At 43.0% G+C, this 144,179-nt stretch overlaps 4 protein-coding genes and 1 long non-coding RNA gene across 6 annotated transcripts; 3 read left to right on the forward strand and 2 right to left on the reverse strand.

The window, feature by feature from the left end:
• Positions 1–8,538: 8,538 nt before the first annotated feature.
• sfr1 (SWI5-dependent homologous recombination repair protein 1) lies at positions 8,539–17,589 on the forward strand. Of its 2 annotated transcripts, none has more exons than XM_034184203.1 (3): positions 8,539–8,838; positions 8,971–9,309; positions 17,387–17,589. In XM_034184203.1, the coding sequence occupies exons 1-3, from the start codon at positions 8,743–8,745 to the stop codon at positions 17,573–17,575; spliced, it is 624 nt and encodes a 207-aa protein (XP_034040094.1). In that variant the 5' UTR covers positions 8,539–8,742; the 3' UTR covers positions 17,576–17,589. The 2 variants fall into 2 exon arrangements, with proteins under 2 accessions (XP_034040094.1, XP_034040096.1); XM_034184205.1 differs by having other exon boundaries at positions 8,983–9,309.
• Positions 17,590–17,597: 8 nt separating this feature from the next.
• Positions 17,598–93,668, reverse strand: cfap43 (cilia and flagella associated protein 43). Its single transcript, XM_034184197.1, has 37 exons — positions 93,564–93,668; positions 82,117–82,370; positions 81,876–81,972; positions 81,634–81,801; positions 74,296–74,446; positions 73,959–74,103; positions 73,752–73,834; positions 63,718–63,849; positions 63,507–63,623; positions 63,336–63,413; positions 61,703–61,851; positions 61,493–61,596; positions 61,092–61,241; positions 59,573–59,733; positions 48,151–48,315; positions 46,015–46,145; positions 44,207–44,378; positions 41,520–41,630; positions 40,891–40,968; positions 39,017–39,142; positions 38,839–38,943; positions 38,629–38,745; positions 35,870–36,055; positions 34,452–34,658; positions 34,170–34,256; positions 31,842–31,970; positions 31,637–31,756; positions 30,547–30,654; positions 30,199–30,285; positions 30,031–30,119; positions 29,729–29,942; positions 21,947–22,059; positions 21,087–21,246; positions 20,598–20,762; positions 18,356–18,436; positions 18,119–18,275; positions 17,598–17,913 (listed from the first exon to the last, which is right to left on the reverse strand). Exons 1-37 carry the CDS (start codon positions 93,590–93,592, stop codon positions 17,738–17,740), a joined length of 4,902 nt encoding a protein of 1,633 aa, XP_034040088.1. The 5' UTR covers positions 93,593–93,668; the 3' UTR covers positions 17,598–17,737.
• Positions 78,722–90,352, forward strand: LOC117522805. The gene is made up of 4 exons (XR_004564336.1): positions 78,722–78,733; positions 81,346–81,349; positions 81,949–81,950; positions 90,277–90,352. It is a non-coding gene; the product is annotated as an uncharacterized LOC117522805 (long non-coding RNA).
• Positions 93,669–93,766: 98 nt separating the features above from the next.
• On the forward strand, positions 93,767–99,166 carry LOC117522804 (glutathione S-transferase omega-1-like). Its single transcript, XM_034184206.1, has 4 exons — positions 93,767–93,871; positions 94,836–94,939; positions 95,029–95,254; positions 97,900–99,166. The coding sequence occupies exons 2-4, from the start codon at positions 94,881–94,883 to the stop codon at positions 98,140–98,142; spliced, it is 528 nt and encodes a 175-aa protein (XP_034040097.1). The 5' UTR covers positions 93,767–93,871; positions 94,836–94,880; the 3' UTR covers positions 98,143–99,166.
• On the reverse strand, positions 98,165–113,324 carry itprip (inositol 1,4,5-trisphosphate receptor interacting protein). Its single transcript, XM_034184202.1, has 2 exons — positions 113,227–113,324; positions 98,165–101,718 (listed from the first exon to the last, which is right to left on the reverse strand). The coding sequence occupies exon 2, from the start codon at positions 101,649–101,651 to the stop codon at positions 100,122–100,124; it is 1,530 nt and encodes a 509-aa protein (XP_034040093.1). The 5' UTR covers positions 101,652–101,718; positions 113,227–113,324; the 3' UTR covers positions 98,165–100,121.
• Positions 113,325–144,179: the final 30,855 nt, after the last annotated feature.

Here is a 144,179-nt window from a genome sequence, read left to right on the forward strand (position 1 = left end):
AAGGATGGTGTGGGCGGAGTCATGGCTCCAATCACATATATGTGCAAGTTTGAATGATGCTCGCTCTAACGGAAAGTGGGACGGTCTAAAACAACAGTTTGCCAGAATTGTAATAAATAAATAAAAAGCAGTGAAGTGAGCAGTCAGCTGGATATTTGGGATAAATCACATTTGTTTGTGCTTGCTATAACAGTTTAACTCTGCGTACCTCTACGAGTGACTTGCCACATTTCTGAGATAGGACATCCTAGTCCAAAAATAGACAAAGATGTGTATTATATTAAAAACATGGAAGTAAATCAATAAGGTTTTGCAAGCTAAATAATGTTTTGATGTAACATTAGTCGTTGACGTGCCCTTAGGAGAGCATGTAAAACAGAAAACATTATTCATAACCCACGGATGAGATAAGTAACGCTGTGAAGCCGCAGAGACGTTACTGTGGTTTGAAGGAATCTCATTATCACACTGTGTGCTGAAATCACTTGCAGGCATAACTTCTCCGCGTCAGACATGTGTTTATCATTAACAATAAAACAGAGAAAGAAAACTCAACAGAACAGGGCCGATTTTGGACCTTGTAGACATTTTATAGTTTGTTGTTAGAAATCAAAATCTCCTCAGAGGAAATACAACAGAATTTGAAGGGAAAAAAAATTGCTTTAGAAAATTTGCATGCAGAAAACAAACAAAAAACCCTTAATCCCTCATTGTTTGTGGATTTATCTGGGACCCATTCTGCCACTGTTTCCAAGGTTCGAGGTAAGAGTGATGGAACGTGATCCCAGTAGATTTTTGAGGAAGGACTCAACAAAACCCCTTTTGTCTTTTTTTTTTTTTTTTTAAAGTAGCCAATCAATACCTGGTCGCATGAAGACACTTGGGGCTATGGCAGCTAAAATAAATAAATAAATAAATAAAATGGAAAAAGTCAACAAGAACATAGTCACCTTCTTTATTATTTAAAAAAAATCCTGATAACCAATTCATTCATTGGTGGAAATATGACCATCCCTGATCTTGAAATATGACCTTCCCTGAAGCCCCTATGTTCTCAGGGTGCAGGACTTCTGTGTGTTCCCAGGGTGAATAAAAAGTCTACCGGTCACAGAGCTTTCTCCTACCGTGCCCCAGCTCTGTGGAACGATCTCCCGGCACACATACGGCAGTCGGATACTGTGCAGATTTTTAAGTCACGTTTTAAGGCTCATTTGTTTTCCCTGTTTTATCAATAGTTTTATGATGTGTTTTTATTCTTGTATTCTTTTATGGTCGTCTTTTTATTGTCTTTTAAATTTTTTATTCAGTTTTTTGTTGTTTTATGTTGTGTGAAGCGCTTTGAGACGATTTCATCGTGAATTGGCACTATATAAATTAATAAATTTGAAATTTGATCTTACATTCTGGGTAAAAATAAACAAATAAATAAAAGCAGCACCATTAAAAGAACTCTATCATGTAAAGACTGTCTCTTACTTCATACCGTGTATGCTGTTTTTCTTGGCTGAATTTTTTCCACTAGGTAATAGTACCCATGGGCATGAAGACAGCAACAACTACCAGCATCTAACATTTGACCCCACTGACCTTGACCCTCACCCAAATGATTGGCGCCAAGCTGGCCTTGCCAGAGAAATTCTGGAAAATACCTAAATGTTTAAGAAATTAGGTCCAAATCGAGTTGAAAATTCAAAAAAAAAAACTTAACATTTGCCAAAATTAATTTTTAACAGCAGTTTCAGGGTCAGCCTTCACTGACATACCAAATTTGGTAGAAATCAGCAAAATGACACGACAGGAGCAGCGCTACGTTCAGAATCCTCGGCGAAAAATGTCTTGAGCGCAGTGTTGTATAAAGTACCGGAAAATCACACTTAAGTAAAAGTACAGATACCCATTAAAAAAATGACTTTGGTAGAAGTTCAAGTCACTGATTGAAATGCTACTCAAGTAAAAGTCTTAAAGTATCTAGTATTTATTGTACTTAAGTATGACAAGTAATTTACAACTAAATGTAATCTAGTATTGAAAGTAAAAGTACAAAAAAAATGTTAATAATCAAAAACGGACTGACTTTTTTTTATATATTAAAGTTTATCTAGGCTTGTAAATGACTGGTAGTATTAGTCAAAATACTGAAAATTGTGCACATCACACAAAAACACTTCAGAAACAAGGTTTCAAAACCTAAACGAGAGTAGGCTACTCACTAGGTGTTCACAGGAAACAGTTCTTTATTTCTATATGTATTTATTTATTTTCATTGTTACATGGTTTTATCTTTTCTGTTGTGTTTTGTTTCATTATGTTCTTTTTGTCTCTTTCTCTAAAATTGTAACATTATTAGTCTATTATTATTGACTATTATTGTCTATTTTGTAGACTATTATTGTTGTTGCTATTATTATTAATATATGAATAAAAATGAATTTAAAAAATTACAGTTTGACTCTTTTACGACAACGAACGCTGAGCCATTAATTATACAGAAAACAAATCAACACAAACATGCTGATGCGAACAGCTTAATGCTAACTTTAACATTGAAAACGCCGTAGACATGCTAACGTGTTAGCATCTATCCTGTTTTTAAGTTATCAAATACATCTATCAACTGTTTCAGAAGACCATAACAGGTCGGTTTAACATAAAAATATTAAATATTACTCACAGACATATGCTCTTCAGGGTTTTAGCGGGAAAAGATTAGGATAAAGCGAAATAAAACAATCCACGAATTGTAGATTGAAGCACTGCTTCAAGGGCCCTTAGTGATTTTGCAGTCAGGCGGGGATTTGAACCCATGATCTTCTGGACTCAAGCCCAACACCTTAACCACTACATCATCACCTCCCCTCCACCTCCCCCAATGTAGAGAAATGATCATTTTCCTGACAAACACCCCCCCAAGTGCACAACCGCAAAAAAAGCCTACCGGACATGCCTCATGACAAATCGGCCTGACTTCGTTGCAGTCACTAGTAATCAGTGGTGTCTCTGGATAAAAATCTGACTTTTTTTGTGAGTGTTTTTTTTTTGTTGTTGGTTTTTTTTGTAAAGACCAATGGCATGATGAATAGAAAATGTATTGGAGTAGAAGTATGCAATTAAGGTCGGAAATGTAGTGAAAAGTAAAAGTAAAAGTAAGCTGAATTAAAAAAAAACTCAAGTAAAGTACAAAGTCTCCCAAAATGTACTTAATTACAGTAGTGAAGTATTTTTACTTCGTTACTATACAACACTGCTTGAGCGTTACATCGGGTCGAATGTCCACTGCGAAACTCATGAGAAAATTAATGTTGAAAATGCATTTTTAAATTAAGTTTTAACAAGACATTACTGCTATGTGTAATATATTCATATTCTGTCTACAATTAGTGAAGTTGCCAGCAGCACCACATATCAGCAAAAACATTTTTGACGATTTCATTTGGCCCAAAAGATAACATTAGCCTAGCTCTGTAGCATAGGCTAAGTAGCTGATGACGTAAATTACGAGGTATATTCTCGTGAATGTAGTATTTTCCAGAAGTAGGGGTTTTTTATATCAGGTCTTTTCAAATGTCCAAGGGTTCTGAATGTAGCATAAGTGTCATGGTCTGCCTGGTCCTTTGCCCTTTTTTAACTTTGTGTGTAGTTTGTCTAAGCCCCCCCCTCCAGTGGTGCGTTGCAGAACTGAGGAACACCTGTAACTCATCATCTCCTCACACGTGAAGCGTATGAGCGGCTCATCAGGAGCTAACTACTTAAACCCCGGTTTTAAGCTCAGTCTTGGCCAGATTCTTCGTTTTCCATGCCATGAAGCCAGATCATTTATCCTGAGGCCAGATTCTTCCAGGAGCTTCACAGAGCTTCATTGAGATTCCATGACCTTGACCTTGTCTTTCCTGCCACTTCCATGTGCTCTGACATCAGAGCTCTCCTCAGATTGTTTCAAGGTAACCTGGCCAACTCTAATTCCTGTATTAGAGTGTGTTGTTTTCTCTGGTGTTTCTAAACACTCTCCTGTGCAGCTTCCATGTCACAAATGCTCCTGGCTCCACGACTATCTGCACCACGGCTCTCAGCTACAGATCGCATAGCTCCGCCACGCTTCAGTTAAGTTCCTTCATGTTCTGCGAGATTCCGCTCTCATACAGCTCGTGTCCATGACTGTGCAATACTAAGAACTGTTCCAAGAACTATGTCCAAGAACTGTTTTCCTAGAACTATATGAACTCTGATATTGAACCAATAAGAGCTTTCCAAGTCGTTTCTAAAGTCAAGTCCTGCTTAATTGGAACTGCGTCACAAGATGCACTTGACCTCTGACCTCTGAAGACAACTCATGAACTGTGAATGATTCCTGAGCAGCAAACCTTATTTCTTAGACTGTGAACATTATTTCCAGAACTGTGAACTGTCTGTTGTTAAAGGCTTCAGTGTTACGAGTGCAGTCATTCACCTCTCCTCTCCTCCGTTCTCCTAGTTCCTGTTCTCAGCTATGTGCGTCCCACCTGGCCCCGGCTCCAGAACCTTACACTCCAGGATTCCTGTTTGTTCTTCAGACTCCCAAGTCTCTCCGTCTGTGCACTGCTGCTCCCAGATGTTCCACCACTACAAGTGGGCCTTGTCTTGGCTCAGCAGGCCCTCTACCCAGTGCAGAACTGTTCACTTGTTTATTGTAAATAACTCTCATTTCGTTCACAACCAGTTCTGTTCTTTGCTCCCAGCGTTTAAGTCCATCACCTGTAACGGTCCGTCTGGACCCCTAACCATAACAATAAGTCAGCAAAGAAAGAGGCAGAGATGACTTTGACACCAATGACTGACCTTTGGCAAATTTGATCTTGAGGGGCAATTTCAGAACTCATCCCATTTGTGTGCCAAGTGTGATGCAACTTGGACTGGAAACAAATTTTATCATTATTCCCAATGACCTTGAATCCAGTGATTGGCCTTTGGGAAGTCTGTCACTTGGGCAATTCCAAAATCCACCTAGATATGTGTGTCAGGTTTGGTGGACATTAGGTTGAAAATCATAATTAAGACTTGTGTCCCCAATGACCTTGACCGCTGTCAAAACAAACCTTTCATGAGCAGTTCTAGAGTTGACTGTCATCTACATATCTAGTTTGAAGGAAATTGATCAAAGGAGCTGGGATGAGTGTGGGGACAGGTGGCCGATAAACTATAAACTTTACCCTTGACCCCAATGACCTTGAGCTTTGCTTAGAAAATAAACCTTTAGGGTAAATCTGGGGTCAACCCACATGCACACAGCATTGACACGGATACTGAGTTTGAACTATAAATCACTTTTTGACTCCTGTTTTTAAAAGTGTCATTCAAATAAACCTGCTTATTTGAAATCTTCCTCATCCCAGAAACACCATAAACTGTGTTAACTGACACTAATTTAATATCAACTCAGCTCAGCTCACACCAAAGATCTCTAAGGTTGAGCTGAAAAAAAAAAAAAAAATCTATGCTCAAATAAATAATCCATACCTTTTCTTCACAACTGAAGATTGTTTGCATTGAAATGTGTTTAAGTGAAAATCATCTTTATGGGCAGCAAGAGAGGAATAAATAACACAGATATGAGGTTTTTCTGTTGTTGTTGTTATTGTTTGCTAACACAGCGCATCATATTTAGTGACAATACAGGCATTGCCACCCTGTTATTCACTTCAATAAGCCCATATCAGAAATGTTCTGCATGAATGGTAGGAGTCCAAACAGAGTACATCGCATCAGCCATTCCAAAAAAACAAAAAGATCTTCTGACTCACACATACCGGTTATCTTCACCACCAGCCAAGTTCAATTCATGCATATAAAATGTTCAAAATCTCCGTTCCTTAGGGTGTGTAGTTTGAGGTGTTCAAGTCTCGGTTGGATCATGTTGGGTTTCAAGTCACGTCTTATTTTTTTTTTTCTCTCCAGGCTACTGAAACACACAAATAAACTGTACAATATAAGCAGCAGCCTCAAAACAAACCCATACAAAGGATGAGTCCACAGGGATTTAAAATAAACCCTTCACTGAAGATGAGCAAGGCTCGATGAAAAGATATGACGCAGAACAGTAGAAACCAAGTAACAGTCTGTATATATGTGTCAACAAATGTGAACAAGCGTGTGTGTGTGTGTGTGTCAAAATCTGTGGGAACATGTTCTTTCCAGTTCTTTGCTTTTTCTCTGTTTTCTTCTTGGAGTGTGTGTGTGTGTGTGTGTGTGTGTGTGTGTGTGTGTGTGTGTGTGTGTGTGTGTGTGTGTGTGTGTGTGTGTGTGTGTGTGGTGTGTGTGTGTGTGTGTGTGTGTGGGTTATACTTTATATAATATATAAATTTATATAAATTACAACAGTTGAATTTTAAAATGTCATGATTACAGTTATTAGTACCGACTATGAAACATTAATCTGTAATTGTGAGATGCAAAGTTATAATTATAAGTAAGAACAGAGTTACTATATCTTATATTTAAAATATCTGGTTTAGCTCATGCTAACTGAAAACATTAGCAACTATTAATACAAAGTTATGAGATGCTAACTTATAACTAAGGGAACTTTCACACTTACGACCCAGACCTGGATCAGCCTACACTTGACCCCAAAGGTCAACAGTAGTGTGAACACAGCGTACCGTAGCCATGTATAAATCAACGAAATGTGCCCAGGTCCACTTGAAAAGGTGGTCTCGAGTACAACTTGTGTATTCAGGTACAGTTTGCACCTGGTGTGCAAACAAGCTGTACCAAAATATGGAAGTGGACTGCTATTTCGGTGACGACATAACTGCTATATGATATGGCCGTGAAATAACTTCTCTGGTCTGCTGAAGTAATTAAATGATACTGTAAATTTGGGTGGATGAAAATATCACAACTGAATGCTACACACAAAAAAATCAGAGATTCTTACAATAATTCAAGAGTATTTCCATGTATTTGTGGTGGGTTTACAAGAAATGCTGCATAAAGAGGACTCGGATACAGAACAATGTCGTAACGACAAAATTGTACTCAAGCACAGTATGAATTGTACCTCATATGAAAATACCAAAAAAGTAGTAACATGCTGCTTTGCAAGATTCTGTCATAAATCTGAAATACCCAGTCACAACTTCAAAATGCTGAGTCACAGTTATGATATGCTGATACACGATTATTATGAACTAAGGCTGTTGTTTGCCAATACCTATTTTTGGCACCCATCTTTTTAGGATTTTGGCAAAATAGATAAATAAATAAATTGGATACCTAATTGGGGCCTCAAATTGCATGTAATCTGTAGTAAAAGCAGTGCTGTAGTAGAACATTGTGAGCAATCAGGAAAATTTTAACCATGTTTAAAAAAAATTCTGATCCCCCCCAAAAAATGAATAATCAAATTTAATTGTTGCAGATTGAGGTAATGTCTCGAAAGAGGTGAAAGTGGACAATCAGGTAGAGACAATGCAATAATCAAGACCTCCCGTTCTCTGAGCAGACGCCTCCTTCTGATTTTCGTTCGCAACATGAAATACATGAATAGCACATTGTGAGCTTCAACAAAGACATATTTGAGATATTTACAAAGAAATTTTAGCTTTCTGGAAACATATGGGGAAAAATGCGAAAAGATGAAGCAGTGTTTTGGTGTTGTGTAAAAAGGATAAAAACCATATCTCTGGAATTGGATGTAATTGACAACAATTGGTTTCAAGCTAATGTAATTGGATAAAGAATAGCAGTTAATAGTAACAACTATGATTACATACAAAGTTTGACAAAGATATAAAAGAATGGGTCTGATTTCCTGAATTTTGGAATCAGGATGGAAATTGGGGCCAAAAGTAATCAAGATACAACCCTTATTTGTGGAAGATAATGAGATGCTATCTAAATCCGCCATAATTTTGTAATACAGTGACATCACTATAAGATTTGAGCCATAATGTTATGCCAAGTCACACAAGATGTTAATGTCAGTACAAAATGCAAAACATAAGACCAGTATCTCTAATTATGAGTCACTCTCTTTAGTATCTCTGTGCCGAGTGTCCCTTTGGCCTTCTTTAGCCACTGGATGCACACAATTCACCTGGCTGTGGGAGAAAGATAGTTCATTTTGAGAGGTGGGGATGGACTGGTTCTCTGCCTGGGTGGTTGCCATCCAGGATTCAAGGTGGTTACATGGTGTTAACGCGGTGGTGACCCTAGCACCCTTGCATGTTGACAGACTGCAGTGTTGCGTGATTATATTTCATAACTGCTATTACTATGTATATAATAATTATGATGGTATTTTATGGTTTTTTATTGTTTATTTGGAAAAGTATGTCAAAATGCACATAAAAACAAGAGCTTGTTTCTTCTCTATATAAAAAAAAACACTGATGATAACAAAGTGATGACAAAACACTACTTAATAATCATGGGAACTCTACGTGCTGATTTATTTATTTGTTTTCATATTCAAATGGCGAATGAGTGAACGCACCAGCATTAACTACAATTCCCATGACTCCTGTCGGTAATAAGTCATGAAATTCTGTCCAATCATCGGCTAACGAGGCTTTCTTGAGTCGCAAAAGGCGGAAAAACATAAACTTAGTCTGATCGTTTATACTTTACTAAGGGCTTTGTGAGAATTCTGTAGATCTCTCACCAGTTAGCGCAAACGCGCTATTTTGTTGTTGTTTTTATTTGTCCCCGAAGTTATCGTGCGTGTTGAAGAACTAACAGCTTTATGCTACAGCTGGAAGCTAACTGATGGAGGTCACTCCTAAAGCTGACAGATCCAAAAATCCGCATTCTACACCCTGTGATTCAGAGGAGTCAAGCCCCTATCAAACTAAAGACGGAAAAGTAAGCTGTAACATCATAAACTATCTGGATCATATGACTGTCAGTTCAAATCATGTGAAAATGTGTCATGCATCATAATTAAATTCAGAAATGCTCACATTTGACCCTGCTGCTGTGTGTTTGTGTGTCCAGTGTCATCTGAAGCTGAGCTCCTCGCTGAAGGAGAGACTGAGGAGATCACGGCGCTCCTTCACCTCGCCCATCTCTGTGGCCAAACGCCTTTGTGTTGATCAGGAACTTGATGGTCAACAAGTCTCTGCAGGTTCCACAGACACTGTGAACAATCCTCCAGTGATCAGCCACAGTGTTCATGTAAACAGAAATGAGGCACAATCGGGCTGTGAAAGTTTTCCTGGAGGTGTTTTTGACTCACCAGACTTTGTACAGCAACGAGTCCGACTCAGAAGAGCAGTTCGAGACAAGACGGAGAAGTTGCGCAGATTGAAGATGGTGAAGATGTACAGAAGCAAGGTATCAAACAAAAGTGAAATAGAAGTATAAAGTACAATCTGCAGGCAGGTACAGAGGTATTTGGACAGTCATAATAATATCTTCATTTAGAACATTCAGGAAAATACATTTTTAAGTGGCCTGCAGTACTAATTTCCCAATAAAAACAGTTTAAATAATACACAGTTAAATTAAAATGATAAAACAGCTTACATTAAAACCAAATATAGACAATATGAACATAAAACACTTATTTATTTGTAGTTTACACATTTTTTTTGTAATATTTTAAGATTGGGTTTATAGGACTCAACAGAGCTTGACCTTTTTACGTCCAGTGGAAAATTATTCCACAAAACTAGCATGAAAAGGCATCCTGTGGATGACTTCTTCACTTTGGGAACACAGTGCATAAACAAAATTTTTATAATTTTACCTTTCTGCATCACTACAATGGAGTTCAAATGAAACAGGATGTGCATATTATGTAGATTTGAAAATTTAGGTCAAGAACTTTAACAAAAGACTGTTGCTATTGAAATGGTACCATACACAATTTCAATTTATTTTCCTTTATATAGCGCCAAATCACAACAGAGTTGCCTCAAAGCGCTTCACACAGGTAAGGTCTAACCTTATCAACCCCCCAGAGTAACAGTGGTAAGGAAAAACTCCCATTGAGGAAGAAACCTCAAGCAGACCAGACTCAAAGGGGTGACCCTCTGCTTGGGCCATGCTACAAACATAAATTACAGAACAATTCACAGAACAATTCACGGACAAATATACAAGAAATGCTATTGGCGCACAGGACAGGAGGATCGCCAACACGAATACAACTCCCATCTCTGGATGGAGCTGCACCTTAAACAGAGAGAAAATACAGAATCAGGCATCAGAAAGACAAAAAAAAATACTGTATAATTTGCCATCATTAAACAACAAGAAAAACAGAGAAATACTAAGGTGATCGCCGGCTACTAGCCCTAAGCTTCACTAAAAGACCCAGAATTTAGGTAAAGTTGAGGCCGCAGCCCGCTCCAATTACTAATAAATGAATTGAAAGAGTAAAAAGCATAAAACAAAACTGTACCAGTATGCTAGCCATATGAAAGGGAAAATAAGTGCATCTTAAATGTGGACTTGAAAGTCTCTACAGAATCTGACTGTTTTATTGACGCAGGGAGATCATTGCACAGAATAGGGGCACGATAAGAGAAAGCTCTGTGACCCGCAGACTTCTTATTCACCTTAGGGACACAAAGTAGTCCTACACCCTGAGAACGTAAAGCCCGGGCCGGTACGTAAGGTTTAATTAGGTCAGCTAGGTAGGGAGGTGCCAGTCCATGAATAATTTTATAGGTTAGTAGCAGAACCTTAAAATCTGATCTCACTGGGACAGGAAGCCAGTGAAGGGATGCCAAAATGGGTGTAATGTGGTCGAACTTTCTGCTTCGTGTCAAAAGTCTGGCTGCAATATGTGCCCAAGGGGTGCTATATAAAGGGAGAAAAGCAGGGGGCCTAAGACAGACCCCTGAGGAACCCCAAATTTCATGTCACTAAGGTTAGAGGTAGAGGTACACAAACCGGAAGTTGCTATTAGTATGGCACCCACTGTTATTTAAACTACCCAACACCATGGTTTACAGACAACCGTGGCCACAACCATAACCCAAAGTTTTGAGCTTGGAGTTTGTCAGTTGCCCACTGTCTAGCTTTGATGCCATGATCTCCCTCTTTATCGCAAGATAATCATGGTGGTTTCTTTTTAGATAACGTATGAAGTGGGGGAATATGGGACCGTATTTCACTTGCAACAATAACATCACATTTATTGTCTATAGCTGCTTATTCCACTTAAAGTTCCTGCAGGTGTAGGGGGCCTTGGGCTGGATCAATCCCAACAGTCATTGGGTGAGCGAGGGGTAATCTGTGGACAGGCCACCTGTCCATTGCAAGGTCAGCATATATCAACAAATGCATTCACACGACCACTCACACCTAGGGATGGGTATTGATAAGATTTTATCAATATTCATGCCATTTTTGATTCCGCTTATCGATCCAATTCCTTATCGATACCTCCTGTGAATTTTCTGTGTACTAAAAGTAGGCTTTACAGGTTTTCTATGTCAGCATTTTAAATTGGTCACTGGATCCTTGATCTCTGGACATAAATAAAAATTAGTAAAATCTGTCAACGAACATATATAACATACATAACATCTGTCAAAAGCATTTCCTTTCAGACATTTTGGCATGAATGTCACTCCGTACCTCTCGTTTGTTTCTCGCAACAAGACAGGAGTCCCAGTTAGTAACTTTAATCTGCACAAAAGTGACTCATGATTGACATATTCAGGGATGAAAGTGGTGAAAAACAAAAAAGTTGAAACCCAAAATTCCCCAACACCACCTGCACGAAAATGTTTGAATTCTAAAAGCTTTGAAATGCAATCTGGGACTATTCCAGACAATAAACTGGAGTGAGTGCAGAACCCATTTTGGTGAGGAAAAAAACAACAACTTTCTTTATTCAAATTCATTCCAGTAGTATTCTCCTCTTACTAGGATGCAACAGTTTTCTATCTTGTCAGATAGTTCTGAAAGAAATCATTGAAGAAATTAACAAATTGAAAATATGGTTTGACCGAAACAAATTGTCATTAAACTTAAATCAAACAGGGATGAAGTGGAGGTGTAAGAGTCACTCTGTGTTCACAGGAAACAGTTATTTCTATATGTATTTATTTATGTTCATTGTTAGTTGGTTTTATCTTTTCTGTTGTTTTGTTTTATTAGGTTCTTTTTGTCCCTTTCTCTAAAACTGTATTGTAGCATTATTAGTTATTATTACTATTCTTGTTGTTGCTGTTGCTATTATTATTAATTAATAATATAATAATATAAATAAATAAAAAAATGACAATTTGTAATACATTTGACTCTTTTACAACGACAAACACTGAGCCATTAATTATTATACAGAAAACAAATGTACACAAACGTGCTGAGACATGAACAGCTTAATGCTAACGTTAACATTGAAAATGCCATAGACATGCTAACTAATTAGCATCGTCCCTTTTTTTTTTTTTTTTTAACCCACATGGCGCTTGCGCCGCGAGGCGGGGTATTTAGCATCCGAGTTGTCCATCCATCCGTGCTTCTGTCTGTCTGTCTGTCCGGCCGCAATTCGTTCGGCACCTATTGCTCGCAAAAACTTCATATTTGGTGGGTACATGCTTTGGAGGAGTACATCGCATGGGTCTGAAGGCCGGTGACTTTGACCTACTTTCCAAGGTCACCAATGATCACAACTGCCAAATCCTTTGCCGCAATGTAGCTCAGCACCTATTGCTCGCAGAAACTTCATATTTGATGGGTACATGCCTTGGAAGCGTACTTTGCATGGGTTCGAAGGTCGGTGGCCTTGACCTCCTTCTCAAGGTCAACAATGGTCACAACTGTCAAATCCTTCGCCTGAAATTTGTTCGCTGCAATGTACCTCAGCAACTATTGCTTGCAAAAACTTCATATTTGGTGGGTACATGCCTTGGAGGAGTATTTCGCATGGGTTCGAAGGCCGGTGACCTTGACCTACTTTTAAAAAAAATGACCAATAGTTGCATTTGTTCGAAGGCTACCGACTTTTTATGGTCAGTGTTGGCCATATCCTCTAAATAAATATAATGTCAGTCTCCAGTTTTTCCACTGTGTATCCCAGTTTACATCAAACACATGAGGGTTTAAACAAATACCTACCCCACACGTACATATTACTGCAATTTACATGGAAAATAGTACTGCGCGCAGGGCATTTCGTGACAAATGTTAAGTTATAAAATACATCTATGAACTGTTTCAGAAGACCATAACAGGTCAATTTAACATAAAAAAGGTAAATATTACAGACATGCGCCTTGTAGGGTTTTAGCGGGGAAAAATTAAGATAAAGCGAAATAAAACAAAGAACCAACGAAGCAGCAGATCGAAGTACTACTTCATTGTTCAAGGTTCAAAGCAAAGCCGCGCTGCAGAGACGGTTGATTACAGAACCTGGTGCAGGGTCTCTAATCAATGTAGAGAAATGATAATTTTCCTGGCAAACACCCCCAAAACAACGGCCACTCTGAAGGAATGATGAGGGAATCGTTAAGCAAAAAGGTTATTGATGTTGATGGATCGAATCACTTCTTAACGATACGCGAAAAGAACTGGTTCCCGATACCCATCCCTACTCACACCTGTCATCAATTCAAAGGGTCCAATTCAACAAACCTGCATGTCTTTGGAAGTTGGAGGCAGCCAGAGCACTTAGAGCGCACACCCCGGTGGGGTGTTAGTGATGTACTCTTTAATTGTGAAAATCACTGAGTTTTTAAAATGCTTATCACAGAGCGTTCTCTTTTTTTATGACATCATGTAAGTTTTATAAGTCCGCGGACACTGATCTGTGTGTTACAGATACAAATCAGTTTCCTCGCATCCGCAGAGTTACGCAGAGGAAAAATGCCACTCTAAGCGTACCTGTTACGACAGTTGTCGTAAAGCAGGACTTGTTGGTTGCTGCGGCGACGCTATGTGGCTCGTGTGCGACGCTTAAGCTAAACTTAGCATGTGGACATCCCAAACTTTTAGAGCTTTCAAGTTTTTAAAAGATTTGTGCAGCATGTCTGTATCACGGACCGATGTCACACAGAGTGAAGATGGCGAAAAAGACTGAAAAAGTCTTTATAAGGACAAGAATCTGTGGACTTGTTGCTGGCTTCATCAACACACCTGAAAGATAAAAGAAATGGGAAAAGTGAACTGTGCTCTCTCGGGAAACACGGTAAGAATTTTTCTCTCCCTGAAAAATAAACATTCTGCTGTTCAAACAGGATTTTAGGCAAGATTATGTGACTTTTTTTTTCCACTACTCTAGACTTTCTTTCATTGTAAAAAACACATTGTGGCTTTGAATGGATTTAGGCTGCATGAATTTACACAAGAATATAAATGACTTTTTACTATAAGGTATGTTATTGATATTTTACCATGATTTTCCAAATATTCTACAAGCTTTAGCTGTGGTTTTTGAAATGCTGTAACAGTCTTTTCAGTCTTCATAATTTTCATGTAGTTTAATTGTTCTGAGTTAATGCATAATTTGGTTTACAATTAAAAGTAAAATCATTCCAGGTCCTACTTCCATGTCATATTCTGTTATTTAGACATCACCATTGACAGGTCAAATAAAAGGTTGAATGTGGGATCATTTAAATATCCACAAATTTTGAGATTTGTTCTTCCAGGAGATGCTGAAAAAGTATCATTAGATAAAAATTTAATTCTGGGGCCCCACAGGGCCCTAGACCCCGGCTCCTGGGGAGCTGCACCCCACCCCCCCCCACGAAAATTTTCCTCGGCTTTCTCAATTTTCATTTCACAGCCCTGTTGGAGGGAGCCCATGCAAACACAAAGAACATGCAAAATCCACACAAAAAGGGTCAGGTCAGAATCGAATGGGTTAGGGTTACGATTAGAGTAAGGGTTGGGTTGGTTTGGGTTGTTTTTTGAAACACACAAAAAGTTGTGAAGGCAATGTGGTTGCTAAGTGGTTAGTGCACTTGTGTCCAAAACAGAAAGTTCCCAGTTCAAGACTACCCATTCTACATGGAATAGGGAGTTGTGTCAGGAATTCTGCCAAATCCACAGGCAGATCCACGGATCCATTATGGTGACCACAAGCAGAAGGGGAGAAGCTGAAACTGAGGGAAACATGAATATTTCCAAATAACTGAATATGCCTTGGACTTCACTTACATCAGTCATTATATGGTACTCTATAGTAAATCTAGAGTAGGCAAGTCTCATAAACTTAATGAATGTGTAACACGGAGACTAATGAGGAAAGCCACCAAGACCCCCGTAACAACTCTGCGGCTGTGATTGGAGAAATCGTGTGCAGTGCAACTTTTTGTGTTTTGCTTCATAACTCACTTCATGGTGGAGTGTCACAGAGAATTTTGTACACTAAATCGAACCAAATCTTGGCTCACGTTTCTCATGTGGCTTTTGCCAAAAGCTAAAATTTCACTATTCTCCTTTTTTTCCCACATTCACTCAGTTTTTGAGATCTTCGTATTCTAGAAGGATATTCTTTGTGTTTCTTGATGATTGATATGAATGAAATATAAAGGACATAAAGTGGAGAGAGAGAGAGAGCAGGACAGGAAATAATTTTCTGATATATTTCATTGGGATGCAGCTAACAGTTATTTTCATTATCAATTAAGCTGTTAGATGTTTTAGTCCATAAAATATCAGAAATGTGAAAAATATCGATTAGTGTTTTTCAAAGCCCAAGCTGACATCCTCACGTCCTGTTTTGTCCTCAACCCAAAGATAATTGAGATTACTGTCAGAGGAGGAAAGAAACTAGTAGTAAAACCAGAAAATAGTCACATTTAAGAAGCTGAAATTTAACATAAATAAAAGGCTCAAAACGATTATAAAAATTGTTAGTCATTAATCTACTAATTGATTAATTGTTGCAGCTCCAGTCAGTATTAAGAGTCATTTTTTTTAAGGATCAGGAGGGCTGTGATTAAAGCCGACTCGGATTTCAACAAAACATGGCTCAGAGATGGAACCTACCAAGAAACGCACTTTCCCAAAATTTTTCGCTCAAAAACCAAACGGTGACCTTGGCAGGGGTCATCAAAGTTCAATGCAAAAATACGCAAAAACTGATATTTCGTTAAATTCCCATCTTTCAGGTGGTGTAACATTCAGCGCCATCAAGTCCCCAAGCTAGTTTAAGTATCAAATGACTTATAGAGGCAAATTGAAGACATGCTTGCTAACCCAGTTGCATGAATTACTACATGAATGCATGTATGATCTGATGATATTTTCTTTTGATTCCCTTATGTACAGTCAATCTAATACATGTGTATTGGTATCAGTCGCTATGGAAACAAGCTTGTGAACATGTCCTGTTCAATAGAACATAAGAATTTTCCTGAAGTTATTTTTTCCATACCTAAATCCTCAAGTCTGCCAAGGGAAAAAGCAATTTGAGGCATATTCAAGTAAGTCATGCATGAACTCTTGACCTGCAGATGACAAATTTAGAGACAATATCTGACCAATGACCTGATTTTAAAGGGGAGTCCCCAAAATTCTACCAACTGTTATATAAAGTAGAGATGTTGGTTTATCCACGCCTGCAAATTTCGTTAAAAAGGCTGATGGTGCGGGCCACCAGGTGGCACTAAACTTCCTCAAAATTGGGCAAATCGAGAACTTTGGCACCCCCTGGTGGCCAGCACCATCAAGGCCCCAATATTTGTTCAGTTGCATTTGATAGAGTAGGGCCTATATTTGTTGATAACATTGAAATCTGGTTGGGGTCTTGATGGTGCTGTGGGCCTTTAAATACAGTCAATTTTGCAAAATGACCAGACTTTGAGCGCCCCCAATATTCAGCGCCATTGATCCCCAAACCAAATATGTATATAGAATGAAAGAGTCTGCCTCCGTATGTCATTTCATAGTTAAAATAGCTTGGAGACTTGATGGCGCTGAATGTTACAGCACTTAAAAGATGGGAATTTAATGAAATATCAGTTTTTGCGTATTTTTGCCTTGAACTTTGATGACCCCTGGCAAGGTCACCATTTGGTTTTTGGTCGAGAAAGTTTGTTTCTTGGTAGGTTCCATCTCTGAGCCAAGTTTCATTATAATCTGAGTCAGCTTGAATCACACCCTAACGTAAACCTGACTGAACTTTAAAAATATTGGCTCTTAACAGTAATTTTTATATTTAGAATTATGCTTGTGTATCCAGTTACTTTTGGCTTCTGAAAATGGAGGGACTGTTTGTAAGAAATGGCTGTAATTCCTAACTCTTTAAACTGATATTTTTGTTCAATGCCTTGATTTAAAACTGACAGTCCACACTACAAGCACCTCTTTTTTGTTTTTATTTCAACTCCATTGTGTTGGTGTACAGAGGCAACACCACAAAACCATCACTGTCCAAATACTTATGGACCTGGCTGTACCCTGCAGTGGCTCAGTTTATACCACATTTACTGTCTCTTTGTAGAATGACTTAACACAGCTACAAACATTGATTGACAAGTGGCGGAGTTGTGCCCAGGCTGCATTGAATGAGCTCCAGACAGCACTTCCTGTGGACGGACGAAAGGCCAGCTTGTCTGAGCTAATCGACCTCTTTGGTCTGGATGATGGCATTCTGCACTACGACCGTACCGAGGAGGACTTCACTACCTAAATATGCTTTAAAAATCAACAACACACGGTATTCAGAGGTTCAAGTGTTTTTTTTATTTGTTCTTGCTGTTCCATTGTTATTTCATGTTATTTTTTTGTTGTTGTAAATTTCATGCATTTCTGGTCTACTTGTGTGAATAAAGGCCATGTTGAAAAGCTTTACTTAGTTGTCCTTGAACATATCAAATGTAGGAAAGTTCCTCCTCTGCAACCGGCCCACCTCTGCACGGAGGAAAGTCAGCTCCTCCTCCAGTGTTCGGGCCAAATCCTTCAGTTTCCTATTCTGAACAATTTCCTTGAAGCGTGCGTCTGTTTTTGTTTCATGGTCGCTCTCTGCAGCTAAATGTAAAAACACAAGTCAGGATTTCAGTCAGAACAGGAGGGAAACGGGAGGAGTTAAGGCTGCTCTTTGATTTATTCTGACCCTTAACCAAATCAATTTGCTACAGAAAAACCAACTATGCAGCTGCCAGACAAAAAGTTCAGTTATTTCCACCAAGGTGGTAGATGCACATCCCTGAGCAATTTAAAGTCACTGCCTTACCGAACATTTCACAGATATGTCTCCTCTCAGCCACAGCCAATTGCATATTGGGCAGCTTCTGCTGGTCAAAAACCGCATTTTGCTCAGCTTTCTTTGCAGTCTTCTGCTTTAGCACTGCAATCTTTCTCTGGCGTTGCTCCACATTCTTTTGATGAATCTGAAATCAGAACAATACAATGTGGAATACGCTATGGAATGATCTTATTAGATTAGTGAATAATACGACTTTTCTGATACCTTTTGCTGGAATTCTATAGTTTTCTCTAAAGTGACTAACTGCTGGGTCACACGACTCTTACGATCTGTCTTCCTGAGATACTGGAAAGGAGTAGGTGAAAAGTTAACGTGTAAGAAGAAAGAAGTTTGGGTAACTAAGAAGAGAAACGAACACAAACTGTCTTCAACAAGCATTCGCACCTACAGACAAACTGCTTTGGTTTGTTTGTTAGGAGTGATACTTTACCATACTGTCACTTTTACAGGGGTTTTCAAAGTGTGAGAGAGTGAGCCCCCCCGAGAACAAATGAATAGCTGCACACTCCCCACCCGACACACATACACACAATTTCAACATCTTTGTGTGTTTCTTTTTATTCTTTGACATGTTAAACACATTTTAAACATATTTGTGTTTTTTAAGGAACAGTCTGTGCATTTACACATTTCAGACCCTTTTTAAACATGTTTTTAAAATTCTTCTATTTTTACCTTTTGTCATATTTTAAACATTGTTTTTTTTTAACATTTAAACATTTCTGTGTGTTTTTAATCATCTTTGGCATAACTAACACATTTTAACCAAAATAGTATTAATTCAACTTTTATACATATTTAGTCTCTCATCTAGTCTCACCTCTTGTTTAGTACGAGCAATGAGTCTGGGGCTTTGACGCGCACAGGCAGCTGATGCGGGGATGCACTGTGGAGAGGAGCAAATGAAGATCGTCCTCTACTTTTTTCTTTTTTGGGTTGCCCCAAACTGTCTTCTCACTAGTAGATTTAGGCACTAATTTTTTTTTATTATTTTTTTTTTGCTGATGGTATGTTTAGTTAATCTTTCTTTTTTCCTTTTTTTCCCCCTTCTTCTTTTGTTGGTTAACAGTGTTTACAGTTATTTTTTGTGCTCCCCCTAAAGAGCGCTGCTACCCCCCCACCCCCGCGGGGAGCACACCTCTGTTTGAAAACTGCTGGTGTAAGATGTTTGTGTTAACTGGAGTGATACTACAAGTAGTTGCCGAGTTATTCACAGGGGCTTAAAATAGAGACTACACCTTTACCCTCAGGTGTGAGGGATTAAAGAAAAGTGGGGAGTGGTGACCATTTAAATTTAATATCTGAAATGTGGATGAGTCATCTGTTTCATAATCAAGTGTTTCTGACATTACAACTCCAACAACACACATCCTGAAGAATTTTACTTTTACAGTTTGATCGTGTTTTTGAGAAATCTCAGATTGATAGCCAAGAATTAAAGAAACCATGGAAGTCTCTCTGGGATGGTTTGCCTTTTTTTTTTTGTCTGTGAAATACTGATTCAGTGTACTATATATGAAGACGGTTTGTAAAACTACTTCTCCTACATATAGTACACATTGAATGTGCCTACAACATGGTGAAAACAATGCAGAACTGCTAGATGGATGGATCGATCTATCTATTTAGATGTGAGAGAGCGAGTATCTGTAGATGCAAAATGTTTTTAAGTTCAAAACCACAAGTTTTTAGTTGAGGTCAACATGCACTTGGCTACTTAGGTGTGACCAAAATATGAAAAGAATTTGACAGTTTTCATTTCCTATGTGCATTTTCTGATGTGTTTTGCAGTGAAATTACATTTTCCCCATTTGAGAAAATGGGCTTGTAGTGTTTTGCATCTAAATTTTAATTTATTAACCTTTGAGGCTGAATACTAATATATATATATATATATATATATATATATATATATATATATATATATATATATATATATATATATGGCAATAATTGAAATAACACCAAAACATTCACAAAAATATATAGTAAAATTCTTAAAACAGCTCATTACATTAAAAATGTGCTGAGCCAGTGACGGGTAGATATAAAATAGGTGCCAAACACCTCTAAAAAGTCACCCCACCTGTACCAAACAAAACAGAAAAGAACTGGTTAAACTGTACTTAGATATGTATAAATCCCACATAATTTTGGTGATGAAAATACATAATGCTTTTAGGTGGTCTTTAGCAATACAAAAATGATCTTGCATTTAATCAGGTTGTTACAATAATGTTATTATAGTAATTATATAACAGGCAGCACCAATGTTATTAATCATTTATGGGGTTGGTTTGTTAAGGATAAAAGATTAAAAAGCACACAACTACTTTTTTGGGAAAATGAAATTTGCAAATTGTGTTTGAAGAGAAATACTATGTCAAGTTTGTTCCCCCCCCCCCCCCACACACACACAAAAGTGTAGAATCCTGATGGCACTCACTTCTTGTTGGTCCTCAGAGATTCGCAACTTCTGGATGTCCCTAGCTTTGGTTCGGAGGTCCTCTATCTGCATCCTCAACTTTCTGTGTTCCCACTCCCACTGGATGATACCTTTACGGAAGTTCTTGCGCTTCACCATGCTGGCGATTTTCTGCTCTCCAAGCGTCTGATTACAGAGAAATAATCACTCAGCAAACACATTATTTATTCCACTTGTGTATTCTTGTCTAAATGCTGGGGTGTTCCAGACGACCTGTGCTGTGTTTACTTAAGAGGTCCACTGATAGAGCCTCCGTAGGTGGGGTCACCCACCATCCCTGCTCCAGGAGGTCACCTGCCCTGCATGTGTTCCTCCTACAACTCCAGCTGAGTGGTGTGTCCAGGCTCTCAATTGTCTGAATACACCTGACTTAGTTCATTAGCAGTTGGTGGAGCATGAAAAGGTCAAAGACATGCAGGACAGGGTCAGAGAGCTCCGATGGAGACTCACCCTGACAGTTTTGTTGAGGTCCTCCACCACACTCCTGTGGACGAGCACGGAGTCAGAGTAGTCAGGAGCTAGGCCTGATGGAGTCACCTCCACCTGGCCCTGCTTGATGAGCACCTGAACCATAATGTTCTTCAGGAAACAGGTCTTCTCCTTATGCAGACTGCAGTGAAACATAACACAAACATGTCAGCATTTTAAACTTAAGGGTGATTCTTTAACTACGGGCACTATTGGCCTTGTAAATGTAATTTCCACCACACCATTGCCTTGGGGCAACTGTTTGTTGTGATTTGGCGCTATATACATGTGCTCTGATGTCACTGTTTATCTCCATAGAAACTACCCAAACAATCTTTCATACAAACTGTTTAAAGGGACATTACAGTGTTGTGGTGGAAATTATAGCAATAGTGTGGGACAACTACATTTTGTTTAAAAAAAATCACAACAGTTGTATGACATTGAATACCCCAATTATGTTTTTGTTATTTTACTGATATTTTATTCAGAGATATTTTAAAACATTAGAAAAAACGTTTCTTTACCATTCATTTTTATCATTGAAAATCAAAAGTCTGGGTGTGGGACAAGCACAAAACGGCAATATTTGCATATAATGATGCTGAAAAAAGGTGAAAAAGTCATCATAGACTACTAGAACAAATTTCTTAACACACTTTCATTGTAAAGATAACTATAAAAGTGTGAAATTTCCCCTTTTTTCTGTTTTTCATACAATATGATCAAAGGACATAATAAGTGCCCGTAGTCTAAGAATCACCCTTAAATGTAAACGTTGAGTTCTCACTAATTAAGCAACAATGTGAAAGTGCAGCATTGTGCATAGCTGTCAGACATACTTATCAAGTTCATTTATGATGTTTTTGATTTGGTGTTCAGCAGCCGCTTCTTCAGCACGTCTCTGCTGCAGGAAGGCCTGCATCTCAGCAAGATTCAAAGCATTTACTTTAATCTACAAAATACAAAACAAATAAACTAGAAGGCACCCAGAGAGTGTATATCACTGCCAATGCCACGTTACAGGTCAAATGAAAAAATAAATCATTCATTTTCTAATACATTATCCATCTGCTCACCATTTTTATCATCATTCTCTCAGCATTTTGAGTTAAAAGTTGCAATATGCCAAAGTGGATCTGGATCTCAGTTCCAGAATATATTTCAGATCACCTCTAAAATTGAATCACCTTTTCCCCGGAATATTATCAACCTGCTCACCAGTTTTCATTGAACTCTTGTTTTTTACTTTGTGAGTTTTTGCTGACAAATGTCAGTAAAAATCACCTCCTTGGTGGTAGGAATAAAAGTTATTTTTTATCTTTAACAGAATAACATATGGTATTATTACACCATAGTAAATTTTAAACAAAAAAGTAAACTGCAAAATATGTTCAGTGGCTCAAAAGGTCTCAAATTTACCATAAAATCTACATTATACCATTAAAGGCTGTTAAAATCCTAATTTTCTTATGAACTAGATCTCCTGTGAAAGAGGTGATGTAGTTTTATCATTTTAAAAAGAGCATGTATTTTTCATGATGGAACATTGTCAAATGTTTTCTTATTTATTTATTTATCCTTTACTTATACAGTTGGTCCCTTGAGACTCAACGCCTCATTTGCAAGAGAAACGTGTGTCACATATACAAATTACATTTCCAGAAAACTATTACAACATTGGATAAAATATCACAAATACAACGGCACTGTGATATTATTGATTTTTATATAGAAATATTTATTTATTTATTAGTTTATTTGACAGGGACAATACAATCAGACATAGCTACAAATCAAAGCTTGTAGCTGATGTGATGCATACAGAGTATAGCAACAAGTGGCAATTTACAACTCCCGTCCCTGGTTAGGCTTTTCTACTCTAACACGACCTAAAAAACATCTTAATTTACATTTGAACATCTATAATAAATAGAACAGTGCAATTCAAACTCTCATCTCACTCATCTCATTCATTCATTCTCATATGTTTACTGGTGGGTACAGTTTTGGTTTGATTTAAGCCAAGATTTAAGTTTAAAGGTGAACATTTTCAACTCGTTGACGGCCTTAATATCTGTGGGCAGTGAGTTCCAGAGTTTACAGCTTTTGTAAGAAAAGGCTGACTGTTGGGGATGGTACAGTTATGATTTAAGTTACCTCTTGTCCTGCTGCAGTTTGGTCTCCCTATAAATTCCCTAAGTGGTTCTGGAGCCAAATTGTGGTAGCATTTAAAAAATAATTTTAGAAAACAGAAATTGCTAAAACTGTCAAAACTCAATAAGTTATGTTTGTGAAGAATTTGACAGTGATGATGACGGATTGGTTTTCTGTCCATAATTTTGATTGCTTGATTGTAAAGTGAACCAAAGCGCTTTGTGGCTGAGGGAGCTGCCTGGGCCCATGCTGTCATGCAATAGGAAATATAAGAGAATATCATCCCATGCATGTACAGCAGAGCCGCCTGGTTTGGAATGAAGTGCCTGATAAGTCTAAAACAATTTATATTTCTTTGTATTGTTTTGGATATTTTCTTTATGTGTTCATCAAATTTTAGTTGCGGGTCAAGAACCAATCCTAGATATTTCATTTCATTTCATTTACTTGTATTTCGCTGTTTTGGAAAACTATTTTAAAATTGTGTTCTAATTTTTGTTTTTTGATTGAAAAGCACATAGACACTGTTTTAGTGAGGTTAGGGACTAATTGATTTTTGAAAAGCCACTGACTAACCTCAGCCATACATGCAGATAAAACATCTGCAGCTTGCTCTGGTGTCTTTGCGGGTGCATAAAAAACTGCATCGTCCACGTAAAGTTGGCAGCGAACATCTGAGCAAGATAGTGGAAGGTCATTTATAAAGAGACCAAAAAGCAGTGGTCCCAGTATGGAGCCCTGAGGTATTCCCATCGAGATGTTTATCAGGGAGGATTTATCCTGGGCCACTCTCACACACTGCTGCCTATCCTGCAGGAAAGAGGTGAACCACTGCATCGCCTCCGAGGAAATGTTAAATGTGGACATTTTGGCTAAAAGGAGGCTATGATTGACTGTTTCAAATGCCTTTTTAAGATCCAAAAACACAGCTCCTACCACTTCACCCTTGTCTAGTGAATTTTTAATGTTTTCTATGAAGCAACAGTTGGCGATCTCCGTTGAATACCCTGCTCTAAAGCCAAACTGCTGTGGGTGGAGGAGCTGGTTGGCCTCCAAGTGGTCAGTCAGTTGAGCTGCCACAACTTTTTCAGTAAGTTTTGACAATAAAGGTAAAACTGTTATCAGCCTATAGTTGTGCATAGAGTCCTGGACTCCTGATTTAAAAACTGGGACAATCACAGCTGCTGTGATTGTCAGCAGCTATAACAGCTTTTCATTACTTTTAAAAGTATTACATGCTTTAGGGCCCCTTCACACATAGTACAAATAAGTATAAATCAGGACGAATCACGGTGGAACAGCTCGTATGAGCGAACCACAAAAACATCGAGCTGACGGGCCGGCATGAATGATCCCACTGCGATGGTTTCGTGCACGACACCATCGCAGCAGGAACACAATACGAACAGCTGGTGCGTGTGTAACCACATCACACAGTTGCTGTGAAAAAAAAAAAATATATATATATATAATCCCATGGGATTCGAACCTGCAATTACAAACGCTCTGATTGCCAGCCAGAAACATTACCAGTGTGTTACCATCACTGCCCTGTAAAAGGAGCGGAAAAATGCCTGAAATCATCAAGGAGATAGACGTATAAGAAAAAAAACACACACACACCATAAAAAATACCGCATTGTATTGAATCCCTCTTATCAAGCGGACAATACAAGTATGAATCATCTGTTCCTCTGTAGATGACCCATGCTCACACGTACAGTCATGAAATGACATGAATGATGAAGCAGGGTGCTCTTATCATTATCATATCCACATCTACTGGTCTGACATGTCCGGCCCGACGCATGTCTTGTGGACGGCGCGCCTCAGGACAGACACCACATCATATGGAACAGAGCTCAAATATATATACTTATTGGGAGCAGTGTAGCGGTGCCTAAAACCTTTACACACATTAACAGAATATGCTGTGGACGTGATGAGCTGGTGCTGATAAATCTGACTACAGGAGGAATTCAAAATCATTCAAAATAAATCAGAATTTTCATTCCAATACTTTTTGCTTTGAAACAGTGAGTATGCACATGCAAGAAAGGTGAAGTGCTGTGCACAACATCAAGTTGGATTTGACTCGGATTATTCTGACATTTTGGGAGTCATTTCCGTGTAACTCTGTACACAGTGCAAAATGTGAGCATGTTTGTAGCATATTTGCTTGTGTTGTCGCCCTTTAAATATTTTATCGCTGGGATTGGTAAGATTCCTGTGTGCTTCCACATGTTAATTTGACGTATCTGGCCTTCTTCCCCAAGTTCCCACAACTTTAACCTTTTGACCTTGCACATTGTTTTTAAGCACTGGAATTCTGATAAATAGAGGAACCAATCTTTGATAAGAGAGCTTCTGCACAGTCTCTAGAGGATCTCACAGTGATGAGAGGGCAGCGGTGGGCACAGATAACCAAAAAATTAACTTCGATAACAGATAATAAGATAACTGAAAAGTTATCTTTGATAAAGATAAACCACCCAAAAATGTATCGGAAGTTACAGATAATCGATAACCGATAAATTCCGGTGTTGTCTATGGGACATTTGCAGTTACTAAAGAGCTGAAAGTGATTTTTAACACAATCGCTTTTGAAAGCATCAAAAGACCTAAAGAATAAGCAAGAATGTTTGATCATGCTACTCCCTGCAGGAAACAGCACAGACAAATCCTGGGAGCACCCACAAAATCAACTCTTTACTAATCATAATTTTTCTTTCAACATTCTGCCCCTGCTGGAAGCTCTTGTTTACAACAGCGCTCTCCCCACAGAGACACACCGAGAGCAGCCATAAGGCCAGCTCCCTATCAATTTCAACGCTCCAGTCAGGCGGAGGTCTTGAAAAATAAAGTCATAATAACTTATGTTTTTTTGAAAATACTGATAGAATAACTCCATTAATGTCAATTCTGTCATTTGTACAAAATTAAAATATAACATATATCTTTTAATGTTGAATAAGGCACTAATTCTGATGTTTTGTAACAAACACAGACCACAAAGCATTCTGGGTAAAAGTGCTAAACAGTGATTGGTTCAGTAATCCATTATGTAAACCAACACGTTAATGTGACGTGTGTCGTGTGTTGGTTTAAAGATAAATGTGCTTTTGTAAAATATTCCATTTTTATTTGTAAAAACAGGCATTTTTACGGAGCCCTGGAAGTGTCATCGCAATTGCATGTTTTAAAACGTTTATGATGTTGTAAAACGTGCACTCAATATTAGTAAGTAAGTAAATTTATTTATATAGTGCCTTTCACAGACATAAGGCCATGTACACACGTTGTCAGGTATTTGTAAAACCGAATATCTTACCCTTTCAGTTTGGGGAAAAAACTTCATCCACACACTAAATCCATCCACATCCAACCATATAAATGTGTTGTAATTAGTCTGCCAAACCTTTGGGTGGCGGTACTGATTAAAATTCTATCCAATCAGGAGCCCTATTCTCTTGTTGTCACTTCCACAAAAACTAAAAACATGGCGCCAACCTTGTTCGTGTGGACCGATGAGTCGGAATTACTTCTAACCGTAGTTTTAGAATACAAAGTTAACAAATATATGCACACAAAAAGCGCCTGGACAATGGACAATACCAACACTTTAAGAGCAGCCATGTAATAATGCTGTTATCTGTGGACCCTGAACAGAGTGTCTAAAATGCATTTGTCCAGTCGCGAATGTCTGAAATTACCTTATGCTACCCATAATGTATTGCTGCCTGGCACAGCATGTGCTCACAAAACCTTAAAAATTAGCACATTACTTTAAAACAAAAACATATCTGATATTTTCACTTTATAAACTTCAGACATGACAATAATTTTAAATAACTTGTCTAAAATGAGTGGTTAAAATTTGAACCATAAGTTAAACATGTATGCCTCTGGATGACTTGGTGACATTGTGATTATATTAGTATGGTGTTAAAGGAAATGACTTTTTTTTTGGTCACCAGTTTGCCTTTGCTTACAGACGATAGAGTGGTTTCTGTTTGCAGAGGGTAGAACAACATGCCTATTAGGAAACTTTTAACAGGTAGGTCTCAACAGCTTTAACAGTTTTAAAAATGTTTTTCACTGTTCAGCTTAGTTTAGTATGTTATCGGTCTAAAAGTTATCGGACAGTAATTCATCAGAAGATAATTAGTCCGATGATGGTTTTTAAATTTATCTAAAAAGATAATCCGATAATGAAAACATTATCTTTGATAATTATCTGTTATCGGATTATCGGAAGTGTGCCCACCACTGTGAGAGGGTCATCAAAGCATAACTCAGCTTCAGACCCAAGTCATAAAACCAGGAGACACACTTTCTCCCTCTGGTCCATGGACCAAGCACTTAAGGTGTCCAATTAACAGTTACAATCCAACCACAATATACCACAGCCTACACAAAAATGTGATAGCCAGAGTTAAGGAAGAGTACTTTGAAATGAAATCAGTTACTGAATATAAAACCCAATACAATCAGAATGATGTTGGATTACTTACAACCAAGAATTTGAACTGGTTCGTGTAACAAAAAAAAAAAAAACACTCACAACCACTTACTCCAATTAAGGGTCACTGGGAGGGCTGAAGCCCGGTGTCGCAGAGTGAACGGTCCCCCTAAAAATCGATCGTTTCTGCTTCAAACTGCACTCCAGTCATCATCTATCTCAGCGACTGATATCTGAAGCTTTTTTACAACAATCATTTCCACATAAATTCAGCATTATTTCATCATAAAAGGTGGTGGAAGTGATCAGAGCTAAACGAGCTGCTAGCTGATGCTTTCACTCCGCGTTGGACACTTCAAAGCATCACAGAATTTCGCCTCCTTTCTGCTTAAAACAGCCTCGTTTCTGCTTAAAACTGACTTTAGAATCATTTAAGAGGTTTTACCTTTATCATCTGATGGTTAATAATCTCATGAATCCATTTGATTGCTTTGGGTGAAGAGACTCCCTTTCAAACATGCCGCTGTGGTCCAAAATGCCGCATGCGCAGATGCAAAAGTCGAACCGATTTTTTGGTGCGGACCATTCAGTCTGCGACACTGGCAGTCATAGAGTATGATGCAGGGTACACCCTGGACAGGACGCCATTCTGTCACAGGGCACATATAGACAAACAAACACAATCACACTTGCACACACACCTACTGGCAATTTAAAGTTTCTAATTCACCTAACGTGTATGGCTTTGGATGTGGGAGGAAGCCGGAGCACACGGAGGGAACCATCAACACAGACACAACAAAGTGAATTTAGTAATCATAGTAGCTTAACAAATAGGTTGCATCATGTTTTTTTTAACCAAAATAAATTGGAACTATCTTTTGACCCCTGTACAAACTGAAATTGTTCTTTGTCACCATTTGTGCCCTATTTACCCAATATCTCCAAAACAGTCAGTCACAGACAGGCCAGTCTATCCTTTTTGGAATCTTTATGATGAGACAAATACTGTGGTACAGTTCTCAACATGATTGGAGCATTTTTAAAAACCTTGACTGACTCCTACCGGGTTATAGCTACCATCCTGGAATAGCTACTAAACTTGTTTTTGTAGGCCGTTGTATATGGCACCTTCAGTGGTACAGATTAGGTCCAAATTGGTTTCAAGCTCATGGACTACTCTTAAATCTGTCATCATCTGTTTATAATCAGAAAACTTACAATTCAGATATAAAAGCAACAGTGGTCTATCTACCACAACTCCAGATTTCAGAGCTGAATACACAGCAGTGGTGTGTAAGTCCATTCCTGAGTGAGCCAAACTCGCCTGGTCCTTTAATTCAACCGGACTGCAAAGCGAGCTGTGACTATTAATAAAGACAAAATGATGCCCAAAAAGCTACCTGATCCACAAAATGGCATTGCAATTAGTGCACAGAACATAACGAGTACTGCTGTCATCTTCATGAACAACCCCTCCAAATACAGCTCCTCCCACACCTTAGTTTTCTTTGAGGTATGCTTTTTTGTTTTGTTTTGTTTTATTTAATTCTTCTGTCTTAAACTTCTCTTGCATTTTCCATTCCCACTATCCAATCATGCATGTGCTACATCTTTTCACAATTGGAGTTATTCAAGTAATGATGTTTGAGAAAACAATTATTTCTCAAACACTGATCTTAGATTTTAGGTAGCATTCAACTAATGTGCTTAAAACTGGTTTTCACTGACCAGTCTGCAAGTGAACCAAATATAGTAAGTAAATAAGCCCCTTCACCTGCTCCCTTGTTTTTCACTCAGAGTTGCCACAACTGATATGAGGTGGATCAATATTTTCCTTGACACATAACCACTGGTGACCCACTAATTTCAGATGAGCCTGCATTTAAGTGATATGCAGTAGTTATTACAGAAATTTTCATGGTCCAGTAAATTTGAAAATGGAAAATTTCCAACTTGTGTTCATTCCAAAGGTATTCATACTTTTGAGAGTTGCTCATATTACCTGATGCTCTCGCTCAACTTTTTCCCTACGGATGATGCACAGCCTCTCCCAGATCACTGGCTGAATGCCTTCTGGCTTGTTCTCTGGAGCATCCAGCTCTTCCATGGCCTTCAGCATTTTAGGCAAACCGTCAGCAGCCAACGAATCACTAAGGTGCTGGTATTTGAAAATGTTGGGGTTGTTGTCAGTAGCCTGGGTCTTCATTTTCTGAACCCTGAGGCAGAAAACAGTTGACCGTGTCAATGTGAAGTTTCATTTATTTCTACAGGTGAAAACTAAAAGTTAGAACTCAAAATACCAACCTGGGTCTGCGCTTGTACAGCTTATAGAGCTGGTTAACAATGTGGTCAGGCATATCAGAGAAGACTTTCTTGAAATCTCTATCTAAAAACTTTGGAGACATAAATGATACTACAGGTTGTTCACATTCACAACCAAGTAGATTTCAGTATTTTAACCACCAGTCTTACTTTGTCATCAGCTACAAACACGTCATAGCTCTCATGAAACAGTCGTACATCATCTTCATGTTTCTTTATTTCTTTCTCAAGTTCATCCTGTCAGAAAAAAAAAACATGATGAGAGCAGCATGTACTAAATTAATTAAAAAAGAAGAAGAAGAAGAAGAAGAAAAAAGAACCCCACAGGTGGATGCCACACAGATCAATGCTTGCAAAACATGTTTGAACAATACCAAACTGTTATACAGGAATTTGAAAGAGTTCTGACATCGCAGGTGTCGGTTCACGATGTAAATGATCTGAAGCAACCAGTCGTAAAAGACTATTACAGATTGAATGCAAAAGAAGCTTTTGTACTTTGTGTGTCAGCATTTTGTCAAGTTTCAGCTTGAGCTCCAGCTCTCGATTTTTAACCTCTTCTTCCATGAGGATGGAGTAAAGAAGGGAGGCCACCTTCAGTTGTTCCTGTAAATATAAGAAAAAAGACCAGCAGTAGTTTAAATACAGAAAAGAAATCATACGAGTATAGGGCAGTTTTTCTTGTATTACTAACTAGTTGCTCCCAAATATTTTCTCTGTTTCTTTTTTGTTTTTTTTGGGGGGGGGGGCATAACACAAGTGAGCATGAAGATGGTAACAGCTATGACAATCTGTCCTTGACCTTCACACAAATGATTGACTTCTGGCTGACCTTGACAGGGCAAGTCTGGAATCCACCAAAAGTGTTACATTTGGTCCAAATCTACTTGAAAATCTAATTTCTTGACACTGTCTTTTTTATGGCAATTTTGAGAGCAACTGTCATTAACACACCAAGTTTGGTAGAATTCAGGAAAAGAAACTGGGAGGAGAAAGCCAACAAATACAGATGCAGACATGACCTTGACTTTAATGACTGACCTTTGGCACGTTTGCCCTTGTTGGGGAACTCCAGAGCCCACCCCATGTGTATGCCACATTTGACTTTTGACCCTTGGCAAATTTGACCGTTCCAGGGCAATTGCAGAACCCATGTACAAAGGTGTGTCAAATGCAAATCAGAGTGAAAAATGTAAATTTTGACCTTTAACCCTAATGACCTTGACCCAATATTTGACCTTTTGTAAATTTGATGTTGCAGAGGGAAGTTAATAATCCACTTTCATGTGTGTACCAAGTTTGGTGGACATCAAAGTGAAAGTAATATTGTTGACCTTTGACCTCAGTGACTTTGACCTTGGCCAAAGCAAGCCCTTTAAGGGCAACTCTGGAGTCAACCTAAATGCACACAGCATGTTTGTTGGAAAATGGCCCAAGTTCCTGGGAGGAGTCAGGGAATAAAAACACACACACAAATGTTTTTTTTTTTTCTTCAAAAAATAGGATGATTGTGACTCATAATTGCATGAGGGATATGCTTCATATGCTTTGTATGTCCACGTACACACGTGTGTGCGTGTTCTTTTACCTGATGTATTGTCATTTCACACTTCATTTTTTTATCAAACAGCTTCATCAACGATTCATCAAACTTCTCTGTCGCATCTTTGTTGGACACCTTCAGTTTGTCCATTTCATTGACCACCAGCTGGAAGCAGAACATTCACACATGGTTACATGTGCTGCCGTCCATCGTTCTGCAGGAAGTCCCCACAGCAAAACACAACTTATACCTTTCTATATTCCTCCTGCTCCTCACTCAGCGCTTTCTTTTTCTTTTGATACTCTTTGTGGGCTTTTTTCTCCTCTTCTGTCCAGTGTACACTAGGTTTGGCCAAAGCAAACTCAAGCAGTGGTATTTCCTGTGAAGAAAATTCAATTAGTGCCATGTGTGCTTCAGGTTGATTTGTATGATTTGTCAAGTGAATAATTCTAGTTCTAAAAAAAATTCCAGAACATTATTTACACAAAAAAAAAAATTTCTTGTATGATGTTCAGACAGTATAGTTCTTTCCATCTGTCTACATATTTAAATGTGTGCATTATACATGGGTGATTCTTAGACTACGGGCACTTGTTATGTCCTTTGATCATATTGTATGAAAAACAGAAAAAAGGGGAAATGTCATACTTTTATAGTTATCTTTACAATGAAAGTGTGTTAAGAAATTTGTTCTAGTAGTCTATGATGACTTTTTCACCTTTTTTCAGCATCATTATATGCAAATATTGATGTTTTGTGCTTGTCCCACACCCAGATCTTCAATGATAAAAATGAATGGTAAAGAAATGTTTTTTGTAATGTTTTAAAATATCTCTGAATAAAATATCAGTAAAATAATCAAAACATAATCGGGGTATTCAATGTCATACAACTGTTGTGATTTTTTTAAACAAAATGTAGTTGTCCCACACTATTGCCATAATTTCCACCACAACACTGTAATGTCCCTTTAAACAGTTTGTATGAAAGATTGTTTGGGTAGTTTCTATGGAGATAAACAGTGACATCAGAGCACATGTATATAGTGCCAAATCACAACAAACAGTTGCCCCAAGGCGCTTTATATTGTAAGGCAATGGTGTGGTGGAAATTACATTTACAAGGCCAATAGTGCCAGTGTCAGTGAGTCAACAGAAAATACATTTTATACTATCCATTCTTATTCTTCCAATAAAAAACAAATGCTTTTTTCCTGTTTCATCAATGAAACCTAGTTATCAAGTTACAAACCTCATTTTCAATTTTGTCTAATTTATTTGTAGATGTCACATGAGAAAGAGAAAATTGGCATTAAATATGTCTCAAACATTTGTATAGCATTTTAAACACAGTGCCCTGCGATAGACTGGTGTCCTGTCCATGGTGTACCCCCTCTCACCCTGTGGGATAGGCTCCAGACCCCTGTGACACTTGACCAGAGTAAGCAGGTAAAGAAAATAATGAATGAATCATTGCAGTTTTCTTCTGGTGTTACATTCACCATCATCATCATTATGGTGCCCCTGATTGAATGGGAGGGGAATCCTGGCATCCATCAGTTGCTTGTAGTCTGTTTTGTCCATCATACTTTTCCTCATTTGAAGAGTATCAACACCCAACAGTCTCTCAACTTTACTCCAGAATTTCCTCAGTCTTCTGTTATCAAAAAGCACCCACTTTTGGAGTGCATCATTATCCAGTCGACACGTGTCCAGTATACCTGAGATGTTGGCAGTAGCAGAAACAGCGGAGGAGAAGCGTGCTGGAGATCTGATGCAGGTGTTCATTTGAGATTTTGAAGCTCCAATGTAGCTCTCCATCCAATTGAAACTCAATCCGTTCTTTCCTGCTAGGTGCATTTTTACATTCATATCCACCTTTTGCCTTTTACCTTAAAGCCCATGCCACACATTCTGAATTTTATTGGGTTCCCCTTCTGTTAAGGCCCACACTTGAATACTATAGAACAGACGAGAGTGCAGACGTCATTCAAAAAGTCACTCTTCTTGATAACTGTATTTGTTTATATGTTAACACATGCTTTTAGCTTGTTCCATTTCTGAAAAGAGGCTCCAATCCTGGCATATAGGAAATGAAAGATTCATATCGTTGTTGCAATGGTATATCCTAGGTATTTGAAACTTTGTACATTGACTTCTTCACTGTCTTTCATTGAAGCCCATAGTCTCAGTTTTGCTATACAACATCTGTAGAAGAAACTGTGTGAAGGTTCGGTCATATGTTTCAAGGAAGCTCATCAATTCCGTCACAATGAGCAAAAATAGCCTCATCATCTGCATATAGGAGTTCGGTGACCTAACACCACTTGCTGGGGCTTTCTGACAGTATTCCCTCTGTAATACGTCATTGGGTATGCAATATTTTGCCCTATTGGTTACCCTCTTTGTTTAGTGTAAGGTGTACTACTGTATTTTCTTAGTATTTGTGTGAGCGACTGGAGAATTTATATTTCTTGTTGACAATAACAACCAACAGTCAATCTAAAAAGGGCAGAATGTGGAGAATGTGCAGTGAGTGACAAACAGCTGTTGAAAGCAAGATCACTGTGGTAGGATACCTTGGCAGCCAGACGTCTCTGCTCTTTCAGCCTCTTCCTTTCCTCCTCCTCCCTCTGCTCTGGGGTGAGGTACTTCTCCACCGTTATCTACATTCAGACAAAGACATGCATTTCTTTGGGGAACTGAAAAAAGCATCACACATCATGATAGCCCCCTGAAAAACTGAGGTCTGTTTAACTTTAGACTGTGTTCCATTCCTCCTGCACAGTGTGTTCAAGTTAATTGACCTTTGCGACAGAAGGCTAGAGTGTGTTTTGAGGGTTGAGGAAGAGGTCAGTAACCTCAGAGTTGTGGACACTGAGGAGCCTCTCTGGCTGCTCGCTGTCCGTCAAGTCGGGCTCCCACAGCTCCTCACTTATATCCAACTCCACCATGATGTCCCTGATTCGCCTGTTTCTGTCCTTCAGGCGACCAAGCTCCAGCACTTTCTGTCTGTGCAAGGCATCAAATTCAGCATTGAAGGCCACCTTCACTTGATAAATCACATCCTGTGTTTGAGGTTGAGGGAAATATACAGAAAAACATATTTAAAAAAAAAAAACGTTTATACAGAGAGATAAGACCAACATTATAATAATCAAAAATGAAGAAAACAATAAATAAAATATCAAACAAAAGACTTAGGGTTAGGGGCAAATTTGGCCAATTGTTTATTGTAATATAGATCATGATTACTGGTTGAAGACATGCTGCAAAATCTTTCCTGAAAGGCCAGTTTTCATTACATTTACATTTACATGTCACTGCGTAGGTCCAGGTAGTTGAATGCATTTTTGCTCTGAGTGTTCTGCCAACAAACAAAAGGGATTTTAGAATTCCGCTCTATTGGTTTGGGTACTGCTACAAGAGGCTTTAATAGAATTATTAAAAAAAAATAGATACTGCCATTTATTTTGATACATTTATTTGCAATGTCAGAATACAATTAATAAAATCCTACTTCCTGTGTCTTGGCATTTTTAAAACTTTGAAAGACTCATTTAAGAAATTTTATTACCAATTAATGTCTTATTTTTAGATGAAGAAATTCAGTGCCTTTTACAGCTTTTTAAGGATCACTGGGAACCCTGTTATACTGTATGTCAATTTAGAGAGAAGGTACAACCATTAATCACTTTAAACACCTTCACTTTCTTTATTCGCTTTTATATTGAGTACATTTTGAGCAAGATTGCTAAAAATGCTTTCAGTCAATCTTTACAAACCATGGAGGAACAAACAATTCTTTTGATGAGAAAGAACCCATTTAGTTTTGTTGTAGATCTGAATCCAGATGTAGATTCTGGGGCATTTTTAAGTAGAATTTTTGTTTGATATAATATACCGAGTTTGATGCAAACTGTAACTCATACACGACATACAATCAAGAAGTTAAAATTGGATTGATGTTGTTTGACAATTCTTTGTTGTATTTTGTTCACCTGATTCTTGTTATTGTTAGAATGGCCTAAACAATTGGTCAATCTTCTAAGTTTGGTGTGTGTGTGTGTGTGTGTGTGTGTGGGGGGGGGGGGTTGTTGGGAGGTTTAGGCCTTACCCATGTCAAGTGCTTAGGTGTCCTATATTGTGATTTGTTGGTAACTGAAACTGAATTGAACTGAATATTGTTATAGTAACATATGACTGGGAAAGTGTGTCCAAACTTTTGGCTTGTAGTGTGTGTGATCCTGTGAGCTCCTCTAGTTCCACATGTTCTTACCTGAAGCAGGACTATCTGATTGATCTTCTGTTCTGTGGTTTGCACGCTGAACTGATCATAGATAAGGGAATTTCCTAACTGAGCACAGGAAGTTCCCATTAGACGGAGACTCTCATCTTCTTGACCTTCTCCACCCTCATCTTCTTCCTTAGCTGTGGACGGCTTGGCTCTTTTCTTGAGCCAGTTCTGTTATAGTGTAAAGAAAAAGTATTTTGAATGAGTAGGTTGAATCAAACAGAGGACTGAATCTGTGGACAGAAAATGACATACTTTGATCTTTAATCCAGAGATAATCTCAGCCTACGCAGCTATGACATCTTATTTTACTTGGTCATGCAACCATGAATCTGAAAGTGTTTCAACAATGGTGGTCTGGCAGGTATTCAAGCATTTTAAAAAGTTATAACAATGAAAAGGTCAGATTTAGGACAAGGATTCCAAGCATCACATTTTTCAGATGCTGTTCTGCTCAAAATTAGAAAAACTACATAAACAGTATTACCATATATAATACCTAAATAGATCAGTGTTATTTGATTGGTGTATTGTATGTCACGTGGCATTAATTATTTGTCACAATGTATAGAAAAATAGTTCATTTTATAATTTATGTAATTTTCTTTCAATTTAATTCCATTTACCGTCATTTTGGTTCCATACATTTGTCTCCACTGAATGACTCCACTCCTTTTACATGAAAATGCTTCCATGATATGAGGAAGTTATCTATACCACATGGACTTTGCCTTGACTATGGTCTATATAAGTGTCATATAAAACAAATAATGAATGTTTTGTACTCATGCAATGGAAATAATATATTCATTTGCTGAAAGATGGAATGCTCTTTGCATTCATTATTTGTATAATTATGAATAAACGGGTGTGTAGTACATTGAAAATCTACATTCAAATAAAAGTACAATTGCCACAACAAATCACTCAAGTAAAAGTGAAAATTCCTATGTGAAAAATCTACTCAAGTAAAAGTACAAAAGTCCCATGTTAATAAATTACTCGAAGTACAACCGTAAATTTGGCAATCACCTTAGTATTTGTTCTGTTTTTCTTGTTGCTTAATGCTGACAAATTACACTGTATTTGTTGTCTTTCTGATGCTTGATTCTGCTTTTTTTCTTTTCTCTCTGTTTGAGGTGCTACTCCATCCAGAGATGGGTGTTGTATCTGTTCCGGAAACCGTCCTGCGCACCGGCAACATTTCCTGTATGTTTGTTTTGTGAATTGTTCTGTAATTTGTGTCTGTGGCATGGCCCAAGCAGACGGTCACCCCTTTGAGTCTGGTCTGCTTGAGGTTTCTTCCTCAGAGGGAGTTTTTCCTTACCACTGTTGGTTAGACCTTACTTGCGTGAAGCGCCTTGAGGCAACCTTGTTGTGATTTGGCGCTATATAAATCACAATAAATTAAATGAAATGAATGAAATCTGGGTTGTGTCATGTTGTCTCGCAAAAATTCCAAAATGTGGGAGGGGTGATGCCCCCACCTCCAACCTCCACTCCCATCCTGCTGCCTGTGTAAATGTGGACCCATGTCCATTGACTGACTCAAGTTTGGACCATTACCACTCCAGTAAGGTAAAACATTTATGTGCACCTCATCATGATGCATGTAAATGTGCACACTGGTTGCACATGGGCAAGCGATTTGCTGCACTAATGCAATTTGTACTTGTATCAGAACATGCACGTTACTGGCGGAGCATTGTGGCACCTCTGAGTTGGTGACTGCCACACTACAGAAAACATCACACCAACTCACAGCTAGTGCTCATGAATAGGGCTTGGAAACCATTGTCACACCACGTTGCATAATGGGATATTTTGGCCATGCTGGGATCTAGTGTAATAAACAACAAACAAAACTGTTGCCAAGTGAAGTCGAGTGGAAGACAAAATGCTTAAAAATGAAAAAGCAGAGGGAATTTACAGGGACAAATTGACAAAGGAAGCCAGGAACTGATATTTTTAAAAGATAAGATTTGTTAATGGCTTAGACCTTACGAAATTCCAAACCAAGCATGAACCAGTGATCCTGACCTGTTACCTCCACAAAATATCGTCCAGGCTGAAGCACAAATCTAGCATAATATGTGTGTGCATTCAAATCCGACCTCATTTTATCAGTGTTTTCAGGCTTTCAGGGCCAAATACAACACTCCTGTGATTCATCAGATTCTCTACTCTCCTATCATGGCTCTGTCTGATTTTTGGCTGTTCCCCAAAATCCAAATGACACTAAAAGGGTCTTAATTTAAGTCGCAAGAAGACATCATGCAGAACGCAATGGCCCAGCTGGACACTATTCCGAAAGAGACCTTCCATAAATGCTTCCAACAATTGCAGAACTGCTGGGAGAAGAGTGTTTGACTACTTCAAAGGGGATTAGGATTTCAGACATCCAGGTGATTGTATTTTTCGCAGCCAAAGGTTGGATACTTTTTGAATGTACTTCATACAATCATAATTTGCAATCATATGTACAATTTGTCATGAATACCTCGTACGCAAAATGCTACTTTTCCAAAAAAGCTAAAATTTCTGTTAATATCTCAAAACTGTCTTCTGTTTCTCATGGGTTTTATGTTGTGAAGGAGGCTCAGAAGGAGGCTTCTGCTAAATTAAATCTGATTATTCACTTCTTTTTAAATAATCAAATCTGCTTTTTTTTTTTGTAGTGTTAACTCAACTCTCCACTGCAGACTCTGGAGGTCTGTAAAACCAAACAGAAGAATTCTGCTTACAGCACAGGCAGCCATTTCAATCCTCCTCATATTTTCAACTCTGTGAAGTTCCTCCAACTCTTCTTCAGATCGCTCTTTCATGGGGTAGTTCCTCACTTCGTGTTCAGAGTGGAAGGCCTGTGGCACACAGCAGCAGCTGATTTATTAAGGCATATTCAGATTATATAACAGGCAATGCAGTTTGTAAGTGAAACTCTTGTTTCTTCTTACTTTGACAGATTTGCTGTTGACTTTCATAGAGTCCCAGAATTCTCTCTTTATGACATCACGGAGATAACATTTTGTGAGATTCTCCCACTCAATTTCCTTTCTCACCTTAAATCCAAAAGATTGTGATCACATAATGAATCAGAAAAATAGCATTTCAGTTTGTGCCTGGGTGTGTTACCCTGGTAACCTCTTGCTCCACCATGGCATCCAGTCTCCTCTGCTCCTCAACATCCAGGTTGAACTCGAATAGTTCCAGACGCTCATTATCTGGGAGTTTCTCATTTTCCTGCATCATGGTCTTAATCTGTGTGTGTATATACGAGGTCTGTTAGAAAAGTAACAGACCTTTTTATTTTTTGCAAAAACCATATGGATTTGAATCACGTGTCATTGCATCAGCCAAGCTTGAACCTTCGTGCGCATGCGTGAGTTTTTTCATGCCTGTCGGTTGCGTCATTCGCCTGTGAGCACGGTTTGTGGGAGGAGTGGTCCAGCCCCCTCGGTGGATTTTCATTGTCAGGAAAATGGCTGAGCAACTGATGTTTTGCTGCATCCAAATTTTTTCAGAAACTGTGAGAGACAGTCAGGTGGAAACCATTCGGAAAATTCAGATGGCTTTCGGTGAAGATTCAATGGGCATCACAGAGATTAAGGAGCATTACAACTGGATTAAAGATGGCCCACAGCGGCTGAGGGCGCGCCGCGCTCCGAGTGGCCATCGACAGGCTGAAACGACCAGATCATTTCCAAAGTGAAGGCCGTGTTGATCCGGGACATCGTGTGACTACCAGAGAAATAGCAAGAGGTGGACATAGCACTTTTTCAGCACATTACACTGTTACAGGAGATTTTGTAATGAAAGACGTACGGCAGAATTTGCATATCAGGACGGAGCTGCGTAATGGCGCAGAACAAAAAGCACCTCCATGTTGGAAGTCTCACAGGACATGCCCAGCTCTTCCACCATTCGGAAGATTCAGACGGCTTTGGGTGGCTTTTCAGTCGAGTGAGTATCCGAGAAATTGTCGAAGAGCTGAGCATGTCACAACATGTCCTGTGAGACCAACACGGAGGTGCTTTTGTTCCGCGCCATTAGCGGCTCCGTGGCGAATTCCTCTGCTCCTGTTTTCATGACAAAATCTCCTTTAACAGTGGAATGTGCCGGAAAAGTGCCGATGTCCACCTTTTCTGCCATTTCTCTAGTAGTCAGACGACGTCCCAGATCAACACAGCCTTCGCTTTGGAAATGATCCGGTCGTTTCAGCCTGTCGATGGGTGCTCGAAGCGCAGCACGTCCTCAGCCGTTGTGGGCCGTCTTTAATCTGGTTGTAATGCTCCTTAATCTCTGTGATGCCCATAAGATCTTCACCGAAAGCCATCTGAATTTTCCAAATGGTTTCCACCTAGCTGTCTCTCACAGTTTCTGGAAAAATTTGATGCACCGCTGCTCCAGCCGTTCAGACATTTTCCTCACAATGAAAATCCGATGAGGGGGGAGGACAAGTGCTCACTCAAAGCCTGCCCACAGGCGAATGACGCAACCGACAGGCGTGAAAAAACTCACGCATGCGCACGAAGGTTCAAGCTTGGCTGATGCAATCACACATGATTCAAATCCATAAGGTTATTGCAAAAAAAAAAAAAGGTCAGATACTTTTCTAACAGACCTCGTGTGTATATATATATTCATCATCATCATCATCATGATTATAGTCATTCATGTTTTTTCTCTTTCTTGCGGTACACCAGCTTCCTCACACAGGCTACAGACATTCACTTTAGACTCACTGATGACTCATTTGACCACAGCCATGATTCATTTATAGTTACATGAATGCCCATAGTCTTATTAATATCTACTGTTACCTTAGTGCCAACTGGCTTACTTTCATATTCACAATTCGACGCTGTTTTGTTTGGAAATATAGCATCTCCTTCTAAAGGATCTTTCAAACTTGAAACATTTTTACTCTTACTATGAGTACCTCAGTAATATAAGCAATAGTTAAATTTTAAAAATGCATAAATAATACTGATGTCACGCTGTCGTACAGTGTCACGTAGCTCCTCGATGCCTCTCCTCAGGTTTTTCTTTATCTCTGAATATTGCTGATTGTCAGCTTTCACAACCTGTTCAACATAATGGGACAAAGTGTCATATTTAAACTCAGTGAAATATTACATTTGTAACATTTGTTTTAGTCAGAGTAAAAATATTCTATTCTTAATTTGTTTATTTTATTTAATGGAAGCTTTACAGTACATTACAGAAAACACAAACTGCAATGCTATGCCATCTATCACTTCACTACTAATTGCGATACAGTCTGACTCAAAGAAAAGTGTCTGAGTCATATTAATGTGTTTGCAGTATAATAAAGGCTGGGCTATAAGTTGTATGTGCACGTGCGAGTTGTAAAAGCCACAACACAAAGGCTGCCACACCTACACTTTTTCACTTTATCACTTTGTTCTTATCAAAATATTTGTCCTGAACATTTTTTAACCTAATACTTTTCTGTTCCTTACAATTTCATGTTCTCACACCTCCTACAAATACGCTTTGAAGCAGTGCGAATGTGTGTGTGTGTGAAGTACTGACACAAGAAACCGCTGTACACATGGCAAAAATTGCTCATACACACACCACCACCAAACATTACATTGGATTAGTCACTGACCTCCTCTTGTCTGCTTTCTATCCAGGTGGGTTGTGATGGTGTAGCAGACACCAGGCTGATATAACTCTCATCCTGTTCTATCATATCCATCATCTCTGTTCTATCACAGGCCTATAAAATGGTGACACAAGTTGAGGTAAAATAAAAAACAAAAATAGAAACAAACAGAAACCCACCTCATAAAAATAGAAACAATCAAAAACCCACCCCTGCTGACAGTATTGTACTGACTTGAAAGTTGGCCTTAAGGAGTCTTAACATCCTTTTCTTTTTAATCAGACCTTGGCCTTGATGTTAGATGCCTTGGCCCTAATGTTGCAAGGCTCTCCCTAAGCAATGGAAGTGTTGCACAGCGCCAGGTTGTTACATTCTCAGTGTCATCATGCCTATTTTCAAGTTCAGGGTGTTCACTCTCTGTTTTCTCAAATATTTTGTTTAAATGTATTGAAATTCATTGTTAGCGGCCACATGGAGTGATTTCTCTTGTCTCCATTGCTTTTCTGTGTAAGCTCGTAAATTACTCATCACTGGTTTCTGTCACCCAGAAAATAAAGCTCTGTTATTGGTGGAATGTCATAAACCTTTTAAACCTACCATCGCTGGTTCTCAAGGCCAGGCAACTGGGTGGCTCTGTCCCTTCTTCTTTCTTTCCTCTTTGTTCCTTTTTTTAATATTTAGGAGTACCTTAGTATACACTAGTAAAGTTCCACCTTAGATTTGGAATGTAGAATAGAAGATAGACCTTAATGAATTTTCATAAAGCAAGCATCTCACAATAGTTCAACATGCAAGACTCGCACGTCATTGGTCTGGTTAACTGTCACTGAAAAAGTAAAGTGGTGCTATTGGTGGAATATCAGACATGACGCAAAGGTTTAAGAGCACCATTTCTGCAGAGAAGGTTCACAAAAATCTTCAGCAGACTCTCTGTTTGCGTGAAATGTGAGGAAGCACAAGCAAGAAACAAACCCTGCGGATCAGAGGGCTTTTTGTTGTTTTTGTGCCATCTCTGATAGTACCCATTGTCCTTGAAACAGAGAACTATCGCACCCTCCATGATGCTGCACTCAGCCACCGCAGTGGGGAGGGGGGACACCGAGTACACGGAAGAAAAAAGCTAACTGTGACACTCTTATTCCAATTAAGGGTCATGGGTGGGCTGAAGCCTATCCCTGTGGTCAGTGGGTGAGAGACAGGGTACACCCCAAACAGGCTGCCATTAGGGCCCCATGTCGACAGACAAGTCCCTTTACACTCACACTTACGGCCAATTTAAAGCTTCTAAATCACCTAACTTGCATGTCTCTGGAAGTGGGATCGAGCGGGAGCACCCAGAGGGAACCCACACAAACACAGGGAGAACTCAAAAAAGACCAGCTGGGACACGATCCCAAGAGTGAGCCACCAGTGCTAACCCCTAATCCACCGTGCTGCCATACTTCTGTGGATATACACACTCATCTTCAACTGCTCATCCAAGATCAGGTCATAGGGGGGCTAAAGCCTATCGCAGCAGTCATAGGGTGAGAGGCAGGGTACAAAATTTAAGTAGAAATTTGAAAATAATTTTAAACTTAATTTAATTAAACTTAGTTTAACCTAATTTAATTGGTTTAGTTAGATCAAACTGTTTTTTTTCCCCACCAAGTAATTTAAGACTAAAATTTGCATCAGTGGTTACTGAGCTCTGAGATATGGGTATATTTTTTTTTCCACACAACAGTTATGCTTTAGTTACATTTAAGCCTGTAGCATCTTGTGTTACAATTTATTTGACACCATGAACATCCAAGTGGAATAGCATGCACTACATAAAAAATAATACAATTATATACCAGATGTAAAAAAAAAAAAAAAAAAAGGCGAAGCTCTCGATCTACTGGTCAATCTTCGTTCCTACTCTCACCTGTGGTCATGAGTGTTGGGTCATGACCGAAAGAACAAAAACGCGGGTACAAGTGGTCGAAATGGGCTTCCTCAGGGGGGTGGCTGGTGTCTCCCTTAGAGATAGGGTGAGAAGTTCAGTCATCCGTGGGGAGCTCGGAGTAGAGTCGCTGCTCCTTCGCGTTGAAAAGAGCCAGCTGAGGTGGTTCGGGCATCTGGTAAGGATGCCTCCTGGGCGCCTCCCATGGGAGGTGTTCCAGGCACGTCCATCTGGGAGGAGACCCCGAGGAAGACCCAGGACTAGGTGGAGAGATTATATCTCCACACTGGCCTGGGAGCACCTTGGGATCCCCCAGTCAGAGGAGGTCAATGTGACCCAGGAAAGGGAAGTCTGGGGTCCCCTGTTGAAGCCGTTGCCCCGCCTAACCCTAACCCTAACCCCGCGATCCAAACCCAGAAAAGCGGTTGAAGATTAGTGATGATCAGATGTAAAAACATAATCTATCAATCCATTTGTCAACAGTAAAGTATAAAACAGGTTGAAATAACATTTTGCTCATACGTTAGCAGTTTACTAATTTCACATTTACACTTATATTCCATAAGTAGACCAAGTAGTAATCGTCTATCACACCAACATATACTTGTGTGCTGTACATCAGATAATATTTATTCCTACTATTTTAAATACAACTATGACAGAGTTGAATATATGCATCCTGTCTGTGTGACAAAAGCAACAGGAATATGATATAATCACGCTGTGCCTTTATGCAGTAGTTATGCTTACACATATTGTCTACCTTGTTTTGCTGTTGATTTTCAGCACCAGGAGGAGGCGGAGACCTTTCGGTCAACTCAGGTAGCTCAGTGAGGACGGAGTTCTCTTTGGTAAATACGCCCTCCAAATCCTTAAACATGGACTGACGATACAGAGTAGCTTTACTCGTATCACCAACATCTGAACTTCTGATTCTGCAGAAATCACAAAAACACAATGCATATACACAATATATACCTCGAATGATAAAAATCTTTACATCTGTCCATCTATCCATTCATCCTCTCATCCAACCATCTGAACCCGATTAGTCCAGTGGGGATGGGGGTGGAGTGGGGGGACTAGACTACAGAGAGGTAGGGTACACCCTGTATAGGCCAGTCTGTCAGTCTTTGACAGGGCCACCCTTTCCATAAATGGGTTAAAAAAAAAACTAAAACTATAACTGTGTAATTAAAGCTACAGGGTGTCATGTCATCTAGTGGTGAGGCCACTGACTGGATTATGCTGTTGGCTATCACAATTCTGTTTCCCTTCATGCTTTTGCTTCTTTGGTGACAATGATTCATGCCTTCCCTTGTAATAAGCAATGTGTATGATCCCGTTTCACAAAATTGAGGGTTCTTAAACTTGTTAGCGTGCACAAGCAGTGTAACTACCCATTCTTTTTTTTTCTCCAGTCTTCCTGCTGTGGTGCAAAATCCAACAGGCTGAGTAAGTATGTCTCTTTTGGGATACTATATGAACATGGTGGTGCAACATGGTGACCTCCGTGTTGGCACCCACTCCCGTGTAGATAAGAAGGGCTTATTCAAGGCTTATGAAAGCACATTGATTCATTGGGGTAGCTAATAACCAACCAATCAACCAACCAACCAATACAGATTAAGTTTCTTGTCCAAATACACAGACAGGTTGCATGAGTAGGATTTGAACCCAGGTCTACACAGACAAGCCAGCTCCTTACCCACTGAGCTACCAACTGTACTACTAATGAACAGATTGTTATAAATGTTATATTCCATTTCTGCTAATAAACACTTTTCAGCGGCACACCGATTTGATTTTCTGGATCAGTATCGGACTGATACTGGCCAAATTTAATGTTGGGGGAATAAAAATGTCATCGAATCCAAGTCTTCTATTTCACATCTTATTCATGTTGTCACCCATGTAATGTTTTCCTTTAGGGGAGTAGAATATTTGTTTCACAGTTTGAGATGATGTTTTGTTAAATGGTTAAGGTTGGCCAAGAACATCCAGACAAATGTATTCATTAACAGATTAGTTGTTTTCAGACTGGGAAAGCTGTACGGGACTGATATCAGTATCGGTATGCTATCAGACAAAAAAACATGAATCGTGCCATCCCAGGTGTTTCTTTCACCCTCATAATAAATCCTTTTAAGGCAATACCCTCTGAACCTAGAATAAATGTAAAGCATGCTATATTTATGACTACACTGTAATTCTCAATAGAGAAACAACACAAATTACACAAAGAGGAAAGAAACAAAGATATTTTTAAAGATGAAAACAATTGCGGAATATGAATAAACACAGATGGCGGATGTGGAATGTGAGTGGAAGGTGATTGAGTGGGGAGAGCATGCTGTGATGTTTATTTGATCATCTTCTTTCCTGCAGCTTATGGTCATGATCCCTGTCATGGTCATGACCACATCATTTTTATTTGTTTACATTTTACTTTACTGTCTGCAATAATAGACCAAAGCGCTGTCTGCTAAACTATGTCAAACTGAGTGATATTACAGTTGAGAACAAGACTTCCCTCTAGTGTTCACAGCTGTTCACTGCACACTGCTGTACCTGAGACGAGTGCACAGAAGAGAACCGTCATTAAATCCAGTAGTAAGGAGCGTCTGACTGTCTGCGGAGAAAGACACGCTCTGAATTCCCCCAAGACGATATGAGTGACACTGTATTTCTAAGTACTGCTCCTGTGGGTGTAACAACATAATACGTCACATTTTACCTGTGGAAACGCTAGCATTCAAATACAAAGAAAACAGCATTCTTTTGAAAAATCCTTTATATATGTGCTATTTAAAAATGTACTGAATAAACAGACAGATAAATGAGTCCATCACATCTGCTTTGTTCACACAATACCTCAAAAACAGCAAATGGTATCATCTTATAACTCACCAAATAAAAAGGCAAGTAACGAGGACAATCACTTGCACATCTGGTGAACGCATGAGCCCGATCAATTGAATGAACAACTTTGTTTTGCCTATGTAATATCTCATATACATCTCTGCCACCTGCTGGGTGTTTAGTGTATGCTATATTGATGATGGATTAGAAGCAGGTGTGATTGTCAAGAAGACAGACTTCCCCCCCAAAACATGTACTAAATCAAAGAAGTAAACTATTATTGTTCTGCTTGTTTAGCACTGATTAAAACCAACAAAAGTAACACAGTCATAAATCCACACAATCCTGAAGAAAGGGTTTTGTATAATTGTAACCAAAGCAGACACTTGTTTCTTCTCTGCCTATCTCAACATATGTGTACTTTTTTCACAACTTTAAGTTGTGCTTGTCAAGAGAAACTGCTGTCCTTCTGTCCGTCCTTTTGCCCGTCCATACGGCAAAATCTTCTGTGCGCTAAACCTCAAGAACCTTAAAGCTATCAAAATTTTTATACATTAATACTGGGAGGCCAAAGCTCTGCCTGCAAAAAAAACAACAACAAGCATTTCTGATGTCTGTAAATGCCTTTTTTTTTTTTTTTTTTACTGAATTTTGGGTTTCAAGTATGAAATGTACAGGGGCCCTGAAATGCTCACATCACCGGCTAGATGGTGACAAAAGCTGCGGCAAGGTTTCGACTGTTTATTCAGTTGGAAAGTTAACTTTTGGCAAAAATGAGATGGCCCAAAATCAGCTTACAGCTGTGTACCTTGTCCTTATGGGCAGTTTACTTGTGATGTTACATGTATCTTGAAATTCATGTGTTATGTGTCGGACGCAGGACGGAGAACCGACCAGCATTTGAAGGACCCAGTATAAAATAAGCTGAGCACGGTACAAAGGATAACAAAATTTAATGACATAACAGTGATGTGATAATACAAACAAACAAGTGCGCGGTCTGGCGTGGTGGAATGCCGGTGTGCTCCCAGCAGCATTAACGGTCCGGAGCCAGAAACAGTTCGGACCCAAGGACCCCGCCGACACCCCCCAGGTGGCCGCGACAAACCGAGTCTGTGAAAGAAGAAACCATCATGTGAGTCCACACTCCACACACAGAGAGACCACTCAAAGGTGTACACAAACAGCAACACTTCCTGGCTTAATTACTAATCAGCTTCCCACCCTGCAGGCATGGAACACCCAGTTCACATTCTCAACTGCAGTAGAAGCTGATTAAACGACTAACATAACAGCTCAATATAATAAGGTGTGAGGGACACCACATTTACTGACTGTACTAATGTTAGTCACAAAACCTAACGTACCTCAGGAAGTGTGCTGACGAGCGTGAGACCTCACCCACTCCTCTTTCACAGACCATGACATCAAACCTGGACGGTCTCTGCATCCATAATGATGAGATGGCTCTCAAGACGACGATCTCACCCGTCTGGTCACAAGGTCGAGTCTCTGGCAAATACACACTGTGTACTCCAGACTTAAATGCCACCATGCTCCAATCCGTGTAGATGCACCACAGCTGTGAGTCCTGACGAGCTGCACATGATCAGCCTCAGGTGATCAGGGTGAGGTCCTGATAACTCAGCCACACAGCCACTTAGTCCTAAACGCGTACCACCTGGAAGGAAAAACAAAAGACAGAAACAGAAGACAGAAACAAAAAGCAGCCAGGCACCCCCAACCATACAACATCATGTCTATGTCAGTTTGTTTTAATCCCAACATCTAGCTCTGGTGGCCACCAAAGCTTGTACAAAATATCACATAAAATTAAAGCACTACCATTGAAGCTGTGTCTGTGATGCGTAGCAGCCCATCTTGGCCAATAGATGCCAACCATAAGTGGTGAGGAGACAGCATGAGAGAAGCGGGACCAAGAGGGTGACCCCTGACCTCCTGATCTGGTTTCAGCATGACCACCTGTTCGCTGGGGTGATCGTCTGGGTCCTGAAAGGAAGGTTTATTTGTGTGGCATATTTTAAGACAGCAAAATGGTTCACAAGCAAAATTAGCCAATAAATATACAAATACACACATTAAGTCACATTATAAACATGTAATTAAGGAATAGTGATTTTGAGCAACAGTGGTGGGAGAGAAAATAGATAAAAATGAGAAGACTTCCTATATATAAAAAAATATTTCTTAATCAAACAAATTTTAAATTAACTTAAAGGGTCATATGTGTTTCAGCAAGCTCATACAGGTCACCCAGTATCTTAAAAAAAAAAAATTCATACCAGACACTGAGTGTAATGGTACCTGAAATAAACCCATTTATATGTCTGTAGGAAACAACTTGTTTCTCTGCCAGTTATTTTAAGTAGAAATCAACAGCTGCTTCTCATGTGTCTTTTACCTTGGGAAAGAGGGCAACGCTATGTCTCACTGTCCCCCTAAGGCCTGACCCCTGAACCCTCACAGACTTAAACCACCTCACCTGGAAAGAGTGTAAGAAGGCTAAAAGGGTTCAAAATTGTATAAATAGGAACGGGAAATATCACATTACCTTAACAATGTCGTGTTTCTTCCCGGTGTGCACTTAAAAATATATATATAGACCCTGGTTCAGGTTTTTGGATTTTAATTGCATATGACTTACATCAATTTGAATGGAATTTGACACAAACAGACATATTTATCAGTGAAACTGCTTCAGATTAATTTGAAACAAACTGGATTGATATATGAGCTAAATCCATAAACGTGGTCAGTATGTATTTAAAAACACAATGAGTTTATTCGTAACTTATTACTTCAGTCTTCTTTTCCATTTTGTTCATGCTTGACTGGCATGGAAACATCACATTTAGTTTATTCATTTGTTAATACGTATTAAACATATAATCAAAATGGATGGAAATGCATTAATCTTAGTAGATGTCCTTTTCTGAGTGTGGATTTGGGAACTTTTATTTTATTTATTTAGCTTTTTTTTTTTTTTTTTGATGGACAAGGTGTTTCAGGGGCCAGCTGCCTCATTTGAATAGGTGTTTGCATGACAGAATAATGTTTGTAAAAACAGCATTAATGGAAACAAAAATAAATACTAACATTTCTTTGAAAATGTAGGCATACACTTTTTCTGTTATAGCGGCTATTTCCCTTTTTTTATATTTCTGGGCTTCCTCGGGTGACCTCGTGTTTCAGCTTAAATGGAGTCCATCTGGGGTAAATTCAGTGAATTGGACATGATTTGGAAAGGCACACACCTGTCTACATACAACCCCAATTCCAATGAAGTTGGGACGTTGTATGAAATGTAAAAAAAACCAGAATACAATGATTTGCAAATCCTCTTCAACCTATATTCAATTGAATACACCACAAAGACAAGATATTTAATGTCCAAACTGATAAACTTTATTATTTTTGTGCAAATATTTGCTCATTTTGAAATGGATGCCTGCAACATGTTTCAAAAAAGCTGGAACAGCGGTATGTTTACCACTGTGTTACATCACCTTCTAACAACACTCAATAAGCGTTTGGGAACTGAGGACACTAACTGTAAGTGTCATGATTGGGTATAAAAGGAGCATCCCCAAAAGGCTCAGCCGTTCACAAACAAAGATGGGGGAGGATCACCACTTTGTGAACAACTGCGTGAAAAAAACAGTCCAACAGTTTAAGAACAATGTTTCTCAACGTTCAGTTGCAAGGAATTTAGGGATTCCATCATCTACAGTCCATAATATAATCAGAAGATTCAGAGAATCTGGAGAACTTTCTACATGTAAGCGGCAAAGCCGAAAACCAACATTGAATGCCAGTGACCTTCAGTCCCTCAGGCGGCACTGCATTAAAAATCAACATCATTGTGTAAAGGATCTTATTGCGTGGTATCAGGAACACTTCAGAAAACCACTGTCAGTTAACACAGTTCGTCACTACATCTACAAGTGCAAGTTAAAACTCTACCATGCAAAGCAAAAGCCATACATCAATAACATCCAGAAACGCCACCGCCTTCACAAAAGAGGAAAAAGACCAGCCAGATTGTTACAGTGCAAAGTTCAAAAGCCAGCATCTGTGATGGTATGGGGGTGTGTTAGTGCCCATGGCATGGGCAATTTACACATCTGTGATGGCACCATCAGTGCTGAAAGGTCCATACAGGTTTTGGAGCAACACATGCTACCATCCACGCAACGTTTTTTTCAGGGACGTCCCTGCTTATTTCAGCAAGACTACGCCAAGCCACATTCTGCACATTACAACAGCGTGGCTTTGTAGTAAAAGAGTGCGGGTACTATCAACTCAATCAATCAACTTTTTTTTTATATAGCGCCAAATCACAACAAACAGTTGCCCCAAGGCGCTTTATATTGTAAGGCAAGGCCATACAATAATTATGAAAAACCCCAACGGTCAAAACGACCCCCTGTGAGCAAGCACTTGGCTACAGTGGGAAGGAAAAACTCCCTTTTAACAGGAAGAAACCTCCAGCAGAACCAGGCTCAGGGAGGGGCAGTCTTCTGCTGAGACTGGTTGGGGCTGAGGGAAAGAACCAGGAAAAAGACATGCTGTGGAAGGGGGCAGAGATCGATCACTAATGATTAAATGCGGAGTGATGCATACAGAGCAAAAAGAGAAAGAAACAGTGCATCATGGGAAACCCCCACAGTCTACGTCTAAAGCAGCATAACCAAGGGATAGTCCAGGGTCACCTGATCCAGCCCTAACTATAAGCCTTAGCGAAAAGGAAAGTTTTAAGCCTAATCTTAAAAGTAGAGAGGGTATCTGTCTCCCTGATCTGAATTGGGAGCTGGTTCCACAGGAGAGGAGCCTGAAAGCTGAAGGCTCTGCCTCCCATTCTACTCTTACAAACCCTAGGAACTACAAGTAAGCCTGCAGTCTGAGAGCGAAGCACTCTAATGGGGTAATATGGTACTACGAGGTCCCTAAGATAAGATGGGACCTGATTATTCAAAACCTTATAAGTAAGAAGAAGAATTTTAAATTCTATTCTAGAATTAACAGGAAGCCAATGAAGAGAGGCCAACACGGGTGAGATATGCTCTCTCCTGCTAGTCCCCGTCAGTACTCTAGCTGCAGCATTTTGAATTAACTGAAGGCTTTTTAGGGAACTTTTAGGACAACCTAATAATAATGAATTACAATAGTCCAGCCTAGAGGAAATAAATGCATGAATTAGTTTTTCAGCATCACTCTGAGACAAGACCTTTCTGATATTAGAGATATTGCGTAAATGCAAAAAGGCAGTCCTACATATTTGTTTAATATGCGCTTTGAATGACATATCCTGATCAAAAATGACTCCAAGATTTCTCACAGTATTACTAGAGGTCAGAGAAATGCCATCCAGAGTAAAGATCTGGTTAGAGACCATGCTTCTAAGATTTGTGGGGCCAAGTACAATAACTTCAGTTTTATCTGAGTTTAAAAGCAGGAAATTAGAGGTCATCCATGTCTTTATGTCTGTAAGACAATCCTGCAGTTTAGCTAATTGGTGTGTGTCCTCTGGTTTCATGGATAGATAAAGCTGGGTATCATCTGCGTAACAATGAAAATTTAAGCAATACCGTCTAATAATACTGCCTAAGGGAAGCATGTATAAAGTGAATAAAATTGGTCCTAGCACAGAACCTTGTGGAACTCCATAATTAACTTTAGTCTGTGAAGAAGATTCCCCATTTACATGAACAAACTGTAATCTATTAGACAAATATGATTCAAACCACCGCAGCGCAGTGCCCTTAATACCTATGACATGCTCTAATCTCTGTAATAAAATTTTATGGTCAACAGTATCAAAAGCAGCACTGAGGTCCAACAGAACAAGCACAGAGATAAGTCCACTGTCCGAAGCCATAAGAAGATCATTTGTAACCTTCACTAATGCTGTTTCTGTACTATGATGAATTCTAAAACCTGACTGAACCTCTTCAAATAGACCATTCCTCTGCAGGTGATCAGTTAGCTGTTTTACAACTACCCTCTCAAGAATCTTTGAGAGAAAAGGAAGGTTGGAGATTGGCCTATAATTAGCTAAGATAGCTGGGTCAAGTGATGGCTTTTTAAGTAATGGTTTAATTACTGCCACCTTAAAAGCCTGTGGTACATAGCCAACTAACAAAGATAAGTTGATCATATTTAAGATTGAAGCATTAAATAATGGTAGGACTTCCTTGAGCAGCCTGGCAGGAATGGGGTCTAATAAACATGTTGATGGTTTGGATGAAGTAACTAATGAAAATAACTCAGACAGAACAATCGGAGAGAAAGAGTCTAACCAAATACCGGCATCACTGAAAGCAGCCAAAGATAACGATACATCTTTGGGATGATTATGAGTAATTTTTTCTCTAATAGTCAAAATTTTGTTAGCAAAGAAAGTCATGAAGTCATTACTAGTTAAAGTTAATGGAATACTCAGCTCAATAGAGCTCTGACTCTTTGTCAGCCTGGCTACAGTGCTGAAAAGAAACCTGGGGTTGTTCTTATTTTCTTCAATTAGTGATGAGTAGAAAGATGTCCTAGCTTTACGGAGGGCTTTTTTATAGAGCAACAAACTCTTTTTCCAGGCTAAGTGAAGATCTTCTAAATTAGTGAGACGCCATTTCCTCTCCAACTTACGGGTTATCTGCTTTAAGCTACGAGTTTGTGAGTTATACCACGGAGTCAGACACTTCTGATTTAAAGCTCTCTTTTTCAGAGGAGCTACAGCATCCAAAGTTGTCTTCAATGAGGATGTAAAACCATTGACGAGATACTCTAACTCCCTTACAGAGTTTAGGTAGCTACTCTGCTCTGTGTTGGTATATGACATTAGAGAACATAAAGAAGGAATCATATCCTTAAACCTAGTTACAGCGCTTTCTGAAAGACTTCTAGTGTAATGAAACTTATTCCCCACTGCAGGGTAGTCCATCAGGGTAAATGTAAATGTTATTAAAAAATGATCAGACAGAAGGGAGTTTTCAGGGAATACTGTTAAGTCTTCTATTTCCATACCATAAGTCAAAACAAGATCTAAGATATGATTAAAGTGGTGGGTGGACTCATTTACTTTTTGAGCAAAGCCAATAGTCTAATAATAGATTAAATGCAGTGTTGAGGCTGTCATTCTCAGCATCTGTGTGGATGTTAAAATCGCCCACTGTAAGTATCTTATCTGAGCTAAGCACTAAGTCAGACAGAAGGTCAGAAAATTCACAGAGAAACTCACAGTAACGACCAGGTGGACGATAGATAATAACAAATAAAACTGGTTTTTGGGACTTCCAATTTGGATGGAAAGACTAAGAGACAAGCTTTCAAATGAATTAAAGCTCTGTCTAGGTTTTTGATTAATTAATAGGCTGGAATGGAAGATTGCTGCTAATCCTCCGCCCCGGCCCGTACTACGAGCATTCTGACAGTTAGTGTGACTCGGGGGTGTTGACTCATTTAAACTAACATATTCATCCTGCTGTAACCAGGTTTCTGTTAGGCAGAATAAATCTATACGTTGATCAATTATTATATCATTTACCAACAGGGACTTAGAAGAGAGAGACCTAATGTTTAATAGACCACATTTAACTGTTTTAGTCTGTGGTGCAGTTGAAGGTGCTATATTATTTTTTCTTTTTGAATTTTTTTGCTTAAATAGATTTTTGCTGGTTATTGGTGGTCTGGGAGCAGGCACCGTCTCTACGGGGATGGGGTAATGAGGGGATGGCAGGGGGAGAGAAGCTGCAGAGAGGTGTATAAGACCACAGCTCTGCCTCCTGGTCCCAACGCTAGACAGTCACAGTTTAGAGGATCCAAGAAAATTGGCCAGATTTCTAGAAATGAGAGCTGCTCCATCTAAAGTGGGATGGATGCCGTCTCTCCTAACAAGACCAGGTTTTCCCCAGAAGCTTTGCCAATTATCTATGAAGCCCACCTCATTTTTTGGACACCACTCAGACAGCCAGCAATTCAAGGAGAACATGCGGCTAAACATGTCACTCCCGGTCCGATTGGGGAGGGGCCCAGAGAAGACAACAGAGTCCGACATTGTTTTTGCAAAGTTACACACCGATTTAATGTTAATTTTAGTGACCTCCGATTGGCGTAACCGAGTGTCATTACTGCCGACGTGAATTACAATCTTACCAAATTTACGCTTAGCCTTAGCCAGCAATTTCAAATGTCCTTCGATGTCGCCTGCTCTGGCCCCCGGAAGACAATTGACAATGGTTGCTGGTGTCGCTAACTTCACATTTCTCAAAAACAGAGTCACCAATAACCAGAGTTTGATCCTCGTCGAGTGTATCGTCGAGTGGGGAAAAACGGTTAGAGATGTGAACGGGTTGACGGTGTACACGGGGCTTCTGTCTAGGGCCACGCTTCCTCCTCACAGTCACCCAGTCAGCCTGCCTTCCCGACTGCCCGGGATCTGCCAGGGGGGAACCAACAGCGGCCAAGCTACCTTGGTCCGCACCGACCACAGGGGCCTGGCTAGCTGCAGAATTTTCCACGGTGCGGAGCCGAGTCTCCAATTCGCCCAGCCTGGCCTCCAAAGCTACGAATAAGCTGCACTTATTACAAGTACCATTACTGCTAAAGGAGGCCGAGGAATAACTAAACATTTCACACCCAGAGCAGAAAAGTGCGGGAGAGACAGGAGAAGCCGCCATGCTAAATCGGCTAAGAGCTAGTAGCTACGCAACCTAGCGGATTCCTAAAAACACGCAAAGTGAACAATGTATAAATAATTTAGAGGTGATTCAGCAGAAGGAGTGCTTTAGTTAAGTGCTAGACCAGACCTATCGCCTATTGAAAATGTGTGGCGCATTATGAAGTGCAAAATAGGACAACGGAGACCCCGGACTGTTGGACAACTGAAGTCATACATCAAGCAAGAATGGGAAAGAATTCCACCTACAAAGCTTCAACAATTAGTGTCCTCAGTTCCCAAATACTTATTGAGTGCTGTTAGAAGGAAAGGTGATGTAACACAGTGGTAAACATACCACTGTCCCAGCTTTTTGGAAACATGTTACAGGCATCCATTTCAAAATGAGAAACTATTTCCACAAATACATTTAGGTTTATCAATCAATCAATCAATCAATTTTTTTATATAGCGCCAAATCACAACAAACAGTTGCCCCAAGGCGCTTTATATTGTAAGGCAAGGCCATACAATAATTATGTAAAACCCCAATGGTCAAAACGACCCCCTGTGAGCAAGCACTTGGCTACAGTGGGAAGGAAAAACTCCCTTTTAACAGGAAGAAACCTCCAGCAGAACCAGGCTCAGGGAGGGGCAGTCTTCTGCTGGGACTGGTTGGGGCTGAGGGAGAGAACCAGGAAAAAGACATGCTGTGGAGGGGAGCAGAGATCGATCACTAATGATTAAATGCAGAGTGGTGCATACAGAGCAAAAAGAGAAAGAAACAGTGCATCATGGGAACCGCCCAGCAGTCTACGTCTATAGCAGCATAACTAAGGGATGGTTCAGGGTCTCCTGATCCAGCCCTAACTATAAGCTTTAGCAAAAAGGAAAGTTTTAAGCCTAATCTTAAAAGTAGAGAGGGTGTCTGTCTCCCTGATCTGAATTGGGAGCTGGTTCCACAGGAGAGGAGCCTGAAAGCTGAAGGCTCTGCCTCCCATTCTACTCTTACAAACCCTAGGAACTACAAGTAAGCCTGCAGTCTGAGAGCGAAGCGCTCTATTGGGGTGATATGGTACTACGAGGTCCCTAAGATAAGATGGGACCTGATTATTCAAAACCTTATAAGTAAGAAGAAGAATTTTAAATTCTATTCTAGAATTAACAGGAAGCCAATGAAGAGAGGCCAATATGGGTGAGATATGCTCTCTCCTTCTAGTCCCCGTCAGTACTCTAGCTGCAGCATTTTGAATTAACTGAAGGCTTTTTAGGGAACTTTTAGGACAACCTGATAATAATGAATTACAATAGTCCAGCCTAGAGGAAATAAATGCATGAATTAGTTTTTCAGCATCACTCTGAGACAAGACCTTTCTGATTTTAGAGATATTGCGTAAATGCAAAAAAGCAGTCCTACATATTTGTTTAATATGCGCTTTGAATGACATATCCTGATCAAAAATGACTCCAAGATTTCTCACAGTATTACTAGAGGTCAGGGTAATGCCATCCAGAGTAAGGATCTGGTTAGACACCATGTTTCTAAGATTTGTGGGGCCAAGTACAATAACTTCAGTTTTATCTGAGTTTAAAAGCAGGAAATTAGAGGTCATCCATGTCTTTACACATGTTTATCAGTATGAACATTGAATACCTTGTCTTTGTAGTCTATTCAATTGAATATAGGTTGAAGAGGATTTGCAAATCATTGTATTCTGTTTTTATTTACATTTTACACAACGTCCCAACTTCATTGGAATTGGGGTTGTATAAGGTCCCACAGTTGACAGTGCATGTCAGAGCACAAACTCAGCATGAAGTCAAAGGGACTGTCTGTAGACCCCTGAGACAGGACTGTCTGAAGGTACAGAGCTGGCAAAGGGTACAGAAACATTTCTGCTACTTTGAAGGTCCCAATGAGCACAGTGCCCTCCATCACTTCTAAATGGAAGAGGTTTGGATCCACCAGGACTCTTCCTAGAGCTAGCCATCCGTCTAAACTGAGCAATGCGAGGAGAAGAGTTTGAGTCAGAGAGGTGACCAAGAACCCGATGGTCACTCTGTCAGAGCTACAGCATTCCTTTATGGAGAGAGGAGAAACCTTCCACAGGACAACCATCTCTGCAGCAATCCACCAATCAGGTCTGTATGGTAGAGTGGCCAGATGGAAGCCACTCCTTAATAAAAGGCACGTGGCAGCACACCTGAAGTTTGCTTAAAGGCACCTGAAGGACTCTCAGACCATGACAAACAAATTTATCTGGTCTGATGAAGCAAAGATTGAACCTTTGGTGTGAATGCCAGGCACCATCCCAACAGTGAAGCATGGTGGTGGCAGCATGATGATGTGGGGATGTTTCTCAGTGGTAGGAACCGGGAGACATTCTGGATGAAAGCCTGTTCCAGAGCACTCCTGACCTCAAACTGGGATGACAGGGACAACTTCGTGAATGTCCTTCAGTGGCTCAACCACAGACCAGACCTAAATCCGATTCAACATCTCTGGAGAGATCTGAATATGGCTGTGTATCGGCGTTACTCATCCAACCTGATGAAGCCTGAGATGTCCTGCAAAGAGGAATGGACAAAACTGCCCAAATATAGATAAACCAAGCTTGTGGCATCATATTCAAAAGACTTGAGGCTGTAATTGCTGCCAAAGGTGCAGCAACAAAGTACTGAGCAAAGGGTCTGTACTTATGTACATGTGATTTGTTAGTTTTTTAAATTTTGAATAAATTTGCAAAAATTTCAAAAGCACTTTTTCATGTTGTCATTATGGAGCGTTGTGAGTAGAATTCTGAGGGAAAAATGAATTTACTCCATTTTGGAATGAGGCTGTAACATAACAAAATGTGAAAAAAAGTGAAGCGCTGTGAATACGAGATCTATTAGAAAAGTATCCGACCTTATTATTTTTTTCAAAAACCATATGGATTTGAATCACGTGTGATTACATCAGACATGCTTGAACCCTCGTGGGCATGCGCGAGTTTTTTCACGCCTGTCGGTTACGTCATTCGCCTGTGGGCAGTCTTTGAGTGAGGAGTCGCCCACCCTCTCGTTGTTTTTTCATTGTTTAGGAATGGCTCAGAGACTGCTGCTTTGTTTGATCAAAATTTTTTCAAAACTGTAAGGCACAACTGAGTGGACACCATTCGATAAATTCAGCTGGTTTTCGGTAAAAATTTTAACGGCTGATGAGAGATTTTGGTCTGGTAGTGTTGCCGTAAGGACGGCCCACGGCGCCTAACGGCGATCTGCGCTTCGAGGCGGCAGCGTCTCACCGTTTCAAGTTGAAAACTTCCACATTTCAGGCTCTGTTGATCCAGGAAGTCATCAGAGAACAGAGAACTTTCAGAAGAAGTCGGCATGAGGAGTTTATTCGTACATTCCTTTGTTAACGGACATTTTGTAATGAAAGAACGTGCAGGCAGAGTCGCATGTCGGGCTGGACCCGACCGCGGGGGGTCGCGATAGAAAAAACACCTCCGTTGGAAACCTTAACGGGCAAGTTGGAACATGCCCAAGCTGTTAAACAATTTCTCAGTTGTTGAAAGCCATCAAAAGCCGCCTGAATTTTACAAATGGTTTTCAACACGGAGGTGTTTTTCCTGTCGCGGCGCATACAGATTTGCCGAGTCGTCACGGAAACGACTCGGCGAATTTGCGCGCACGTCTTTCATTAAAAAATGTCCTTAAACAGTGGAATGTCCGCATAAAGTCCTCATGCCGGCCTCTTCTGAATCTTCTCTGTTCTCTCACGACGTCCTGGGTGAATTAAGCCTTAAATTGGGATGTTTTCAGGTCGAAACAGGCCGACGACGGCACCTGGAAGCGCTGCACGATGTCCTGCTCTGTGGGAAGTCCTTACAGTGACAGAAACACCTCATAATCTCTCATCAGCCGTTAAACTTTTCACCGTTAACCAGCTTAATTTCTCGAATAGTGTCCACTCGGATATTCCTCACAGGTCCAGAAAAAATGTTGATAAAGCAACGCGCGCTGTCTCGAGCAGCGTGTGAAACAAAGGAATTCAGCCGAGAGGGCGGGACCACATCTCACTCAAGGCCTGCCCACAGGGAAATGACGTCACCGACACGCGTGAAAAAAACTCACGCATGCGCACGAGGGTTCAAGCAGGATTGGTGTAATCGCACGTCATTCAAATCCATATAGTTCAAAAAAAAAAATAAAAGGGTCGGTTTATTATCTAATAGACCTCGTACTTTCCAAATGCACTCTATTTCCACTATTGTGCTTTCTATTCTGCTTTGTGTATTTTAAGAGTTTTTGCAGCTCAGAGAAATGCACAAGTATTCCAATGTGCTTGTACTTAAATGCGCTTGTGCAAATGGCAAATAAATTTGATGTTATTCTATTCTACGGTGACTTTCATGAGCAGGTCTGCTCCCATGTAAATATGTAAGACTCATTCTGAACTTGTGAAAACACATCAATTCATTGTTAACACTGTAGCTTTGTGGATTTTATGAGTGGCATTGGTTTATATTAAACTCTTGAAGTGGATGAAAGTGGAAGATAAAAACAGAGCACAGCCACAATGACAAACTGTTACAACAGATGGAAGCAAACCTGAGGAAGTTGGAACCGCTGAATAATTTTCCTTCTGTGGCAGTAACCAAAGCACTCTCCAATCCCCAGAACACAGGACGTCAGCGGATGAGCAACCTCATATCTGGAAACCTTCAGGATGTGATTAGACAGATAGCCATGTTTGTCCACACAATCTGGACCTGCAAACGACATCATAAATATCATAAGAAGCAGATAATAATAACAGCTTGTGCTCTATAGTGACACTGTAGACATCAGAAGTACAACAACCCTCAACGTTGTGAGATGGGCAAAATCATACAGCTTCCCCAAGGAGATCGGACACCACGATGTAGGTAACAAGAACTCAAACGTTACTCTTCAACCAATGATCTGCTCTGCAAATGAACTTATGACTAACAACACCATCTCCCATCAGGTCAATAAGCACAAGAACACATGGATGCGTTTGAGAATAAAGCATTGGACTACTATAAGCAGCTTGACTGCCATGATGTTATTCACACCAAGGCCATAAGGGGTTTGATCTAGTCGTCAAACCATAACCTGATCAGAAACAAGATGAAGCTTCAGTTGGCAGTCCAGCAGTCCACATGCACAGTATCCTCCTCATGGACATGTTTTCACAACTCAATCTACAGTGCTGCTGCTGTTGACATGCAGGGTTATGCTAAACAGAAGCACAAACACTGGTTTGATGAGAATGATCTGCAGATCAGGCTGCTGTTGGATGATCTTCACTCAGCAGATTCTGCCTGGCTCAAGAACAAAAACAATTCCTCTCTGAAAGTACAAAACGTAAGAGAGAGGCACAGTGCAAGATCAGACAGATGGAAAGAAAGAGCTGCAGAGATACAGCAGGCGGCTAATGCTTGAGATGAAAAGAAATTCTATGTAGGACTTAAGGCTATCTATGGTCCTCAGTCCTGTGGAATTACTCCACTGTGTACTACAAATAACTCCAAAGTCATTACCCATCCTGACAGAATACTCAAGCTATCTACTGGGCATTCTGAACATGTTTCACTGGCATGCCAAGTTTGTTAGAAATCAGCAAAAAGACCTGCAAGAAATAGAGCAGCAAACAGCCAGACAAACATGATCTTGACCCTAAGGTGGCTCTGGTTTTACAGCAGAGTATTGGCATGGTTATGCTGCAACAAGGGAGTTCACATCAGAGCGGTACTGTATGTGCCGTATGTTCACCTACAGCAGGGGTGGGCAACCTGTTCCAGAAAGAGCCATGAGGGTGCAGGTTTTCTTTGCAGCCACTGACTCCACCAGGTGATTTCACTGATTAACTGATTCCATCTGCTCAAAGTGATATTAATCAGTAAAATCACCTGGTGGAGTCAGTGGCTGCAAAGAAAACCTGCACCCTCATGGCTCTTTCTGGAACAGGTTGCCCACCCCTGACCTACAGGCACACCCCAGCACCACAAAAATGTCCAAAGGACCAAAACCTTCAACAGGTCCAACAACAAGGAAAAAATGGTGATTGTGGTTGCAAAACTGAGGAAGGAGAAAGTATCAGTACCTGCAAGCCCTCTGGCAGACAGCGTGAGAGATGTCAGCAGACCTCCATCATGTGTTCTGCCTTTCTGTGATGAGCACAGTGCAAGAACTATAACCTGCTCACTGTCCCTGATGTACTGAGTGGAAATGGACAATGGAGGGCCAGGAACAACTAAAAAAAGGCCAAACAACAATATGCAGGTAAATTATATTTGGCTTTGTCTCAAACCAGTCAAGTAAAACTTATGAAGACGCATTGTTCTGTTGAAGTAAAAAACATGATCGGAATAAAAATCTAATTTTCTGAAAGCTTTGGATAAAGAGGGCTCAGCAGTGATTTATATCTGTATTTATGGTGTTGTGAAAGTGGAGTGGCAACATGTCTAAATAATTCTAAAGTGTGCCACAGCACAGACACTCTACCTGTGTATCCTATGACTGAAAATCTCTTTGATGGCTTTGCATTGATTACGTAGACATGTGAATCTGAGCTGCCAGTCAGAAGGAAGTGTCCCTCCTGGTCAAACCTGTAAATGCACCAGTATACACACACATGCATGTGAACACAAACGCTAGCACAGAGGGATATCGTGACACTGCTGGCCACAGGAGAATGTGCCATAAGCTACTTACACCAAGTGATCCACAGATGTGTGATAGAGATGAACCTGGTGTACCAGTCGTGGATGCTGCTCATTGTTCAGGTCAATAAAAAGGACATCACCTGATGCCGTTCCGACAGCTGAGTACTGCGCAATAGGACAGCAAGCCAAACTTGTCACCTGAACAAAACAAATTACGGTAAATGTCTTAAAGGGGTCCTAACACTCTCCCTATGGGGACTGAATTAAAAAAAAAAATGGTGTCGAAAAAAATCTGCTATATCTCTACAACCAATAGGGCTAGAAACATGAGCTAAAGTTTATATTAATCAGCCAATTATTTGTGATTGATTGGTATAAGTGGTATGTGTCATGGTGCAATGCAAGTACTGTCATTTGCTCTATAGCTAATGAGGTCAGGAATGAATGCATCTTAAAAAAAAAAAACTGTTGGAAAAAACCCACATTGTTCATTCTCTTTGTGGTCATCGTGTTCCCTGATAATAACTGAGTCTAGTTTGGGAGTGAGAGAATGATAAACATAGGAATTTATATTACCTTTCAACAAAAACTTGGTGACGTTCATCTTTCAGCAGGATAATGACCCTAAGCACACAGCCAAGATGTCAAAGGAGTGGCTTCAGGACAACTCTGTGAATGTCCTTGAGTGGCCCAGCCAGAGCCCAGATCTGAATCCTACTGAAAATCTCTGGAGAGATCTGAAAATGGCTGTGCACTGAAGCTCCCCATCCAACCTGATGGAGCTTGAGAGGTGCTGCAAAGAGGAATGGGCAAAACTGCCCAAGCCTGTGGCATCACATTCAAGAAGACTTGAGGATGTAATTGCTGCAAAACGTGTGTCAACAAACTATTGATCAAAGGGTGTGAATACTTACATATCTGATTTCTTAGTTTTTATTTTCAATAAATTTGCAAAGATTTAAAAAAAACATTTTTTCATGTTGTCATTATGGGGTGTTGTGAGCAGAATTTTGAGAGGAAAAATGATTTTACTCCATTTTGGCATAAGGCTGTAACATAACAAAATATAATATATTCCAGTGTGCAGAGGGTTCAGGGTTTGCATCGGTCATCTCTGGGGAGGTGATGGTCTAGTGGTTAAGCGTTGGGCGTGAGACCAGAGGATCCTCTGTTCAAACCCCAGCCTGAAAGGAAAATCACTAAGGACACTTGGGCAAGGTCCTTAATCTCCAAGTTGCTCCCGGTGTGTAGTGAGCACCTTGCATGGCAGCACCCTGACATCGGTGTGTGAATGGGTGAATATGAGGCATCATTGTAAAGTGTTTTGAGCATTTGATGCAAGTGGAAAAGCACTATATAAATGTAGTCCATTCTGATGCCGTTCATTGGGTTTTGTTATGTCTTAATATTTTTCGCTGTATGCAGAAATTTGTTTATATTTCTGTATTTATGATCAGAAATAAAGTAATCATTTCAGCTTTAAAAGGCATTCTTTGATTTTTTTTTTTTATATATTTTTTTTTAACTGACAATGCAGTAAAAGGAGTAAAATCAAAGTCGTTTTGTATGAGGTTTTGGAAAAAAGAATGTTTAATTCCTAATTTCTGATATCATCAGCTTGATCTCTTGTCATTTTCACAAGGTTACAGATCAAGTGGCTTCTGACTTGTTCCAAATCTGACCTTAGCTTGAAGGGAAAGTGAGCTGAGGTGGAAGCCTTCTGCAGACCACAGCTGCAAAATTCCAGAGTCCCTCACGGTCTGCAGGATATACACAGACATGTAAAGCATGTGACAGAAATTACACATATCACCACAAACTAGCACCTTATTGCTTTTACACTTTTTTTTTACCACACAAATGCTCTTGCTGCTGTGTGAAAACACAGCCACCACAAAGTTGCCGCTGAGAACATCGATGACCTTCAGCATCTTTTCTGACCATGCTGGATTCAGCACATGCAGCTGCCCCTAAAGTCAAAGAAACCCTGGGTTTTATTTGTGTTTGTAGAGACTATCTTGTGAAATATACATCATAAACTGCGCACTTCAGGTAAGTACTCACCATATTTGAAGATAAAAGTAAGGTTTCATGGTCAGGGGAACACTTGACAGCAGTGACAGGTGTTTCTAATTCCCAAGTTTGTGTGATTTCAATCTGATTTCCTTTGACTTTCAGGCAGTGCATTAGCTTCCCCTGTTTAAAAAACGGTCTAAAATTAATTCTAATAAAAAAAGAGTTTTGATGCTTGACATGGAATGTAACAACTATAGAGATATTACGCGGCTCTCTGTGCTTGGAAAAGTGCTTGCAAAGATTATAATTAATAAGACAGTGCCACTTACTTGCAGAAAAGTCTGGATTCACATACAAAAAGTCAACAACTGACTGCATCCTGTAACTCTACAAATACTGATTAAATATATATATATATATATATATATATATATATATATATATATATAAATATATATATATATATATATATATAGACTCCTGGGCTATCTGCTGCTGGCTAGCACACATAGCGTGGGTGTGCATGCCAGCTTGGTTGTATAACCAAGCAGATTCAAATATCCCCCTTGATATGAATGCATCCTTTCTCTGCACATGCTGCACGTGGGTGCTACAAACCTGTTTGACTCTCCTTGAAAACATTTGAACAACTCTACAAACTTTAGTGTTTTCAGACCTGTTTATAGCAAAAACAAATGTGAGTATTCTGTCATTTACTGACTAATCATATACTGAACATTTTGATTGTAAGAATATAAATACACAATTCAATACAAAGTAACTTTCTCCCATGTGCTTTGTTATCCCCATACTCCCCTCTACCAATATTACACCCATGATATTTGACACCATGTGTGAATGAGTAGATATGCCATCCTACTTAAAAATAGTCCTTAAATCTGGTTTAATCATTATGGCAATATGCACCCTCAAATTGAGATTTTTCTGTACCTAATGGCCAATACTGCATTATGTTTATCAACTTCAAAATAAATACAGGGTAAACTCTTCATAATGCTGTCCCCACGAACAAGGATTTAGACCTGCAGATAAGGTGCCAGCTCAGAGATGTAGATGGGTTCTCCCCATGCCAGGCATTGGTGGCTGAGAAGGGTGGGGGGGGGTCAATCCACACGAATTTCGATAAAACTTATACACAATCACTATGATATAATACTTATCAGAATACAGCCTATTCCTTCTTGGAATGAAGGTTTTCACTCTTAGCAGAGAGCTTTCAACCACAGGCTGTAAATTAAACTTTAAAAATTTACTGGAAGGCTGTAAATTAAACTTTAAAAGTTTACTGGATAAAATATCAAGCTTTGTCTTTTCTTGCAATTTGTATATGTATTTCTAAACATTTGCACATTTTCGAAAAATAAAGGTGTCGAGTGTACATGATGTGTATCACTTGCCTAGCATTGATCATAATGTATCAGGCAAACGCATGTTTTCTGTATCACAATGGCACTCTGCAATCATTTGAAAAAGTGATGTAGTTCTAACTGCTGATGGGGTAGCACCCTTTCAATCAGCCAGTTAGCGGGCATAGAGCCTGTGTTCTCCAATGGCGCGTTGTATATAGGCTGCTCATTATGATGTAAATATCATAAATTAAATTTTGTTATTTATCAATTCTTCACAACCTGCTGTCCTATTATAATAGTGCACTAGCTTTGAGGTTGATCTAATAGTTTTGGTATGTTGATGTTTCATGGCTCAAACCTCTTTTTTTACAATTGAAAAGATTGTTTGTTCTCTAAATATACCAATGAATGTATAACTTTAAGAAATATGCAAGGCAACATTTACACCATTTAAAGATGGAATGCCTCAAAGTGTGCAAAAAGAAACCACTACTTTTGCTGATAATGTGGCTGGCCTGAATATGGCAGAACCTGCGATCTTCCACAGTTAGTTAGTCAGATGCTCCAGAGTTGGTAACCCCAATCAGCTGTATATCCACTTTCCTGACAGAAGGCCAAGGAACATTGTCTACCAAGAGGCTCTTCAGAACTATTGGTCAGTAAAAGCTACATTTAAATATATATTCAACATCTGAAATCCAAAATTAACATTTGCTTAAAAGCCATTTTATTTTGGTAGCATTCTTATAAACTAGATTTGCAATGTATCAACAATTATAAAGGTCATAACATCAATTCTGATTAATGATTATGAGCATACTTGATCTGCAATATAAAGTCGGAAGAACTTCATTGTTGTTTCTTGCATGCAGCAAAATTCAGTTTTCTCTCTTGGTTTGGGGATTCCACCTATTTTGGGTTTTTAGTTCAAACCTTTGCCTATTCGGACTACATATATACTTATAAGATATCTACAATTATGACAAAATATAAACTTTGGAATATTTTGTAGATTATATCCTAAACAGGTTAACCTGGGCAACGCCAGGTACCCCAGCTAGTATATATATAGACATACAAGGATGGGTAGGATTACTTTGAAATGTAATCCAAAAGTAATCAGATTACAAGTAATCCAAATGCATGTACATACATAATGTAATCAATTTCAATTTTCAATTTCATTTTATTTTCATTTATATAGCGCCAAATCACAACAGAGTTGCCTCAAAGCGCTTCACACAGGAAAGGTCTAACCTTACCAACCCCCAGAGCAACAGTGGTAAGGAAAAACTCCCTCTGAGGAAGAAACCTCAAGCAGACCAGACTCAAAGGGCTTACCTTCTGCTTGGGCCATGCTACAAACATAAATTACAGAACAATTCACGGACAAATATACAAGAAATGCTATTGGCGCACAGGACAGGAGGATCGCCAACAGGAATACAACTCCCATCTCTGGATGGAGCTGCACCTTAAACAGAGAGAAAAAACAGAATCAGGCATCAGAAAGACAAAAAAATACTGTATAATTTGCCAGCATTAAACAACAAGAAAAACAGAGAAATACTAAGGTGATCGCCGGCCACTAGCCATAAACTTCACTAAAAGACCCAGAATTTAGGTAAAGTTGAGGCCGCGGCCCGCTCCAATTACTAATAAATGATTTAAAAGAGTAAAAAGTGTAAAACAAAACTGTACCAGTATGCTAGCCATATGAAAGGGAAAATAAGTGCGTCTTAAGTCTGGACTTGAAAGTCTCCACAGAATTTGACTGTTTTATTGACGCAGGGAGATCATTCCACAGAACAGGGGCATGATAAGAGAAAGCTCTGTGACCCGCAGACTTCTTATTCACCTTAGGGACACAAAGTAGTCCTGCACCCTGAGAACGTAAAGCCCGGGCCGGTACGTAAGGTTTAATTAGGTCAGCTAGATAGGGAGGTGCCAGTCCATGAATAATTTTATAGGTTAGTAGCAGAACCTTAAAATCTGATCTCACTGGGACAGGAAGCCAGTGAAGGGATGCTAAAATGGGTGTAATGTGGTCAAACTTTCTGCTTCGTGTCAAAAGTCTGGCTGCAGCATTTTGAACCAATTGGAGACCCCTAATGCTAGACTGCGGTAAACCAGAAAATAGAACATTGCAGTAGTCCAATCTAGAAGAGATAAATGCATGGATCAGGGTCTCAGCATCAGCCATAGACAGGATGGAACGAATCTTCGCTATATTTCGCAGGTGGAAGAAAGCAGTCCTAGTAATATTTCTAATGTGGAGGCCAAAGGACAACGAAGGATCAAAAATTACCCCAAGGTTCCTCACTTTGTCAGTGTGATGTATGACACACGAGCCGAGGCTGAGCGTTAACTGGTCAAATTGATGCCGATGTCTCACTGGACCAAGAACCATCATTTCAGTCTTATCAGAGTTTAAAAGTAGGAAGTTTCTAGAGATCCAACTTCTCACTGCTGCAAGGCAATCTTCTAAGGATTTTATGTGAACGAGATTACCAGCATTTATCGGCATGTATAACTGAGTATCATCTGCATAGCAGTGAAAGGTAATCCCAAAACGCCACAATATGTGCCCAAGGGGTGGTATATAAAGAGGGAAAAGCAGGGGGCCTAAGACAGACCCCTGTGGAACCCCAAATTTCATGTCACTAAGGTTAGAGGTAGTGTTACTGTACAAAACACAGTGAGAACGACTGGTCAAGTATGATGTCAGCCATGCAAGGGCACTCCCAGCAATCTCAAAGTGATTTTCCAGCCTATCAAGTAGAATATGATGATCCACTGTATCAAATGCAGCACTGAGATCTAACAGCAACAGAAACGTAGTGGTGTCCGAATCCATTGTAAGCAGAAGATCATTCACCACTTTAGTGAGAGCCGTCTGTGGAATGATATTTTCTAAAAGCAGACTGCAGTGGCTCAAAGAGATTATTCTCAGTAAGATAGTCTACGAGCTGCCATGACACCACTTTTTCCAGAATTTTAGAGAAAAATGATAGATTTGATATCGGCCAATAGTTTGTCAATACACTAAGGTCAAGATTAGGTTTCTTAAGTAATGGTTTAATCACTGCAGATTTGAAACATTTAGGAACAGATCCAGAAGTTAAAGAAAGATTAATAATTTCCAGCACAGTCGGCCCAAGTGTGGGCCACAAGTCCTTAAACAGTTTTGTTGGTATAGGATCAAATAAACAGGTTGCGCTTTTTGTTGACATTATGAATTTTTTCAGCATGCCTAGTGAAATACTGTCAAATTCTGTAAATATAGGTAATACCTCAGTAGTGGCGGCCACATAAATAGCAGGGTGTAGTGGCTGGATTAAGGCATGCCGGGATATGTTTAACCTGATGTCTTCTATTTTCTTCCCAAAGTAATCCAGGAAATCTTGTGCTGTAAAAGGAGAGCGAACTACAGGTGGCTGTCCATGCAAAAGTGTTGCCACCGTGTCGAACAAGAACTTTGAGTTATGCTTGTTTTTGTTGATCAAATCAGAGTAGTAAGTCCGCTTTGTAGCCAATAATGCATGCTTATAGTCTAAGATAGCATCACGCCATGCAAGGTGAAATACTTCTAATTTTGAACGACGCCATTTCCCTTCTAGACCTCTTGCTTTATGCTTGAGGTCACGCAGATAATCATTGAACCAAGGTGACTGTGATTTGGGGGAGCGCGGTTTTAACACAGGTGGTGCAATCATGTCGAGTGTAGTTTTGAGCAATGAGTTTAAACTATCCACAAGTCTGTCTACTGACTGGCTATTTGTTAAATGTGAAGCTAAGACATCAGGCAGTCTAGCTTCAAGTTCAGTGTTAGTTGAGGAGTTGATGCATCGCCGTAATGATATATAAGGTTGTTGTTCCACTAAACACGGCAGCGAAACTGTAAACTTAATAAGTGAGTGATCAGACACCACTGATGTAAGAGGCATGATGTCAATATTCGTGACAGCAATACCACGTGCGAGAACCAGATCCAGGGTATTTCCACTAAAGTGCGTCAAATCCCGAATGCATTGCTGAAATCCTAATGCATCCACAATTTCCATAAATGATTTGCAAAGGGGATCAGAAGGCTTATTTATATAAATGTTAAAGTCACCAATGATCAGAATATCTACACTAGTTGACAAGTTAGAGATGAACACACCAAATTCATCTAAGAATTCAGAATATGGGCCAGGAGGCCTATATACAGTGACAAAGTAATACAACTGATTTTTATTCTTCTGACCTTGGCAATGTGTAATATCCTGAGCAGAGCGGAGAATCAGATGCTCAAACGAGTGATATTTGTAACCCCCAACAGCTAATAAGCTAAACCTACATTTATAAATAAGAGCAACACCCACGCCTTGCTTCGCGTCACGAGGGACGTGACTAAATGTATATGATGGTGGGCAGGCCTCATTTAAGGGGAGGACAGCTGTAGGTTTAAGCCAGGTTTCACATAGCCCAATCACATCTACGTGATGATCAATAATTAGATCATTGATCAACAATGATTTTGAGGACAGTGATATTATGTTAATGAGACCCAGTCTAAGGACCTCAGTGGGGTTGACAGTTGAACTGTTTGGGTTTAGGGGTGGTTCCAGAGTAGCATATATAAGATGCCTAGAAGTAGGTTTAGGTTTAAGACATTCCACGCACGTTGTAGGTAGCAGACACGAAATCTTTGCTATTGCTGGAACAACCACTGGGCCATCCTCAATTTCAACATCATCCAATATAGTAATGGGTATTAAGTTTGGAAAGCATATCCCTCTATGATTTTTATGGACACGACTACGGAAGCAGGCCACAGTCTCAACTTGTTGAAATTCCCTCCCTGGCAAATAAACTGCACTATCACGATAGTGGATTTTCTGCACTAAATTCTCCGCTAAGCTAATGGATTCCAAATCCACATTTGTCATAAGCCTTGTAGGGTCTCTAATCACCTGCTTCGTGGCCTGCTGTAGATTCCTAATGTTACCCTCCCTGTAGAGCTCTATCTATGTTCGCAGACAAGATGGGTTCCCCAGTAGGGTGGAGGCCGTCCAACATCAGCCACGGTGGCCCCAGAACGAAGGCCAGTTATCAACATCCACATGTATTCTTTCAAAGTAATCCTACCCAACCTTGTATATATATATATATATATATATATATATATATATATATATATATACATATATATATATATATATATACATATATATACATACACATACAAGGTCTATTAGAAAAGTATCCGACATTATTTTTTTCAAAAACCATATGGATTTGAATCACGTGTGATTGCGTCATCCAAGCTTCAACCTTCGTGCGCATGCGTGACTTTTTTCACGCCTGTCGGTTGCGTCATTCGCCTGTGAGCAGGCTTCGAGTAAGGAGTGGTCCACCCCTCTCGTCGTTTTTTTCATTGTTTAGGAATGGCTCAGAGACTGCCGCTTTGCTTGATCAAAATTTTTTCAGAAACTGTGAGGGACATCAAAGTGGACACCATTCGAGAAATTCAGATGGTTTTTGGTGAAACTTTTATGGGCTTCAAAGAGATTACGGAGTGTTACTGTCGCTTTAAGGATGGCCCAGAGCGACTGGTGGTGCGCCGCGCTCCAAAGCCGCCATCGACAGGCTGAGCAACCATTTCATTTCTAAACGGATGGCTGTATGGATCCGTGACCATCATGTGCAATTTCTCTGGTTATCACAAGAGCTGGACATCAACTATTTTCCGGCAGATTTCACTTTTAACAAGAGATTTTGTCATGGAAACTCGAGCGGAGGCTTCGCGCGTCACGATGGATTCGCTACTGGAACGAGACAAAACCACCTCCGTTTTGGTCTCACAGGACGGCTTTGAGATGACATTCAGACAGCTGATGGTGGTTTTTCCATCGAGTGATTATCCGAGAAATTGTGGATGTGCCTGGACATGCCAGAACATTTCCTGTGAGGCTTCATCATGTCGTTGCTTTGCGCCATGTGGCACCGCCGCGACGCGCAAAGCCTCCTCTCCTCTTTCCATGACAAAAACTCCTGTAACAGTGGAATGTGCCGTTCATTTCCAAACTGGACGCTGTGTTTTATCCAGGATGTCATCTGACTAGCACAGGAATTGTGAAAAGACGTGGACATCAGCACTTTTTCGGCACACTGAGACAGACGTGCAGAGGAATTCCGCGCGTCGCGGCGGTGCCGCATGGCGCAATGCAACGCCGTGATGAAGCCTCACAGGACATGTTCTGGCATGTCCAGGCACATCCACAATTTCTCGGATAATCACTTGATGGAAAAACCATCGAAAGCTGTCTGAACGCCATCTCAAAGCCGTCCTGTGAGACCAAAACGGAGGTGGTTTTGTCTCGTTCCAGTAGCAAATCCATCGTGACGCGTGAAGCCTCCGCTCGGCTTTCCATGACAAAATCTCTTGTTAAAAGTGAAATCTGCCGGAAAATGGTTGATGTCCAGCTCTTGTGATAACCAGAGAAATTGCACACGATGGTCACGGATCCATACAGCCATCCGTTTAGAAATGAAATGGTCGCTCAGCCTGTCGATGGCGGTTTCGGAGCGCAGCGCACCACCAGTCATGCTGGGCCATCCTTAAAGCGACAGTAACACTCCGTAATCTCTTTGAAGCCCATAAAATTTTCATCAAAAACCATATGAATTTCTCGAATGGTGTCCACTTTGATGTCCCTCACAGTTTCTGAAAAAATTTTGATCAAGCAAAGTGGCAGTATCTGAACCATTCCTAAACAATGAAAAAAACGATGAGAGGGGTGGACCACTCCTCACTCAAAGCCTGCTCACAGGTGAATGACGCAACCGACAGGTATGAAAAAAGTCACGCATGCGCACGAAGGTTGAAGCTTGTCTGACGCAATCACACGTGATTCAAATCCATTGTTGTGTGGGCCGCTTAAGAGGAGGTACTGCTGCCCCACCACCAGAGGGCGCCCTGCCTGAAGTGCGGGCTTCAGGCACGAGAGGGCGCCGGAGCAACCGGGAGTGACAGCTGTCACTCATCAACAACGCCAGCTGTCACTCATCATCACCACATCTCCATAAAAGCCGGGCAGCAACTCCACCTCGCTGCCGAGATATCGTCGTACCCTCGAGGTAAAACTCTCAGCCGTTATTGTGCCGAACGCACGTAATCTGTCCTTGAATATTTTGCAGACTTACCTGGTGATTACTCGCAGCTGGAGCTGGGGTTTGCAGATTGTGGAGGAGTAGACGCTCTTCACTCCTCACATCAAACTCGATAAGTAGTTATTCAGGCTCTGCACGAACTGTGTCCTGTTTTAGAGGTGGAGGTGTTTTGCCCACTGTGAAGGAACTGTAGCTGACTGTTTACTGGGTGTGTTTTCTCACACCCACCATTAACTGTTTTCTGCCTCCTGCCAGCAGTACCAGATCTGACAGCTGGAGACGGTGGCCACCTGGGGATTCAGGACTTGGCGGCTCCAGGATGCTCCAGATCCGGTGACAGTGGAAATCGTGTGGGATCCGGTTCTTCTCTGGATGGTGGTCTCCTATCCTCGAGCCTGCCCACACGTCACCTTCGTATATTTGACTGTAATCCAAACTCTGCATTTGTCTGTGTTTCGTTGTGCACATTTCACAACAGTAAAGTGTTGTATTTTTGGCTCATCCATTGTCCGTTCATTTACGCCCCCTGTTGTGGGTCCGTGTCACTACACTTTCCCAACAGGATATCTCGGCTAGCGTCATGGATTCCGAGGGGCGTCAACCATCCGTTGGACAACCAATGGAAGAGCAGGGTGCACAGGCATGATTTTAACATGTAATTTTAATATGAGAGGTTATCATGACTGTATCCTGTTTTGCTCATGAAGTGAAATAGATTGTGGCATGTTCGTGGATCATCTAATAGATTAGGAATCTGTACATCATAGTTTGGCAACTCGGGTCCCCCAAACAGCATCTTGCATAGGGCCCCCACAAAGATAAAAACAGCACTGCTCTCTGGACTTTGGAGTGTCTGGGATTGCAATTGTCCTGGCTCAAGACTAAGATCCAGGCTTTCAATCACTTCCTAGACTCGGCCATTAGAAGTGTATCTGTATGCAGCCAAAGTGTTGAAGTTGTAGAGACACTCATGTCTCTCGGTCCTCTACCTTTGAGACCACGACACACCTGGGAAGAGCTTATGGAGTCATGAGGTCGCTGGACAGAAGTGTTTGGAGATGCTAATATCTTTGAAGGAGAATGAAGATCGAAGTCCTGAAGGTCCTTGAGAGACCTTGTGTATCCCTAAAATAATTTTGTGTCAAACCAGCGTTTAATGGGGGACACTCAGATGCCAAGTATCACTTTAATTGTGAGGAAACCTCAACTACATTTTGGACATGTGGTGTGTTTCTCTGTGCATGTTACAGCACATTGGTTGCCTCATTGTTGAGGACTCTCGTCGCTGGTGAATACCAACAGGATGCCCACATTTCACTTGGCTGAGGCAGATAGATGGTTAATTCTGAGAGGTGTGACAGATTGGTTTTCTTCCTGGGCGGTTGTAATTTCAGACTGAGGTTGGTTCTATAGTGTGGTGGATGTCGCAACACTGTGTGCCACTGCACCCACTGCACTTGACATGACTCTGATGCCTAAAATTACATGTCAGATCACTGCACAGCAGAAGACAATCATTTTCAAAAATTTGAAGGTGTTATCATGAGCTCATACCTGTCCCACAGCAATCAAGCCATTCCTGTTCAACACTAAACTCAGGAAGTTGTTCTGTTTCAGTTCAGTGATGGCATCTGGAGCTGAAGAAGAAAAATCCCCAACTGACTCTTGATGTTTTTGGGATGGCTAAGTGACATTAGGCAACACTGATACCAACAATTACAGTTTCTGCATGACAATGAGTCTCACTGTGAATTTATTTACTTGCAGGGTTGAAGACAACTGACACAGAAAGGTTCTCCAGGTCAACCAGCAGCAGAAATCCTTCCACACAGCCCACATACAGCAATGATGTAGCTGTCCAGCAGAAGGCAGCAGGTGTTAGTCTGGATTTACTGCACAGTTTGGTCTGTGTAAACAAGAATTGAGTTGACATTATCAACATCATCATTACTGAGCCCCACAAAAAGGCAACACAACTGTTTTGTGATTAATTGTGCTAATATAAAAATCAGAGCTTCAAGACTAAAACAAAATGTATTACTCAATAACAGTGATGATATTTGTAATTATTAATGTCGAGGTGACAGTGGGAGAGTACCACAATGCTTTCTGATTTGTCTCCCGTCACTCCAGAAATGGCAGATGGTGGCATCTCAGGTCCAAAATATGTGAATCTGTCACTGACAGCATAAGACGGTGTATCTGACCTCTGAACAAAGGAGCCATCAGTTGCTGGCAACTCTATTACACTGTAACAACACAATGCACACCACACACCCACACAACATTTTGAAATAATTAGGATAATCAGCTGATAAGTTATAGTTTATATACAAAAGTTAGTTGCATGTAGGTATGTCCGCATATGACTGGCCTGATACTTGGCAAAAGTAACCACAGCCACCCCTCTTCTACACACACAACCTAACACACAACCTAAAGTATTTTTCACTGCTAAAACCATAACATTACAGGCTTATCAAGCCTGAAGGTCAAATTGCCCGACTGTTTTCCTTGAGAGGAATTTTTTTCGGCCTGGGGAACACTGGCTGTTTGTTATCTCAACTCACAAAGACAATAAACTGCTTTTCACTGGACTGAAGCATGCTCCATTCTCTCCCCCTCACCTGCCTCCTATCCCAACATCAACACTCCCCTCTCCTGCGCCTGCTAACGTCACTCCTTTCCCCTTTGCCGAGGGTGGTGCAGTTTTAGCTGCAGCCCTTGTTCTTCCCCCCAAGCTGATGGCGGCGCTTCTCACGGTTGCTGCGTGGCCTTCACCCACTTGCCTCAATTCGGATAATGGACTTCTTCAAACTTAGTGCACATAAACAATGTCAAATGTGTATGTGCTGTCTTTAATTCTGATGTGTGCCATTATTACGGTAAACAAGTAATAACTGTGGACTAATTGCTGTCAGAGGTAACTGGAGTGTAAACATAATTTCTCCACTGTGAGATCAATAAAGTATATCTCATCTCATCTCACCCCCTCCCCCCATACACACACACACACACACACACACACACACACACGCAACAATGCCCAGGTACCCTGATAGTAATATATTAAATAATCAAAATTTAACTCCACTTTCTTTGATGTCACAGAAACCACAAAAAAATGAAATAAATAAAATACCAAGACAATTCAGTTAAATGGTTCACGTATTTGTACAATCCATTATTTTGACTTTTCTGTTTCTTATTTAAATTACATTGTGTTTTAGTGATTTATTCACATAATATTGCACATTAAATTCAGAGGTGGAAAACTGGCTTCAGAAAGTAAAAGTCCAACCACATATTTGTTCCATCTTCCTATAATAAACCAGCTGATTGTAATTAGTTCAAGTCTTCAGGCAGGTGCGTGACCTAATTATTGAGATCATGTTGTGTGGGCCGCTGAAGAGGAGGTACTGCTGGCCCACCACCACCAGAGGGCACCCTGCCTGGAGTGCGGGCTCCAGGCACCAGAGGGCGCTGCCGCCTCACAGGAGCAGCCGGGGTGACAGCTGTCACTTATCACCTACGACAGCTGTCCCCAATCATCTGATCTTCAAGGGTATATCAGCAAGACGACATCTCCACCTCTTTGCCGAGATATCGCTCTACCAGGGAGGTAACGTTCTCAGCTGACTGTGTTAACTTTCTGACAGGAATATCTATTGCTTGTGTGTGTTGGACAGCAGATATTCTGTTTCTTTTTTCGACGAGAGGTGGAGGTGGTTTTCCCACCGTACGTGTTGCTGGGTGCACACGCACCCACATCTAACTGTTTTTGTTCCTCGGCAGCAGTACCAGATCCGACAAGCGGAGGCAGTGGCCACCTGGGTGTTCGGGACTTGGCGGCTCCAGTATTCCCGGGGTTCGGTGGCGGAGGAAATCGTGTGGTTCCGGTTCTGCTTTGGACGGACGTCTCTTATCTTCGAACCTGCCCACGTGACACATTTTTTGTGAATTGACTACTTGTCTACAATTGTAATTCGCCGTGTTGGTTGTGCTTCTTCACAACAGTAAAGTGTTGTTATTTGACTTCCTCCATTGTCCGTTCATTTGCGCCCCCTGTTGTGGGTCCGTGTTCCTACACTTTCACAACAGGATATCTCGGCCAACGTCATGGACCCCGAGGGGCATCAACCGGCTGTTGAACGGCCAATGGAAGAACAGGGCGCACAGGCGTCTGCAGGAGGAATGATCGGTGAGTTGCAGCGAATCCTCACCGCCTTTACGGCTCGGTTGGATCTAATGACCGAGCAGAACGTCCTCCTTAACCGCAGGGTGGAGGCTCTCGCCGCTCAGGTGGAAGCGCGCCCACAGGGCGCTGCTGCGGCTCTACCTCCTGTCGATCCTGTGCGCAACGTTGACATTCCACAGGTCGTTCAACGACCCCTCCCACCTTCCCCTGAAGCATACATAAGCCCTCCAGAGCCGTACGAGGGTTGTGTGGAGACGTGCGTGGACTTTCTTATGCAGTGTTCGCTCGTCTTCGCACAACGTCCCGTCATGTACGCGACTGATGCTAGCAAGATAGCTTATGTTATAACTCTGCTTCGCGGTGAGGCACGCGCTTGGGCTACAGCGCTCTGGGAGCAAAATTCACGGCTCCTTCAGACATATGATGGGTTTGTGAGGGAGTTCAGAACAGTGTTCGATCACCCAAATAGAGGAGAGACCGCTTCAGCCGTGCTGCTGTCAATGAGACAGGAGCGCCGGAGCGCAGCTGCTTATGCAGTCGACTTCCGCATCGCGGCGGCGAGGTCCGGCTGGAATAGCACTGCCCTCCGTGCCGCCTTCGTAAACGGACTGTCGTTGGTCCTGAAGGAGCACCTGGTGGCTAAGGACGAACCGCGGGATTTAGACGGGCTTATTGATCTGGTTATACGATTAGATAATCGGTTAGAAGAACGCCGTCGGGAACGAGAGGAAGGGCGTGGCCGGGCACGCGCCGTCCCTCTCCCTTCCGGTTCCAACCGAGCTCCGCCCTCCCCACGCTCCACGGCCTCTACGCTCTGTGTGGTTACAGCTCCCCCTGCTGATGAAGCTATGGACACGAGCAGGGCCACATTCAGACCACCGGATAGACAGAGGAGGCTGGTCCGCGGAGCGTGCTTTGTTTGTGGCTCGATAGAGCATCAAGTGAGGGACTGCCCCGAGCGGTTAAACACCAACGCCCGCCCCTAGAAACTGGGCTAGGGGCGGGCCAAGACATTCACGTGGGACACACCCATATTGCCACACGACTCCCGGTTACAATCCTTTATGTGGATTTAACCCTTCAGGCCCCAGCACTGGTGGACACGGGCTCTGAAGGGAATTTGCTAGACAGCAAATGGGCCAGGGAGGCAGGGCTCCCTCTGGTGGCACTTACCTCACCTGTGCAAGTACGGGCAGTAGATGGCTCCCTACTCCCTTTAATCACACATAAGACACCTCCAGTGACTCTGGTGGTGTCAGGGAACCACCGGGAGGAGATCGAGTTTTTTGTGACTCCTGCCACCTCCCGCGTGATTCTAGGGTTCCCCTGGATGTTAAAACACAATCCCCGGATCGATTGGCCGTCCGGGGTAGTGGTTCAGTGGAGCGAGACCTGCCATCGGGTATGTTTAGGTTCCTCGGTTCCTCCCGGTTCCCAGGCTAAGGAGGAGGTCAGAGTCCCGCCCAATCTCGGGACAGTGCCGGTGGAGTACCATGACCTTGTGGACGTGTTCAGCAAGGATCTGGCGCTCACCCTTCCCCCGCACCGCCCGTACGATTGTGCCATTGATTTGGTTCCAGGCGTTGAGTTTCCGTCCAGCAGGCTGTACAACCTCTCACGACCTGAGCGCGAATCAATGGAGACCTACATCCGGGACTCTTTAGCTGCCGGGTTGATCTGGAATTCCACCTCCCCGATGGGTGCAGGTTTCTTTTTTGTGGGGAAAAAGGATGGCGGACTACATCCATGCATTGATTACAGGGGGCTGAACGAAATCACGGTTCGTAACCGATACCCATTGCCCTTGTTGGATTCAGTGTTCACGCCCCTGCATGGAGCCCAAATGTTCACTAAGCTGGATCTTAGAAATGCGTATCACCTGGTTCGGATCCGGAAAGGAGACGAGTGGAAGACGGCATTTAACACCCCCTTAGGTCACTTTGAGTACCTGGTCATGCCGTTCGGTCTTACAAACGCCCCCGCGACGTTCCAAGCATTGGTTAATGATGTCTTGCGGGATTTCCTGCACCGATTCGTCTTCGTATATCTGGATGATATACTCATCTTTTCTCCGGATCCTGAGACCCATGTCCGGCATGTACGTCAGGTCCTGCAGCGGTTGTTGGAGAACCGGCTGTTTGTGAAGGGCGAGAAGTGCGAGTTCCACCGCACTTCTTTGTCCTTCCTGGGGTTTATCATCTCCCCTAACTCCGTCGCTCCTGATCCGGCCAAGGTCGCGGCGGTGAGAGACTGGCCCCAACCCACCAGCCGTAGGAAGCTGCAACAGTTCCTCGGCTTTGCTAATTTCTACAGGAGGTTCATTAAGGGCTACAGTCAGGTAGTTAGCCCTGACCTCACCAAAAGTCCCCTTCACCTGGTCGGATCGTTGCGATGCCGCGTTCAAGGAGTTGAAACAGCGCTTCTCGTCTGCACCCGTTCTGGTGCAGCCCGATCCTAGTCGCCAGTTAGTGGTTGAAGTGGACGCCTCGGACTCAGGGATAGGAGCTGTGCTTTCCCAGAGCGGGAAGACCGATAAGGTCCTTCACCCGTGTGCCTATTTTTCCTGCAGGTTGACCCTGGCCGAACGGAACTATGACGTCGGCAATCAAGAACTCCTTGCGGTGAAAGAGGCTCTTGAAGAGTGGAGACATCTGTTGGAGGGAACGTCCGTGCCATTCACGGTTTTCACTGACCACCGGAACCTGGAGTATATCAGGACCGCCAAGCGGCTGAACCCCAGGCAAGCCCGCTGGTCACTGTTCTTCGGCCGTTTTGACTTCCGGATCACCTACCGTCCCGGGACCAAAAACCAGAGATCGGATGCCTTGTCCCGGGTACATGAAGATGAAGTCAAAGCGGAGTTGTCGGATCCACCGGAACCCATCATCCCGGAGTCCACTATCGTGGCCACCCTCACCTGGGACGTAGAGAGAACCGTCCGGGAGGCCCTGGCACGAAGCCCGGACCCCGGAACTGGGCCGAAGAACAGCCTCTACGTCCCACCAGAGGCTAGGGCTGCAGTCCTGGACTTCTGTCACGGCTCCAAGCTCTCCTGTCATCCAGGGGTGCGAAGAACCGTGGCAGTTGTCCGGCAGCGCTTCTGGTGGGCGTCCCTAGAGGCCGACGTCCGGGATTATATCCAGGCCTGCACCACCTGCGCCAGGGGCAAGGCTGATCATCGCAGGGCTTCGGGACTGCTCCAGCCACTACCCGTGCCTCATTGCCCCTGGTCCCACATCGGCCTGGATTTTGTCACGGGCCTCCCATCGTCCCAGGGCAACACCACCATCCTCACGATAGTGGACCGATTCTCCAAGGCGGCCCACTTCGTGGCCCTCCCGAAGCTCCCGACTGCCCAGGAGACAGCGGACCTCCTGGTCCACCACGTCGTCCGGCTGCATGGGATTCCAACAGACATCGTCTCCGATCGCGGCCCCCAGTTCTCCTCGCAAGTCTGGAGGAGCTTCTGCCGGGAACTGGGGGCCACGGTGAGTCTCTCATCCGGGTATCATCCCCAGACCAACGGGCAAGCAGAACGGGCCAATCAGGAGGTGGAACAGGCCCTGCGTTGCGTGACGGCCGCGCACCCGGCGGCCTGGAGTACCCATTTGGCCTGGATCGAGTATGCCCATAACAGCCAGGTGTCGTCAGCCACCGGCCTCTCCCCGTTTGAGGTGTGTCTGGGGTACCAGCCTCCTTTGTTTCCGGTGGTTGAGGGAGAGGTCGGTGTGCCCTCGGTCCAGGCCCACCTGCGGAAGTGCCGTCGGGTGTGGCGTGCCGCCCGTTCTGCTTTGCTGAGGGCCCGGATGAGGACGAAAGCCCATGCAGACCGTCGGCGGACCCCGGCCCCTACGTATCGGCCAGGGCAGGAAGTGTGGTTGTCAACAAAGGACATTCCCCTCCAAGTGGTCTCACCTAAACTGCAGGATCGGTACATCGGTCCATTTAAAATCCTCAAGGTCATCAGTCCAGCCGCGGTGAGGCTTCAGCTTCCGGCCTCACTGCGGATCCATCCCGTTTTCCATGTGTCCCGGATTAAGCCACATCACACCTCACCCCTCTGTACTCCGGGTCCGGCACCACCTCCTGCCCGGATCATCGATGGCGAGCCGGCTTGGACTGTGCGCCGGCTCTTGGATGTCCGAAGGATGGGCCGGGGCTTCCAGTATTTGGTGGACTGGGAGGGGTACGGCCCCGAAGAACGCTCCTGGGTGAAGAGGAGCTTCATCCTGGACCCGGCCCTCCTGGCCGATTTCTACCGCCGTCACCCGGACAAGCCTGGTCGGGCGCCAGGAGGCGCCCGTTGAGGGGGGGGGTCCTGTTGTGTGGGCCGCTGAAGAGGAGGTACTGCTGGCCCACCACCACCAGAGGGCACCCTGCCTGGAGTGCGGGCTCCAGGCACCAGAGGGCGCTGCCGCCTCACAGGAGCAGCCGGGGTGACAGCTGTCACTTATCACCTACGACAGCTGTCCCCAATCATCTGATCTTCAAGGGTATATCAGCAAGACGACATCTCCACCTCTTTGCCGAGATATCGCTCTACCAGGGAGGTAACGTTCTCAGCTGACTGTGTTAACTTTCTGACAGGAATATCTATTGCTTGTGTGTGTTGGACAGCAGATATTCTGTTTCTTTTTTCGACGAGAGGTGGAGGTGGTTTTCCCACCGTACGTGTTGCTGGGTGCACACGCACCCACATCTAACTGTTTTTGTTCCTCGCCAGCAGTACCAGATCCGACAAGCGGAGGCAGTGGCCACCTGGGTGTTCGGGACTTGGCGGCTCCAGTATTCCCGGGGTTCGGTGACGGAGGAAATCGTGTGGTTCCGGTTCTGCTTTGGACGGACGTCTCTTATCTTCGAACCTGCCCACGTGACACATTTTTTGTGAATTGACTACTTGTCTACAATTGTAATTCGCCGTGTTGGTTGTGCTTCTTCACAACAGTAAAGTGTTGTTATTTGACTTCCTCCATTGTCCGTTCATTTGCGCCCCCTGTTGTGGGTCCGTGTTCCTACACTTTCACAACAGATCACCTGTTTTAGGTGCACAGGTAGAAGCAATATATGGTAGGGCTTTTACTTTGTGAAGCTGGAGTTTTTCACCTTTGATTAAATTAAAGAGTGTCATTTCAAAAATAAATTAAATAAGGAAACCTAGAAGACAAATTCCTTGATTTGATTTCACAATAATGGTAGCACCATTGTAACTCCATTCTGGTGCAGCAAAGGCTGCATTACCTTGGCTTCAGCATATGAAAACTGGCACTCTTCTGTATATCCCAGACAGTGATGGATGTAGCCCCCAAACTACACATTTGGAGCCAGTTCATGGGGTTGAATGTCAAAGAAATGACATCCTTCTCAGTTTGTGCATGTGTACAAAGTATTTCAGCATCTTCCCAGTTCCTGTGCCACACAGTTGCAACATCAGACACAACTTGAAATATGTTGCATACAATCTAAATGAGTGTATGACTGACCAAACTGTTATAATGTTGTCTGGAACAGTGGAACAGCAGGTCAAATAAGGACCAGCATTACTCAATGCCAAAGACGTGTAGTCTAGTTGTGTGGTTCCTACAAACATATGCATTTGTGACCATTTATGATTTGTATGACAACAATATAAAAAAAGCATGTGTGTAAATTCCCAAATAACATCTTCACTGGTGATATATTATGACAGCTGTATTCATTTAGATTGGGAATTGAATACCTTACCTTTTAGTTCATTCTTCAACTCAAGCTCAGGGAAGATGTATATAAATATAGAGGGATTTACATTGTGTTCAGACAAGGCAAAAATCCCATTATGGCTGTTGGCTGTGAAGGCCCCAATACCTCTGCCAGGACACTGAAACAAAGTTTTTATTTTTGTCTCCAGGTTCAGGAAACAGATGAAATTCCCACACACATAACACACTGTTGTGTTGTCGATAAATTCAATATTTGTGTTTGTAAAGCCTTGTATCCACCTGAAGGGAGCAAAACAGACATTATTAATGTCAGTTTCTGCAACATAACATTAGCCAAAAACAGTGGTGGGCACAGATAACCGAAAAATTTACTTCAATAACAGATAATCAGACAAGTGAAAAGTTATCTTTGATACAGATGAAACAATAAACCACCCAAAAATGTATCGGAAGTTACAGATAACTAGTGATGTTAAACTCAAGTCAGGCTGCTCGACACAGCATCGAGCTTTGTGAACCAGAAGTGTCGGTGAGCAGCATTTGAGCACGCCCCCATCACGTGACCCACTGCGAGCGAGGCCTCGTTACGTCACACCACGTGTCGAGCTTCGCGGGAAAGTCGAATAATCTGGGCGTGTCAATACGACCCGCCAAGTATTTAAATGAGATCTGAATCGCGGCACAAACTGTGGGTTTGTGAGAGGAGGAGACTGCTAGCGACAGTGTTATTGCCAATTACTACGTGACAGGGACAGCATTAGTTTATATTTAGGTCTAGCTTAGAGTTCATTTAGTATAGTTAGCTACATACACATAGGACCTATGTGTATTCCATTCATATACAACATTTATCCACACAGTACATCAACACAGGTTATAGGTTAGACTATATATTCATAGGTAGATCAGAGACTGAGCTGAGTGACTGAAGATCTGTGATTTTGGAGAGCGGGTCTTCCCCAAAGCTGGAGAGGTGGTGAGGCAGAAGAGGAGCCGATTAAAGCCCAGCACTGTTGAAATGATTCTTTTTTTGAATAAAAATTGAAATAGTTGCACAATCACCGTCTCCTATCCCCTCTATTCTAATTTACAAATTACAGTATCATAAGCACAAGTTGCAGAAGCACATGCCTTTCTCACTTTTCCCATCACATTCCATCCAAATATTGTTTGAGGACTGATAAATCTACATATAGTCTACAATAAAGGCTTTCATAACCTGTATGTGTGCATCTGTAGGGACTATTTATTACATTAAGAAAGACACAATAATGATGATGACATTTTTTATTAGTATTTTTCAAGGACAAACCACATCAGTCATGAATTACTGCAAACATTTGTCACAGCACTCGCTCAGGGTAATTCTCAAAACAATCCAGCAGATGTCACCCTTCAAACTGTATCAAACGCCTCAAAGCAGTGTGTCGATTTTCAGCCATTTGTGTTGAAGTGACTCATTGGTTCATGAGGCCTCGAAATTGCCATCACTACAGATAACCGATAAATTCCAATTTTGTCTCTGGTACATTTGCAACTACTAATAATAAATTGAATTTGCGTTTTAACACCACAAAAGCTTCTAGCAATATTAGAAGTTACAACAGACCCAGACAATGAGACCATATTTTTGTCTTTGAACATCCTGCAGGAAGCTCTTATTTACTACATGGTTTCCAGCACAGAGGTACCCTTGAGAGCAGCCATAAAGCCAGCTCTCTGTCAGTTATGACACTCCGATCAGGCGGAGGTCTTGGAAAATAAAGTCATGCTGACTTATGGTTTTGATTTATAAATAACATTAATACCGATAGAATAACTCCATTAATGTAAATTCTGTCATTTGTACAAAGTTAAAATATAACATATATCTTTTAATGTTGAATAATGCACTAATTCTGAGGTTTTGTAACAAACACAGATCGCAAAGGATTCTGGGTAAAAGTGCCTCTGCTAAACACTGACTGGTTCAGTCATTCATTATGTAAACCAACACGTTAATGTGACGTGTGTCGTGTGTTGGTGTTTACAGATAAATGTGCTTTTGTAAAATATTCCATTTTTTATTTGTAAAAACAGGCATTTTTATGGAGCCCTGGAAGTGTCATCGCAAAATGTTTTGCATGTGGAGAGAATGTGTGCTCATTTTATTAGTGCCGTGCGCACGTTTTATGATGTAAACGTGCACTCAATAATTGTTATGTGGGCCGCCCAAAGAGGAGGTACTGCTGGCCAACGCCAGAGGGCGCCCTGCCTGTAGTCGGGTTTCAGGCACCAGAGGGCGCAGTCACCACCCAGGAGCCAGGACTACCAGCTGTCAGAAATCATCTCATCATCATCCCATCCCATATAAGACTGGAGGAGACACCGCATCTCTGCCGAGATATCAGTTTACCACTCAGGTAAAACTCTCAGCCGTGTCTGTGCTGAACGCACGTATCATTGTCTTTTGAAAACCTTTGCAGGAGTACCAGTTATCTTCAGTCAGCTGGGAGCTGGGTTTTGGATGTAGAAGAGTGACGGACTTCCCTCCTCTTTCCAAACCAGAGAAGTAACAGTTGGTCTCTGCACGTTTCTGTGTTTTTGTGTCGGAGGTGGAGATTCTCCCACAAAAGGAACTGAACTGAACTGCTGATTGTTCTGCTGGGTGTGCACACACCCACCGTTAACCTGTCTTCTGTTCCTGCCAGCAGTACCGGATCTGACAGCTGAAGTACAGGCCACCTGGGGACTCGGGACTTGGCGGCTTCGGTTTGCTGCAGGTCTTCGTTGGCGGCGGAACCTTGTGGGCCCCGGCTCTTCTCTGGATAGGCGTCTCCTACCCTCGGACCTGCCCACACGTCACCTGTTGACTTTTGTAATTGACTGTCTAAAAATAGTATTCGACCTGTTGTGCACATTTGCCACAATAAATTGTATTTATTTGACTACCCATTGACCGTTCATTTGCGCCCCCTGTTGTGGGTCCGTGTCATTACACTTCCCCAACAGGATATCTCGGCCAACGTCACGGATCCCGAGGGGCGTCAACCACCAGTTGAACAGCCAATGGAAGAGCAGGGTGCACAGGCGTCTGCAGGAGGCGTGATTGGTGAGTTGCAGCAAATCCTCACCGCCTTTACTGCTCGGTTGGATCTAATGACCAAGCAGAACGTCATCCTCAATCGTAGAATGGAGGCTCTCACTGCGCAGGTGGAAGCGCGCGCTCAGGGCGCTGCTGCAGCTCCTCCTCCTGCTGACCCGGTGTCGAATATAGACATTCCACTGGTCATTCAACGACCCCACCCACCATCCCCTGAAGCATACATAAGTCCCCCAGAGCCGTACGGGGTTGTGTGGAGACGTGCGCGGACTTTTTAATGCAGTGTTCGCTCGTCTTTTCACAGCGTCCCGTGATGTACGAGTCGGACGCCAGCAGGGTGGCTTATGTAATTAATTTGCTTCGAGGCGAGGCACGCGCCTGGGCTACGGCGCTCTGGGAGCAGAATTCACAGCTCCTTACCTCTTATACTGGGTTTGTGAGGGAGTTCAGAACAGTCTTTGATCACCCAAACAGAGGTGAGACTGCTTCTACGATGCTGCTGTCAAAGAGACAGGGGCGTTGGAGTGCAGCTGAGTATGTGGTCGACTTCCGCATAACAGCTGCGAGGTCCGGCTGGAATACCGCTGCACTCTGCGCCGCCTTCGTAAACGGACTGTCGTCAGTCCTGAAGGAGCATCTGGTGGCTAAGGATGAGCCGCGGGATTTAGATGGGCTTATAGATCTGGTTATACGGTTAGACAACCGATTGGAAGAACGTCGACGGCAGTGAGATGAAGGACGTGGCCGCGCAGGCGCCGCCCCTCTCCCTTCCTGTTCCAAAGCAGCCCCGCCTTCCCCAAGCTCCAGAGCCCGAATGCTCCGTGTGACAACAGCTCCCCCTGCTGATGAAGCTATGGACACGAGCAGGGCCAAAATAAAATTAGAAAACAGACAGAGGAGGCTGGCCCGCGGAGAGTGCTTTTTCTGCGGCTCTAACGAGCATCTGCAGAAACAATGCCCCAAGCGGTCAAACACCAACGCTCACCCTTAGAAACTGGCTAAGGGTGGGCCATAACACACACGCGGGTACTGCACGAAAATCCACACGAATCCCCGTTGTGATCCTCTGTGGGGATTTAACCCCTCAAGCCCCAGCACTGACTGACACGGGGTCGGAAGGGAATCTGCTTGATAGCAGATGGGCTACAGAAGTAGGGCTCCCTCTAGTGGCTCTTCCTTCACCAGTGAGGGTACGGGCACTAGATGGCACCCTTCTTCCATTAATCACACACCAGACACAGCCCTTAACACTGATTGTGTCTGGGAATCACAGGGAGGAGATTGTGTTTTTTGTGACACCTTCTACCTCCAGAGTAATTTTGGGCTATCCATGGATTAGTAAGCACAATCCCCGGATTGATTGGCCGTCTGGGGTTGTGGCTCAATGGAGCGAAACCTGCCACCGGGAGTGTTTACGATCCTCGGTTCCACCCGGTGTGACTGCTAAAGAGGAGGTTCGAGTCCCCCCCAATCTCACGACGGTGCCTGTTGAGTACCATGATCTTGCTGACGTTTTCAGCAAAGATCTGGCACTCACTCTACCCCCGCATCGACCGTACGATTGTAAAGTAAGTCCCTTCGGCTGCTCCCTTGTTTGCACTCGGGGTCGCCACAGCAAATCCAAGGTGGATCTGCATATTGATTTGGCACAGGTTTTACGCCGGATGCCCTTCCTGACGCAACTCCACATTACATGGAGAAATGTGGCAGGGGTGGGATTTGAACCCAGAACCTTCCGAACTGAAACCAAGCGCATTAACCACTTGGCCACCACCCCTGCATCGACCGTACGATTGTGCTATTGATTTAATCCCGGGTGCTGAGTATCCGTCCAGTAAACTGTACAACCTCTCACGCCCCGAGCGAGAATCAATGGAGACCTACATCTGGGACTCATTAGCTGCCGGGTTGATCCGGAACTCCACCTCCCCAATGGGTGCAGGTTTCTTTTTTTGTGGGCAAGAAGGACGGTGGACTCCGTCCATGCATTGATTACAGAGGGCTGAACGAGATCACGGTTCGCAACCGATACCCGTTGCCCCTGTTGGATTCAGTGTTCACGCCCCTGCATGGAGCCAAAATATTCACTAAATTGGATCTTAGGAATGCGTATCACCTGGTTCGGATCCGGAAGGGAGACGAATGGAAGACGGCATTTAACACCCCCTTAGGTCACTTTGAGTACCTGGTCATGCCGTTCGGCCTCACTAATGCCCCCGCGACGTTCCAAGCATTAGTAAATGACGTCTTGCGGGACTTCCTGCATCGGTTCGTCTTCGTATACCTAGACGATATCCTCATCTTCTCCCCGGATCCTGAGACCCATGTTAGGCATGTACGTCAGGTCCTGCAGCGGTTGTTGGAGAACCGGCTGTTTGTGAAGGGCGAGAAGTGCGAGTTCCACCGTACTTCTTTGTCCTTCCTGGGGTTCATAATCTCCTCCAACTCCATCGCCCCTGATCCGGCCAAGGTAGCGGCGGTGAGAGATTGGCCCCAACCGGCAAGCCGTAGGAAGCTGCAACAGTTCCTCGGCTTCGCTAATTTCTATCGGAGGTTTATCAAGGACTATAGTCAGGTTGTTGGTCCCCTTACAGCCCTGACCTCCCCAAAAGTTCCCTTCACCTGGTCGGATCGGTGCGAAGCCGCGTTTAGGGAGTTGAAACGCCGGTTCTCTACTGCGCCAGTTCTGGTGCAGCCTGATCCTAGCTGCCAGTTTGTTGTGGAAGTAGATGCCTCTGACTCAGGGATAGGAGCTGTGCTGTCACAGAGCGGGGAGTCCGATAAAGTATTCCACCCCTGTGCCTATTTCTCCCGCAGGTTGACCCCAGCAGAGCGGAATTATGACGTCGGCAATCGGGAGCTCCTGGCGGTGAAGGAGGCCCTGGAGGAGTGGAGACACTTGTTGGAGGGAGCTGTGGTTCCATTCACGGTCTTCACCGACCATCAGAACCTGGAGTATATCCGGACCGCTACGCGTCTGAACCCCAGGCAAGCCCGTTGGTCTCTTTTTTTTTTTGGCCGTTTTGACTTTAGGATCACCTATCGCCCTGGGACTAAGAACCAGCGGTCGGACGCACTGTCCCGGGTGCATGAAGAGGAAGTCAGAGCGGAGCTGTCAGATCCACCAGAAAACATCATCCCGGAGTCCACTATCGTCACCACACTGACGTGGGACGTGGAGAACATCGTCAGGGAGGCCCTGACATGTCACCCGGACCCCGGGGTGGACCACCTAACCATTTGTACGTCCCACCAGACGCTAGGACTGCAGTTTTGGACTTTTGCCATGGTTCCAGACTCACCTGCCATCCAGGGGTGCGGAGGACCGTGGCAGTTGTTCGGCAGCGGTTCTGGTGGGCGTCTTTGGAAGCCGATGTACGGGAGTATGTCCGGGCCTGTACCACCTGTGCCAGGGGCAAGGCAGTCCACCAACTGGAGAAGGGACTCCTCCAGCCGCTGCCTGTGCCTCATCGCCCCTGGTCCCACATCGGCCTGGACTTCATCACGGGTCTCCCTGCGTCCCAGGGTATGACAACCATCCTGACGATAGTGGACCGGTTCTCCAAGGCGGCCCACTTCGTGGCCCTCCCGAAGCTCCCGTCGGCCCAGGAGACTGCAGACCTCCTGGTCCACCACGTCATACGTCTACATGGTATCCCTACGAACACTGTCTCGGATCGTGGTCCTCAGTTCTCCTCCCAGGTCTGGAGGAGTTTCTGCAGGGAACTGGGGGCCACCGTGAGCCTTTCGTCCGGGTACCACCCACAGACCAATGGACAAGCAGAGCGGGCTAATCAAGAGCTGGAAGGGGCCCTGCGGTGTATGACCTCCGCGCACCCGACAACCTGGAGTCAACATCTGGCCTGGATCGAGTACGCTCATAACAGTCAAGTTTCATCAGCAACCAGCCTCTCCCCATTTGAAGCGTGTTTGGGGTACCAGCCCCCATTGTTTCCGGCTGTGGAGGGAGAGGTCGGGGTTCCCTCGGTCCAGGCCCACCTTAGGAGGTGCCGTCGGGTGTGGTGTACAGCCCGCTCTGCCCTGCTGAAAGCCTGGACGAGGGCGAAGAGCCATGCAGACCGCCGACGTGACCCGGCCCCGGAATATCAGCCCGGGCAGGAGGTCTGGCTGTCAACAAAGAACATTCCTCTCAAAACGGAGTCGCAAAAGCTGATGGACAGGTATATCGGACCATTTCGGATCACCAAAATCATCAGTCCAGCCGCAGTGAAGCTGAAACTCCCGGCTTCACTGCGGATCCATCCTGTTTTTCATGTCTCCAAGATCAAACCATACCACACCTCGGACCTTTGCACCCCCGGACCTGTGCCGCCTCCTGCCCGCATCATCGACGGCGAGCCTGCGTGGACTGTCTGCAGGGTCCTGGATGTTCGCCAGAGGGTTCGGGGTCTCCAATATCTGGTGGACTGGGAGGGTTATGGACCTGAAGAACGCTCCTGGGTGAAGAGGAGCTTCATCCTGGACCCGGCCCTCCTGGCCGTGTTCTACCAGCGACACCCCGACAAGCCAGGTCGGGCGCCAGGAGGCGCCCGTTGAGGGGGGGGTCCTGTTATGTGGGCCTTCCTATCTTTGTTTACTGTTATCGGACAAAAATGTATCGGAAGATAATTAGTCCAATAATGGTTTGTAAAGTTATCAGAACTGTGCCCACCACTGGCCAAAAACAACAACAACAAAAAAGTCCTTCTCTGTTCTACTCCACCATGAAGCCATGACTGTTGGTGCAACAGACAAAAGTTTCATGATGCCCAGTTTACCCAAATATTTAACTAGTTCCACAGAACATATATACTGCTCAACAAAATTAAAGGTACATTTTTTAATCAGAATACAGCATCAAGTCAATTCAAATTCTGGGATCTGGTCATTTAAGAAGCAAAGGGGATTGTTAATCAGTTTCAACTGCTTTGCTGTTAATGAAATTAACAACAGGTACACTAGAGGAGAACCAATGAGACAACCCTCAAAACAGGAATGGTCTTACAGGTGGATGCCAGACAATTTTCCTTCCTCATCTTTTCTGACTGATTTTTCACGAGTTTTACTAGGGTCAGTGCCACTACTGGTAGCATGTTGTGGGAGCTGGACCCTACAGAGGTTGCATAGATAGTCCAACTCCTCCAGGGTGGCACATCAATACATGGCATTGCCAGAAGGTTTGCTGTGTCTCCCAGTAGTCTCAAGAGAATGAAGGAGATTCCAGGAGATAGGCAGTTTACTCTAGGAGAGCCGGGCAGGGTCATAGAAGGTTCATACCCATCAGCAGGATGGGTATTTACAACTTTGTGCAAGAAGGAACAGGATGAGCACTGCCAGAGCCCTTTAAAATGACCTCCAACAGGCCACTGGTGTGAATATCTCTGACCAAACAATCAGAAACAGAATTCATAAGGGTGGCCTGAGGGCTCGAAGTCCTGTAGTGGACCCTGTGCTCACTAGCCAGCACCGTGGGGCTCGACTGGCATTTGCCATAGAACATCAAAATTGGCAGGTCCACCACTGGCACAGTGATTGTCACAGATAACAGCAGTTTCAACCTGAGCGCATGTTACAGACGTGAAAGGATCTGGAGACCATGGAGAACCTTATGCTGCCTGTAGCATCATTCAGCATTACCGGTTAGGTGGTGGGTCAGTGGTGGTCTGGATAGAACATAAAAATTGGCAGGTCCACCACTGGCACCGTGATTGTCACAGGTAACAGCAGTTTCAACCTGAGCGCATATGACAGACGTGAAAGGATCTGGAGGCAATGGAGAACCTTATGCTGCCTGCAGCATCATTCAGCATTACCGGTTGGGTGGTGGGTCAGTGGTGGTCTGGGAGGCGTATCCCTGGAAGGATGCACAGACATCTTACAGCCTAGACAACAGCACCTTGACTGCTATTAAGGTACTGTTTTCAATATGGCATCATTTCATTCCTAACACATTAGCCAGATCAGGAACGATATCCAGCATGATGTTTTCCTCATTGAAATCTGGTGTTTTCAGTATTCCTTTAATTTTTTTTGAGCAGTGTATATAGGATAATAGAATTACTCAAATGCTCCCTCTAGAGGACAGAATCTGACTAGCAACACTTCAGTAATTTCACACTTGTCAAAGATATTAGAACTACACTCAACAAAAATATAAACGCAACACTTTTGGTTTTGCTCCCATTTTGTATGAGATGAACTCAAAGATCTAAAACTTTTTCCACATACACAATATCACCATTTCCCTCAAATATTGTTCATAAACCAGTCTAAATCTGTGATAGTGAGCACTTCTTTGCTGAGATATTCCATCCCACCTCACAGGTGTGCCATATCAAGATGCTGATTAGACACCATGATTAGTGCACAGGTGTGCCTTAGACTGCCCACATTAAAAGGCCACTCTGAAAGGTGCAGTTTTGTTTTATTGGGGGGGATACCAGTCAGTATCTGGTGTGACCATCATTTGCCTCATGCAGTGCAACACATCTCCTTCGCATAGAGTTGATCAGGTTGTCAATTGTGGCCTGTGGAATGTTGGTCCACTCCTCTTCAATGGCTGTGCGAAGTGGCTGGATATTGGCAGGAACTGGTACACGCTGTTGTATACGCCGGTCCAGAGCATCCCAAACATGCTCAATGGGTGACTTGTCCGGTGAGTATGCCGGCCATGCAAGAACTGGGACATTTTCAGCTTCCAAGAATTGTGTACAGATCTTTGCAACACGGGGCCGTGCATTATCCTTCTGCAATATGAGGTGATGTTCTTGGATGTATGGCACAACAATGGGCCTCAGGATCTCGTCACGGTATCTCTGTGCATTCAAAATGCCATCAATAAAATGCACCTGTGTTCTTCGTCCATAACAGATGCCTGCCCATACCATAACCCCACCGCCACCATGGGCCACTTGATCCACAACATTGACATCAGAAAACCGCTCACCCACACGACGCCACACACGCTGTCTGCCATCTGCCCTGGACAGTGTGAACCGGGATTCATCTGTGAAGAGAACACCTCTCCAACGTGCCAAACACCAGCGAATGTGAGCATTTGCCCACTCAAGTTGGTTACGACGACGAACTGGAGTCAGGTCGAGACCCCGATGAGGATGACGAGCATGCAGATGAGCTTCCCTGAGACGGTTTCTGACAGTTTGTGCAGAAATTCTTTGGTTATGCAAACCGATTGTTTCAGCAGCTGTCCGAGTGGCTGGTCTCAGACAATCTTGGAGGTGAACATGCTGGATGTGGAGGTCCTGGGCTGGTGTGGTTACACGTGGTCTGCGGTTGTGAGGCTGGTTGGATGTACTGCCAAATTCTCTGAAACGCCTTTGGAGACGGCTTATGGTAGAGAAATGAACATTCAATACACGAGCAACAGCTCTGGTTGACATTCCTGCTGTCAGCATGCCAACTGCACACTCCCTCAAATCTTGCGACATCTGTGGCATTGTGCTGTGTGATAAAACTGCACCTTTCAGAGTGGCCTTTTATTGTGGGCAGTCTAAGGCACACCTGTGCACTAATCATGGTGTCTAATCAGCATCTTGATATGGCACACCTGTGAGGTGGGATGGATTATCTCAGCAAAGGAGAAGTGCTCACTATCACAGATTTAGACTGCTTTGTGAACAATATTTGAGGGAAATGGTGATATTGTGTATGTGGAAAAAGTTTTAGATCTTTGAGTTCATCTCATACAAAATGGGAGCAAAACCAAAAGTGTTGCGTTTATATTTTTGTTGAGTGTATTTCATATACTCGTGGTTTGATTACTGAATTGTCACAGAAATGCTGATGGAAAAAAGTAATGCATATAAATGACCATAGTAACCAAAAGAATGTAATGGCATTTTGTGCGCTTTTCTCTGAAAATGATTAGTGGAAAAACATGTGACATGAAAAAAACTGTAAGTAATTGTTATAGCTGTACTTGTAATACATATGCTAAAGATGTGTTTGCATGTAACGCAATTTTCTGATCTTAACCTAAGACATTGCCATGTAAAGAGTATTTTTTATTTATTTATTTTTTACTTTAACCAAAAAAAGGTAGCAATCAGAATTAGCAATAACCAAATTAAGACAGCTGGAGTATTCCAGTCTTGCAGATTGAGGTGCACTGTTGACATAAAGACTTTTTTCATAATTATGGAGTGTTATCAATATTTTACAAGACAAAGTGGACGAAATATTGCCGTCAGTCCTCTGTAATGTAAACAGGAACATGAACAGAATGTTCTTGAAACGAGTAAACACCACAATCCAAATATGGTTTTGTTTCGATGACTAATCGGATATCCATTGTTGTCTATGCATATGACACAAAAAAAGTGCACCACCAGCTACAAATGCAAATAATAGTGTAACTGTCGCTGACATACCTGACTTCTAAATTTCCAGTGTCGTCCATTTTTTACAAGGTACTCTGATCAAAAGGTTTTACATTTTGCAGATCAACGTCCGACCTAAATTTCCCTTCCGTAACCCTGACAACCACAAAACTCACTTACGGCTGCACGCTATTGGTTCATTCGAGACGGGACACGCCCACACTGTGAATAAAACCAAACGCTGTACTTCTGTCTTCACATTTGTGCTGTCTTACGTTCAAGATAACCACTTGTTTTTGTCACATAAATACATATCAGGTCAAGTGGAACCATGACTACTGAAAGATCTTTTGCCGAAGGTAAGTCGAAGAAATGATTTTAACTTTCATGTGTGGAAAAACAAAGACTTTGCACATTTTATTTGAAGTGCGAAATTACTAAATTGGTTTTGGACTCGCTGCCTTGTATAAAGTTGTATTTTATTCTTATTATTATTATTTGTTGTTATTTTTAAACTACTGTATCGTACACATCTGTCGTAAACTTTAAACAGCAAAATAATTAAGAAATAATAATAATAAAAGCCGTACGTGACACCGGTTTTGCTGAGCCGGGACAGTAATATTTGCTTTTTTTTTTTTTTTTTTGCAGCGCACCTATTATTCACGGAGATCAAATTACAACAATAAGGCCCCACAGCGACACTCTGTGGATAGATTAGGTAATAGATTACAATGATTGATTATTTTGGCACGACTCAAATAGCAAGACTATTTAGGGAAAAAAAATTAGCAATACAATAAATAAAAAAAAATGTCTTAACAGGGAGCACTAAAAAAGTCACAAAGTTGCTGTTGAGGTTAAATCTGTAATCCATTTTTTAAAAATTAATCAATGAAGGTATATATTTTTTTGTGTTTTCAGATTAATTGGCTGGTTAATTTAAATGTGAATCATAACCATAAATTCTACAGATAATGTTCAGCCTTGCATTTAATACATTAGAATTGGAATTCTGATATGGTGGCATTGTGGCTTAGTGGTTAGCACTGTTGCTCCAGCTTCCTCCCACCTCCAAAGACATGCATGTCAGGTAAACTGGAAACAGATTGACCGTAGGTGTGTTTGTCTGTCTGCATGTGGTGGTGTCCTTGCATAGCTTTGAAGAGGTGGGGATGAACTGGTTGTCTGTCTGGGTGGTTGCCACCTAGGATGCAAGATGATGCTCCCATCAGACTATAAAATTAACAGATGTGGATCCTCATGCTTTAAGGCAATTGCCTTTAAGGATTAAAATTCCAAATTCTTTTCTTCTTCTTCCAGGGAGTCCTGTACCTGGTCCAGTGCCCAAAGATCAGATTGTACAGCATGCGGTTCTGCCCTTTTGCACATAGGGCCAGACTGGTGCTAAACACCAAAGGGATCAAGTAAAGAAAATATTTATCCAAAATAACTTAACCAATATTACATTCCTGTATTTTTCACTCTAAAATTTTACCTTTAATCAAAAACACAGACATGAGACCATCAATATCAATCTGTCAAAGAAACCTGAGTGGTTCTTTTTAAAGAACCCCTCTGGGCTCGTCCCAACAGTGGAGACATCTGACGGCGACATGGTGTATGACTCTGCAGTCGTGTGTGAATACTTGGATGAAGTCTATCCCGACAAGAAGCTGCTTCCTTCCTCTCCTTTTGAGAAAGCTCAGCAGAAGATGATCATGGAATATTTTTCTTCCAAGGTAGTACTGTGTACATAGTGCCAAAATGGTCAATAGACAATATTAACCATCTGTGTTGAGCCATAATACAATCAGTTATCAAAGGAAAGGTCAAGCATACCCTAACTTTTTAAAATATTATTTTGTATCGTTGTAATTCAACAAACAGCTGGGGTCTCATTTATAAAACAGTGCATAGGTTTCATGCTAAAAGTATATGTACAAACAATTTTTTAGAAAATCATGCACATGCAAGCAATGTTGTCTTTATACAAGTAAATCACACACTACATAGAATTGCATGCAATTGAAGCTACCTCATATCTCGCTCACATTTATCCACAAATGGTCAATGCAAAAAAATCTTGTGAATATTTAAGCATACACATGAAGCCCGAAACATATATTTATGGCAACCAAGAGGAAGAACAGGAAAAGAAATATTTTAGAAACAGAAACACAGGTGCTTGTGAGTGGCCAAAGTAGTGGGGTGATGAATACAAATACGAGTGGCAACAAGAGGTAATGACAAGTCCTCAAATAGTTTTTTAACCGATTTTAACCCATTCACTCATGGTATCACGTGTAGTTTCATTTTGTTGCAAGAACCAACATAAAACACTCAACAGAATAGACTTATTTATCTTCACAGTTGTTGCAGAATTCTTTGTGATGCTGCGATGTCGCCACACTGCTTTCTTTATTTAGATAAAAATCTCAATTAAATTTGAGCAGTAAAAATAACATGGTCCATTTCTTAAAATAAAATTCCAGACAGGAAACTATTTGCGTCATACCAGTAGCAGACCTTGTCCAAATGATTGCAGTATCTGCAATGTCATGTCTACTATGTCATATTTACATTTAAACAGTGGTGGTTGCAAGACAACAGTGCTGATGAAATATTAAAAATGTAGTTTAAGACTGAGTGAGCGTCTTTATTTTACAACTGAACAGTGCTTATGAAACAATAGCTCACTATCACAAATAAAACCTATATATATATATATATATATATATATATATATATATATATATATATATATATATATATATATATATATATATATATATGGGGAAATAAGTGCGAGTTGAGTCACTTGCCCACTGCATCTTCTGTGTAATATGCTACTCACATTTCTCCTATCTGCCATCACTGAAAATAAGTTTCTGGGGGTGATAATAGATAATAAGATAAACTGGAAGACTCATATAAAACATATACAAAGTAAACTGTCAAGAAGCATTTCAGTTCTAAACAAAGTGAAACATTCTGGACCACAACTCACTCCGCATTCTTTACTGCTCAATGGTTTTACCATATTTACAGTACTGTGCAGAGGTATGGGGTAATACTTATAAAGGTACAACACAATCACTATCAGTAATGCAGAAAAGAGCTATAAGAATTATTCATAATACTGGCTATAGAGATCATACAAATCCACTATTTTTACAATCCAAATTCTTAAAATTCACAGACTTGGTTCATTTTCAAACAGTACAAATCGTGTATAAAGCAATAAACAATTTACTTCCAGCAAATATTAAAAATATGTTTTTTAACAGATCAGGGGATTGCAATCTGAGGGGGAAATATAATTTAAAGCATCAGTGGGCACGAACAACATTAAAAGGTTTCTGTATTTCTGTCTGTGGGGTGAGGATGTGGAACAGATTGGGAGTGGGGCTCAAGAAATGTCCAAGCATGAACCAGTTCAAACAGCGGTACAAAAATGTTTTTTTCTAGGTATAGGGAGGAGGAAAGGTAATGAGGGTTAGGGTGTTTTTGTTTTTTGCTTTGGCTTGTAAATATATAGTATTTTGTATGTAAGCAGGTATGTGTAGATATATATATATATATATGTATGTTTAGGTGTGTAGGAATCTGTGTATATGTGGCAAAGGGTATTACTGGTTGTGGGGAAGAAGGGGTAGGGAAAAATAAGCTTATGCTTCACCCTACCCCTTTTCGGACATGTTGGGTACACAGTAGGAACTTTTTTGTTATCTTCACTGATCTATCTTGTAATTGTTGTTGCATCAAATGTTCGAAATAAACAGTTTTCATTCATTCATTCACTTCATTGCTAAAATGTGTGTACGCATGGGTGAAAGTTTCCATACAGATATGCAAAACTTGCCATTTAATTTTTTTATAAATCACAATGCACTCATTTAAATTGGTGTGTACATTTTAAGTCCAGTTTTGTGTAGACACAGCAATTATAAGAGACCCCTGAACTGTTTTGCCAAAAAAAGTTGGCTTTAAGAAAATAGTTTTTTAAATGTTTCAATTTCTAATATTTATAAACTACATTATTAATCATGAAGCAGGGGTGGTGGCCAAGTGGTTAATGTGCTTGGTTTCAGTTCAGAAGGCTCCGGGTTCAAATCCCACCCCTGCCACGTCTCAATGTAATGTGGAGTTGCATCAGGAAGGGCATCCGGCATAAAACATATGCCAATTCAACATGCAGATCCACCTTGGATTTGCTGCGGCGACCCCGAGTGCAAACAAGGGAGCAGCCGAAGGGACTTACATTATTAATCATGAGTGTAACTGTTGTTGGGTTTATTTAGGCCACTGTAGATGTTTCTCAATTTGTAATGTATCATTTTGGTATAAATGGCCAAAATGTCTTGTGTATCTAAATTTTCTACAGATACAGCCATATTTCTACAACTACAACTTTGTTGAGAACGATTGTGTGCTGCAGTTTTTGAATAATTTGATTCTTTGTCCTTTCAGCTGCCTCAGTGACACACCTGAGCTGAAGAAATGGATGGAGTCCATGTTGGAGGACCCTGGCGTCAAAGCTTGCATGCACCCTGTAGACACTCACAAGGGTTTCTACAAGACCTTCATAGAAAAAATCCCAACTATGACTAAGGAGGAGGAACCATGACACTTTACACCATTTTTTTTAATTATTATTATTATTTATTGTTGTGCTGGAGTCAGTGTAATTGAAAGTTTACTTAATTTACGAGGAAACATTTTGTCTTTGTAACCAAAAAAGAAGCTCAAATGGGGGAAATGGTTAATGGAACATTACAAATGTATGCTTTTATTGTGGGATGATGGGGAAATAGAAAAAAGGGATTGAGATAGTTGGAACAACAGGTGTTGTCATTGCTTCATGTAAGTGTGCAGCTGTTCTTTCTCCCCCCACAAACACCAAAATAAAGGCTACAGATGCTGTTATGTTGTATAGAAAGCAAAATTATTTTCTCAAGGTTGTGCAGGCTTGGCCTTTGTCTAAACTGGAGTGCTACCAGTCACAATATCCATAAAGCAGCATGTTAACATGGAAAAGGCTCATGAACATAATAGCTGCCATCTGCATTTCCAGCAATACACATGGCCAAGGAAAGAGGTCACTGTTTGGTAAATGCTTTTTTATGACTGGCAGTAATACGTTATATACAAATTTTGTTAAAGTGCTCCATCTTTCAACTGAATTGGGCTCACAAATTTCTTAATATTTTTAATTTGCTTACATGATGTCATTTTTCAAATGTAAGGGCTTTTTACAAAATACATGTTTACATAAGTAGTGTAGCATGTCACAACAGTTCTGCAGGATCATTTGTTAAATACATTGACATCCTGAATGAATACAACTTTGCAGTTAAAAAACTTCAAAAGTACAATAACAATAAAAAAAAACTTAAAAGTACTTTTCCACTACTGCATCTAGTGCAGCAAATATTTAATTAATGGCACTCTTTGTGAACTTATATTATCCTTGTATTAATGGGAAATGTCCACCAGGTGGAGATACTGTTACATTTCAAGCACCTTGAGTACAGGCTGCTGTGGGACACGATGACAGAACCTGTTGGTTATAGTAGTAGATGAAGAAACATTTATCAGCATTTCAATAACTGCAACTGTTTCAAGTAACCAATTATCCCTAAGTAAGTAAAATGTAAAACATTTGAACATGAAATTCAAATGTTCTCATCAATCATGCAGATTTAATTATCTTCCACCCCGTTGTACAGCTCCGCACCACGATTTGGCACATCTGACATCAGATACCCTTCCTGATGCAGCTGTGGTTCCAGATGGAGAAACACACACAGCCGCTGGCCGTTTCTCAGCCAAGTACTAATCACAACTGATTCCATGGCTCCGTTCCACTTCAGTGATCTGATGATCAGGTGCACACAGACGTTGTCGGCGTCTAAATTAAATTAAAATCCTTTTTACAACTCCATGTTAAGGAGTACTGAAATTATAAATAGTATTAATTACATTTTTGCATCTTACAGCATGTGAAGTCATTGGTAATGTCAAAATTTAATTTATTAGTGATGTTGAGCTACATTTGTATGCATGTTAGCAGTATATGTTAAGAATGCCTAATCTGATTCTGATTAAACTCAGCAGGTACATTGGGCCAACGGATGGGGGAAAAGTAGTAGGACTGGTTTTGATTGGTCAAAACCAATCATACTACTACCTGTGCTACCTGTCTGTGTCCTTGGACAAGACACTTCATCTGCATTGTCTCAATCCACCCAGCTGCAAATGTGGATGAGTCTTTGCAAGACAAGTAACCTACAATGGGCTGGCATCCCATCCAGGAAAGGTTATGGACTGTCATTTGCATCACACAAATGAATCTGGGGTTAAGCACCGGCCCCAATGGACATCAATATGGGACTTGCGTCTTCTCCAATACCAGAAAATGCTAGTTTTATGAAAATTATGTCATTTTATTGTTTGTGAAACTGACTTTAAAAACCCATGTAACATTTTGGAAATTTGTGGTCTGTCATGAGGTTCCCAATGCTCACATTCTTTCATCTAGTCTGTGTTGGACACTTCCATTTGATAAGACAGATGTGTACTCTTGTATAAGTACAGATGCGTTCCTCAACATCTCCTGGAAAGCCTGACTGTGTTGGTATAAAGGTCCCTCTGCAACACCAGAGAGCGGAACAGATTTATGTGTTCCGCTGTGAAGAATCTCTTCGGAAGCTGGATCTCTTTTGGTACTTTACGATTCCCGACCAAAACGTGATAGAGTCTCTTCTCCTGTAGACTCTTCTGAATGAGCCCAAGTACGTCCCTAAGCCTGGCCTCCAACCTCTCATAGGCCCATGCAGAGGAACTTTTACTGAGCAACAAGTGCAACAGAGCCGTCTTAAAGTGGTAACTGGTCAGTGCGCTTTTTCCCGTGAGTCCAGTTTGCTTTCTGTGGAGGAAAGTAACAATCTGAAGACAGTGTAAATGGCAAGAATTTTGTGGGAGGAGTTTAGTGAAATGTTTCAACAGGTTCCTCTCATAAACTGCAAGAGAAAGATGCCAGTATGGGTCAGGGGGATGATCACAATCTGATGGAAAATGTGACACAAAATAAGCATCTGTGTCGTCCAACTGGACGACTGGGATTAGGTTTACCAAGATGACTTTCCCTGAACGAAACCGGATCTTCAGCGCACCAGCGGCATCCAGGTTGTGAAAAGTGACTTCAAAGTCATATTTGTGGGAGATACGCCCCCAAGCTTTGGTTAAGGAGATCTGAAACCACTTCATGACTTCATCTTTGGCTAAATAAGGTGTGTTCATGGTGCACAGCCGCTCGTCACTCTTGTGGACTCCACTGAGCTCATCGTTCTTAATATGCAACAGACAAAGCATGTCCTCTCCGAGGTTAGCGGAGCCACATAGACAGTCCTCCCCGTTATCCCCAAACTGGACCACTTTGATTGTGCCACATCCGTGCATATCTGGAGGAATGTTGCTGGCTGGACTACACCACAAATGGAACTGGAAAGAATGCAGCTCCGGTAGAGAGAAAGGCACAATCAGATCGCACGTTAGTGGTTTGCACACCTTCCAAGACTCGAACATACTTCCAATGCCAACAAAGTCACCAACTTCCAGGTCTGCGTACTTGTCACAAATATGCCTCAGTGATTCCAGCAAGTCATCGCCAAAGCCTTCAGAAAACTCCTTCACTCGCCAGTTTTCGTGAGCTGAAGCATACGTGCATTTGTTACAGAAGTTGTTCAGACTGTCCTTATCTAGTGGCATTGTTCTGGGGTTTACAAGCCCACTCTCTAAAAACACATCCTCATCGTCACCTGGCCGGACTTCTACATCAGCAAAGTCCATCCTGCACATTTCAATGGCAAAGAGTACGAGAAAGATTACAACACTCCAGAAGTGCCAAGTGTAACAGTCCTCTGAGACTATTTTTTCTTGCTTGTATTCCAACTGTGAAAGCTCTTTCTCCAGCCTGACCTGCTCTATCTTCAGTCTCTCTTCATGTTCCCGCATGCGAGCGATGAGTTCCTCATCCTCATCAGGGAGTGTGGTGTTCTCTTTAGGAAAAAGCAAGGGCTGGTTTAATATGGCAGCCACCACCACCATACAAAGTCGAGCAACAGCCCCATGCATCTTCAGCTAGACTGGACCACCAACATCTAGGCAGCGTGCAGACATTCAGGGAGCTGTACCTGAGAAGCTGCAAAGAAAAAACAGAGGCATTAAAGGAATATTAGCATCGTAGAATTTGAGAAAGGTCGCAGATGTATTTACAAACTGGTCTCTGGTCCTTTTACTCCCCCACTGTATGACTTAGACCGGCACCTTTCTTAACCAGGAATACCTTGCATGGTTCAATATTATTATTATTATTATTATTATTCATGACTGTCCAATAAAAAATAGAAAAGCTTTCTGGACAACAGGGGTACTCTGTCATGCTGCCTTGGCTTTTGACCCAATTTGGACCAAATGGGGCACACACTTAGGTGGCTTCCAGATTTCCCCTTAGAAGGTCAGCAGGAGGTCAATTATAGTGAGGAAAATAAGTATTTGAACACCCTGCGATTTTGCAAGTTCTCCCACTTAGAAATCATGGAGGGGTCTAAAATTTTCATCTTAGGTGCATGTCCACTGTGAGAGGCATAATCTAAAAAAAAAAAAAAAAAAAAAATCCGGAAATCACAATGTGTAATTGCAAACAAAGGCTACTGTATACAATTATAGGATGAGGTTCACATAATCACGGGTACACCTCATCAAAAGTCTATAACTGTCTTATTATATGGTAAACAAGAAAATTGGGAGTTTGTCAAACATACTAAAACTGAAAAATCAATCTCAAGTTTCAACTCTTGATTATTACTGTCATACTGCACCAACAGGTCCAAAATACTTCATGAGCACAATTTTTAAAGCCCCTTTCACACCCGGGCTGCCTCGAGCTTCCTGTGGTGTGATGACGACGCAGGAATGTCTGCGTCAGGTGCGCACTGAAGACAGACTGTGAACTCTGATTTCTAGTTTGTATTTGTTCTTGTGCTGAGCTGCAGGTCTGCGCTCTGAGTTCTGTTATAGTTCATCTTTCCTATTTTGACCGCGAGATGCACGTGCGTGAACGAAGTGTCTGTGAGTAAATGTGGAGATGTCCTGTCTCTGGCAATCAGTCTGTGAGCAGGACTTATGTCCTTTCTTTAACACAGTGATGAGAGAGTTTGTGGAGAGCGAGGAGCACAGACAGCCTTTTTTTTTTTCTTTTAATTGTTCACATGTGCGCGCACAAACGAATCGTCCATGAGTGGACTGGAGCTGTCCGGACTTTTTACTGAACATGGACATATGTCCTGTCTCTGGCAGTCAGTCTGTGAGCAAGACTTTTATGGACTGTACTTAAACACATTTGTGAGAGAAGACCGAGGAGCTGCTGCAGCAACTGCAGCCAGCAAGGTTTTTTTTTTTTGTGTGCTCTTAGTTTTTACTGCATTGTATACATGGCGTCGTCATGACGACGCACGATGCAACTCGAGGCAGGCCCGTGTGAAAGGGGCTTAATAAGGAATAGTCTTTGTGAAATAATGCACAGGCACTCATGTAGAATTTACAAATCAAATGAATTTTATTGATATAGCGCCAAATCACAACAACCAGTTGCCCCAAGGCGCTTTATATTGTAAGGCAAAAGCCATACAGTAATTACGGAAAAACCCCAACGGTCAAAACGACCCCCTGTGAGCAAGCACTTGGCGACAGTGGGAAGGAAAAACTCCCTTTTAACAGGAAGAAACCTCCAGCAGAACCAGGCTCAGGGAGGGGCAGTCTTCTGCTGGGACTGGTTGGGGCTGAGGGAGAGAACCAGGAAAAAGACATGCTGTGGAGGGGAGCAGAGATCAATCACTAATGATTAAATGCAGAGTGGTGCATACAGAGCAAAAAGAGAAAGAAACACTCAGTCCATCATGGGAACCCCCCAGCAGTCTAAGTCTATAGCAGCATAACTAAGGGATGGTTCAGGGTCACCTGATCCAGCCCTAACTATAAGCTTTAGCAAAAAGGAAAGTTTTAAGCCTAATCTTAAAAGTAGAGAGGGTGTCTGTCTCCCTGATCCGAATTGGGAGCTGGTTCCAGAGGAGAGGAGCCTGAAAGCTGAAGGCTCTGCCTCCCATTCTACTCTTACAAACCCTAGGAACTACAAGTAAGCCTGCAGTCTGAGAGCGAAGCGCTCTATTGGGGTGATATGGCACTATGAGGTCCCTAAGATAAGATGGGACCTGATTATTCAAAACCTTATAAGTAAGAAGAAGAATTTTAAATTCTATTCTAGAATTAACAGGAAGCCAATGAAGAGAAACCAATATGGGTGAAATATGCTCTCTCCTAGTCCCTGTCAGTACTCTAGCTGCAGTATTTTGAATTAACTGAAGGCTTTTCAGGGAACTTTTAGGACAACCTGATAATAATGAATTACAATAGTCCAGCCTAAAGGAAATAAATGCATGAATTAGTTTTTCAGCATCACTCTGAGACAAGACCTTTCTAATTTTAGAGATATTGCGCAAATGCAAAAAACAGTCCTACATATTTGTTTAATATGCGCATTGAATGACATATCCTGATCAAAAATGACTCCAAGATTTCTCACAGTATTACTAGAGGTCAGGGTAATGTCATCCAGAGTAAGGATCTGGTTAGACACCATGTTTCTAAGATTTGTGGGGCCAAGTACAATAACTTCAGTTTTATCTGAGTTTAAAAGCAGGAAATTAGAGGTCATCCATGTCTTTATGTCTGTAAGACAATCCTGCAGTTTAGCTAATTGGTGTGTGTCCTCTGGCTTCATGGATAGATAAAGCTGGGTATCATCTGCGTAACAATGAAAATTTAAGCAATGCTGTCTAATAATACTGCCTAAGGGAAGCATGTATAAAGTGAATAAAATTGGTCCTAGCACAGAACCTTGTGGAACTCCATAATTAACCTTAGTCTGTGAAGAAGATTCCCCATTTACATGAACAAATTGCCCATTTACATGAACAAACATCTTGTCAACAAACTGACAGTCAAGGTAGGCGTTGTATCGCATTATCCGATTGGTCGTTATCAATAGAAGGCGCCGCTTGATTGGCTAGCGCTACACTGCACGCGAGGTGTACTTGGCTCCACCAGCGGTCACCTCGGCTCCACCAGCAGTCAACTCGGCATGTGGTACAGTTCAGAAAGTGGGGAATGGGCAAAGCAGAAGTTAGCAAAATCACATACCATATAATAATACCAAATATTAACACTGATTTTCACAGGTGTTGAAATACTTATTTGCAGCAGTAACATACAAATAAATTATTTAATAAAATCATACATTGTGATTTCCATTTTTTTTTTTTTTTTTTAGATTATGTCTCTCACAGTGGACCTGCACCTAAGATGAAAATTTCAGACCCCTCCATGATTTCTAATTGGAAGAACTTGCAAAATCACAGAGTGTTCAAATACTTATTTTCCTCACTGTATTTGAATGAAGGTCATGATGGAGGTCAATGGGGTCAAATATAATACTGACACACTATGCACTTCACTTTTCCCCTCAAAATTCTACTCACAACACCCCATAATGCCAACATGAAAAAAAAGTTTGGTTTTTTTGCAAATTTATTAAAAATACAAAAACTAAGAAATCACAGGCATGTAAGTATTCACACCCTTTGCGCAATACTTTGTTGATTCACTTTTAGCAGCAATTACAGCCTCAAGTCTTCTATGATGCCACAAGCTTGGCACACCTTGGTGCACAGCCATTTTCAGATCTCTCCAGAGATTTTTTTGGTAAACTCCAGCCAGGCTGCCATGTGCCTTTTACTGAGGTGTGACTTCCGTCTGGCCACTCTACCATAAAGGCCTGATTTGTGGATTGCTGCAGAGATGGTTGTCCTTCTGGATGATTCTCCTCTCTCAACAGAGGAATGCTGGAGCTCTGACAGTGACCATCGGGTTCTTGGTCACCTCCCTGACCAAGGCCCTTCTCCCTTGATCGTTCAGTTAAACGGGTGGCCAGCTCTAATAAGAGTCTTGGTGGATCCAAACTTCTTCCATTTACGAATGATGGAGGCCACTGTGCTCATTGGAATCTTTAAAGCAGCAGAAATGTTTCTGTATCCTTCCCCAGATTTGTGCCTCCAGACAATCCTGTCTCTATGGTCTACAGACAGTTCCTTTGACTTTATGTTTGGTTTGTGCTCTGACATGAACTGTCAACTATGGGACCTTATATGTAGACAGGTGTGTCCTTTTCCAAATCATGCCCAATCAACTGAATGTACCCCAGGTACCCCAGCTGTAGAAGCATCTGAAGGATGATCAGTGGAAACAGAATGCACTTGAGTTAAATTTTGATCATCATGGCAAAGGCTGTGAATACTTAAGTGGGTGTGATTTCTTATTTTTTTTATTTTTAATATATATATATATATTTTTTTTTAATAAATGTACAAATCTTTACAAAATACCATTTTGGAATAAGGTTGTAAAATAAAATGTGGAAAAAGTTAAGCGCTGTGAATAATGTCCGGATGCACTGTAGTTGTTACTGTCTTCATGCACACAAGTGCTATTACATAGTTAAGAGAAAGAGAGCGAGAGATATTTACTAAATGCATGCCTGACAAAAAATGACTCCACCCACCATGGGGAAGTACCATATGTACATATTGCAGCTCTAAATATAGAGGCAGTGGGCTGAGTGACGCACGTGTCGAGTATCAGCCTGTGCAGCACTGGAGGAAGGAAGACGCAGCTTTCAGCAGAACATTGTTCTTCTTTGATAAATATGTTTTCTAGCAAATCACATCAGCTTTATCCACTATGAAATTGCTACTCAGTTTATAAGTGATGTGAAGGAAAACACACACTATTACCACCTTTGATCACAAAGCAAACATGTAACGCAACATAGAAGATGGAAGAGGAAATTACATAAGGTTGTTGCTTTATATGTCACAAGATTTCAGATTTTAGCAGAAAAGACAACTGGCCAGTATTGAAATGTGTCATGAAGAATTACCAGAATTACAGATCTTTTGCGATAAAGCTCACAAAATGATACCCATGTCATCCCTCTCCCCACACTGCCATATTTGTTGCTTGCATTATTACACATCAGTGGTAGTAAGTCATTTGTGATGAAACACTCAAATTAATAAAATGGGTTAACTACTAATATCAACTGACAATTAAATACCTGGCTTGGGGCCTGTTTTTATTTTTGGCAACATCCTCCTGATTGTGCTTTGGGGTCACTTAAGAAATCCGGTTTGGATAGGTTTAGTTCTTTGGAGGGTGGGGGCAAAAGGGGTGGTCCGAGGCTCTCTCCCAGATTACTACCATTTGTGATGTAATGGTGTGGCAATTGTGTGACTAAATTTCTGAGAAATAATGTGCTTTCAGCACATTAAGTCAGTTTTCAAGACAAAAGAGGATCTAAACCAAACCTAGAATGGTGGACCTACAGCAAGAAGGTCCCAGGTTCACTCCCGACCTGGTCCTTTCTGTGTAGAGTTTTCATGTTCTCTCCATGTTTGCGTGGGTTCCCTCTGGGTGCTCTGGCTTCTTCCCACTTCCAAAGACGTCTATGTTAGGTCAAGTGTAGAGCTGCCACAAACGACTATTTTGATAGTCGACTAGTCAACGATTATTTTCGCAATTAGTCAACTAGTCGGATCATATGTAAATTGCAGCTTATCGCATTTTATCAACATCATTATCGATACCTCCTGTGAATTTTCTGTGTGCTACAAGTAGGTTTTACAGGTTTTCTATGTCAACAACATTTTATTAAGTCTTAAAGTAAATAAATATGAAATTGGTCACTGGATCCTTGATCTCTGGACATAAATAAACTCTACTTGTTGGATCCTTGATCTCTGGACATAAATAGAAAAAAAAAAAAAATCTGTAGTTTTTGTCAAAAGCATTTCCTTTCAGACATTAATGGCATGGATGTTACTCCATGCCTCTGAGCTGAACTCAGCTAGCTGCTGGAGTCTGCTGGTCTGCAGCCATACAGTCTTGGGCTGCTGCACGTCAGCCAGAATGTCTCATTTTTGGAGGAAAAAAAAAAAACATTTTGATCAATTGCAGTTTATTGTTTGTATTACAACATTTGGAAAGAGGTGCCATTTGATTTAAATGGTGATTCGCTTTGGTTATTAATTCTGAGCGGACTCTATCTTTCTAACTTGACTCGGCGGGGCAGCGTTTGGAGCAACGGAACAGAGGACGATTCTCGTTTCTTTCTCGCAACAAGACAGGAGTCCCAGTTAGTCACTTTAATCTGCACAAAAGTGACTCACGATTGACATATTTTAATGACTTTGAGAGGAGATAAGAGGCGGAGTTGCCACTTCTGAAGAGGAGCGAAGCAAATATCCAATGAAGCAGCGGATCAAAGCACTGCTTCAGTGGTTCAAGGTTCAAAGCAAATAACTCGTCGACTACTAAAATAGTTAAGGGTTTCAATAGTCGATGTAGTCGTGACTAGTCGATTAGTCATGGTAGCCCTAGTCAAATGGCGACTCTGACCAAAGCTGTGAATGGGGGTGTGACTGACTTTGCCTGTCTATATGTGGCCCTGCGACAGATGTGTGTGCTGTCCAGGGTGAACCCCGCCTCTCACCCAGTGACAGCCTCCAGCTCTCAATGAATGAAGTTTTCTCTATTATTATGAGAGCAGCAGTACATGAGGATCAAGTGCCAGGAAAAAAAAAAAGAAGTTTCCCATGACCTAACTCAGTTGGATGTTTTCCTGTGCCTACATGCCTCAGCCCAGCCAAACAAACTCAAAACAAGACAAGGGTGGGTCATATTGACCATTACACCACAGCATTTATTTAATATCCTGCATTCAAATCCAGCTCAGTCACCTTTCTCCAAAACATTAGAAAAATAGCAGACAACTAAACTGTAACAAAGACACGAATGTTTTCCATAAACTGTATCTAAAAATACCTATACATGAAAATATCTACGAGTATGTACCAGATTTGGCATAGGTGGGTCAAGAGTGGGGGTCTGACAGGACTGTAGCGTCAATCCCCAAATGATCTGGTCCTATACTGCCCTCAGTTTCCATAGCAGCCACAAGACACCATTTAAAAGGGAAGGGTTTTTTCCCTCCCTGGAGTCCAGATAAAAAATTTTATCTTCAGTATTTATTTAGAATGCAAACACTGTAATAAGTTAATATAATGGCTCGGATTGAGTCATCAACATCTTGGATTTTTTGGAATCAGCCAAACTTTCAATCACTGTTGTGTAGTGAGTATTTTCACTTCTTTGCGCCTGTCAACTCTGCTTTATTTCTACATCTGTTACCTTACAGTTGAAATGCTGTCATTGTCAGTTTCAGGAATATGACAGTGCTATAAACTAAAACATTTCTGGCTGAAAGGACCATTTCTTTCAGTGGAAAATGACGGCAACAGATAAGTGAATCTTGCTGAGAAAGCTGCACAATTTTATCCAATTTTGAAAGCGTGTGACCAAGAAGACTGAGAGGAAGCGTCGGCAGGTGACTACAGTAGAATGTTCTGTTTGGGATTTCAATGAGACAGCTGTGGCGTGAACATGGGACTTGAAACAGTTACCACTCATTCATGTTAGAAAATTGTACCTTTACCTCCTTGTTGACTGTGGATGGACAAATGAAAGAATCAAGAAACACAAATGTGATGATGGCTACCAGATGTTTACTGACCATCATGTTGAATCTGTAGAACTTGGAATTTTCTGAAGGGCACAATGAATTTGTCTATATATGAAGTCAGGTGAAGCCTGAGCAACATCAGACAACAGCATGATATTCTATGTGGCTGCTGTGTTCCACTTCGGTAATAGAAAAATCAGCAGGATGCAGATGTGTTACAGGGTAACCCCCCCCACCAAAAATTTTTTTTTGCATGTGTACATGTATTAACTGTCATTTTCTGACCACTGCACGGGTTACAACTAGGGTTGGGCTGACAAATAAGAATCATCTGTCAACAAGCCAGGTACCATCAGTCATCGACGAGTCAGAAATACAAAAAACAGCATTAGCATGAAGAGACTACACATTTGAGCTGACTAATTCATCTGCCAGGGTTCACACACTTTCGTCAGTGAGTGAAGGGAGTGGTGGCAGCTCCAGCAGGTCTATTCTTTTGCAATGCAACCGGATGCAGAAATACCACTGACTGCAAATCTCGAGAAAAAAGGCAATAAGAGTGCGTCCCCTACGTTAGTTGCTGTGGGCCTCACAGCTGTTATAGTTTTCCATCTGATGTACATGCTTAAAGTGCTTTACAATGATGCATCACATCCACCTATTCATGCACACACACAGCCATGCAAATCCCTCTAAAGCATACAGACAGCAAGTTATGGATTAAGGACCTTGTCAGGGGCTTGATCTGCAGGAATGACCTCATCTACACTTATCACAAGGTCCCTCGAGCACGGTCCTTAATGCAGGTTCTTTTTCCTAAATGGCTCCCAGTGTAAGTAGAAGGCCTTGCATGGCAGCACTCTGACAGTGTGTGTCAGTGTGGATGTAAGGCATCACTGTAAAACACTTTGAGCATTTCCATCTGATGCATTAAGCCCATAATGTTGGAGTCATGTTGGTATTTTAGAAAATGTTCACACAAACTTTTATCCTTGTTTTCAAAGTGACACAAAACAGTTCAGCGCCTTCCGGGTGTGACGATTTACCCAAACTGACTCCAGCGATGGACCCAAACTGACCCGGACTAACCCAAATATGACTAAATGAAGTATTTTTATTTATTTTCAGAAATGCGCTGTTCTCAAAATGGTACATTAACCCTTTATATACGGCGATGGCGCCCACTCCATATTTTCCATATGCGTATTTTTTTTTACCGTAACTCCACCATAGTTTGTCCAATCCGAATGATTCAAAGTGCATTGTTAAGCTAACACCAATGGCTTTCCAATGATATATGGTGTATTACGGTAAACGTAAGCCTGTGATGTCATAACGCAGAGGAAATACACGGAAGTTTTACACTAGTGCGCCGCTTATTCTCATTACCGTAAATTCTCATGTAAGCCCTCAATCTGAAAAATTTCAACACTGACAGCAAACCAAGAACCCGTGCTTTCCAACAGTATGCTATATGTTGCATATATTACGGTAAAGTGCGTTCGGTGACTTTTGAAATGAGGGAAAAGTATGAAAAAGAGCGCAAAAGTGACAGAAAAGTACAGAGACAGACAGCAAACATAAATGTAGTAATTTTTGAGGAAAAGGCAGGGTGTTAGTGTCATTTGTGAAGGTGTGTGTGCGTGTTTGTGTGGGTGTGATGGCTCCATCAGCCACAAGCCACTGCCCGGTGCCAACAAGCAGTTGAAACCCAACTTGCCAGCGATCCACAAAGGGGCGGCATTCTTGCAAGGTTTGCAAGAGGTCAACCTGCTGGATGTGCAAACTTTGTAAAATTGGCCTCTGTCTTCAGCCAGACAGAAACTGTTACAAACAGTACCACACTGACTGATGTAGTTTAGATCTAATTTTGATTCTTGGATATATATATTTGTATATAGTTTGACACTTTATTGTTTTATTCATATTGTATAATTTTGCACAAAATGAGTGCTCAAATGAATGATTTATTGCACATTTTAATAATACAGATAATAATTGATATATTTATATATAGTTTTGCACTTTGTTGTTATTCATATTGTTTGGTTCTGCACTTTAAAATTGGTTACTTTTTGCATATTTTCGCCTTGTAAAATGTTTACTTTTGCACTGTTTCTGCACTGTTTCTGAGTTCTAGACACACAAAATTAATTATTTTGATTGTAAACACTTACAGCTTCCTGTTAAAAATGTGAAATCCAAACTTCCTTTACATAACAATCATTTTTCACTAAAAAACTGAAAAAAAAATCAAGTTCGTTTTTGTGTTTTTTCTCATTTTAAATGCTAAAACTTAGAAATAATGTGTATAAATAGTTAATCAGGTGTAATATAATTGAAATTCAGGTACTCTTGGAAAAGGGTGCCAAAGCACACAAACATAGAACATTATTTCTTAATTTTATTGCTATAATAAAAAATTATAACCAATCGTCCATTTATAGCCTCAGTAGGTAAAGGGTTAAAAGACTGCTCTCTCTCCCCCCCTCTGTCTCGCTGCTTCTTCAGAATGCTGAAACAATAAACAAGGGATGTTAAAGTGTGTTTGTGAGTACTGGCAATTTTTTTTTTTGGGGGGGGGGGGGGGCATACAATGGACTCTGAACTTTGATATCTGATGTTACGAGCCATGCTGAGACAGTAGTGCATCCCGCTGTACGTCTGCAAAGGCGAGTGCCGTTTCCTTTCAATGCACTGTTTTGAGAATGGAGTGCATTTCCGAAAATAAATAACTGTACTTAATTTGGTCATATTTGGCTCAGTTTGGGTCCGTCTGGGTAAATCGTCGAACCCACGCCTTCATACAGAAAAAAAAGTGTACAAACTGAGGAGAAATAGATTGCAACAGAACGCATGAAACTGAAAAAAAAAATCCCACACGTGCAGCATTTTTAAAGCTATTTTATGAAGACTATGACTTTATCTTCGTTAGTAAAACTGACATGAGTACCACAGTGGACACCACGTAATTAAACAATAAGGAGAAGTGGAATAAACCAGTCAAGAACCGGTCTTTATTTGAAATGAATCATACATCTTGTGTTGAAGGACATTACTGTGAATGTAGTGTAAATAGAATATGAAAAAGTGACAATATATACAATACATTAACAGTGTGTACTTGGGGATGTTTAGTTGTAGCAGCAAAATGAGGCACAGTTCACCGAAACGTGACGCCAGAGGAACATGACTCCACAACATTACAGACATAAAACACCTCAAGAACCAAAATATGCTTTTAAAGTACAATAATTAAACTACCCTCACTGGCGTACATGTTGGCAGCAGTTTTGTTAAAGATTTTATATATATGTTATCACTGTTAAACATTTGTACCTTTTGTCTTCTTTCTCATGAGAACGGTGTTGTGCTGTTTGCACTAACCCTGAGAATGTACGTGTGATTCAACCTTGTTTTAGCATGCTGGGGTCAATCTGAACTGGGAATGAAGAACTGGATGTACTTATTATTATTATACAACTTGTTTTTGTAGCCGCTAACGACTGGGAGTGAAGCATGACGGGGTCAGTCATGAACTGGGAGTAATAGACCTGAAGGTTGTTTTTGACTGTTGTGATGTGATGCTTAGTGTGAAGACCAGGACACTCCAGGCAGATGCACAACAGCTGATAACTGCAACAGACGAACGAGATGTGCTGACCTCCGACGATAAGAGTAAAAGAAAGAAACTGTTTTTCCTTACAGCTGCACTTATTGACGTATGTGTTTATGTTACGGGAAGAAACTTGTCTCGCGTTGTCCCCCCCCCCCCTTAGGACAAGTTTTATGATGTAATGAGGGCTTCTCTAATAAAAAGAGCGGGAGCACAGGCCAGACTTTAGTGTAGCCTTGGTGTACAGCCTGGCCGCACTCCGCGCGTGATTAATTTGACTTTCTGTCTCACTGGTGTTTCTTGACTCTGTTTGTCTTATCAAAGGTTTTAAGAATGTTTGGAGGAGAAAATACCCAACAAGTTTACTCGACATTCAGTTGAAGAAAAGCTCAAAAACCTACCTTTGCGCTTTTTTTGGAACCATTCTTTAGAAAATGATGACTGCTTTCCGTTCTGAGAAGCCTCCCTAAACACACGCAGCTGAAAGTTTCCGTGGTCCCTGAACGTTGCACGTTTCCTGTCAGCGCCACCCATCACGCCCCGCCCACTTTAGACCAAACCATTTGCAGAAATATCAGGGTGACCAGATTATATTTATTATTTTTAAAGAAAAAATATAAGAAAGTGATGTCTTTGAAATTCCTAGTAAATATGGATAAGGATCCAGATCATGGAGCAAATGTGGGCTTTATGTTTATCAGCTCCACGTGGAATTACAGTCACTGAAGGTGTGCAGGACTCCACTGGTTTCACTTTCATGCATACAGTTGTGTTCAAAATAATAGCAGTGTTTATAAATGGGTAAACCTCAAAATCCTTATAATAGTTTTTTTTTTCAATGCACATAAATGCTTTGGGAACACTGCACATTCTATTTCAAATCAAAACTTGAAGAAAACTTTATCAAAATTATTGCTTTACACAGAAATGGAAGAAAAAGGAATAATAGGCTGTTCAGAATTTGTTTCGTTACAATCTCAAACATTTAAATCAAATCAGTTTTTTTATATAGCGCCAAATCACAACAAACAGTTGCCCCAAGGCGCTTTATATTGTAAGGCAAAGCCATACAATAATTACGGAAAAACCCCAACGGTCAAAACGACCCCCTGTGAGCAAGCACTTGGCGACAGTGGGAAGGAAAAACTCCCTTTTAACAGGAAGAAACCTCCAGCAGAACCAGGCTCAGGGAGGGGCAGTCTTCTGCTGGGACTGGTTGGGGCCGAAGGGAGAGAACCAGGAAAAAGACATGCTGTGGAGGGGAGCAGAGATCAATCACTAATGATTAAATGCAGAGTGGTGCATACAGAGCAAAAAGAGAAAGAAACACTCAGTGCATCATGGGAATCCCCCAGCAGTCTAAGTCTATAGCAGCAGAACTAAGGGATGGTTCAGGGTCAACTGATCCAGCCCTAACTATAAGCTTTAGCAAAAAGGAAAGTTTTAAGCCTAATCTTAAAAGTAGAGAGGGTGTCTGTCTCCCTGATCCAAATTGGGAGCTGGTTCCACAGGAGAGGAGCCTGAAAGCTGAAGGCTCTGCCTCCCATTCTACTCTTACAAACCCTAGGAACTACAAGTAAGCCTGCAGTCTGAGAGCAAAGCGCTCTATTGGGGTGATATGGTACTATGAGGTCCCTAAGATAAGATAGGACCTGATTATTCAAAACCTTATAAGTAAGAAGAAGAATTTTAAATTCTATTCTAGAATTAACAGGAAGCCAATGAAGAGAGGCCAATAGGGGTGAGATATGCTCTCTCCTTCTAGTCCCTGTCAGTACTCTAGCTGCAGCATTTTGAATTAACTGAAGGCTTTTCAGGGAACTTTTAGGAAAACCTGATAATAATGAATTACAATAGTCCAGCCTAGAGGAAATAAATGCATGAATTAGTTTTTCAGCATCACTCTGAGACAAGACCTTTCTAATTTTAGAGATATTGCGCAAATGCAAAAAAGCAGTCCTACATATTTGTTTAATATGCGCATTGAATGACATATCCTAATCAAAAATGACTCCAAGATTTCTCACAGTATTACTAGAGGTCAGGGAAATGCCATCCAAAATAAGGATCTGGTTAGACACCATGTTTCTAAGATTTGTGGGGCCAAGTACAATAACTTCAGTTTTATCTGAGTTTAAAAGCAGGAAATTAGAGGTCATCCATGTCTTTATGTCTGTAAGACAATCCTGCAGTTTAGCTAATTGGTGTGTGTCCTCTGGCTTCATGGATAGATAAAGCTGGGTATCATCTGCGTAACAATGAAAATTTAAGCAATGCTGTCTAATAATACTGCCTAAGGGAAGCATGTATAAAGTGAAGAAAACTGGTACTAGCACAGAACCTTGTGGAACTCCATAATTAACCTTAGTCTGTGAAGAAGATTCCCCATTTATATGAACAAATTGTAATCTATTAGATAAATATGATTCAAAGCACCGCAGCGCAGTGCCTTTAATACCTATGGCATGCTCTAATCTCTGTAATAAAATTTTATGGTCAATAGTATCAAAAGTTTACTGTATAAACTGAAAAATGCTTAAAGATTTCACTTTCCTGTGACTCACTGAACTAATATGTACCTCCGCCAACGAAGTTTGGCAAATTGTAACATCTTCAGCACGTAATTTTTTCAACGTGATTTATTGTAGAGGTGGGCGATACCGGGAATTTTGGTATTGATCTGATACGAAGTAAATACAGGCCCAGTATCGCCGATATCAATACTGATACTTTTTCATATTTAAGCTTCATAGATCCAAAGGATCCAAAAGACCTAGGATAGAATTTCGCCAAACATTGTACGTGACAACAAAATACTTTATTATCACAATCAACATTTCTGTTTAAAAAAATATATCACTCAGTACAACTTAAAACAAAATCTCCTGGGGTAGAGGGCTAACAAACCACAATACAAGGGTGTGCTGCTCCGTGTTGTGTGACACAGCACAGCGCTGCTCAGACAGAGTAGACTTTGATGAATCTGCGTGCGCAGCAGTCAGTGTGTGCGCAGCAGTCAGTGCGTGCTGGAGAGAAAAAACCTGTTGTGTGGGCCGCTGAAGAGGAGGTACTGCTGGCCCACCACCACCAGAGGGCACCCTGCCTGGAGTGCGGGCTCCAGGCACCAGAGGGCGCTGCCGCCTCACAGGAGCAGCCGGGGTGACAGCTGACACTCATCACCTATGACAGCTGTCACCACTCATCTGATCTGCATCGGTATATCAGCAAGACGTCATCTCCACCTCTTTGCCGAGATATCGTTCTACCAAGGAGGTAACGAACTCAGCCGTTGTGTTGTCTTTCAGACAGTGACTTTGTTGCTTGTGTTTTGACAGTGGTTGGTGAGTACTTGCAGCTGGAGACTGTATTGAACCCTTTTTGATAAGTACTCACATTTTCCTGACAAGAGGTGGAGGTGGTTTTTTTCACCATCCGTGTTGCTGGGTGCAAACGCACCCACATCTAACTGTTTTTGTTCCTCGCCAGCAGTACCAGATCCGACAAGCGGAGGCAGTGGCCACCTGGGAGTTCGGGACTTGGCGGCTCCAGTATCCCCGGGGTTCGGTGGCGGAGGAAATCGTGTGGTTCCGGTTCTGCTTTGGACAGACGTCTTCTATCTTCGAGCCTGCCCACATGATACCTTTGTGAATTGACTTTATTATTTTCTATTGTGATCTGTCGTGCTTGTTGTGCTTATTTCACAACAGTAAAAGTGCTATTTGACTTCCTCCATTGTCCGTTCATTTGCGCCCCCTGTTGTGGGTCCGTGTTCCAACACTTTCACAACAAAACCTTGAGTATCGATCTTTTTACATGAGGATCATTCACTATCAATACCAGCATTGGTATCGATATTATCGATATTAGGATTGATCCACCCACCTCTAATTTATTGCCCATGTTGGTTTCACATAGACATCTGTTGCAGTACTCGGCGGTAACGTGCCAAGCTAGCTACAGTACAGTTAAAACACAAATGCAAGCTGATTGTTAGGTTCTTTTAACACGGTGAGACCTCCAAAAATAATTGGACAGGAAACGGACTTCAAAGTTTAGATGTTGTATTGAAAAGAGTTGTTGCACTGATACAGAGTTATCTCAGTGCTGGGATCTTGACCTGGCCGCATGCAAACACCAGGAACAAAGAACCCAGATGTTCTTTGTTCTCTAACTTTTATAAGCCTAAGCCACCGCCATATGGGTGGTCCTGAACCTGGCTTGAATCAGTGTCTATGGGAGCTGGCTGCAGGGTGCTGAAAGTGGGCGGTGTCTTCACGGTGTGTTCATGGTTGTTATGTAAAAATCTTATAGTGTGTGTTTATGTATGTAGTGTAGTTTCATGCAATAAAACAGTGTTCCATCATGCTGATTCTTTTCCCAAATACACATGAATGCTTTGGTTGTATCAATTAAACATATATAAAAAGATCAGATGGTTTTATCAATTAGACAGCTGTAAAAGGATCTGATAGTTTTGCCAAATACAAGGACATTTTGTGTGTCAGCCATTTTGAAAGGCAGTTAGGTCGAGATCAGATAGTTACAAGGACATTTTGGATGTGTGTCAGCCATTTTGTGTTATGCATCATGGAACACTCTTACACAGTAGTCGTCGTTCATTACAACCACTGCAGCCACAGCGGTTGCTTTCGATATCGCCTCTGCCTTCGACGTTTCACTTGACACACTGCGCAAAATATGGGGCCATTATTGTAGCAAAAATATTTGCAAATGCGTATTTTGATCTGTGTGTGTGCAAGATCCACAAATGTGTAAAAAAAAAAAAAAAATCAGTGTGTGTGTGTGTGTGTGTAAACACATCCACATACTCACACACGCTCATCATCAACCACTTAAGGGTCTTAACCAGTTAAGGGTCACGGGAGGCTGAAGTCTATCCCAGCAGTCATAGAGCGCGAGACGGGATACACCCAGGACAGGACGCCAGTCCGTCACATGGCCACAAACAGACAAACAAACACATTCACACCCACTCGCACACCTACGAACAATTTAAAGATTCCAGTTCACCTAACCCGCATGTCTTTGGATGTGGGAGGAAACTGGAGCACCTGGAGGAAACCCACGCAAACACAGGGAGAACATGCAAACTCCACACAGAAAGGCCACAGGCGGAAATTGAACCCATGACCTTACCGCTGTGCGGCAACAGTGCTAACCACTAAGCCACGTGCTGCCCTAAACACATCCACAAATGCGTTAAAAAAATCTGTGCATATGTATCCGTGTGTCTGTGAAATTCGGGCCACGTGATTGGATGTGTTCTTACACGTGACTTTTGCTACAGTTTTGTCCCGATCTGTAAATGTGTGCAGCGATTTGTGTGTTTCTGGAGACTTGTATGTGTGCCTCCACCAGAGGGCGCAAGCACCAATGACATCGCTGTTGTTTTAAGCCTGGCTGGTCCCTCGAAGAGATCAACATGCACATTTGCAAATACTTTTCTGACAATAATGGCCCCATAAATGTCCAAAAGACAAATGTCGGGCTGGAAAAGATGAGACAATTTGGGCCTGCTTAGGGTCCTAGTACTTCCTGTCCTACTGTGTGGTTGTGAAACGTGGATGCTAACCAGTGACCTAATGTGATGACCGGTTTGATATTAGGTCTCTTTGGAGAATCCCTGGGCACCGCTGGAATTATTTTGTGTCAAATGAACAGTTACTTGGGAAGACTCAGTTTTAAAATGTATGTAGAAGTTTTTTCAAGACCAAACAAGAAGACCGGTGGTTTTCAAGCAAAGGGACATTTCCTTCCTGGTTGACCAAGAACCTTCATTAACACACTGCTTTAAACCTTTGCAAACCACATTCTCAGATAGCTCTAAATATATGGTAAAATTGTCTAAACCAACATTAATCCGGATAAATTTGAGCTACTCTGTTTTAAATAGGTTTTCTTCAACTGTTCCATTGTGAGAACAGGATTAAAGTCTTTTAAATCCAATTTAAACAACCCATTAGTTGTTTTTGAACTGGGTGCTTGAAGAACTGCAAACAAATTAAAAAACACTTTAAACCATATTGGGACATGGAAATTTTATGGATTTTACAACCCCAATTCTAATGAAGTTGGGACATTGTGTAAAATGTAAATAAAAACAGAATACAATGATTTGCAAATCCTCTTCAACCTATATTCAATTGAATACACCACAAAGACAAGATATTTAATGTTCAAACTGATAAACATTTTTGTTTTTGTGCACATATTTGCTCATTTTGAAATGGATGCCTGCAACACATTTCAAAAAGCTGGGACAGGGGCAACAAAAAACTTGGAAAGTTGATGAATGCTCAAAGAACACCTGTTTGGAACATTCCACAGGTGAGCAGGTTAATTGGAAACAGGTGAGTGTCATGACTGGGTGTAAAAAGGAGCATCCCCCAAAGGCTCAGCCTTTCACAAGGAAAGATGGGGCAAGGATCACCACTTTGTGAACAACTGTGTGAAAAAATAGTCCAACAGTTTAAGAACAATGTTTCTCAATGTTCAATTGCAAGGAATTTAGGGATGAAGTGATGTGAAGTGATGAATGTCTGAATCACATTTCACAAACAGAATTTTCAGTTTTGCAAATGCTTTTTTTAAACAAATGAAAAAAATGATATATCGGGTGTCCCAAAAAAATATGCAACTTTTTATCAGCAAAGAAAATGGTCAAAGCATATGTCTAGGAAATAAGTTTTTCGTACCAATGTCAATATTGGCCCTGCATTTTGTCAGTCTAGCATAAAGTCGCTGCACCTGGTCTGGTGCCAAAACTCAATAATTTTTGTTCGCTGTAGTATGGTTAACCTTGGCATTTTCCTGAGTCTTGCTTGGCATCAACATAAACTTCAGGGTCTCTGCAAGTAAAAAAGAAACATAAGTGATTACGTTTGTAGCATTTAAGGGTAAAACCGAGTGTTTTAAATGTTGTATATTTTTGGGACACCCTATATTTACAAATACAAATTTATTTGTAAAAACAAATACACAAGTTACAAAAAGTATTTTGTTGTCACGTACAATGTTTGGTGAAAATTCTATCCTAGGTCCTTTGGGTCTGTGAAGCTTAAATATGAAAAAGTATCGGTATCTGCAATACTGGGCCTGCATTTACTTGGTATTGCCCACCTTTAGCTCTATCCTCTGCAGGCAAAGGAGAACTGGTCACCAAAAAAACCCCCACCCAAACAAACAAACAAACAAACAAACAAACAAACAAACAAACAAACAAAACCTCATTCCTTTTAACCCCATACTGATATAATGGCAATATCACCCAAGTCATCCAGAGGCATACATTTTTAACTTATGGTTCAAATTTTAACCATACTAATTTCGGGAAAGTTATTTAAATTAATGTTACGTCTTACGTCTGTAAGTTTTATAAAATGAAAATATCAGATATATGTTTTAGTTTTAAAGTAATGCGCTAATTTTTAAGGTTTTAGTGTGGACATGCTGTGTCCAGGTGCATTATGGGTATAGTATAATCTCAGTACGTTCATGACATGAAAAATGCATTTGAGACATGCTGATCAGGCACCTAAAATGCTTGTGAATATATTCTCTGGGTTTATAGATGTTATTGTGTCTGTGTTTATTAAATTCCACGCATCTTAAACGTAGCAGAGTAGCAGCAGACACAGATTATCTGGAATTTTGTTTTGGCAAGTCTCTACTGCTATCTATACTGACCAGTAGTGTTCATGGCAGTATTCAAACTGAAGCTGGGCTGATATTTTCAGTCACTGTACTCTGTTCCAGCTCAAACTGTACCACAGAACCGCACGATGTAAAAGTTCAGAGCGCACGATTTATGTTCTCACGCACATTGTATGTTCAAAAACCACACGTCGGACTTGTGTTTCTAGAAGCAAAACGTAAACAGAAGCTTTTTTCCAAACATAATTTACAAAAACTCTTGATGGGAGACATCAAAGTTTAAAAACAAAACAACAACAACAACAAAAAATTTACAAGACAGGTCTGTGGTGTTTGCACAGGCACAGTGCAAGAGGTGGTCGTGAGATGTTAAACGCAGCTCGTTACTCCATATATACTAAACGATGCAGGATGCGCGATTAACCTGAAACTCAGTGCAATCCAAAAAATTCTCGCACCAATGAAAAATCAGCTGAAAAAGGGCCAAAACTCGCAGTGTAAACCCAGCTTAAGTACTGAACGTCTGGCACCAGTAGATCATGGCAGTGTTCTATTGACACCGGTTATACCACCCGCTGCACAAGCTGCAGCTCCTTCCCCCAGAGTGAGATAACGTTCCATGCCCCCAGAGCAAGCTTCTGCCATCTGGATCTGGTCTGTTCAGGCCCTTGACATTCACTGGCACCCATAGGACAGTGCACCCAACCCCAGTGGTTCCTCCTGTGGGTGGTGAGTCCACAGGGTGGAGATGGAAAGTCCACGTTGCCTTTTTACCACCGGGTGCTTGCTAACGGGCCCTCCGTCTGTAGGCCTGGCACCAGACTGGGACCCCGGGCTTCCTCCACGGAGTCATTAATAGAATTTAATACATTTGAAATCATTGTATTTGCTGGATCTTATTAATGAAATGATTGTGAGCATCCACTCTCAGCATCAGTCAATGCTGTGAATTTTTATAACACCAGCCTCTCTGGCATTCTGGACCGTCACGCTCCTGTTAGAAAAGGGCTGCTGCCTTCACACGCTTGGCTCCATGATTCACCCCTGAGTTGAGACAAATGAAGGCAGCTGGTCGAGCACTTGAGAGACGCTTTGTAGCTTCAGGTCTGCTAGTTCACAAGCTAGCTTACCTCCAGCATCGCGAGACTTATGCTAGGAGTCTCTATGAATCAAGATCACTTTTTAACTCATCTATAATCTCAAATAGCCCTGAAAATTCAAAAAACTGTTTTCCACCATCACTCATCTCCTCCAACCCCGAGCACCGTCTTTCACTGATCCCACCAGTGACCTTTGTAATAAATTCATCTCCTTTTTTCAAAACAAGGTTCAAACATTACGATTACAGACCCATCTTCAATCTTCCCTTTCTGGCAAAAATTCTTGAAAAAACTGTTTTGGTCCATATTCAAGATCTTTTACATGAAAACAGTATTCTGGACAAATTCTAATCTGGTTTCCATAGAGCTCATAGTACAGAGACAGCACTGGTCCGGGTCACAAATGACCTGCTGGACGCTTCTGACCATGGGTTTTCTTCTGTTCTCATTCTGCTTGACCTGTCGGCAGCTTTTTGCAATGCAAGAACATACAAAAAGTTCAGTATGTTCTGAACAGCGCTACCAGGGTCCTGATGAGAGTGCATAAGCATGAGCACATCAAATCAAATCAAATCAAATCAATTTCATTTATATAGCACCAAATCACAACAAACAGTTGCCCCAAGGTGCTTTATATTGTAAGGCAAAGCCATACAATAATTACAGAAAAACTCCAACGGTCAAAACGACGCCCTGTGAGCAAGCACTTGGCGACAGTGGGAAGGAAAAGCTCCCTTTTAACAGGAAGAAACCTCCAGCAGAACCAGGCTCAGGGAGGGGCAGTCTTCTGCTGGGACTGATTGGGGCTGAAGGGAGAGAATCAGGAAAAAGACATGCTGTGGAAGAGAGCAGACATCAATCAATTCAGAGGCAGCGACCGGCAGCAGCGCAGTTCCTGAATCCAGGCTTGGAACTGGACAACCTGAGCTGCTTTTTATTTGTTGGGCAGCGAGGTTCTGCAGCAGCTCCTGGTCCCACGATGACCTCTGACCCCTAATGAGTCACCTGTGTTGGCTGTGGGCACTCCAAGTCAATCAGAGTAGAACCTGAACACAACATAATTAAAAAAAAAAAAAAAAAAAAGATTAACTACAAGCAGAATTTACTACATTATCATTTCAGTTTGCATTTGAATGATCAAAGTCACATCACATTGATGTTGGTAACATAACCTTTGACCTTGAGTGACCTTTATTTTTTGCAAAAACCTGATGGATTTGAATCACGTGTGCTTGCATGAGCAAACCTTGAACCTTCGTGCACATGCGTGAACTTTTCACACCTGTCGATTGCGTCATTTTCTGGTAAGCAGTCTTTGTGTGAGGACATGTGCGGATTTTCATTTCAAGGAAAAAGACGGAACGACTGGAGCAGCGCCACATCAAATTTTGCCAGAAACTGGGCGACAGCCAGGTGGAAACCATTCGGAAGATTCAGACGGCTTTCGGTGACTTTTCAGTCGTGTGACTATCCGAGAAATTGTGGAAGAGGTGGGCATGTCACAGCATGTCCTGTGAGACTTCAACACGGAGGCGCTTTTGCTCTGCCGTCAGCAGCAGCATGAATTTCGCCACCACTGTTTTTATGGCCAAATCTTCTGTCTTCTACAGTGGAAATCTTCTACAGTGGAATGTACCGAAAAAGTGCTGATGTCCACCTCTTCCGCAATTTCTCGGACAGTCACACGACGGTCCCGCATCACCACAGCGTTCACTTTGGAAATGATCTGGTCATTTCAGCATGCTAATGGCCGACCGGAGCGTGGCTCGCTCGCCACTGTTGTGAGGACGTCTTTAAACCGGTTCTACCGCTCCTTAACCTGTGTGATGCCCATAGCATCGTCACCGAAAGCCATCTGAATATTCCGAATGGTTTCCACCTGGCTGTCGCCCAGTTTCTGGCAAAATGTGATGCAGTAGCGCTGCTCCAGTTGTTCCGTCTTTTTCCTTGAAAAATCCGCCGAGTGCACTACACATGTCCTCATACAAAGGCTGCTTACCAGAAAATGACGCAATCGACAGGCGTGAAAAAGTTCACGCATGCGCACAAAGGTTCAAGGTTTGCTCATGCAAGCACACGTGATTCAAATCCATCAGGTTTTTGCAAAAAATAAGGTCCGATACTTTTCTAACAGATCTCATGTGTGTGTATATATATATATATATATATACAGTGGTCCCTCGCTATAACGCGGTTCACCTTTCGCGGCCTCACAGTTTTGCAGATTTTTTTAGTGCAATTCTGCATGCTTTTTTTTAACAGCGCATTGTGTTCTGCGTCCTTATCAGGTGGGCCAGTCGTGGCACCGAACAGCATCACTGCGATTGCTCTCACTGCCTCCGATGAGCTTACTGAGTCTGCGGGCTCGGTAAATGCAGCAGCGGGCCACTCACACCCCCCTCCTGTCTACTGTGCAGAGCTGCGCCAAATCTGGCAACATGTCTAGAGACTACGCTCGCTGTTTTGATGCGGATGTTGACCGCAGCCACAGAGCTCCGTGGCCACCGAGAGAGGACTTGGGTCCCGCATCCATACCCCGGAGGCAGTGAGCGAAGGGAGAGTATGTGCATTGTGTTCTGCGTGTCTGTTTATAATCTCCTCACACAGAAGAAAAAAGAGCATGTTTACACAAGAGAGAAAAGTGAGAAAATGTTAATGCCTGTTTGAGAAAAGTGTATAAAGTGTGTCGTGAGGGGTTTTACAGCCTTAAAACGTCTATAATAATTATAAAAAATAGCGCAGATTTTGCCTATCGCAGGTTATTTTTAGAACGTAACTCCCACGATAAACGAGGGACCACTGTGTGTGTGTGTGTGTGTGTGTGTATATATATATATATATATATATATATATATATACTCGTTTAGATTTTTGTTGAGTATATACATATATATATATATACTCAACAAAAATATAAACGCAACACTTTTGGTTTTGCTCCCATTTTGTATGAGATGAACTCAAAGACCTAAAACTTTTTGTTGTGAAAGTGTAGTGACACGGACCCACAACAGGGGGCGCAAATGAACGGTCAATAGATGAGCCAAAAAGTAACAATTTAATGTTGTGAAGGTGCACAACGAATACACAGATAATCTCAGAATATGATAACAGTCAATCCACAAAGGTGACGTGTGGGCAGGCTCGAGGATAGAAGACGTCTGTCCTGAGAAGAGCCGGAACCACACGATTTCCGCTGCCACCGAACCTGGTGAATACTGGAATACTGTCGGATCTGGTACTACTGGCGAAGAACAAAGACAGTCAAGTGTGGGTGTGTGTACACCCCGTAACAACAACGGTGGGAATGCCACCTCCACCTCTAACACACACTCGTGCAGCATCTGTTTAACCACTTATCTGATGGACGTAGGACGAAACAGTCGCGACCCACGCCGGTCCTCTGGTTGACAGCTGCAAAACAATAGCTCTTAGAATCAATTACTACAGGCAGAGAAAGTTACCTCCATAGAAGTACGATATCTCGGCAACGAGGTGGAGATGACGTCTGGTCTTTATGGAGTGAGATGCTGTAGAGTAGATGGGTGACAGCTGTCAAGAGATAATGAGTGACAGCTGTCACCCCCGGCTGTGTCCGTGGTGGCAGCGCCCTCTCGTGCCTGAAGCCCGCACTTCAGGCAGGGCGCCCACTGGTGGTGGGCCAGCAGTACCTCCTCTTCTGGTGGCCCACACAACAGGACCCCCCCCCTCAACGGGCGCCTCCTGCACGGCTCCTATCCCTGAGTCAGAGGCGTCCACTTCAACCACGAACTGGCGGCTAGGGTCGGGCTGCACCAAAAGAGGCACAGTAGAGAACCGTTGTTTCAACTCCTTGAACGCGGCTTTGCACCGATCCGACCAGGTGAAGGAGACTTTTGGAGAGGTCAGGGCTGTCAGGGGGCTAACTACCTGACTGTAGCCCTTAATGAACCTCCTATAGAAATTAGCGAAGCCGAGGAACTGTTGCAGCTTCCTACGGCTTGTTGGTTGGGGCCAATCTCTCACCGCCGCAACCTTGGCCGGATCAGGGGCGACGGAGTTAGAGGAGATGATAAACCCCAGGAAGGACAAAGACGTGCGGTGAAACTCGCACTTCTCGCTCTTCACAAACAGTCGGTTCTCTAACAACCGCTGCAGGACCTGACGTACATGCTGGACATGGGTCTCAGGATCCGGAGAAAAGATGAGAATATCGTCCAGATATACGAAGACGAATCGGTGCAAGAAGTCCCGCAAGACGTCGTTAACCAAGGCTTGGAACGTCGGGGGGGCGTTGGTGAGGCCGAACGGCATGACCAAGTACTCAAAGTGACCTAACGGGGTGTTAAATGCCGTCTTCCATTCGTCTCCCTTCCGGATCCGAACCAGGTGATACGCATTTCTAAGATCCAGCTTAGTAAAGATTTTGGCTCCATGCAGGGGGGTGAACACGGAATCCAACAATGGCAACGGGTATCGGTTGCGAACCGTAATCTCATTCAGCCCCCTGTAATCAATGCATGGACGGAGTCCGCCATCTTTCTTGCCCACAAAAAAGAAACCTGCCCCCATCGGGGAGGTGGAGTTCCGGATCAGCCCGGCAGCTAATGAGTCCCGGATGTAGGTCTCCATTGATTCGCGCTCAGGTCGTGAGAGGTTGTACAGCCTGCTGGACGGGAACTCAGCGCCTGGAACCAAATCAATGGCACAATCGTACGGACGGTGCGGGGGAAGGGTGAGTGCCAGATCCTTGCTGAAGACGCCAGCAAGATCATGGTACTCAACCGGCACTGGCGTCAGATTGGGAGGGACTTTGACCTCCTCCTTAGCCTGTAAACCGGGAGGAACCGAGGATCCTAAACACACCCGATGGCAGGTTTCGCTCCACTGAACCACCACCCCAGACGGCCAATCAATGCGGGGATTGTGCTTCAACATCCATGGGAAGCCCAAAATCACGCGGGAGGTAGAAGGAGTTACAAAAAACTCAATCTCCTCCCGATGGTTTCCAGACACCACCAGAGTTACTGGTTGTGTCTTGTGTGTGATTAAAGGGAGGAGGGTGCCATCTAGTGCCCGCACCTGCAATGGCGAAGGAAGCGCCACCAGAGGGAGCCCTACCTCCCTTGCCCATCTGCTGTCTAGCAAATTCCCTTCTGACCCCGTGTCCACCAGTGCTGGGGCTTGAAGGGTTAAATCCCCGCTCAGGATTGTAACTGGGAGTCGTGTGGCAATCTGTGTGTGTCCCACGTGAATGTTTTGACCCCCCCTTAGCCCAGTCTCTGAGGGCGGTTGTTGTTGTGGCCGTTTGGGGCAGTTTTTCTGTATGTGCTCCTTTGAGCTGCAGAAAAAACACTCCCCGCGGACCAGCCTCCTCATTTTGGCCCTGTGCGTTTCCCTAACAACGTCACCAGGGGTTGCTGTTGCCCCACGGAGCGCTGCGGCTGTGGAGCGTGGGGAGGGCGGCCCCTTTTCGAACCCGGAAGGGAGAGGGACGGCGCGTATCCGGCCACGTCCTTCGCCTCGCTCCGGACGGCGTTCCTCTAACCGACTGTCTAACCGTATAACGAGATCGATAAGCCCATCTAAATCCCACAGTTCCTCCTTAGCTACCAGATGCTCCTTCAGGACCGATGACAGTCCGTTTATGAAGGCGGCGCGGAGCGCAACGTTATTCCAGCCGGACCTCGCAGCCGCGATGCGGAAGTCGACTGCATATTCGGCTGCGCACCGGCGCCCGTCGCATTGACAGCAGCATTGTTGAAGCGGTCTCTCCTCTGTTAGGGTGATGAAACACTGTTCTGAACTCCCCCACAAACCCAGTGTATGTTGATAACAACCGTGAGTTGTTCCCAGAGCGCCGTAGCCCAGGCGCGTGCCTTACCCCGAAGCAAATTAATAACATAAGCCACCTTGCTGGCGTCAGACGCGTACATCACGGGTCGTTGTGCAAAGACGAGCGAACACTGCATCAGAAAGTCCGCGCACGTCTCCACACAACCCCCATATGGCTCAGGGGGACTTATGTATGCTTCAGGGGATGGTGGGGGGGTTTGTTGAACGACCAGTGGAATGTTAATACCCGGCACCGGGTCGGCAGGAGGAGGAGCCGCAGCAGCGCTCTGATCGCGCGCTTCCACCTGTGCGGTGAGAGCCTCCATCCTGCGATTAAGGATGACGTTTTGCTCGGACATCAAATCCAGCCGAGTGGTAAAGGCGATGAGGATTTGCTGCAACTCACCGAGCACGCCTCCTGCAGACGCCTGTGCACCCTGCTCTTCCATTGGATGACGCCGCTCGGGATCCATGACGCTGGACGAGATATCCTGTTGTGAAAGTGTAGTGACACGGACCCACAACAGGGGGCGCAAATGAACGGTCAATAGATGAGCCAAAAAGTAACAATTTAATGTTGTGAAGGTGCACAACGAATACACAGACAATCTCAGAATATGATAACAGTCAATCCACAAAGGCGACGTGTGGGCAGGCTCGAGGATAGAAGACGTCTGTCCTGAGAAGAGCCGGAACCACACGATTTCTGCCGCCACCGAACCTGGTGAATACTGGAGCCGCCAAGTCCCGAATTCCCAGGTGATCACCATCCCCGACTGTCGGATCTGGTACTGCTGGCGAAGAACAAAGACAGTCAAGTGTGGGTGTGTGTACACCCCGTAACAACAACGGTGGGAATGCCACCTCCACCTCTAACATACACTCGTGCAGCGTCTGTTTAATCACTTATCTGACGGACGTAGGACGAAACAGTCGCGACACACGCCGGTCCTCTGGTTGACAGCTGCAAAACAATAGCTCTTAGAATCAATTACTACAGGCAGAGAAAGTTACCTCCATAGAAGTACGATATCTCGGCAACAAGGTGGAGATGACGTCTGGTCTTTATGGAGTGAGATGCTGTAGAGTAGATGGGTGACAGCTGTCAAGAGATAATGAGTGACAGCTGTCACCCCGGCTGTGTCCGTGGCGGCAGCGCCCTCTCGTGCCTGAAGCCCGCACTTCAGGCAGGGCGCCCACTGGTGGTGGGCCAGCAGTACCTCCTCTTCTGGCGGCCCACACAACACTTTTTCCACATACACAATATCACCATTTCCCTCAAATATTGTTCACAAACCAGTTTAAATCTGAGATAGTGAGCACTTCTCCTTTGCTGAGATAATCCATCCCACCTCACAGGTGTGCCATACCAAGATGCTGATTAGACACCATGATTAGTGCACAGGTGTGCCTTAGACTGCCCACAATAAAAGGCCACTCTGAAAGGTGCAGTTTTGTTTTATTGGGGGGAATACCAGTCAGTATCTGGTGTGACCACCATTTGCCTCATGCAGTGCAACACATCTCCTTCGCATCATCCGTGAAGAGAACACCTCTCCAATGTGCCAAATGCCAGCGAATGTGAGCATTTGCCCACTCAAGTCGGTTACGACGACGAACTGGAGTCACATCGAGACCCCGATGAGGACGACGAGCATGCAGATGAGCTTCCCTGAGACGGTTTCTGACAGTTTGTGCAGAAATTCTTTGGTTATGCAAACCGATTGTTTCAGCAGCTGTCCGAGTGGCTGGTCTCAGACAATCCTGGAGGTGAACATGCTGGATGTGGAGGTCCTGGGCTGGTGTGGTTACACGTGGTCTGCGGTTGTGAGGCTGGTTGGATGTACTGCCAAATTCTCTGAAACGACTTTGGAGATGGCTTATGGTAGAGAAATGAACATTCAATACACGAGCAACAGCTCTGGTTGACATTCCTGCTGTTAGCATGCCAATTGCACGCTCCCTCAAATCTTGCGACATCTGTGGCATTGTGCTGTGTGATAAAACTGCACCTTTCAGAGTATATATATAATAATAAGGGGTGGGTATTTAAAAGCTTTGCCTCTGCCCTCACCCTTTCGGCCACATGGGATCACTATAAAGTTGTTTGAGTTTTTTTTGTTAATTTGTGTGCCGAATAAACTCATTCATTCATTCAAGTCAGACAACAGCCATGTTGATTAACTATACATGGAATTAAAAAGCCAATGCCATCTTATGTATCCAGAAACTCACAGAATGCATGTCAAAGAATTGATTAAAAATCCATACAATGAAGTAATCACATTTCAGTTCAATCAGTCAGTCAATCAATCAACCAATCAATTCAATGTTGTTAGATGGATGAAGTTTGCTTGATTTAGCCTCAAGAATAAATAATATTCTACCATATTTTATTTGACATACCGGCTCAGTTAGAGTTCTGTCCTTTTCCAAAAACTCCATAACACATAGGACCAGCTGCAAAGTACATAAAGAGACACATTTAGGAAACTGGCAAAGCATCTGAATTCAACTATATTAAATTTAAAATTTAGGGAGCTTAAATTAAATGTCTCATGGTTCATGATGAGCTGAACAGATGCTCCTTCCACACATTACATTTTCATGGTAGTCCATGAGAGATGCCACTTTGTGCAGCGGCATTAAAACCCTCAAGAGTAAAATCTTGTGCTCTTCTTCCAGTGATGAGGGAAACGCAGAGATCATTCTGTGAAATACTGGAAAAAACAAGTTGCTTAGCCTGAAAGAATAGCTGGGAAGGAATTAAAACACTATCTGTCATTTAGCCAGCTGTCAGTTACAATCTTCAGTTGTGTCTCTGTGTAGTGTATCAAAAGATGAATGGATGTAAGAGCAGGATGAAAAAGAATCACTGAATCTGATATAATAGTCATAGAAAAGCCACAAAGACATTACAGGTTTGTTTCTTAAAACAGCCGTCCATACCTTCCAAGTGTCTCCAGGAGGTCAGAGATGTTATGTTGCTCCATCTGTTGTGTGGGCCGCTGAAGAGGAGGTACTGCTGGCCCACCACCACTAGAGGGCGCCCTGCCTGGAGTGCGGGCTCCAGGCACCAGAGGGCGCTGCCGCCTCGCAGGAGCAGCCAGGACGACAGCTGTCATCCATCACTAGAGACAGCTGATCCCAATCAAGACGGAGGTATATCAGCAGGACAGCATCTCCACCTCATTTGCCGAGATATCGCCATACCTAAGAGGTAACGTACTCAGCCGATTGTATTCTTGACGGTAATACCTTGTTGCTTGTGTGTTGGATAAGCAGATAGTGAGTGGTACAGCGGGAGATTGTAGTGGACTTCTTGGATAAGTACTCACACTCCTGCACTCACCAGTATTTTCCTGACGAGAGGTGGAGGTGGACTCTCCACCCTCCGTGTTGCTGGGTGCAGCCGCGCCCACACCTGACTGTTTTCTGTTTCCTGCCAGCAGTACCGGATCCGGCGAGCGGAGGCAGTGGCCACCTGGGAATTCGGGACTTGGCGGCTCCAGTATCCCCGGGGTCCGGTGGCGGCGGAGATCGGGTTGGTTCCGGTTCGACTTGGACAGACGTCTCCTATCGTCGAGCCTGCCCACACGACACCTTTGAATTAGACTTAAACTCTCTATTGTTATCAGTTGTATTTGTTGTGCCCTTTTTTTCACAACAGTAAAAACAGTATATTTGATTCCTCCATTGTCCGTTCATTGTCGCCCCCTGTTGTGGGTCCGTGTTCCTACACTTTCACAACAGGATATCTCGGCCAGCGTCATGGATCCCGAGGGGCGTCAACCGGCTGTTGAACGGCCAATGGAAGAACAGGATGCGCAGGTGTCCGCGGAAGGGGTAATCGGTGAGTTGCAGCGGATCCTCACCGCTTTCACGACTCGGTTAGATTTGATGACCGAGCAGAACGTCCTCCTGAACCGTAGGGTGGAGGCTCTCGCCGCGCAGGTGGAAGCGCGCCCTCCGGGCGCCGCTGCGGCTCTCCCTCCCGCAGACCCTGTGCGTAGCGTTGACGTTCCACTGGTTGTTCAACGACCTCTCCCACCTTCCCCGGAAGCATACATAAGCCCTCCAGAGCCGTACGGAGGCTGTGTGGAGACGTGCGCGGATTTTCTGATGCAGTGTTCGCTCGTCTTCGCACAGCGTCCCGTTATGTACGCGACCGATGCTAGTAAAGTAGCTTATGTTATAAACCTGCTTCGCGGTGAGGCACGTGCTTGGGCTACAGCGCTCTGGGAGCAGACGTCACGGCTCCTTCTGACATACGATGGGTTTGTAAGGGAGCTCAGAACCGTGTTCGATCACCCTAATAGAGGCGAGACCGCTTCAACCGTGCTACTGTCAATGAGACAGGGGCGTCGGAGCGCAGCTGCCTATGCAGTCGACTTCCGCATTGCGGCTGCGAGATCCGGCTGGAATAGCACTGCCCTCCGCGCCGCCTTTGTAAACGGACTGTCTTTGGTTCTTAAGGAGCACCTGGTGGCTAAGGACGAACCGCGGGACTTAGATGGGCTCATCGATCTCGTCATACGGTTAGACAACCGGTTAGAAGAACGTCGGCGGGAACGAGACGAAGGGCGTGGCCGGGTACGCGCCGTCACTCTCCCTTCCGGTTCCGACCGCGCTCCGCCTTCCCCACGCTCCACGGCCCCTGCGCTCCGTGGGGCCACAGCTCCCCCTACTGACGAAGCTATGGACACGAGTAGGGCAACATTTAGGGCACCAGATGCACAAAGGAGACGGGCCCATGGAGCTTGTTTTGTTTGTGGTGCAATAGAGCACCATATGAGAGACTGCCCCGAGCAGTTAAACTCCAACGCCCGCCCCTAGAAACTGGGCTAGGGGTGGGCCGAGACATTCACGTGGGACACACCCACATCGCCACACGACTCCCAGTTACGATCCTTTATGAGGACTCAACCCTGAAGGCCCCAGCACTGGTGGACACGGGCTCCGAGGGGAATCTGCTAGACAGTAGATGGGCGAGGGAGATAGGGCTCCCTCTGGTGGCGCTTACCTCGCCTGTACAGGTTTGGGCACTAGATGGCTCCCTACTCCCTCCGATCACGCATAAGACACCACCTGTAACGCTGGTGGTGTCAGGAAACCACCGGGAGGTGATCGAGTTTTTTGTGACTCAGGCCACTTCCCGTGTGGTTTTAGGTTTTCCCTGGATGTTGAAGCACAATCCCCGGATTGATTGGCCGTCCGGGGTAGTGGTTCAGTGGAGCGAGACCTGCCATCGGGTGTGTCTAGGTTCCTCGGTTCCTCCCGGCTCCCAAGCTAAGGAGGAGGTCAGAGTCCCGCCCAATCTGGGGACGGTGCCGGTGGAGTACCACGACCTTGTTGACGTGTTCAGCAAGGATCTGGCTCTCACGCTTCCCCCCCACCGTCCGTACGATTGTGCCATTGATTTGGTTCCGGGCAGTGAGTTCCCGTCCAGTAGACTGTACAACCTCTCATGGCCTGAGCGTGAATCAATGGAGACCTACATCCGGGACTCGTTAGCTGCCGGGTTGATCCGGAATTCCACCTCCCCGATGGGCGCAGGTTTCTTTTTTGTGGGTAAAAAAGACGGCGGACTTCGTCCATGCATTGATTATAGGGGGCTGAACGAAATCACGGTTCGCAACCGATACCCGTTGCCCCTGTTGGATTCGGTGTTCACACCCCTGCATGGAGCCAAAATTTTTACCAAGCTTGATCTTAGAAATGCGTATCATCTGGTTCGGATACGGAAGGGAGACGAGTGGAAAACGGCATTTAACACCCCCTTAGGTCACTTTGAGTACCTGGTCATGCCGTTCGGCCTCACAAACGCCCCCGTGACGTTCCAAGCCTTGGTTAACGACATCTTGCGGGACTTCCTGCACCGGTTCGTCTTCGTATATCTAGACGATATACTCATCTTTTCTCCGGATCCTGAGACTCATGTCAGGCATGTACGTCAGGTCCTGCAGCGGTTGCTGGAGAACCGGCTGTTTGTGAAGGGCGAGAAGTGTGAGTTCCACCGCACTTCTTTGTCCTTCCTGGGGTTCATCATCTCCTCCAACTCCGTCGCTCCTGATCCGGCCAAGGTTGCGGCGGTGAGAGACTGGCCCCAACCCACAAGCCGTAGGAAATTGCAACAGTTCCTAGGCTTTGCTAATTTCTACAGGAGGTTCATTAAGGGCTACAGTCAGGTAGTTAGCCCCCTGACAGCCCTGACCTCACCAAAAGTCCCCTTCACCTGGTCGGATCGGTGCGATGTCGCATTCAAGGAGTTGAAACGGCGCTTCTCGTCTGCACCTGTTCTGGTGCAGCCCGATCCTAATCGCCAGTTAGTGGTTGAAGTGGACGCCTCGGACTCAGGGATAGGAGCCGTGCTATCCCAGAGCGGGAAGACCGATAAGGTCCTTCACCCGTGTGCCTATTTTTCCCGCAGGTTGACCCCAGCCGAACGGAACTATGACGTCGGCAATCGAGAGCTCCTTGCAGTGAAAGAGGCTCTTGAGGAGTGGAGACATCTGTTGGAGGGAACGTCCGTGCCATTCACGGTCTTCACTGACCACCGGAACCTGGAGTATATCAGGACCGCCAAGCGGCTGAACCCCAGGCAAGCCCGCTGGTCACTGTTCTTCGGTTTTGACTTCCGGATCATCTACCGTCCCGGGACCAAAAACCAAAGATCGGATGCCTTGTCCCGGGTACATGAAGATGAGGTCAAAACGGAGCCGTCGGATCCCCCGGAACCCATCATCCCGGAGTCCGCTATCGTGGCCGCTCTCACCTGGGACGTGGAGAGGACCGTCCGGGAGGCCCTGACACGAGACCCGGACCCCGGAACCGGACCGAAGAACAAACTTTATGTCCCACCAGAAGCCAGGGCTGCAGTTTTGGACTTCTGTCACGGTTCTAAGCTCTCCTGTCATCCTGGGGTGCGAAGAACCGTGGCAGTCGTCCGGCAGCGCTTCTGGTGGGCGTCCCTGGAGGCCGACGTCCGGGGTTACATCCAGGCCTGTACCACCTGCGCCAGGGGCAAGGCGGACCACCGCAAGACACCGGGATTGCTACAGCCGCTGCCCGTGCCTCATCGCCCCTGGTCTCACATCGGCCTGGATTTCGTCACGGGCCTCCCGCCGTCCCAGGGAAACACCGTCATCCTCACGATAGTGGACCGATTCTCCAAGGCGGCCCACTTCGTGGCCCTCCCGAAGCTACCAACGGCCCAGGAGACAGCGGACCTCCTAGTCCTCCACGTCGTCCGTCTGCATGGGATACCATCAGACATCGTCTCCGATCGCGGTCCCCAGTTCTCCTCGCATGTTTGGAGGAGCTTTTGCCGGGAACTGGGGGCCACGGTCAGTCTCTCGTCCGGGTATCACCCCCAGACCAACGGACAAGCAGAACGGGCCAACCAGGAGATGGAGCAGACCCTATGCTGTGTGACAGCCGCGCACCCGACGGCCTGGAGTACCCACCTGGCCTGGATCGAGTACGCCCACAACAGCCAAGTGTCGTCCGCCACCGGCCTCTCCCCCTTCGAGGTGTGCTTGGGGTATCAACCCCCGTTGTTTCCGGTGGTTGAGGGGGAGGTCGGTGTGCCCTCGGTCCAGGCCCACCTACGGAAGTGCCGTCGGGTGTGGCGTGCCGCCCGTTCTGCCTTGTTGAGGGCACGGACGAGGGCGAAGAACCATGCAGACCGGCGGCGGGCCCCGGCTCCCACGTATCGTCCTGGGCAGGAGGTATGGTTGTCCACCAAGGACATTCCCCTTCAAGTGGACTCCCCGAAACTGCAGGAGCGATACATTGGTCCTTACAAGATTCTCAAGGTCATCAATCCCGCCGCAGTGAGGCTCCAGCTTCCGGCCTCACTGCGAATTCATCCAGTATTCCATGTCTCAAGAATCAAACCCCATCATACCTCACCCCTCTGCACTCCGGGACCGGCGCCACCTCCTGCCCGGATCATCGACGGAGAGCCGGCCTGGACCGTGCGCCGGCTCCTTGACGTTCGACGAATGGGCCGGGGTTTTCAGTACTTGGTGGACTGGGAGGGGTACGGCCCCGAAGAACGCTCCTGGGTGAAGAAGGGCTTCATCCTGGACCCGGCCCTCCTGGCCGACTTCTACCGTCGCCACCCTGACAAACCCGGTCGTGCGCCAGGAGGCGCCCGTTAAGGGGGGGGTCCTGTTGTGTGGGCCGCTGAAGAGGAGGTACTGCTGGCCCACCACCACTAGAGGGCGCCCTGCCTGGAGTGCGGGCTCCAGGCACCAGAGGGCGCTGCCGCCTCACAGGAGCAGCCAGGACGACAGCTGTCATCCATCACTAGAGACAGCTGATCCCAATCAAGACGGAGGTATATCAGCAGGACGGCATCTCCACCTCATTTGCCGAGATATCGCCATACCTAAGAGGTAACGTACTCAGCCGATTGTATTCTTGACGGTAATACCTTGTTGCTTGTGTGTTGGATAAGCAGATAGTGAGTGGTACAGCGGGAGATTGTAGTGGACTTCTTGGATAAGTACTCACACTCCTGCACTCACCAGTATTTTCCTGACGAGAGGTGGAGGTGGACTCTCCACCCTCCGTGTTGCTGGGTGCAGCCGCGCCCACACCTGACTGTTTTCTGTTTCCTGCCAGCAGTACCGGATCCTGCGAGCGGAGGCAGTGGCCACCTGGGAATTCGGGACTTGGCGGCTCCAGTATCCCCGGGGTCCGGTGGCGGCGGAGATCGGGTTGGTTCCGGTTCGACTTGGACAGACGTCTCCTATCGTCGAGCCTGCCCACACGACACCTTTGAATTAGACTTAAGCTCTCTATTGTTATCAGTTGTATTTGTTGTGCCCTTTTTTTCACAACAGTAAAAACAGTATATTTGATTCCTCCATTGTCCGTTCATTGTCGCCCCCTGTTGTGGGTCCGTGTTCCTACACTTTCACAACACCATCTCATAGATAAACCTTTCAACACAAACAAAAACATCATACGTTTAACATTCGCCAAGGAGGTAAATCATTCAGTTTGTCTTTACAGCCTGAATTCAAACTGAGACTCTCAGCAGGGACACTATACTAACAGACAGAAAATGCTGCTGATGTGTTTTATGATGGAAGCTCTCAGGTCCACAAACTTCATGTAAATCATGGGGAGCATCTCTTTGAAGGCCTGCCTCTCTCTGGGATCCCTGCTGTTAAATAGGTCCAGGAGCTATAATGCAAGAAGAGTTAGTTAGTCATTACAAAAAGTTTATGACCAAAACCAATCATCATATTTGTATTACTTTGGAAAGAAGGTGTAAGAAAGAAATGCACAGAAACAGCAGCACTTGAAGTATTGAATATGGAAAACACGGCACACATCTTTTCATTTTGCTATGTGAAAATTTAAGCTGTGCTTCTATTACTGTATGTTTTGTCACAGTTTTTACACAATTATAATAAAAGAAGTAGTAATCATGTGCAACTCTTACCCGCATGACAAATTTCTCATCAATGTATTTCTTCGTAATGTTCAGCTGAAAGTCAGGTGCTGATAAAAATGGGAAAAAGATATCATAGACCAGCTGCAAGAGAACCACACAAAGATAAAGGAGTGAATTCTGGTTATTAAATCAAAAACATCAGTGTCACAGATCACGATGATCAGGCAGCTCAAAGCTGAGGAACAAGACTGTTCATCAAAAACACAAAGAGATTCCAGTCAAATTTCGAGACTGAAATTCACATAAAAATCATGTTTCAGACATCACCCTTCAGCTGATTCATTTCATTTAAAATGGCTATGACTCCTAAAAAAATTAGGTAAAACTGATATAAATATCAAAATATACATACGTACAGTAAGTTGAAAGTGGTTTTAATTATTATCACTGAGAAATAAAGTTTGTACAGTTTCTCAAAAGTGTGTTTCTTGGAAAGCGCGCTGGCAGTGTTCCATCAGCAGTCACGTGATGCCGTGACGTCACAACGTGTAGAGTCCCGTCTTTGTATGTTCGACTGACAACAGGAACAGACAGACCTCAGCCTGGACAGTGACGAGATCAAGAACTTTTCTGACTCCTCTTCAAGTGTGGATTATTTCTGACTCGGATCCTGAGGATGTCGCAGCAGTGATTAGACCCTACAGATTGGAGCCGTATCTTTCGGACGAACATTCAAACCAGGAGCATTCTGGCAGCGAAAATAATGCCAACGGTGTTTATGGCGGAGCCGAAGCAGAGGCAAGAGACATGCCAATTCCAATGCATTTTGAAAGGCTGCAGAATACGGAATGGTAAGGGAGGTTTTGATTTTTGTTGCTGCTGTTTATAACACTCTAATTACAGTGGTCCCTTGTTTATTGCAGGAGTTACGTTCTAAAAATAACCTGCGATAAGCGAAATCCACAAAATAGTCAGCGCTATTTTTTGCAATTATTATAGATGTTTTAAGGCTGTAAAACCCCTCACTACACACTTTATAAGCCAGATTTGGCGCAGGTCCGCACAGCAGACAGGAAGGCGGTGTGAGTGGCCGCTGCTGCGTTTACAGAGCCCGCAGACTCAGTAAGCGCATTGGAGGCAGTGAGAGCAATCGCAGTGATGCCGACCGGTGCTGCGACCAGCCCGCCTGATAAGGACGCAGAACACAATGTGCTGTTTAAAAAAAAGCATGCAAAATTGCACAAAAAAAAATCCACGAAACTGCGAGGCCGCGAAAGGTGAACCGCGTTATAGTGAGGGACCACTGTATAGCATTTTCGATTTGAGCGTCTGTTTACTGCCTTTGTTATTGTTCCGGAGCTGCGATAGTGTAGATATTACTGTTGTGTGGGCCGCCAGAAGATGAAGTACTGCTGGCCCACCACCAGAGGGTGCCCTGCCTGAAGTGCGGGCTTCAGGCACGAGAGGGCGCTGCCACCTCCCAAGAGCGCCAGGTTGACAGCTGTCACTCATCAGCTATGACAGCTGTCACCAATCCTCTGCACTTCAGCCCGGATAAAAGCAGGATGACACCTCCACCACGTCGCCGAGATATCGTACTTCTAAGGAGGTAACACTCTCAGCCTGAGTATTCCTACATTGAGTCCAGTAGATACATTGTTGCAGCTGTCTTTCCGAAGGACCGGCGTAGGCTGCGACTGCTTCGCTCTGCTTTCCGCCAGATAAGTAATCAGACAGGAGCCGCACGAGCGTGTGATTAGAGGTGGAGGTGGAATTACCACCATCCTTGTTACTGGGTGTACACACACCCACACTTGACTGTTTTTTGCTCTTCGCCAGCAGTACCAGATCCGACACGCGGAGACGGTGGCCACCTGGGGAACTCGGGACCTGGCAGCTCCAGTATCCTTCTGGTTCAGTGGCGGAGGAAATCGTGTGGTTCTGGTTCTTCTCTAGACGGACGTCTCCTATCGTCGAGCCTGCCCACACCTTTATCCATTGACTTTGTATTTATTCTATAATCTGCTGTGTGTGGTTGTGGTATTCACAACAGTAAAGTGTTCAAATTTAACTTCTTCTATTGTCCGTTCATTTGCGCCCCCTGTTGTGGGTCCGTGTCACTACACTTTCACAACAATTACTTGCGGACCACCGTCATTACCTTTGGGTTTTTGCCGTTTTCGAGTGCCTGGCATTGCATTCATCCGTGTTTAGTTATGTTATTTTCAGGAAAGAATAGGAAATAAACGAGAAAGATCGCCGGAAACAACAGTGAACATGCTGCCACTGTGTTTACTACATATTGCACTGATATTTTTACAAGTTCCTTGACCATTTCAAGATTATTGTGAACATATTATTTGGGGTTGACATTTTAGGTGTTCCTGTGAGCGGCGAGAACATGGAGACGGTAGAGGAAAGTGTCTGCTGTCGGGAGCAAATGCAGGTGTGCGAGCGGAGGGAGCGGCAGCCGGACATTTCATGCATCACACAACAGCGTGGCTTTCGATCAATCTGCCTGGACTTGAAAAGGCTAAAACCTTTCGCCCTTGTGTTTGTGCAATATGCTGCGACACACTGGTCAGGCATATCAACAAACAAGTCCCTGAGAGCTGTGTTTAATCAAAGATTCTGCCGCTAAAAAAAGTGTAAACAACAGCCGCCAAGCGCGCAAGCTGATATGGTCTACACGTAGTGACGTATTTCACGTCTTTTCAATTGGGACCCGGGACTTTCATCCCGCTACACATCTCCCCACCATTTTTGACTTCGTCCCGAAGTCACAGGTGCATGTTAGCATACTCTGTGACCCACATCCTGTTCGTGATGCCAGATTGAAGCAACAGGACCTTCGTGGCCGGTACGACGGTGAGGGATCGAACCCACGCAGCTCGCACCAAAAGGCCGTTCCTCTACCAGGTCAGCCAAAGGGGAACTCCCTGTTAGCCAAGCTAGCGGGAACGTCTTTTCAATTGGGACCCGGGACTTTCATCCCGCTACAGTAATATCTGATAAAATCAGAGCGACTGTGATTGACCATGTTCTTGTCCACGGTATGAGCATGAGGAAGGCTGGACAAAGGGTCCAACCAAACATCAGCAGATTCACTGTATCCACCAGAATCTGAAGATTTAGAGAAGAGAACAGGTCATCATTACCTTTTTCGACATTATAGTATGTAAATGTTGACAGGAATTACTGTATGACTATACTATATTGACAGAGTTTTCTATATATCAGCAATATTTTTATCAAATATTAACCGGGACACTCGTCGGCCCGTGACGGAGGACCCCCGTGGAGTCCACGGCCGCGGTGCGGGAACCAGTTCCTGCAGACCCTTTTCTCGGGGATGGGTTTCCTGCCTAACGGGTCGACGCTTACCAGGGTGAAGGCATTCGAATTCAGCGGCAAAGTCTGATCACGGGTGAGAACTGAATTTCTTTACGTGCACGTGTGTGTGTGTGTGTGGCCGGGACCACCGCGAGGAAAAAAAAAAACCCATAATGCCTTTCTTGGTTCGTCTCTTGGCTTAAACACTGTAAGGTGTGAGGCAAAAGCCTGGCTGTAAAGCGTTAAATTTTACTCTTTGGGAGAGAAAGAGAAAAGTCAGGTGGCACAGCGGTTAAAGACCATCTGTTACGGAGCAGCGTGCTCACGCTGCATTCCCGCTGTGTCAGACACCTGATGTGGTTGTTGGCTCGAGCCAGCAGCGCTTACAATTGGCAATTAAAAGAAGCAAAAGACAACTAAAAGACCACTTTCGGGTCCAGAACAGCACGTAAAAAACTATACAGTGTTAGGTCGGTGAAACCTTCGGTGGACGAGCCGTAAAATTGTGATGATATAAAAACCGGTTGGAGCAGAAATGTGATAACAGCTGAAGTGCAGCGATGTGAATGTGTTTATGTGAGTGTGCTTTTATGAATGTTATGAATGAGAATGTGCACAACTGAATCGCGGGGGCCTGTCACCAGTTTTAACTCACTGGCAGAAACGAAGCCCTGTCTGTGAAGTAGGTTGTAAGCGTTCTATACGCACCACACCTGTTTGCAAGTCTACGAGCCTGAAAAGAAGCCCTAAGCAAGGTCACCCACCTCTCAGAGGTCGAAGAGGTGACACTTTTCAGGCTGATCGGTGACCAAACAGTGAAAAAAACAACAACCTGTTCGTTTAGATCTCCCTATGAGATAACCCCATGAACAGCTAAAACGGGTAATAGTTGTTGTTCTCACAGCCAACATGACACACAGCCAAATGATGTTAGGTACATGAAGACAAAAGATCCAGCATCACCTGAACACTTAAAAATGTGGCGAGAGACAGTTAACTTCTCAGGAAAATTACAGTTAAACTCCACAACAGTCATTTGACACTATAAAAGAGAACATCTGTGATTTTACAAAAAGGCAAGAGAGATGTGGAGTGAAAAATACATCAGACCATGCTTTTGCACCAAACACAGCAGTTTTTAAACCTGCCGGAGCAGTCATAATGATGTGTGAGGAAGAAGTGTATTTTGTAGGAAAGGGCAAACCACTTAGATCAATGAGTTCCAGCAGGTATTCACGAACTTGCTGGAAACAGGCTCATCTAGGCAATGAAGACTTTGGGTTACATAATTTACAGAACAATTCTCGGACAAATATACAAGAAAAGCTATTGGCGCACAGGACAGGAGGATTGCCAACACAAATACAACTCCCATCTCTGGATAGAGCTGCACCTTAGAGAAAAAACAGAATCAGGCATCAGAAAGACAAAAAATACTGTATAATTTGCCAGCATTAAACAACAAGAAAAACAGAAATACTAAGGTGATCGCCGGCCACTAGCCCTAAACTTCACTAAAAGACCCAGAATTTAGGTAAAGTTGAGGCTGCAGCCTGCTCCAATTACTAATAAATGAATTAAAAGAGTAAAAAGTGTAAAACAAAACTGTACCAATATGCTAGCCATATGAAAGGGAAAATAAGTGTCACTTAAGTCTGGACTTGAAAATCTCCACAGAAACTGACTGTTTTATTGACACAGGGAGATCATTCCACAGAACAAGGGCACGATAAGAGAAAGCTCTGTGACCCACAGACTTCTTTTTCACCTTAGGGACACAAAGTAGTCCTGCACCCTGAGAACGTAAATGTTATGTGGGCCGCTGAAGAGGAGGTACTGCTGGCCCACCACCACCAGAGGGCGCCCTGTCTGGAGTGCGGGCTCCAGACATCGGAGGGCGCTGCCGCCTCACAGGAGCAGCCAGGGTGACAGCTGTCACCCATCACCTGAGACAGCTGATGTCAATCACCAGGGAGGTATATCAGCAGGACGGCATCTCCACCTCATTGCCGAGATATTGCTCTACTAAGGAGGTAACAAACTCAGCCAGTTGTATTATTCTGAGAATTAATACTGTGTTGCTTGTGCTTAGGTCAGCTGAAGACCGTATTGGACGAAGTAGGATAAGTACTCACATTCCAATCCTACAGTACTATTTTGAGTAGAGGTGGAGGTGGTGTTTCCACCCCGTGTGTTGCTGGGTGCGGCCACACCCACACCTGACTGTTTCTGTTCCTTGCCAGCAGTACCGGATCCAACGAGCGGAGGCAGTGGCCACCTGGGAGTTCGGGACTTGGCGGCTCCAGTATTCCCGGGGTTCGGTGGCAGAGGAAATCGGGTGGTTCCGGTTCGACTCGGACAGACGTCTCCTATCGTCGAGCCTGCCCACACGACACCATTGGAATTCGGCTTACCGCAATAATTGTAATCTGTTGTGTTTGTTGTGCGTGTTCACAACAGTAAAGCTTTGTGATTTGACTTCCTCCATTGTCCGTTCATTAGCGCCCCCTGTTGTGGGTCCGTGTATCTACACTCTACACCTTCACAACAGGATATCTCGGCCAGCGTCATGGATCCCGAGGGGCGTCAACCGGCTGTTGAACGGCCAATGGAAGAACAAGACGCGCAGGCGTCCGCAGGAGGGGTAATCGGTGAGTTGCAGCGGATCCTCACCGCTTTCACGACTCGGTTAGATTTGATGACCGAGCAGAACGGGCGCCGCTGCGGCTCTCCCTCCTGTAGATCCTGTGCATAACATTGACGTTCCACTGGTCGTTCAACGACCCCTCCCACCTTCCCCGGAAGCATACATAAGCCCCCCCGAGCCGTACGGAGGCTGTGTGGAGACGTGCGCGGATTTCCTTATGCAGTGTTCGCTCGTCTTCGCACAGCGTCCTGTTATGTACGCGACCGATGCTAGCAGGGTAGCTTATGTCATAAATCTGCTTCGCGGTGAGGCACGCGCTTGGGCTACAGCACTCTGGGAGCAGAACTCACGGCTCCTTCAGACATATGATGGGTTTGTGAGGGAGTTCAGAACTGTGTTCGATCACCCTAATAGAGGAGAAACCGCTTCAACAGTGCTACTGTCAATGAGACAGGGGCGTCGGAGCGCAGCTGCCTATGCAGTCGACTTCCGCATCGCGGCTGCGAGGTCCGGCTGGAATAGCACTGCCCTCCGCGCCGCCTTTGTAAACGGACTGTCTTTGGTTCTTAAGGAGCACCTGGTGGCTAAGGACGAACCGCGGGATTTAGATGGGCTTATCGATCTGGTCATACGGTTAGACAATCGGTTAGAAGAACGTCGTCGGGAACGAGACGAAGGGCATGGCCGGGCACGCGCCGTCCCTCTCCCTTCCGGTTCCGACCGCGTCCCGCCTTCCCCACGCTCCACGGTTCCGGCGCTCCGTGTGGCTACAGCTCCCCCTGCTGACGAAGCTATGGACACGAGCAGGGCAACATTTAGGGCACCAGATACACAGAGGAGGCAGGTCCACGGAGTATGTTTTAATTGTGGCTCGACAGAGCACCAAGTGAGAGACTGCCCCCGAGCGGTTAAACACCAACGCCCGCCCCTAGAGACTGGGCTAAGGGTGGGCCAAGACATTCACGTGGGACACACCCACATTGCCACACGACTCCCAGTTATGATCCTCTATGAGGAATCAACCCTGAAAGCCCCAGCACTGGTGGACACGGGCTCTGAAGGGAATCTGTTGGACAGCAGATGGGCCAGGGAGATAGGGCTCCCTCTGGTGGCGCTTACCTCACCTGTACAGGTGCGAGCACTAGATGGCTCCCTACTCCCTCCAATCACTCATAAGACACCACCTGTAACTCTGGTGGTGTCCGGAAATCACCGGGAGGAGATCGAGTTTTTTGTGACTCCTGCTACCTCCCATGTGATTTTGGGGTTTCCCTGGATGTTGAAACACAATCCCCGGATCGATTGGCCGTCCGGGGTAGTGGTTCAGTGGAGCGAGACCTGCCATCGGGTATGTTTAGGTTCTTCGGTTCCTCC

This window comes from Thalassophryne amazonica, chromosome 13 (genome assembly GCF_902500255.1).
Source record: "Thalassophryne amazonica chromosome 13, fThaAma1.1, whole genome shotgun sequence".
Classification (NCBI taxonomy): domain Eukaryota; kingdom Metazoa; phylum Chordata; class Actinopteri; order Batrachoidiformes; family Batrachoididae; genus Thalassophryne; species Thalassophryne amazonica.

Bases quoted from the DNA above. Each gene is read 5' to 3' on its own strand.
- sfr1 (XM_034184203.1), top strand. From the start codon at position 8,743: ATGGAGGTCACTCCTAAAGCTGACAGATCCAAAAATCCGCATTCTACA. The intron at 8,839-8,970 runs GTAAGCTGTAAC...TTGTGTGTCCAG, and splicing joins ATCAAACTAAAGACGGAAAA to TGTCATCTGAAGCTGAGCTC. The intron at 9,310-17,386 runs GTATCAAACAAA...GTCTCTTTGTAG, and splicing joins TGAAGATGTACAGAAGCAAG to AATGACTTAACACAGCTACA.
- cfap43 (XM_034184197.1), bottom strand. From the start codon at position 93,592: ATGGACGACACTGGAAATTTAGAAGTCAG. The intron at 34,659-35,869 runs GTAAGAACATGT...CCTCAAACACAG, and splicing joins ATCAGATAGTCCTGCTTCAG to GATGTGATTTATCAAGTGAA. The intron at 31,757-31,841 runs GTATAAGTTGTG...TTCTGCTTCCAG, and splicing joins AGCAGGAGGAATATAGAAAG to CTGGTGGTCAATGAAATGGA.
- LOC117522804 (XM_034184206.1), top strand. From the start codon at position 94,881: ATGCGGTTCTGCCCTTTTGCACATAGGGCCAGACTGGTGCTAAACACC. The intron at 94,940-95,028 runs GTAAAGAAAATA...TCAAAAACACAG, and splicing joins CTAAACACCAAAGGGATCAA to ACATGAGACCATCAATATCA. The intron at 95,255-97,899 runs GTAGTACTGTGT...AATTTTCTACAG, and splicing joins TGGAATATTTTTCTTCCAAG to ATACAGCCATATTTCTACAA.
- itprip (XM_034184202.1), bottom strand. From the start codon at position 101,651: ATGCATGGGGCTGTTGCTCGACTTTGTATGGTGGTGGTGGCTGCCATA.